We start from the raw sequence: 140,731 nt of genomic DNA, 5'->3' as shown, positions 1-140,731 counted from the left end.
ACCTCCTGTATTATACTCCAGAGCTGCACTCACTATTCTGCTGGTGCAGTCACTGTGTACCATTACATTACTGATCCTGAGTTACCTCCTGTATTATACTCCAGAGCTGCACTCACTATTCTGCTGGTGCAGTCACTGTGTACATACATTACTGATCCTGAGTTACCTCCTGTATTATACTCCAGAGCTGCACTCACTATTCTGCTTGTGCAGTCACTGTGTACATACATTACATTATTGATCCTGAGTTACATCCTGTATTATACTCCAGAGCTGCACTCACTATTCTGCTGGTGCAGTCACTGTGTACATACATTACATTACTGATCCTGAGTTACATCCTGTATTATACTCCAGAGCTGCACTCACTATTCTGCTGGGGCAGTCACTGTGTACATACATTACATTACTGATCCTGAGTTACATCCTGTATTATACTCCAGAGCTGCACTCACTATTCTGCTGGGGCAGTCACTGTGTACATACATTACATTACTGATCCTGAGTTACATCCTGTATTATACTCCAGAGCTGCACTCACTATTCTGCTGGTGCAGTCACTGTGTACATACATTACATTACTGATCCTGAGTTACATCCTGTATTATACTCCAGAGCTGCACTCACTATTCTGCTGGTGCAGTCACTGTGTACATACATTACATTACTGATCCTGAGTTACATCCTGTATTATACTCCAGAGCTGCACTCACTATTCTGCTGGTGCAGTCACTGTGTACATACATTACATTACTGATCCTGAGTTACATCCTGTATTATACTCCAGAGCTGCACTCACTATTCTGCTGGTGCAGTCACTGTGTACATACATTACATTACTGATCCTGAGTTACATCCTGTATTATACTCCAGAGCTGCACTCACTATTCTGCTGGTGCAGTCACTGTGTACATACATTACATTACTGATCCTGAGTTACATCCTGTATTATACTCCAGAGCTGCACTCACTATTCTGCTGGTGCAGTCACTGTGTACATACATTACATTACTGATCCTGAGTTACATCCTGTATTATACTCCAGAGCTGCACTCACTATTCTGCTGGTGCAGTCACTGTGTACATACATTACATTACTGATCCTGAGTTACATCCTGTATTATACTCCAGAGCTGCACTCACTATTCTGCTGGTGCAGTCACTGTGTACATACATTACATTACTGATCCTGAGTTACATCCTGTATTATACTCCAGAGCTGCACTCACTATTCTGCTGGTGCAGTCACTGTGTACATACATTACATTACTGATCCTGAGTTACATCCTGTATTATACTCCAGAGCTGCACTCACTATTCTGCTGGTGCAGTCACTGTGTACATACATTACATTACTGATCCTGAGTTACCTCCTGTATTATACTCCAGAGCTGCACTCACTATTCTGCTGGTGCAGTCACTGTGTACATACATTACATTACTGATCCTGAGTGACCTCCTGTATTATACTCCAGAGCTGCACTCACTATTCTGCTGGTGCAGTCACTGTGTACATACATTACATTACTGATCCTGAGTTACCTCCTGTATTATACTCCAGAGCTGCACTCACTATTCTGCTGGTGCAGTCACTGTGTACATACATTACATTACTGATCCTGAGTGACCTGCTGTATTATACTCCAGAGCTGCACTCACTATTCTGCTGGTGCAGTCACTGTGTACATACATTACTGATCCTGAGTTACATCCTGTATTATACTCCAGAGCTGCACTCACTATTCTGCTGGTGCAGTCACTGTGTACATACATTACATTACTGATCCTGAGTGACCTGCTGTATTATACCCCAGAGCTGCACTCACTATTCTGCTGGTGCAGTCACTGTGTACATACATTACATTACTGATCCTGAGTTACCTCCTGTATTATACTCCAGAGCTGCACTCACTATTCTGCTGGTGCAGTCACTGTGTACATACATTACATTACTGATCCTGAGTTACCTCCTGTATTATACTCCAGAGCTGCACTCACTATTCTGCTGGTGCAGTCACTGTGTACATACATTACATTACTGATCCTGAGTTACCTCCTGTATTATACTCCAGAGCTGCACTCACTATTCTGCTGGTGCAGTCACTGTGTACATACATTACATTACTGATCCTGAGTTACATCCTGTATTATACCCCAGAGCTGCACTCACTATTCTGCTGGTGCAGTCACTGTGTACATACATTACATTACTGATCCTGAGTTACCTCCTGTATTATACTCCAGAGCTGCACTCACTATTCTGCTGGTGCAGTCACTGTGTACATACATTACATTACTGATCCTGAGTTACCTCCTGTATTATACTCCAGAGCTGCACTCACTATTCTGCTGGTGCAGTCACTGTGTACATACATTACATTACTGATCCTGAGTTACCTCCTGTATTATACTCCAGAGCTGCACTCACTATTCTGCTGGTGCAGTCACTGTGTATATACATTACATTACTGATCCTGAGTTACATCCTGTATTATACTCCAGAGCTGCACTCACTATTCTGCTGGTGCAGTCACTGTGTACATACATTACATTACTGATCCTGAGTTACCTCCTGTATTATACTCCAGAGCTGCACTCACTATTCTGCTGGTGCAGTCGCTGTGTACATACATTACATTACTGATCCTGAGTTACCTCCTGTATTATACTCCAGAGCTGCACTCACTATTCTGCTGGTGCAGTCACTGTGTACATACATTACATTACTGATCCTGAGTTACCTCCTGTATTATACCCCAGAGCTGCACTCACTATTCTGCTGGTGCAGTCACTGTGTACATACATTACATTACTGATCCTGAGTTACATCCTGTATTATACTCCAGAGCTGCACTCACTATTCTGCTGGTGCAGTCGCTGTGTACATACATTACATTACTGATCCTGAGTTACCTCCTGTATTATACTCCAGAGCTGCACTCACTATTCTGCTGGTGCAGTCACTGTGTACATACATTACATTACTGATCCTGAGTTACATCCTGTATTATACTCCAGAGCTGCACTCACTATTCTGCTGGTGCAGTCACTGTGTACATACATTACATTACTGATCCTGAGTTACATCCTGTATTATACCCCAGAGCTGCACTCACTATTCTGCTGGTGCAGTCACTGTGTACATACATTACATTACTGATCCTGAGTTACCTCCTGTATTATACTCCAGAGCTGCACTCACTATTCTGCTGGTGCAGTCACTGTGTATATACATTACATTACTGATCCTGAGTTACATCCTGTATTATACTCCAGAGCTGCACTCACTATTCTGCTGGTGCAGTCACTGTGTACATACATTACATTACTGATCCTGAGTTACCTCCTGTATTATACTCCAGAGCTGCACTCACTATTCTGCTGGTGCAGTCGCTGTGTACATACATTACATTACTGATCCTGAGTTACCTCCTGTATTATACTCCAGAGCTGCACTCACTATTCTGCTGGTGCAGTCACTGTGTACATACATTACATTACTGATCCTGAGTTACATCCTGTATTATACTCCAGAGCTGCACTCACTATTCTGCTGGTGCAGTCACCGTGTACATACATTACATTACTGATCCTGAGTTACATCCTGTATTATACTCCAGAGCTGCACTCACTATTCTGCTGGTGCAGTCACTGTGTACATACATTACATTACTGATCCTGAGTTACATCCTGTATTATACTCCAGAGCTGCACTCACTATTCTGCTGGTGCAGTCACTGTGTACATACATTACATTACTGATCCTGAGTTACCTCCTGTATTATACTCCAGAGCTGCACTCACTATTCTGCTGGTGCAGTCACTGTGTACATACATTACATTACTGATCCTGAGTTACATCCTGTATTATACTCCAGAGCTGCACTCACTATTCTGCTTGTGCAGTCACTGTGTACATACATTACATTACTGATCCTGAGTTACATCCTGTATTATACTCCAGAGCTGCACTCACTATTCTGCTGGTGCAGTCACTGTGTATATACATTACATTACTGATCCTGAGTTACCTCCTGTATTATACTCCAGAGCTGCACTCACTATTCTGCTGGTGCAGTCACTATGTACATACATTACATTACTGATCCTGAGTTACATCCTGTATTATACCCCAGAGCTGCACTCACTATTCTGCTGGTGCAGTCACTGTGTGCATACATTACATTACTGATCCTGAGTTACATCCTGTATTATACTCCAGAGCTGCACTCACTATTCTGCTGGTGCAGTCACTGTGTACATACATTACATTACTGATCCTGAGTTACCTCCTGTATTATACTCCAGAGCTGCACTCACTATTCTGCTGGTGCAGTCACTGTGTACATACATTACATTACTGATCCTGAGTTACATCCTGTATTATACTCCAGAGCTGCACTCACTATTCTGCTGGTGCAGTCACTGTGTACATACATTACATTACTGATCCTGAGTTACATCCTGTATTATACTCCAGAGCTGCACTCACTATTCTGCTGGTGCAGTCACTGTGTACATACATTACATTACTGATCCTGAGTTACATCCTGTATTATACTCCAGAGCTGCACTCACTATTCTGCTGGTGCAGTCACTGTGTACATACATTACATTACTGATCCTGAGTTACCTCCTGTATTATACTCCAGAGCTGCACTCACTATTCTGCTGGTGCAGTCACTGTGTACATACATTACATTACTGATCCTGGGTTACATCCTGTATTATACCCCAGAGCTGCACTCACTATTCTGCTGGTGCTGTCACTGTGTACATACATTACATTACTGATCCTGAGTTACCTCCTGTATTATACTCCAGAGCTGCACTCACTATTCTGCTGGTGCAGTCACTGTGTACATACATTACATTACTGATCCTGAGTTACCTCCTGTATTATACTCCAGAGCTGCACTCACTATTCTGCTGGTGCAGTCACTGTGTACATACATTACATTACTGATCCTGAGTTACATCCTGTATTATACTCCAGAGCTGCACTCACTATTCTGCTGGTGCAGTCTCTGTGTACATACATTACATTACTGATCCTGAGTTACCTCCTGTATTATACTCCAGAGCTGCACTCACTATTCTGCTGGTGCAGTCACTGTGTACATACATTACATTACTGATCCTGAGTTACATCCTGTATTATACTCCAGAGCTGCACTCACTATTCTGCTGGTGCAGTCACTGTGTACATACATTACATTACTGATCCTGAGTTACCTCCTGTATTATACTCCAGAGCTGCACTCACTATTCTGCTGGTGCAGTCACTGTGTACATACATTACATTACTGATCCTGAGTTACATCCTGTATTATACTCCAGAGCTGCACTCACTATTCTGCTGGTGCAGTCACTGTGTACATACATTACATTACTGATCCTGAGTTACATCCTGTATTATACTCCAGAGCTGCACTCACTATTCTGCTGGTGCAGTCACTGTGTACATACATTACATTACTGATCCTGAGTTACCTCCTGTATTATACTCCAGAGCTGCACTCACTATTCTGCTGGTGCAGTCACTGTGTACATACATTACATTACTGATCCTGAGTTACCTCCTGTATTATACTCCAGAGCTGCACTCACTATTCTGCTGGTGCAGTCACTGTGTACATACATTACATTACTGATCCCGAGCTACATCCTGTATTATACCCCAGAGCTGCACTCACTATTCTGCTGGTGCAGTCACTGTGTACATACATTACATTACTGATCCTGAGTTACATCCTGTATTATACTCCAGAGCTGCACTCACTATTCTGCTGGTGCAGTCACTGTGTACATACATTACATTACTGATCCTGAGTTACATCCTGTATTATCCTCCAGAGCTGCACTCACTATTCTGCTGGTGCAGTCACTGTGTACATACATTACATTACTGATCCTGAGATACATCCTGTATTATACTCCAGAGCTGCACTCACTATTCTGCTGGTGCAGTCACTGTGTACATACATTACATTACTGATCCTGAGTTACATCCTGTATTATACTCCAGAGCTGCACTCACTATTCTGCTGGTGCAGTCACTGTGTACATACATTACATTACTGAACCTGAGTTACATCCTGTATTATACTCCAGAGCTGCACTCACTATTCTGCTGGTGCAGTCACTGTGTATATACATTACATTACTGATCCTGAGTTACCTCCTGTATTATACTCCAGAGCTGCACTCACTATTCTGCTGGTGCAGTCACTGTGTACATACATTACATTACTGATCCTGAGTTACCTCCTGTATTATACTCCAGAGCTGCACTCACTATTCTGCTGGTGCAGTCACTGTGTACATACATTACATTACTGATCCTGAGTTACCTCCTGTATTATACTCCAGAGCTGCACTCACTAATCTGCTGGTGCAGTCACTGTGTACATACATTACATTACTGATCCTGAGTTACCTCCTGCATTATACTCCAGAGCTGCACTCACTAATCTGCTGGTGCAGTCACTGTGTACATACATTAAATTACTGATCCTGAGTTACATCCTGTATTATGCTCCAGAGCTGCACTCACTATTCTGCTGGTGCAGTCACTGTGTACATACATTACATTACTGATCCTGAGTTACTTCCTGTATTATACTCCAGAGCTGCACTCACTATTCTGCTGGTGCAGTCACTGTGTACATTCATTACATTACTGATCCTGAGTTACCTCCTGTATTATACTCCAGAGCTGCACTCACTATTCTGCTGGTGCAGTCACTGTGTACATTCATTACATTACTGATCCTGAGTTACCTCCTGTATTATTCTCCAGAGCTGCACTCACTATTCTGCTGGTGCAGTCACTGTGTACATACATTACATTACTGATCCTGAGTTACCTCCTGTATTATACTCCTGAGCTGCACTCACTATTCTGCTGGTGCAGTCACTGTGTACATACATTACATTACTGATCCTGAGTTACATCCTGTATTATACTCCAGAGCTGCACTCACTATTCTGCTGGTGCAGTCACTGTGTACATACATTACATTACTGATCCTGAGTTACATCCTGTATTATACTCCAGAGCTGCACTCACTATTCTGCTGGTGCAGTCACTGTGTACATACATTACATTACTGATCCTTAGTTACATCCTGTATTATACTCCAGAGCTGCACTCACTATTCTGCTGGTGCAGTCACTGTGTACATACATTACATTACTGATCCTATTCTGATCCTGAGTTATATGCTCTTTTCTGGCATCTGTATGTGCAGAGCTCCTTTCTGACACCTGTATGTGCAGAGCTCCTTTCTGACACCTGTATGTGCAGAGCTCCTTTCTGGCACCTGTATGTACAGAGCTCCTTTCTGGCACCTGTATGTGCAGAGCTCCTTTCTGGCACCTGTATGTACAGAGCTCCTTTCTGGCACCTGTATGTACAGAGCTGCTTTCTGGCACCTGTATGTACAGAGCTCCTTTCTGGCACCTGTATGTACAGAGCTCCTTTCTGGCACCTATATGTACAGAGCTCCTTTCTGGCACCTATATGTACAGAGCTCCTTTCTGGCACCTATATGTACAGAGCTCCTTTCTGGCACCTATATGTACAGAGCTCCTTTCTGGCACCTATATGTACAGAGCTTCTTTCTGGCACCTATATGTACAGAGCTTCTTTCTGGCACCTATATGTACAGAGCTTCTTTCTGGCACCTATATGTACAGAGCTTCTTTCTGGCACCTATATGTACAGAGCTTTCTGGCTCCTATATGTATAGAGGTCCTTTCTGGCATCTGTATGTACAGAGCTCCTTTCTGGCACCTGTATGTAGAGAGCTCCTTTCTGCCACCTGTATGTACAGAGCTCCTTTCTGCCACCTGTATGTACAGAGCTCCTTTCTGCCACCTGTATGTACAGAGCTCCTTTCTGCCACCTGTATGTACAGAGCTCCTTTCTGCCACCTGTATATACAGAGCTCCTTTCTGGCACCTATATGTACAGAGCTCCTTTCTGGCACCTGTATGTGCAGAGCTCCTTTCTGGCACCTGTATGTGCAGAGCTCCTTTCTGGCACCTGTATGTGCAGAGCTCCTTTCTGGCACCTGTATGTGCAGAGCTCCTTTCTGGCACCTATATGTGCAGAGCTCCTTTCTGGCACCTATATGTGCAGAGCTCCTTTCTGGCACCTATATGTGCAGAGCTCCTTTCTGGCTTCTATATGTATAGAGGTCCTTTCTGGCACCTGTGTGTAGAGAGCTCCTTTCTGGTACCTGTGTGTAGAGAGCTCCTTTCTGGCACCTGTATGTACAGTGCTACTTTCTGGCACCTGTATGTGCAGAGCTCCTTTCTGCCACCTGTATGTACAGAGCTCCTTTCTGCCACCTGTATGTGCACAGCTCCTTTCTGGCACCTGTATGTGCAGAGCTCCTTTCTGGCACCTGTATGTGCAGAGCTCCTTTCTGGCACCTGTATGTGCAGAGCTCCTTTCTGGCACCTGTATGTGCAGAGCTCCTTTCTGGCACCTGTATGTGCAGAGCTCCTTTCTGGCACCTGTATGTGCAGAGCTCCTTTCTGCCACCTGTATGTACAGAGCTCCTTTCTGCCACCTGTATGTGCAGAGCTCCTTTCTGGCACCTGTATGTGTAGAGCTCCTTTCTGGCACCTGTATGTGCAGAGCTCCTTTCTGGCACCTGTATGTACAGAGCTCCTTTCTGCCACCTGTATGTGCAGAGCTCCTTTCTGGCACCTGTATGTGTAGAGCTCCTTTCTGGCACCTGTATGTGCAGAGCTCCTTTCTGGCACCTGTATGTACAGAGCTCCTTTCTGCCACCTGTATGTGCAGAGCTCCTTTCTGGCACCTGTATGTGTAGAGCTCCTTTCTGGCACCTGTATGTGCAGAGCTCCTTTCTGGCACCTGTATGTGCAGAGCTCCTTTCTGGCACCTGTATGTACAGCTCTTTCCAGTAAACCTTATATTTTTTCATTCATTTTTATGAATAGTTTTCATTATAGCTTATCCCTCTGTCTGTAGGTCCGATACTCTGCTCAGAGCCTCTTTGATTACTTACGGTCCATTCAGAGCGACGTTCAAGGCATGGACGACTTCTCCAAGACGCTGCTCCAAGTCTTCAGGGACAACCAGCGCAACGACCGGTACGGATAGATGATGTACAGATCCCAATATTGCTGAGTGGTCCGTAAAGAGAGGGGAAATAAAAAACGACTAAGTCTTAGCCTGCTCCATCAGTGTCGGTCAAAGTGCATCATCCTCGTATTGGAGATATGGAGTCTTCTGTAATGTTTATCTGCTGCAATGCAGTGGTTGCCCTCTAGGGGCACTCTTTTATTTTCCTTGAATAGTGAAGTGATTACAGGACTGTCTCTTTCTAGTACTCCCCTCTCTCCTTATACGCAGGGTGTCCATCCCTCTGCTGAAGATGGTGGATCAGATGTTGGCCAATGGCTGCTTCGAGCCCTTCACGCAGGAAGAAAAGTAAGAACTTGTATTACACCCGGCGCCAAGACTAAGGCTACGTGTCTCAGTCACGTGGTGCCTGTGCTGCCAGGATGTCTTCACCCCTTGCTAGCTATTACCCCGCGGGCAGGGTGCTCACCCCCTGTGGTTTTGTCCCCCGCAGTCACCCCTTCGCCTCCGAATTACTTGAACTTTGTAAAGAGGAGATTAAGAGGTCCAAGGACATCCAGAAGCTGAGGTCCAGCACCGCCGTGTAAGTCCCACACCTGCACAAACACCTGAATCGGGCTCGCTCCCCTCTCTGAGCTTCTATAGATCCGTACACCGCTCGCTCCCCTCTCTGAGCTTCTATAGATCCGTACACCGCTCGCTCCCCTCTCTGAGCTTCTATAGATCCGTACACCGCTCGCTCCCCTCTCTGAGCTTCTATAGATCCGTACACCGCTCGCTCCCCTCTCTGAGCTTCTATAGATCCGTACACCGCTCGCTCCCCTCTCTGATCTTCTATAGATCTGTACACCGCTCGCTCCCCTCTCTGATCTTCTATAGATCAGTACACCGCTCGCTCCCCTCTCTGATCTTCTATAGACCCGTACACCGCTCGCTCCCCTCTCTGAGCTTCTATAGATCCGTACACCGCTCGCTCCCCTCTCTGAGCTTCTATAGATCCGTACACCGCTCGCTCCCCTCTCTGAGCTTCTATAGATCCGTACACCGCTCGCTCCCCTCTCTGATCTTCTATAGACCCGTACACCGCTCGCTCCCCTCTCTGAGCTTCTATAGATCCGTACACCGCTCGCTCCCCTCTCTGATCTTCTATAGATCCGTACACCGCTCGCTCCCCTCTCTGAGCTTCTATAGATCCGTACACCGCTCGCTCCCCTCTCTGAGCTTCTATAGATCCGTACACCGCTCGCTCCCCTCTCTGAGCTTCTATAGATCCGTACACCGCTCGCTCCCCTCTCTGATCTTCTATAGATCCGTACACCGCTCGCTCCCCTCTCTGAGCTTCTATAGATCCGTACACCGCTCGCTCCCCTCTCTGATCTTCTATAGATCCGTACACCGCTCGCTCCCCTCTCTGATCTTCTATAGACCCGTACACCGCTCGCTCCCCTCTCTGAGCTTCTATAGATCCGTACACCGCTCGCTCCCCTCTCTGAGCTTCTATAGATCCGTACACCGCTCGCTCCCCTCTCTGATCTTCTATAGATCCATACACCTCTCGCTCCCCTCTCTGATCTTCTATAGATCCGTTCACCGCTCGCTCCCCTCTCTGAGCTTCTATAGATCCGTACACCGCTCGCTCCCCTCTCTGATCTTCTATAGATCCGTACACCGCTCGCTCACCTCTCTGAGCTTCTATAGATCCGTACACCGCTCGCTCCCCTCTCTGATCTTCTATAGATCCGTACACCGCTCGCTCCCCTCTCTGAGCTTCTATAGATCTGTACACCGCTCGCTCCCCTCTCTGATCTTCTATAGATCCGTACACCGCTCGCTCCCCTCTCTGATCTTCTATAGACCCGTACACCGCTCGCTCCCCTCTCTGAGCTTCTATAGATCTGTACACCGCTCGCTCCCCTCTCTGAGCTTCTATAGATCCGTACACCGCTCGCTCCCCTCTCTGATCTTCTATAGATCCGTACACCGCTCGCTCCCCTCTCTGATCTTCTATAGATCCGTTCACCGCTCGCTCCCCTCTCTGATCTTCTATAGATCAGTACACCGCTCGCTCCCCTCTCTGAGCTTCTATAGATCTGTACACCGCTCGCTCCCCTCTCTGAGCTTCTATAGATCTGTACACCGCTCGCTCCCCTCTCTGATCTTCTATAGATCCGTACACCGCTCGCTCCCCTCTCTGAGCTTCTATAGATCCGTACACCGCTCGCTCCCCTCTCTGAGCTTCTATAGATCCGTACACCGCTCGCTCCCCTCTCTGATCTTCTATAGATCCGTTCACCGCTCGCTCCCCTCTCTGATCTTCTATAGATCAGTACACCGCTCGCTCCCCTCTCTGATCTTCTATAGATCAGTACACCGCTCGCTCCCCTCTCTGATCTTCTATAGATCCGTACACCGCTCGCTCCCCTCTCTGATCTTCTATAGATCCGTACACCGCTCGCTCCCCTCTCTGAGCTTCTATAGATCCGTACACCGCTCGCTCCCCTCTCTGATCTTCTATAGATCCGTTCACCGCTCGCTCCCCTCTCTGATCTTCTATAGATCAGTACACCGCTCGCTCCCCTCTCTGAGCTTCTATAGATCTGTACACCGCTCGCTCCCCTCTCTGATCTTCTATAGATCCGTACACCGCTCGCTCCCCTCTCTGAGCTTCTATAGATCCGTACACCGCTCGCTCCCCTCTGAGCTTCTATAGATCCGTACACCGCTCGCTCCCCTCTCTGATCTTCTATAGATCCGTACACCGCTCGCTCCCCTCTCTGATCTTCTATAGATCCGTACACCGCTCGCTCCCCTCTCTGAGCTTCTATAGATCCGTACACCGCTCGCTCCCCTCTCTGCTCTTCTATAGATCCGTACACCGCTCGCTCCCCTCTCTGATCTTCTATAGATCCGTACACCGCTCGCTCCCCTCTCTGATCTTCTATAGATCCGTACACCGCTCGCTCCCCTCTCTGAGCTTCTATAGATCCGTACACCGCTCGCTCCCCTCTCTGAGCTTCTATAGATCCGTACACCGCTCGCTCCCCTCTCTGAGCTTCTATAGATCCGTACACCGCTCGCTCCCCTCTCTGAGCTTCTATAGATCTGTACACCGCTCGCTCCCCTCTCTGATCTTCTATAGATCCGTACACCGTTCGCTCCCCTCTCTGATCTTCTATAGATCAGTACACCGCTCGCTCCCCTCTCTGAGCTTCTATAGATCCGTACACCGCTCGCTCCCCTCTCTGATCTTCTATAGACCCGTACACCGCTCGCTCCCCTCTCTGAGCTTCTATAGATCCGTACACCGCTCGCTCCCCTCTCTGAGCTTCTATAGATCCGTACACCGCTCGCTCCCCTCTCTGAGCTTCTATAGATCCGTACACCGCTCGCTCCCCTCTCTGAGCTTCTATAGATCCGTACACCGCTCGCTCCCCTCTCTGAGCTTCTATAGATCCGTACACCGCTCGCTCCCCTCTCTGAGCTTCTATAGCACATCGGTACGAGGCGACATTTCCTTTAAATTCTTGGCAACAAACTTGAGTCCGCAGAGCTGCAGTGTAAAGCATGGGGTGAGACCTTATGATGCTACAGTAGGTGATCACCTAAGACTGGTATCGTCGAGCATTGAGAGATGTCCCCTGGCCGTAACATGGACTGCGATCCCAGCAGCCGCCATGTTACGTCCGACACGAATTCTTCTCATTCTTCCTTGTTTTCTGCAGATTCTGTGGTCTGATCCAATTCCCTGGAGAGATCCGGAGGAAGGTCTGGTTTCAGCTTCTCCTCTTGGTTTGTCACCCGTTCCCTGTGGTAAGTACCTTTTCGCCGTACAGATGCTGTGGAACTATAACACCCAGCATGGCCTGGCAGCCTGCATTACCTGTGCCTGACGTCAGGCTCCAGACAGCAGCGATACACTTCTATGCCCCTCATTCATCACCCAAAAAATAAAACTTTTAGAACACGAAGAAGAGAAAGCGACCAGGCATAACCCTGGAGCCGGCACCGCCACGACCAGGCATAACCCTGGAGCCGGCACCGCCACGACCAGGCATAACCCTGGAGCCGGCACCGCCACGACCAGGCATAACCCTGGAGCCGGCACCGCCACGACCAGGCATAACCCTGGAGCCGGCACCGCCACGACCAGGCATAACCCTGGAGCCGGCACCGCCACGACCAGGCATAACCCTGGAGCCGGCACCGCCACGACCAGGCATAACCCTGGAGCCGGCACCGCCACGACCAGGCATAACCCTGGAGCCGGCGCCGCCACGACCAGGCATAACCCTGGAGCCGGCGCCGCCACGACCAGGCATAACCCTGGAGCCGGCGCCGCCACGACCAGGCATAACCCTGGAGCCGGCGCCGCCACGACCAGGCATAACCCTGGAGCCGGCGCCGCCACGACCAGGCATAACCCTGGAGCCGGCACCGCCACGACCAGGCATAACCCTGGAGCCGGCACCGCCACGACCAGGCATAACCCTGGAGCCGGCACCGCCACGACCAGGCATAACCCTGGAGCCGGCACCGCCACGACCAGGCATAACCCTGGAGCCGGCACCGCCACGACCAGGCATAACCCTGGAGCCGGCACCGCCACGACCAGGCATAACCCTGGAGCCGGCACCGCCACGACCAGGCATAACCCTGGAGCCGGCACCGCCACGACCAGGCATAACCCCGGAGCCGACACCGCCGCTATTCAGTCCTTTGTGGACTCCGGATCTCGCGTATTGTTTACATCGTCTTTCCGACTGTTTCCCGGCAGGTGAGGAAATCCACGGCCAGCGAGGTGTACGAGATGCTGATCACGTACGATGATGTCGTGGATGCGGACGTCCTGGATGAAGTGATGACCGTGCTGAGCGACACCAGCTGGTGAGTACTGAGCGGCGGGACGTGACGTGAGCTCAGAGCATACCATAACAAACACTCCTCTCTCGTTCATGGACTGGATGGATGGAGTGTAAGGAGTTAAGACTGGTGGAGAGGTTATCTATACCCCCTCCCGACCTCCATTTCTCTTCCTCCACGCAGGGACGCCGACCTGACCCTCGTCCGTGAGCAACGCAACTCGCTGTGCGACCTGCTGAAGGTGCCGAAACCCACCCTGGTGTCCAAGGTGAGTGGAGACGTCACTCCAGAATCCTGCAGGGTCATCTCCATGTGTGTGAGGTGTCGTATGGCTGATGTGTACGGGAGAGCATGGGTTAATAATGCAAACGTCAAGTATATACACATTACCTTGCACGGTGCCTGCATACATATGAATTAATAATATATTTCCTGCAGGTCCCACAGTCATGAAACCGCAGAAGAAATCTCGATGGACGGAACGAGGTTTACAAAGACTGTCTGTAGGGACCAGAAGAGGAAGCAGTGCGCGCAGTCCTGGTGGTGGCCAGCGGGGGGCGCTGAATGCTAATCATGGCTGCTGTGTAATAAAATCATGTTCTTCTTAGTCTGTGGTGGATCACGTCTTCCTTTTTTGGCTCGTAGTAAATAAGCAATATCCTCTATCTATTTCCGTCAAGGACTGAGAGTCGTACACCCTACGTTTTGAAAATAAAATTAATCATCCTGTACAGGAAACTCCTCCGTAAAGTAGAATAAAAAAAAAAATCAAACCACGCTCAAAATATTGTATATAATGGTCAACAAAAACATCAGCGCAAAAAAACAAGAGCTCACACCGATCCGTCAACGGAAAAATACAAGAGTTTCGGGTCTGAGAAAGTGGTGACACGAACCAAATTATTATTGTTTTCACCACACTTGCAAATTGTTTCCTGTTTTTCCAGTACGTTGTATGGTAAAATAAATGGTGTCATTTAAAACTACAACTCGACCTGCAAAAGCATGAGCCCTCGTAACGGGGACACACAAATCAGGTGAGAAACGGGAAACGCCCTCTGAAAAGACCGAAGCCTTTACAATAAGAAAAAACACAGTCAGGGATCCAAGCCAACTCTAAGTACACGATACATTCAAAATAACAACCAGACCTTCAAAAAAATGAGCCCCCGTAATGGGGGCACACAAATATATATCAGGTGAGAAACGGGAAACGCCCTCTGAAAAGACCGAAGCCTTTACAATAAGAAAAAACACAGTCAGGGATCCAAGCCAACTCTAAGTACACGATACATTCAAAATAACAACCAGACCTTCAAAAAAATGAGCCCTCCTAACGGGGGGAGGGATGGGGGACACATAAATGCAGGGTATCAAGTGAGTGACTGAGAAATGAGAATGTCCTCCGAAGGGTTTGATACTTTTAACGAGAAAAAAGCAGTTCAGGAAGCAGTTATAAATGGGAGAGCTTATTTTATAGCAGGCATACAGGCAGTGTTTAATTGCTATTGCAGTACTTGTATACCGCTGCAGCACCATTAAAACAAAAGTCCTTGTCAGGGCTACATATTTTCCTTTCTCTAGTAAAACCGCTGTTACCTGCATTCGGTGAAGGGATAGCTGGTGGAGAAGGGATAGTTTTGGATTAGAGGCATATAGGCAGGGTTTATTGCCTTACAGGCTTTCAATAGGTATACTGCTGCTCAACCTAAAAACAAAGGTCCTTTTCAAGGCTACATATTTTCTTTTTTCCCTACTAATACCGGAAAGTTTGCAGGCATATACTGTATACCTAATTTTACGGGGAATTGGACGTGCTGCTGATGGTGCATGCAGAGACCGTGGGCCCAGACTTCTCAACCCCACCAGATGACAGTAGCGGAACATAAAGCCAATTTAAATGTTCCTTCTTTTTCTGGTGTATTCCCATGCACCCCTTCCCACCCAAAAAAAGGGTATACGGTTCATGGTTTCTTCTTTTACTTGTCCTCCTTCACCTTAAACAGGGTGATCAGGCAGCCCTCCAAATTTTTCGATGGTCATCACGTGGCCCTCGTTAATAATTTTTAGAGGGTAAACAGGCGACCCTCGCTCATAGTTTTTAGAGGGTCATCAGGTGGCCCTCACTCATAATTTTTAGACGGTAAACAGGCGACCCTCACTCATAATTTTTAGACGGTAAACAGGCGACCCTCGCTCATAATTTTTAGAGGGTCATGCGACCCTCGCTCTTAATTTTTCTAGGGTGTGTATGATGCCCTTCAAAATTTTTACAGGATGTGTACGAGTCCTATCGCTACAATTCTCTTACATATATATTATATCCCCAGGGTCCTCCGCATCCTGTGGTTCCTGGAAGCTGATGAAGGCGAACTGTGTGGCATCGCCTCCCCAGCCATTCTTTAGCTGGATGGTACAGATCCGCCCATACCGATGGCACAATTTCTCCAGCTTCTGTATATTGACCGGTAAATTACCCACATAAATGCGCCCATTCCTCAAGAGGTAACCTGCAGCCCAGTAGATGGCCCCTTGGCGGCCTGGTAAATGGTGTTCTGGGGGGACAATATCTGTGCTGACCAGGGTCATGGAAGACCCAGTGTTCTGAGGTCCCTGAGCCTGGATATCACTGACCTTGTCTGGATGAAGGTTAGCTAGTGTAGGGTGGTCAATCTGCCATATAGAGTGGACAGGGTATATCACATCATCCGCTGCTGCTGTATCCTGGGGGTAGTGTCCGTAAGACCCTGATGGCTCGTATTGACAGACGTTGACCAGATGGGCCTGCAGACGGGCTCCAGGCATGGGGCCCATGCCCTGTAGACAATCTTTGGCCATATGCCCAGGGTGCCTGCACCTGTAACAGCAGCGTATGTTGGGCAAATCACACGGGTCCTGTTTGTATACCTTTGTCTTGGTGGGGTTTCTGCTGGGTAGCGGGATAGTCCTGCTCGAATGACTGGTGGCCACTCGAATCCTTGATTGAGGGGTCTCCTGGGATTGGTGGGCATACCGAGTCTCCAGTGGGGTCGATTGGCTGACGAGTTTACAGCCAATTGGGCTGCTTGATCTGGGGTGTCGGCTACCCACTCTTGTATTTCTGGGACCATTTTCTCCATAAGTTGCTTGAGCACGATCACGTCCCGGAGGGCATTAGCGGAGTGGGCAGCTCGACCATCGAGCCAGCAGTTGCAGTGCTGTCGGAGTTGACTACCTAATTCTACATAGGAGGCCTCCTGGCGATACAAAGTCCGGATCTTGGTGCGATTTCTCTCGAGGGTGATGGTAAAAAGGACTAGCAGGGTGTCCTTAATAGTCCAGGCAGTCCTGAGGCCCAAGCGACTTACAGCATCCCATGCCTGGCCAGTCAAACTAGTCCACAGGTATTTGGCCCAATCTCGTCATCATGGTCTCAAAATGTTGCAGATGTTCATCAACTTCGGTGATGGACTCATTCAACCCTGGCACGTCTCTGTAGTGGAGATGATTTCCTTGGTGGTGGGCCATCATGGAGATAGGGTCTGGCGCTGCCGGTAGAGGTACTAGAACTCCCAAAACTGATTCCATAACACAAGCCCTCTCCTTGCTTGAGGCTCCGTGTCCCAATGTGATCAACAGTTTCTGGATTGGGGCTGCTTGCTATTTGATTCCAGACTACCACTGGATCCTTGATTTGGCAACAGTTTAATTCCTCTGGGTCAACCTCAGCGGAGTTTTCATTGTCCTCCACGATGTTCTGGGCATCCCAACGGACCAATTCCTGTATCAAATCCGACTAAGTGTTGGTTGCCCCTTATTAAGCGGACACAGCTCCTATAGTTGCTGTTTCTTGTGGCTGTATATCCCCTCTGGTCCTCCTCCCAAGTCCGAGCTGGTGGGGTTGGACATGGTGGCGTCTGGAACCTGCTGTGTATGCCACACCTATGGTTTGCCGGTTCTGTTTATATGCCTCCCTATTGTGGAGCCCTTGGACGGTGTCTACAAACACCAATCCCATGCAGCTCTGCCGGGTTGAGTAGTATCCCACAGCTGCCACCAAGTGTGGAGACAGGAGGGTCAGTGGGTGCTCTCGTCAGCTGGCCTGACTGTCTTTAGAAAGACCGGATGGACCAGGGCTTATCCCACTGAACGCTCATGCTCCTTTCGCATGGACAGAATACTACGCAGACAACACAGGATGAGGGTAACTCAATGGGGTGATACTTTATTGGATCAAGAACAGAAAATAACATATAGTACAGTTCCAGCAACTACATAAGATGGTGCAAATGACAGTCTCACCCTTCCGCTGGCTCGCTGGGAATTAGAACATCTGTGACTTCGGGGCTTCCAGGGACAACTACCCCAACCAGTAGCGCCCCACTCTTGGTGGGCACCCACAGACAGGAGGTAGCGGCAAGCCTAGGAAGCTCACAGGCTATTGTGGTATGTGGCCAGGTAAACTGACTCCCAAGCTGGGTTCTGCAAACATCTCCATGGGTCCAGTGATGGGCAGTGGATCAAATCTGCATTCCTCCAGTTAGAGCCATGGTTCTTTGGTTGCTGTCCAGTAGAGTCTGTGGAAACAGAGGCAGATCCCTCTTTTACAGTCCACAGCTCTTATTCAGGTCATTATCCACAGGTTTGGGAGAGGTGGGAGGTCATCCCTCATTGTTTGAATAACATGCATATTTTGTCTTTCAGTGTTTGCAGAACAAGCTGCTGCATGGACTGATACAATAGGTAGTCAGTAGGCATTAACCAAATTAACAAACATCAATTGTTCAATTCACCTGCGTCTCTGTCCCTCAAGAATAGCAGAACAATAAGCTGCAGGGGCAGATACAATAGGTAGTCAGCAGGCATTAACAAACATCAATTGTTCAATTCACCTGCGTCTCTGTCCCTCAAGAACAGCAGAACAATAAGCTGCAGGGGCAGATACAATAGGTAGTCAACAATCTCAATTCAAGATTCAACATTCAGGCTCATATGAACAATGGACAGAGATAGGTAAGTATGGTGAGAGGGTAAGGATATTTTGACCCTAATGAAGGCCTGTTAGTTTCCCTACCTTGCCGCGGAGGTTGGCACCCTAGGGGGAACGATGTGGCGCCCCCGCTCTCCCTTACTCACCCTGTTACATCCTGCAAGGGAATAGCACCACCATAAATGTCAAACAGCAAGCACACATATTCCCCATAGGGTGCCAACCTCCGCGACAAGGTAGGGAAACTGTCAGGCCTTCATTAGGGCCAAAATATCCCTACCCTCCTACCATACTTGCCTATCTCTGCGTATAAGCCACCGCTTTCTGAACGGTAAATAATTATCGTGTTTTGTATATAGTAGGAGGGTTTTCTTTTATGTATTTTTTGAAGTATTGGGACCGGATTAGTCATTGATTTTCTGTGTGCTTTTTCAAATAAACAATGGCATATGTCTCTTTTACCTACTGAAAAATACGTCTGGCATAATTAAGAATAAATGCTGTGTCGTCATAGTGGGACAATGTCTGTCCGCTATTTCATCCTTCTTCTCTGATAAGTTTTAGAAATCTAACATGGATAAAACAGAATTCATCATCTTTCCACCATCTCACACAACCCCCATCTGACCTATCCATCATAGTCAATGGCTGCCCACTCTCCCCAGTCCTGCAAGCTCGCTGCCTTGGAGTAACCCTGGACACTCCTCTTCTTCAAACCACATATCGAAGCCCTTTCAACTTCCTGCCGACCCCAACTCAAAAATATCTCCCCGATCCACACATTCCTCAACCACGAATCTGCAAAAACACTAGTGCACGCCCTCATCATCTCCCGCCTCGACTACTGCAACCTCCTGCTCTGTGGCCTCACAACACTCTCGCACCCCTCCAATCGATCCTAAACTCTGCTGCCAGACTAATCCACCTGACCCCCCGCTATTCCCCGGCCTCTCCCCTCTTGCAATCTCTTCACTGGCTCCCCATTACCCAGAGACTCTAGTTCAAAACCCTAAGCATGACATACAAAGCCATCCACAACCTGTCTCCTCCATACATCTGTGACCTAGTCTCCCCTTACATACCCGCATGCAACCTCCGATCCTCACAAGATCTCCTTCTCTACTCCCCTCTTATCTCCTCTTCCCACAATCGCATACAAGATTTCTCCCGTGCTTCCCCCCTACTCTGGAACTCTCTACCCAAACACATCAGACTCTCGCCTACCGTGGAAACCTTCAAAAGGAACCTAAAGACCCACCTCTTCCGACAAGCCAACAACTTGCAGTAACACTCGCTCCACCACACGACCAGCTCTACCTTCACCTACTGTATCCTCACCCATCCCTTGTAGATTGTGAGCCCTCGCGGGCTGGGTCCTCGCTCCACGACCAGCTCTACCTCCACCTACTGTATCCTCACCCATCCCTTGTAGACTGAGCCCTCGCGGGCAGGGTCCTCGCTCCACCATACCGCTGCACGACCAGCTCTACCCTCACCTACTGTATCCTCACCCATCCCTTGTAGACTGAGCCCTCGCGGGCAGGGTCCTCGCTCCACCATACCGCTGCACGACCAGCTCTACCCTCACCTACTGTATCCTCACCCATCCCTTGTAGACTGAGCCCTCGCGGGCAGGATCCTCGCTCCACCATACCACTGCACGATCAGCTCTACCCTCACCTACTGTATCCTCACCCATCCCTTGTAGACTGAGCCCTCGCGGGCAGGGTCCTCGCTCCACCATACCGCTGCACGACCAGCTCTACCCTCACCTACTGTATCCTCACCCATCCCTTGTAGACTGTGAGCCCTCGCGGGCAGGATCCTCGCTCCACCATACCGCTGCACGACCAGCTCTACCCTCACCTACCGTATCCTCACCCATCCCTTGTAGACTGTGAGCCCTCGCGGGCAGGGTCCTCTCTCCACCATACTGCTGCACGACCAGCTCTACCCTCACCTACTGTATCCTCACCCATCCCTTGTAGACTGTGAGCCCTCGTGGGCAGGATCCTCGCTCCACCATACCGCTGCACGACCAGCTCTACCCTCACCTACTGTATCCTCACCCATCCCTTGTAGATTGTGAGCCCTCGTGGGCAGGGTCCTCGCTCCTCCATACCACTGCACGACCAGCTCTACCCTCACCTACTGTATCCTCACCCATCCCTTGTAGACTGTGAGCCCTCGCGGGCAGGGTCCTCTCTCCTCCTGTACCAGTCAGAGACTTGTATTGTTCATGATTACTGTAATTGTTTTTGCTATGTATACCTCAAATGTAAAGCGCCATGGAATAAATGGCATAATAATAATACGCTGACAACATTGTTCCCAGAAGCAACGCGGGAGGCAGAGATGCATCCAGACATCTTCCCCATGCTGTTCCCATTCCATTTGAGCACTGTTTCCATCCACTTCAGCGATTTTCCTGGCTCCCCAGCCCTCCTGTTATGGTCTTCTGGAAAAATGCTCGAGTTTCCTATTGACTTCCATTATACTCGGTATTCGAGTCGAGCTGCTCAATTCGAGTACCGAGCACTCTATCATTTTAGTGCTTGATCATCACTAGTAATTGCTAACATTAGATGGATAATGGAAAAGGCCAAAGAACACAACAAGATCTATTTTTGGTTCATCAACTACAGAAAAGCCTTCGATCGTTGATCACCAGAAACTTTGGAATACCATGAAGGATATGGGTATGCTGAACCATCTGAGCCGCCTCATTAGGAACTCTTACATCAACCAAGAAGCAACAGTCCGAATGAGACATGGCATGGTTCAAAGTAGAGCAAGGCTGCGTCCGGTCACCATTTCTCTTTAAATTTATATGCAAAAGCTATTTTTTCAGGAAGGCTAGACTTGCCGAAAAAGAAGAAAGACTCAAGATTGTTGATGATTCGTCCAACAATACGACATTGATAGTAACAAGCGTAGCTGGAATGAAGGGGCTTATTACGGAGTGTAAAGATGGAAAGCTCGAGAATGGGACTCCAACTCAATACAAGGAAAATAAAGATATTGACTACTGCCACGTACGACTGGGACTTATTTGCCGACAAACTTTGAGTTGTAAAGGACTTCAACCAACTCGGATCAATGATCACTCAAGATGCAGCGACGACACCGGAAGTCAATAGGAGAATAGCTGCGGGCAAAATCAACAATGAAGTCATTGGACAAGGTCTTCAAATTGAGTAACATTTCACTGGTAACGAAGACACGACTCGTACATAGTCTGGTCCTTTCTGTAGTAATGAATGCAAAACCTGGACGATAAAGAAACAAGACAGAAGAAGAATCGATGACTTCAAAATGTGGTTCTGGAGAAAGGATGGTATCGATACCATCAATGGCAAAAAAGAATAAACAAATCAAACCAGACATGTCACTCGAAGCAAGGATCATCAAGCTACGACTTGCCTACTTGCTCTCTTCGTATGCTGTGTCCAATCACTGAAGAAGGACATCATGGTTGGAAGAATAGAAGGAACAAGGCGAAGAAGACTGACCGTCCGATGGCTTGATACAATCAAGATAACGGTGGAGAGGACCCAGGTGGATCTTGGCTTTCACAAGATCGATATTCCTACAGATCGTTCATCCATCAAGTCGCCATGGCTCGAGATCGAGAGCTATGTGCAGAAATCCCGGCACTTCCAGCCTCGGCTACTATGACTGAGGTTATTGATGGTCGTCTGAGGAAGGTTCTGAAGAACAAATCATCAAGATCTGCTGCTGGCAGCTCTTGTATAATCACCGACCAATGATGTCTCCATCGAGCACATCGGAGACAAGTCTAGAGAAGCTGCAGCAATGGTAGCACTTTACGCAGACTTCTCACCGGAGAAGGAGCTACATATAGCATGTGGTAACAAAGATGCCATAGCTAGGGACCACAATGTCCCTGCACCAAACTTTACAGCTGGTACCATGGAGTCAGGTGGGTAAAGTTCTAGCATTCGCCAAACACAGACTCCTACATCATATGTCAAATAGAGAAGCGTGATCCGACACTGCACAGAACAAATTTCCACCGTTCCAGAGTCCAGTGGTGGCTTTACACCACTTCATCCAACGCCTGGCATTCTGCTTGGTGATGTACGACTGCATGTAGCTTCTCGGCCCCAAAAAAAAAAAAAAAAAACCCATGCCACGAAGCAAAACGGACGATATGCATATATTTTGGTACACTGGGACTTCACAATAATTCTTATAAAAAAAAAAAAAATACAGCAGTTTATTGAATCTTTTCATAAAGTTGGAAAATACAGAATTCGTGAAGAAGTCATAGGAAAATAGTCCACTTCTCTGTGGTCAATTCATCTCTTGATAAGGTGCATCTTGGGCACCACAGAAATCTTGCTCCAGTCAGGGGGTCACGTGGCGAAAATTTGGATGAATTGGCCGGGCAGGCTTCGTCCGCCTCAGATTTTCATGCTTTTGCATAATTGGGTCTTTGAATATAGCTTAAAAAAAAAATTTGGAAACGGTTTCATTTTATAAGAGTAGAAAAAAAAAAAACTGTGCGAGTTCAAAGTGAACATTTCGACATTCAGAACATCATTATGACTTCTCCCCCATATGAGTTTTTTGATGGACAATAAGACTGGACCTCCAACTAAAAGATTTCTCACAGTCAGAGCATGAATACGGCTTCTCGCCTTTATGACATTTTTGATGTCTAACGAGATCTACTTTAACCCTATAACATTTCCCACATTCTAAACACGAATACGGCTTCTCCCCCGTGTGACAGCTCTGATGTACGTCGAAAGCAAATTTATGGCTAAAACATTTCCCACATTCCGAACATGAAAATGGTTTTTCCCCCGTGTGAATTCTCTCATGTGTCCTGAGAGTTGATTTCTGCTTGAAACATTTTCCGCATTCCAAACAGGAGTACGGCTTCTCCCCTGTGTGAGTTTTTTGATGCTTAACAAGATCTGATTTCCAATTAAAACATTTCCCGCATTCTGGGCATAAAAACGATTTCTCCTCTGTGTGGACGCTCTGATGTGTAACGAGATTGGATTTGTCGTTGAACGTTGAAGGTGGCTTTTGCCATGTATGAATTTGATGATGTCTAATAAGAATTGATTTCTGGTTAAAACATTTCCCACATTCTGAACATGTAAATGGCTTCTCTCCTGTGTGACTTCTCTGATGTATAGATAGCTTTGGCTTACACGTAAAGGATTTCCCACATTCTGAGCACGAATACGGCTTCTCCCCCGTGTGGATTCTTTGATGCTGAACAAGATTTGATTTCCGATTAAAACATTTCTCGCAATCTGAGCATGAATACGGCTTCTCCCCTGTGTGAGTCCTCTGATGTATAACAAGTTTCGATTTAAAATTAAAACATTTCCCACATTCTGAACATGAATACGGCTTCTCCCCTGTGTGGGTTTTCTCATGGATAACAAGTTTTGATTTGTAATTAAAACATTTCCCACATTCTGAACATGAATACGGCTTCTCCCCTGTGTGGGTTTTCTCATGGATAACAAGTTTTGAGTTGTAATTAAAACATTTCCCACATTCTGAACATGAATACGGCTTCTCCCCTGTGTGTATTTTCTCATGGATAACAAGTTTCGATTTAAAATTAAAACATTTCCCACATTCTGAACATGAATACGGCTTCTCCCCTGTGTGGGTTTTCTCATGGATAACAAGTTTTGATTTGTAATTAAAACATTTCCCACATTCTGAACATAAAAATGGGTTCTCCCCGGTGTTAGCTTTTTGTTCTTTAACACCTCTTCTGTGACTCTTCTGTGATGAATTAGAAGAGAAGACCAGTTGACCAGATCCTAGATCGTTCCCGCTACGGGGTGAGGGTTCTTCATATGTATCTGTTGTGATACCACAACCTTCCATTTTAAATTCTGAAGATATCAGATGTCTATCCGAGTTCCCAGTAAAGATATCTGCCAAAAATACAAAAGTTTTTTATTTTGTAATAATGTAACAGGAACTTTTTAACATTTCTACATAAAATAGCAAACGCAGATGCTAAAACAAATCTCTAATAGTAGAACTGAGACAATGCTGAAGTCTTTAACAGAAGAGAGGGGAGAACAATCGGATCAACTCCGGTCTACTTTGGTAGGACTGACGGGACGAGAGTCGCAGCAAGTTGTGCAAATTTATTCATGGGGATGTTCGAAAAGAAATATATTTACAATTCTAAATACGCTACCAATATAAAGCTCTACAGACGCTTCACTGATGACCGGTTCATTATTAGGAGTGGTGACCGAACGCCTGTGGAGAAAATCCCATCCAGCCGAAGATTTCATCTACACTGCTCAAAAAAATAAAGGGAACACTTAACAGAACAGAATATAACTCCAAGTAAATCAAACTTCTGTGAAATCAAACTGTCCACTTAGGAAGCAACACTGATTGACAATCAATTTCACATGCTGATGTGCAAATGGAATAGACGATAGATGGAAATTATTGGCAATTATCAAGACACCCTCAATAAAGGAGTGGTTCTGCAGGTGGGGACCACAGTCCACATCTCAGTACCAATGCTTTCTGGCTGATGTTTTGGTCACTTTTGAATGTTGGTTGTGCTTTCACACTAGTGGTAGCATGAGACGGACTCTACAACCCAAAGAAGTTGCTCAGGTAGTGCAGCTCATCCAGGATGGCACATCAATGCGAGCTGTGGCAAGAAGGTTTGCTGTGTCTGTCAGCGTAGTGTCCAGAGGCTGGAGGCGCTATCAGGAGACAGGCCAGTACACCAGGAGACGTGGAGGAGGCCGTACGAGGGCAACAACCCAGCAGCAGGATAGCTACCTCAGCCTTTGTGCAAGGAGGAACAGGAGGAGCACTGCCAGAGCCCTGCAAAATGACCTCCAGCAGGCCACAAATGTGCATGTGTCTGCACAAACGGTTAGAAACTGACTCCATGAGGGTGGTATGAGGGCCCGACGTCCACAGATGGGGGTTGTGCTCACAGCTCAACACCGTGCAGGACGCTTGGCATTTGCCACAGAACACCAGGATTGGCAAAGTGGCCACTGGCGCCCTGTGCTCTTCACAGATGAAAGCAGGTTCACACTGAGCACATGTGACAGACGTGACAGAGTCTGGAGACGCTGAGGAGAGCGATCTGCTGCCTGCAACATCCTTCAGCATGACCGGTTCGGCAGTGGGTCAGTAATGGTGTGGGGTGGCATTTCTATGGAGGGCCGCACAGCCCTCCATGTGCTCGCCAGAGGTAGCCTGACTGCCATTAGGTACCGAGATGAGATCCTCAGACCCCTTGTGAGACCATATGCTGGTGCGGTTGGCCCTGGGTTCCTCCTAATGCAGGACAATGCCAGACCTCATGTGGCTGGAGTGTGTCAGCAGTTCCTGCAAGATGAAGGCATTGAAGCTATGGACTGGCCGCCCGTTCCCCAGACCTGAATCCGATTGAGCACATCTGGGACATCATGTCTCGCTCCATTCACCGTCACGTTGCACCACAGACTGTCCAGGAGTTGGCGGATGCTTTAGTCCAGGTCTGGGAGGAGATCCCACAGGAGACCATCCGCAACCTCATCAGGAGCATGCCCAGGCGTTGTAGGGAGGTCATACAGGCACGTGGAGGCCACACACAATACTGAGCCTCATCAGGAGCATGCCCAGGTGTTGTAGGGAGCTCATACAGGTACGTGGAGGCCACACACAATACTCAGCCTCATCAGGAGCATGCCCAGGCGTTGTAGGGAGGTCATACAGACACGTGGAGGCCACACACAATACTCAGCCTCATCAGGAGCATGCCCAGGTGTTGTAGGGAGGTCATACAGGCACGTGGAGGCCACACACAATACTCAGCCTCATCAGGAGCATGCCCAGGCGTTGTAGGGGGGTCATACAGGCACGTTGAGGCCACACACAATACTCAGCCTCATCAGGAGCATGCCCAGGCGTTGTAGGGAGGTCATACAGGCACGTGGAGGCCACACACAATACTCAGCCTCATCAGGAGCATGCTCAGGCGTTGTAGGGAGGTCATACAGGCACGTGGAGGCCACACACAATACTCAGCCTCATCAGGAGCATGCCCAGGCGTTGTAGGGAGGTCATACAGGCACGTGGAGGCCACACGCAATACTCAGCCTCATCAGGAGCATGCCCAGGCGTTGTAGGGAGGTCATACAGGCACGTGGAGGCCACACGCAATACTGAGCCTCATCAGGAGCATGCCCAGGCGTTGTAGGGAGGTCATACAGGCACGTGGAGGCCACACACAATACTCAGCCTCATCAGGAGCATGCCCAGGCGTTGTAGGGAGGTCATACAGGCACGTGGAGGCCACACACAATACTCAGCCTCATCAGGAGCATGCCCAGGCGTTGTAGGGAGGTCATACAGGCATGTGGAGGCCACACACAATACTGAGCCTCATCAGGAGCATGCCCAGGCGTTGTAGGGAGGTCATACAGGCACGTGGAGGCCACACACAATACTCAGCCTCATCAGGAGCATGCCCAGGCGTTGTAGGGAGGTCATACAGGCACGTGGAGGCCACACACAATACTCAGCCTCATCAGGAGCATGCCCAGGCGTTGTAGGGAGGTCATACAGGCACGTGGAGGCCACACACAATACTCAGCCTCATCAGGAGCATCCCCAGGCGTTGTAGGGAGGTCATACAGGCACGTGAAGGCCACACACAATACTCAGCCTCATCAGGAGCATGCCCAGGCGTTGTAGGGAGGTCATACAGGCACGTGGAGGCCACACACAATACTCAGCCTCATCAGGAGCATGCCCAGGCGTTGTAGGGAGCTCATACAGGCACGTGGAGGCCACACACAATACTCAGCCTCATCAGGAGCATGCCCAGGCGTTGTAGGGAGGTCATACAGGCACGTGGAGGCCACACACAATACTCACCCTCATCAGGAGCATGCCCAGGCGTTGTAGGGAGGTCATACAGGCACGTGGAGGTCACACACAATACTCAGCCTCATCAGGAGCATGCCCAGGCGTTGTAGGGAGGTCCTACAGGCACGTGGAGGCCACACACAATACTCAGCCTCATCAGGAGCATGCCCAGGCGTTGTAGGGAGGTCATACAGGTACGTGGAGGCCACACACAATGCTCAGCCTCATCAGGAGCATGCCCAGGCGTTGTAGGGAGGTCATACAGGCACGTGGAGGCCACACACAATACTCACCCTCATCAGGAGCATGCCCAGGCGTTGTAGGGAGGTCATACAGGTACGTGGAGGCCACACACAATACTCAGCCTCATCAGGAGCATGCCCAGGCGTTGTAGGGAGGTCATACAGGTACGTGGAGGCCACACACAATGCTCAGCCTCATCAGGAGCATGCCCAGGCGTTGTAGGGAGGTCATACAGGCACGTGAAGGCCACACACAATACTCAGCCTCATCAGGAGCATGCCCAGGCGTTGTAGGGAGGTCATACAGGCACGTGGAGGCCACACACAATGCTCACCCTCATCAGGAGCATGCCCAGGCGTTGTAGGGAGATCATACAGGCACGTGGAGGCCACACACAATACTCAGCCTCATCAGGAGCATCCCCAGGCGTTGTAGGGAGGTCATACAGGCACGTGGAGGCCACACACAATACTCAGCCTCATCAGGAGCATGCCCAGGCGTTGTAGGGAGGTCATACAGGCACGTGGAGGCCACACACAATACTCAGCCTCATCAGGAGCATGCCCAGGCATTGTAGGGAGGTCATACAGGCACGTGGAGGCCACACACAATACTCAGCCTCATCAGGAGCATGCCCAGGCGTTGTAGGGAGGTCATACAGGCACGTGGAGGCCACACACAATACGCAGCCTCATCAGGAGCATGCCCAGGCGTTGTAGGGAGGTCATACAGGCACGTGGAGGCCACACACAATACTGAGCCTCATCAGGAGCATACCCAGGCATTGTAGGGAGGTCATACAGGCACGTGGAGGTCACACACAATACTCAGCCTCATCAGGAGCATGCCCAGGCGTTGTAGGGAGGTCATACAGGCACGTGGAGGCCACACACAATACTCAGCCTCATCAGGAGCATGCCCAGGCGTTGTAGGGAGGTCATACAGGCACGTGGAGGCCACACACAATACTCAGCCTCATCAGGAGCATGCCCAGGCGTTGTAGGGAGGTCATACAGGCATGTGGAGGCCACACACAATACTGAGCCTCATCAGGAGCATGCCCAGGCGTTGTAGGGAGGTCATACAGGCACGTGGAGGCCACACACAATACTCAGCCTCATCAGGAGCATGCCCAGGCGTTGTAGGGAGGTCATACAGGCACGTGGAGGCCACACACAATACTCAGCCTCATCAGGAGCATGCCCAGGCGTTGTAGGGAGGTCATACAGGCACGTGGAGGCCACACACAATACTCAGCCTCATCAGGAGCATCCCCAGGCGTTGTAGGGAGGTCATACAGGCACGTGAAGGCCACACACAATACTCAGCCTCATCAGGAGCATGCCCAGGCGTTGTAGGGAGGTCATACAGGCACGTGGAGGCCACACACAATACTCAGCCTCATCAGGAGCATGCCCAGGCGTTGTAGGGAGCTCATACAGGCACGTGGAGGCCACACACAATACTCAGCCTCATCAGGAGCATGCCCAGGCGTTGTAGGGAGGTCATACAGGCACGTGGAGGCCACACACAATACTCACCCTCATCAGGAGCATGCCCAGGCGTTGTAGGGAGGTCATACAGGCACGTGGAGGTCACACACAATACTCAGCCTCATCAGGAGCATGCCCAGGCGTTGTAGGGAGGTCCTACAGGCACGTGGAGGCCACACACAATACTCAGCCTCATCAGGAGCATGCCCAGGCGTTGTAGGGAGGTCATACAGGTACGTGGAGGCCACACACAATGCTCAGCCTCATCAGGAGCATGCCCAGGCGTTGTAGGGAGGTCATACAGGCACGTGGAGGCCACACACAATACTCACCCTCATCAGGAGCATGCCCAGGCGTTGTAGGGAGGTCATACAGGTACGTGGAGGCCACACACAATACTCAGCCTCATCAGGAGCATGCCCAGGCGTTGTAGGGAGGTCATACAGGTACGTGGAGGCCACACACAATGCTCAGCCTCATCAGGAGCATGCCCAGGCGTTGTAGGGAGGTCATACAGGCACGTGAAGGCCACACACAATACTCAGCCTCATCAGGAGCATGCCCAGGCGTTGTAGGGAGGTCATACAGGCACGTGGAGGCCACACACAATGCTCACCCTCATCAGGAGCATGCCCAGGCGTTGTAGGGAGATCATACAGGCACGTGGAGGCCACACACAATACTCAGCCTCATCAGGAGCATCCCCAGGCGTTGTAGGGAGGTCATACAGGCACGTGGAGGCCACACACAATACTCAGCCTCATCAGGAGCATGCCCAGGCGTTGTAGGGAGGTCATACAGGCACGTGGAGGCCACACACAATACTCAGCCTCATCAGGAGCATGCCCAGGCATTGTAGGGAGGTCATACAGGCACGTGGAGGCCACACACAATACTCAGCCTCATCAGGAGCATGCCCAGGCGTTGTAGGGAGGTCATACAGGCACGTGGAGGCCACACACAATACGCAGCCTCATCAGGAGCATGCCCAGGCGTTGTAGGGAGGTCATACAGGCACGTGGAGGCCACACACAATACTGAGCCTCATCAGGAGCATACCCAGGCATTGTAGGGAGGTCATACAGGCACGTGGAGGTCACACACAATACTCAGCCTCATCAGGAGCATGCCCAGGCATTGTAGGGAGGTCATACAGGTACGTGGAGGCCACACACAATACTGAGCCTCATCAGGAGCATGCCCAGGCATTGTAGGGAGGTCATACAGGTACGTGGAGGCCACACACAATACTCAGCCTCATCAGGAGCATGCCCAGGCGTTGTAGGGAGGTCATACAGGCATGTGGAGGTCACACACAATACTGAGCCTCATCAGGAGCATGCCCAGGCATTGTAGGGAGGTCATACAGGCACGTGGAGGCCACACACAATACTCAGCCTCATCAGGAGCATGCCCAGGCGTTGTAGGGAGGTCATACAGGCACGTGGAGGCCACACACAATACTCAGCCTCATCAGGAGCATGCCCAGGCATTGTAGGGAGGTCATACAGGTACGTGGAGGTCACACACAATACTCAGCCTCATCAGGAGCATGCCCAGGCGTTGTAGGGAGGTCATACAGGCACGTGGAGGTCACACACAATACTCAGCCTCATCAGGAGCATGCCCAGGCGTTGTAGGGAGGTCATACAGGCACGTGGAGGCCACACACAATACTCAGCCTCATCAGGAGCATGCCCAGGCGTTGTAGGGAGGTCATACAGGCACGTGGAGGCCACACACAATACTCAGCCTCATCAGGAGCATGCCCAGGCGTTGTAGGGAGGTCATACAGCCACGTGGAGGCCACACACAATACTCAGCCTCATCAGGAGCATGCCCAGGCATTGTAGGGAGGTCATACAGGCACGTGGAGGCCACACACAATACTCAGCCTCATCAGGAGCATGCCCAGGCATTGTAGGGAGGTCATACAGGCACGTGGAGGCCACACACAATACTCAGCCTCATCAGGAGCATGCCCAGGCGTTGTAGGGAGCTCATACAGGCACGTGGAGGCCACACACAATACTCAGCCTCATCAGGAGCATGCCCAGGCGTTGTAGGGAGGTCATACAGGCACGTGGAGGCCACACACAATACTCGGCCTCATCAGGAGCATGCCCAGGCGTTGTAGGGAGGTCATACAGGCACGTGGAGGCCACACACAATGCACAGCCTCATCAGGAGCATGTCCAGGCATTGTAGGGAGGTCATACAGGCACGTGGAGGCCACACACAATACTCAGCCTCATCAAGAGCATGCCCAGGCGTTGTAGGGAGCTCATACAGGCACGTGGAGGCCACACACAATACTCAGCCTCATCAGGAGCATGCCCAGGCGTTGTAGGGAGGTCATACAGGCACGTGGAGGCCACACACAATACTCACCCTCATCAGGAGCATGCCCAGGTGTTGTAGGGAGGTCATACAGGCACGTGGAGGCCACACACAATACTCACCCTCATCAGGAGCATGCCCAGGCGTTGTAGGGAGGTCATACAGGTACGTGGAGGCCACACACAATACTCAGCCTCATCAGGAGCATGCCCAGGCATTGTAGGGAGGTCATACAGGTACGTGGAGGCCACACACAATGCTCAGCCTCATCAGGAGCATGCCCAGGCGTTGTAGGGAGGTCATACAGGCACGTGGAGGCCACACACAATACTCACCCTCATCAGGAGCATGCCCAGGCGTTGTAGGGAGGTCATACAGGCACGTGGAGGCCACACACAATACTGAGCCTCATCAGGAGCATGCCCAGGCGTTGTAGAGAGGTCATACAGGCACGTGGAGGCCACACACAATGCTCACCCTCATCAGGAGCATGCCCAGGCGTTGTAGGGAGGTCATACAGGCACGTGGAGGCCACACACAATACTCAGCCTCATCAGGAGCATGCCCAGGCGTTGTAGGGAGGTCATACAGGCACGTGGAGGCCACACACAATACTGAGCCTCATCAGGAGCATGCCCAGGCGTTGTAGGGAGGTCATACAGGTACGTGGAGGCCACACACAATGCTCAGCCTCATCAGGAGCATGCCCAGGCGTTGTAGGGAGGTCATACAGGCACGTGGAGGCCACACACAATGCTCACCCTCATCAGGAGCATGCCCAGGCGTTGTAGGGAGATCATACAGGCACGTGGAGGCCTCACACAATACTCAGCCTTATCAGGAGCATGCCCAGGCATTGTAGGGAGGTCATACAGGCACGTGGAGGCCACACACAATACTCAGCCTCATCAGGAGCATGCCCAGGCGTTGTAGGGAGGTCATACAGGCACGTGGAGGCCACACACAATACTCAGCCTCATCAGGAGCATGCCCAGGCATTGTAGAGAGGTCATACAGACACATGGAGGCCACACACAATACTCAGCCTCATCAGGAGCATGCCCAGGCGTTGTAGGGAGGTCATACAGGCACGTGGAGGCCACACACAATTCTCGGCCTCATCAGGAGCATGCCCAGGCGTTGTAGGGAGGTCATACAGGCACGTGGAGGCCACACACAATGCACAGCCTCATCAGGAGCATGTCCAGGCATTGTAGGGAGGTCATACAGGCACGTGGAGGCCACACACAATACTCAGCCTCATCAAGAGCATGCCCAGGCGTTGTAGGGAGCTCATACAGGCACGTGGAGGCCACACACAATACTCAGCCTCATCAGGAGCATGCCCAGGCGTTGTAGGGAGGTCATACAGGCACGTGGAGGCCACACGCAATACTCAGCCTCATCAGGAGCATGCCCAGGCGTTGTAGGGAGGTCATACAGGCACGTGGAGGCCACACGCAATACTGAGCCTCATCAGGAGCATGCCCAGGCGTTGTAGGGAGGTCATACAGGCACGTGGAGGCCACACACAATACTCAGCCTCATCAGGAGCATGCCCAGGCGTTGTAGGGAGGTCATACAGGCATGTGGAGGCCACACACAATACTGAGCCTCATCAGGAGCATGCCCAGGCGTTGTAGGGAGGTCATACAGGCACGTGGAGGCCACACACAATACTCAGCCTCATCAGGAGCATGCCCAGGCGTTGTAGGGAGGTCATACAGGCACGTGGAGGCCACACACAATACTCAGCCTCATCAGGAGCATGCCCAGGCGTTGTAGGGAGGTCATACAGGCACGTGGAGGCCACACACAATACTCAGCCTCATCAGGAGCATCCCCAGGCGTTGTAGGGAGGTCATACAGGCACGTGAAGGCCACACACAATACTCAGCCTCATCAGGAGCATGCCCAGGCGTTGTAGGGAGGTCATACAGGCACGTGGAGGCCACACACAATACTCAGCCTCATCAGGAGCATGCCCAGGCGTTGTAGGGAGCTCATACAGGCACGTGGAGGCCACACACAATACTCAGCCTCATCAGGAGCATGCCCAGGCGTTGTAGGGAGGTCATACAGGCACGTGGAGGCCACACACAATACTCACCCTCATCAGGAGCATGCCCAGGCGTTGTAGGGAGGTCATACAGGCACGTGGAGGTCACACACAATACTCAGCCTCATCAGGAGCATGCCCAGGCGTTGTAGGGAGGTCCTACAGGCACGTGGAGGCCACACACAATACTCAGCCTCATCAGGAGCATGCCCAGGCGTTGTAGGGAGGTCATACAGGTACGTGGAGGCCACACACAATGCTCAGCCTCATCAGGAGCATGCCCAGGCGTTGTAGGGAGGTCATACAGGCACGTGGAGGCCACACACAATACTCACCCTCATCAGGAGCATGCCCAGGCGTTGTAGGGAGGTCATACAGGTACGTGGAGGCCACACACAATACTCAGCCTCATCAGGAGCATGCCCAGGCGTTGTAGGGAGGTCATACAGGTACGTGGAGGCCACACACAATGCTCAGCCTCATCAGGAGCATGCCCAGGCGTTGTAGGGAGGTCATACAGGCACGTGGAGGCCACACACAATACTCAGCCTCATCAGGAGCATGCCCAGGCGTTGTAGGGAGGTCATACAGGCACGTGAAGGCCACACACAATACTCAGCCTCATCAGGAGCATGCCCAGGCGTTGTAGGGAGGTCATACAGGCACGTGGAGGCCACACACAATGCTCACCCTCATCAGGAGCATGCCCAGGCGTTGTAGGGAGATCATACAGGCACGTGGAGGCCACACACAATACTCAGCCTCATCAGGAGCATCCCCAGGCGTTGTAGGGAGGTCATACAGGCACGTGGAGGCCACACACAATACTCAGCCTCATCAGGAGCATGCCCAGGCGTTGTAGGGAGGTCATACAGGCACGTGGAGGCCACACACAATACTCAGCCTCATCAGGAGCATGCCCAGGCATTGTAGGGAGGTCATACAGGCACGTGGAGGCCACACACAATACTCAGCCTCATCAGGAGCATGCCCAGGCGTTGTAGGGAGGTCATACAGGCACGTGGAGGCCACACACAATACGCAGCCTCATCAGGAGCATGCCCAGGCGTTGTAGGGAGGTCATACAGGCACGTGGAGGCCACACACAATACTGAGCCTCATCAGGAGCATACCCAGGCATTGTAGGGAGGTCATACAGGCACGTGGAGGTCACACACAATACTCAGCCTCATCAGGAGCATGCCCAGGCATTGTAGGGAGGTCATACAGGTACGTGGAGGCCACACACAATACTCAGCCTCATCAGGAGCATGCCCAGGCATTGTAGGGAGGTCATACAGGTACGTGGAGGCCACACACAATACTCAGCCTCATCAGGAGCATGCCCAGGCGTTGTAGGGAGGTCATACAGGCATGTGGAGGTCACACACAATACTGAGCCTCATCAGGAGCATGCCCAGGCATTGTAGGGAGGTCATACAGGCACGTGGAGGCCACACACAATACTCAGCCTCATCAGGAGCATGCCCAGGCGTTGTAGGGAGGTCATACAGGCACGTGGAGGCCACACACAATACTCAGCCTCATCAGGAGCATGCCCAGGCATTGTAGGGAGGTCATACAGGTACGTGGAGGTCACACACAATACTCAGCCTCATCAGGAGCATGCCCAGGCGTTGTAGGGAGGTCATACAGGCACGTGGAGGTCACACACAATACTCAGCCTCATCAGGAGCATGCCCAGGCGTTGTAGGGAGGTCATACAGGCACGTGGAGGCCACACACAATACTCAGCCTCATCAGGAGCATGCCCAGGCGTTGTAGGGAGGTCATACAGGCACGTGGAGGCCACACACAATACTCAGCCTCATCAGGAGCATGCCCAGGCGTTGTAGGGAGGTCATACAGCCACGTGGAGGCCACACACAATACTCAGCCTCATCAGGAGCATGCCCAGGCATTGTAGGGAGGTCATACAGGCACGTGGAGGCCACACACAATACTCAGCCTCATCAGGAGCATGCCCAGGCATTGTAGGGAGGTCATACAGGCACGTGGAGGCCACACACAATACTCAGCCTCATCAGGAGCATGCCCAGGCGTTGTAGGGAGCTCATACAGGCACGTGGAGGCCACACACAATACTCAGCCTCATCAGGAGCATGCCCAGGCGTTGTAGGGAGGTCATACAGGCACGTGGAGGCCACACACAATACTCGGCCTCATCAGGAGCATGCCCAGGCGTTGTAGGGAGGTCATACAGGCACGTGGAGGCCACACACAATGCACAGCCTCATCAGGAGCATGTCCAGGCATTGTAGGGAGGTCATACAGGCACGTGGAGGCCACACACAATACTCAGCCTCATCAAGAGCATGCCCAGGCGTTGTAGGGAGCTCATACAGGCACGTGGAGGCCACACACAATACTCAGCCTCATCAGGAGCATGCCCAGGCGTTGTAGGGAGGTCATACAGGCACGTGGAGGCCACACACAATACTCACCCTCATCAGGAGCATGCCCAGGCGTTGTAGGGAGGTCATACAGGCACGTGGAGGCCACACACAATACTCACCCTCATCAGGAGCATGCCCAGGCGTTGTAGGGAGGTCATACAGGTACGTGGAGGCCACACACAATACTCAGCCTCATCAGGAGCATGCCCAGGCATTGTAGGGAGGTCATACAGGTACGTGGAGGCCACACACAATGCTCAGCCTCATCAGGAGCATGCCCAGGCGTTGTAGGGAGGTCATACAGGCACGTGGAGGCCACACACAATACTCACCCTCATCAGGAGCATGCCCAGGCGTTGTAGGGAGGTCATACAGGCACGTGGAGGCCACACACAATACTGAGCCTCATCAGGAGCATGCCCAGGCGTTGTAGAGAGGTCATACAGGCACGTGGAGGCCACACACAATGCTCACCCTCATCAGGAGCATGCCCAGGCGTTGTAGGGAGGTCATACAGGCACGTGGAGGCCACACACAATACTCAGCCTCATCAGGAGCATGCCCAGGCGTTGTAGGGAGGTCATACAGGCACGTGGAGGCCACACACAATACTGAGCCTCATCAGGAGCATGCCCAGGCGTTGTAGGGAGGTCATACAGGTACGTGGAGGCCACACACAATGCTCAGCCTCATCAGGAGCATGCCCAGGCGTTGTAGGGAGGTCATACAGGCACGTGGAGGCCACACACAATGCTCACCCTCATCAGGAGCATGCCCAGGCGTTGTAGGGAGGTCATACAGGCACGTGGAGGCCTCACACAATACTCAGCCTTATCAGGAGCATGCCCAGGCATTGTAGGGAGGTCATACAGGCACGTGGAGGCCACACACAATACTCAGCCTCATCAGGAGCATGCCCAGGCGTTGTAGGGAGGTCATACAGGCACGTGGAGGCCTCACACAATACTCAGCCTTATCAGGAGCATGCCCAGGCATTGTAGGGAGGTCATACAGGCACGTGGAGGCCACACACAATGCTCACCCTCATCAGGAGCATGCCCAGGCGTTGTAGGGAGATCATACAGGCACGTGGAGGCCTCACACAATACTCAGCCTTATCAGGAGCATGCCCAGGCATTGTAGGGAGGTCATACAGGCACGTGGAGGCCACACACAATACTCAGCCTCATCAGGAGCATGCCCAGGCGTTGTAGGGAGGTCATACAGGCACGTGGAGGCCACACACAATACTCAGCCTCATCAGGAGCATGCCCAGGCGTTGTAGGGAGGTCATACAGGCACGTGGAGGCCACACACAATACTCAGCCATTGTGACTTGTTTAAGGACATTACATCACAGTTGGATCGGCCTGTAGGGTGTTTTTCCACTTTAATTTTGGGGGTGACTCCAGATCCAGGCCTCCATTGGTTAATAAATGTGATTTCCATTGATGATTTTTGTGTGATTTTGTTGTCAGCACATTCAACTTTCTACAGAACAAAGTATTCAATGAGAAGATTTCATTCATTCACATCTAGGAGGGGGGATTTCACTGTTCCCTTTATTTTTTTGAGCAGTGTATTATAAGTTTATGCTAAAAACATACAACTCTGCCCTTCACCTTTCCAAACAAACCTACTTCAAGACCCTTATCACTGCACTAGCCAACAATTCTTTGACACTTTTCATTTTGCAGGCCCCGACCACCGAACTCAGCACTGACGACCTGGCCAATTATTTCAAACAAAAAAATTGACCATATCCGACAGGAAATTTTCTCCCAATCCCCAAATATCCTGCAATCTCTTCCCTCCTGCACTGCATCTAGCTCACTTTCTCTCTTTCAACCATTCATAGAAAAGGATACCCGACACCTCGCATCTTCTCGCCCTACTACTTGCACCAGTGACCCTATTTCCTCATATCTCCTTCAGTCCCTTTACTGGCTGTCACCACTCACCTAACTAAAATATTTAGCCTCTTTCTCTCATATGGTAACTTTCACTCCTCCTTCAAACACGCTGGCATACACCCATTACTTAAAAAAAACATTCCTCGACCAGAACCTACTAACTAAAGACCGATCTCTAATCTTCCCTTTATCGCTATACTCCCGGAACATTTGGTTCACTTCCGTCTAAACTGCCTTCTCATAAATAATGCTCTTCTTCTCTTCTTGAACCTTTACAATCTGGTTTCCGCTCCTTACACTCCACTGAAACTGCCCTCACTAAAGTCTCTAATGATCTACTAACAGCTAAATCTAATGGTCACTACTCCCTGCTGATCTCCTGGATCTCTCTGCAGCATTCGACACTGTGGATCACCAGCTCCTCCTCACTATGCTCCGCACTATAGGCCTCAAGGACACTGGTCTCTATTGGTTCTCCTCCTATCTCTCTGACCGCTCCTTCTCTGTGTCATTCGCGGGCTCCTCCTCCTCTCTCCTTCCCCTTACTGTCGGGGTTCCTCAAGGATCAGTCCTAGGCCCCCTCCTCTACTCTCTATACACCGCCCCCCATTGGACAAACAATCAGTAGATTCGGTTTTCAGTACCATCTCTAGGCTGATGACACCACATTATACACATCATCTCTTGACAGTAATTGTCTGTCCGCTGTCTCTATCATGTCCTCCCTTTATCTAAAACTGAACTCCTTCTGTTTCCTCCCTCCACTAACCTACCTATGCCCGATATTGCCATCTCCGTGTGTGGCTCTACCATTACTCCCCAGCAACATGCCCGCTGTCTTGGGGTCATCCTTGATTTAGATCTTTCCTTCACTCCCCACATCCGATCACACTGACTCTGCAACAACTCTCACTGTTGCTCTTATTCATTCTCGCCTGGACTACTGTAACTCTCTAGTGATCGGTCTCCCTCGTATTAAACTTTCCCCTCTCCAATCCGTTCTAAATGTAGCAGCCAAGATCATATTCCTCTCCAGCTGCTACACCGAAGCCTCTACACTGCGCCAGTCATTGCACTGGTTGCCCATCCGCTGTAAGATCCTATATAAACTTATCACTCTCACCCACAAAGCTCTCCACAGTTCAGCACCACCCTATATCTCCTCCCTCATCTCAGTCTACCACCCTACCCGTGCCCTCTGTCCTGCTAATGACTTAAAACTAAAATCCTCAATAACCCGAAACTCCCACTCCCGTTTCCAAGACTTCTCTTGAGCTGCGCCAATTCTCTGGAATGCACTACCCAGGACAAATTGATTAATCCCCAATACCCACAATTTTAAGCGTGGCCTAAAAATTTATTTCCTTAGACTGACCTATCGCCTCACCTCACTTGTCTATTCCTGTTTTGCCCATAAAAATTTTTCTTAAATCATGACCTTTGTAGCATTTGTTCACACACCGTCCATGCACTTAATAGCCCTCTGTATCTGTCCTGTACACATACTGGCTACTGACCGGTTCATGAAGCCTTATGTGCATACCCTATTTAGTATATTATGGTTGGACCGTACGATATAGGCAGATTTTACCATTTACCTTTCATGTCTCCCCTATATCCTCAGACTGTAGCCCTGATGAATTTTCACTTACCACTTTCTAAAGCACATAACTTTCTTTCACACAATTTTTTTCGTTTTTCACTTTTCCGGTTCAATTTTTCCTGGTATTTACTATCTTCCTTTAGGTAATTTTTTTTTTACAATTCATTCTTTCACCACTCCACTCACCTTTTTCCCATAAAACTACACTTCTGCATTGATACTGCCATCCACAGAGCTCAAGCACCTGTCTCTCCCTCTACACTATAGGTTGGATACAATTCTTTACCACTTTTACTTATCCTTCACCTCTCCGCCCCCTTCCCCCTTTCCTCTTCACTTCTCCCCTTCCCCTCTCCACCTCCTTCCTCTTCACTTCTCTCCTTCCCCTTTCCTCTTCACTTCTCCCCTTCCCCTCCCCACCTCCTTCCTCTTCACTTCTCTCCTTCCCCTCTCAGCCCCCTTCCCCTTTCCTCTTCACTTCTCCCCTTACCCTCTCCGCCCCCTTCCCTCTTCACTTCTCCCCTTCCCACCTCCCCTTCCCCTCTCCACACCCTTTCCTCTTCACTTCTCCCCTTCCCCTCTCCACTTCTCCCCTGCCCCTCTCCACTTCCCCTTTCCACACCCTTTCCTCTTCACTTCTCCCCTTGTGCTTTCCTCGCCACTTCTCCCCTTCCCCTCTCCACTTCCCCTTTCCACACCCTTTCCTCTTCACTTCTCCCCTTCTGCTTTCCTCTCCACTTCTCCCCTTCCCCTCTCCACTTCCCCTTTCCACACCCTTTCCTCTTCACTTCTCCCCTTCTGCTTTCCTCTCCACTTCTCCCCTTCCCCTCTCCACTTCCCCTTTCCACACCCTTTCCTCTTCACTTCTCCCCTTCTGCTTTCCTCTCCACTTCTCCCCTTCCCCTCTCTACACCCTTTCCTCTTCACTTCTCCCCTTCTGCTTTCCTCTCCACTTCTCCCCTTCCCCTCTCCACTTCCCCTTTCCACACCCTTTCCTCTTCACTTCTCACCTTCTGCTTTCCACTCCACTTCTCCCCTTCCCCTCTCCACTTCCCATTTCCACACCCTTTCCTCTTCAGTTCTCCCCTTCCCCTCTCCACTTCTCCCCTTCCCCTCTCCACTTCTCCTCTTCCTCTTTACTTCTCCCCTTCCCCTCTCCACTTCTCCCCTTCCTCTTTCCTCTTCACTTCTCCCCTTCCCCTCCCCACCTCCTTCCTCTTCACTTCTCTCCTTCCCCTCTCAGCCCCCTTCCCCTTTCCTCTTCACTTCTCCCCTTACCCTCTCCGCCCCCTTCCCTCTTCACTTCTCCCCTTCCCACCTCCCCTTCCCCTCTCCACACCCTTTCCTCTTCACTTCTCCCCTTCCCCTCTCCACTTCCCCTTTCCACACCCTTTCCTCTTCACTTCTCCCCTTCTGCTTTCCTCGCCACTTCTCCCCTTCCCCTCTCCACTTCCCCTTTCCACACCCTTTCCTCTTCACTTCTCCCCTTCTGCTTTCCTCTCCACTTCTCCCCTTCCCCTCTCCACTTCCCCTTTCCACACCCTTTCCTCTTCACTTCTCCCCTTCTGCTTTCCTCTCCACTTCTCCCCTTCCCCTCTCCACTTCCCCTTTCCACACCCTTTCCTCTTCACTTCTCCCCTTCTGCTTTCCTCTCCACTTCTCCCCTTCCCCTCTCCACTTCCCCTTTCCACACCCTTTCCTCTTCACTTCTCCCCTTCTGCTTTCCTCTCCACTTCTCCCCTTCCCCTCTCCACTTCCCCTTTCCACACCCTTTCCTCTTCACTTCTCCCCTTCTGCTTTCCTCTCCACTTCTCCCCTTCCCCTCTCTACACCCTTTCCTCTTCACTTCTCCCCTTCTGCTTTCCTCTCCACTTCTCCCCTTCCCCTCTCCACTTCCCCTCTCCACTTCCCCTTTCCACACCCTTTCCTCTTCACTTCTCACCTTCTGCTTTCCACTCCACTTCTCCCCTTCCCCTCTCCACTTCCCATTTCCACACCCTTTCCTCTTCAGTTCTCCCCTTCCCCTCTCCACTTCTCCCCTTCCCCTCTCCACTTCTCCTCTTCCTCTTTACTTCTCCCCTTCCCCTCTCCACTTCTCCCCTTCCTCTTTCCTCTTCACTTCTCCCCTTCCCCTCTCCCCCTCTCCACTTCCTTTTTCCACACCCTTCCCTCTCCACTTCTCCCCTTTCCCTCTCCACTTCTCCCCTTTCCCTCTCCACTTCTCCCCTTCCGCTCCCCTTCCCTCTTCACTTCTCCACTTCCCCTCTCCACACCCTTTCCTCTTTCCTCTCCACTTCTCCCCTTCCCCTCTCCACTTACCCTTTTCACACCCTTTCCTCTTCACTTCTCCCCTTCTGCTTTCCTCTCCACTTCTCCCCTTCTGCTTTCCTCTCCACTTCCCCCCTTCCCCTCTCCACTTCCCCTTTCCACACCCTTTCCTCTTCACTTCTCCCCTTCTGCTTTCCACTCCACTTCTCCCCTTCCCCTCTCCACTTCCCCTTTCCACACCCTTTCCTCTTCACTTCTCCCCTTCCCCTCTCCACTTCTCCCCTTCCTCTTTACTTCTCCCCTTCCCCTCTCCACTTCCTTTTTCCACACCCTTCCCTCTCCACTTCTCCCCTTTCCCTCTCCACTTCTCCCCTTTCCCTCTCCACTTCTCCCCTTTCCCTCTCCTCTTCTCCCCTTCCGCTCCCCTTCCCTCTTCACTTCTCCACTTCCCCTCTCTGCCCCCTTCCACTTTCCTCTCCACTTCTCCCCTTACACTTCCCCTCTCCACTTCCCATTTCCACACCCTTTCCTCTTCAGTTCTCCCCTTCCCCTCTCCACTTCTCCCCTTCCCCTCTCCACTTCTCCTCTTCCTCTTTACTTCTCCCCTTCCCCTCTCCACTTCTCCCCTTCCTCTTTCCTCTTCACTTCTCCCCTTCCCCTCTCCACTTCCTTTTTCCACACCCTTCCCTCTCCACTTCTCCCCTTTCCCTCTCCACTTCTCCCCTTTCCCTCTCCACTTCTCCCCTTCCGCTCCCCTTCCCTCTTCACTTCTCCACTTCCCCTCTCCACACCCTTTCCTCTTTCCTCTCCACTTCTCCCCTTCCCCTCTCCACTTCCCCTTTCCACACCCTTTCCTCTTCACTTCTCCCCTTCTGCTTTCCTCTCCACTTCCCCCCTTCCCCTCTCCACTTCCCCTTTCCACACCCTTTCCTCTTCACTTCTCCCCTTCTGCTTTCCACTCCACTTCTCCCCTTCCCCTCTCCACTTCCCCTTTCCACACCCTTTCCTCTTCACTTCTCCCCTTCCCCTCTCCACTTCTCCCCTTCCTCTTTCCTCTTCACTTCTCCCCTTCCCCTCTCCACTTCCTTTTTCCACACCTTTCCCTCTCCACTTCTCCCCTTTCCCTCTCCACTTCTCCCCTTTCCCTCTCCACTTCTCCCCTTTCCCTCTCCTCTTCTCCCCTTCCGCTCCCCTTCCCTCTTCACTTCTCCATTTCCCCTCTCTGCCCCCTTCCACTTTCCTCTCCACTTCTCCCCTTACACTTCCCCTCTCCACTTCTCCCCTTACACTTCCCCTCTCCACACCCTTTCCTCTTTCCTCTTCACTTATCCCCTTCCCTTCCCCTTTCCCATCCCCTCTCTAATCTGGAATCAGGTTCTCTCACCATTCCAGATTCCATAGGAAAAAAAAAATGGTGCCAGATTCCTTTCAATGGTGTTTTTATTTTTATTGTAATACAAATTATGTTTTGATTTTTTTTTTGATTTTTTTTTTTAATCTCATAAAAAATTAACAGAAAAATTCTGCCAAAATTTCTTTCTTTTGTCACCGTTCAGGATAAATATTGAAACAGTTTTACAGTGCCGGTCATTATGAACATAATGGGATCAAATAAACTATGTTTTTGTTTTTTTCCTCTCCAAATGGAACCATTTTTTATTTGTAAGATTGGGAATTTGGGGATTTTTTTTTTCATGATGTTGACCTGTCACCGTTAAAGTGATTCTATTAAATTAGAATCTATCTGGGGGGTGATTGAGTATATAAAAGACACAGAGGCCTTTGATGGGACTCGGGTTGGCACAATAACCCATTGGGACCTTGCAATTGCGCTTCGGGAGGGCAACAGCTTATAAAACACAAACTACAATTATTACAACCAGCGAATCTGTGACTTCTCTGCATTTAGTGGTCACTACTCACCTGGGTGGTCATATGTAGGAATCTCCTCTTTACACCGCTCATCACCCCTCACATATGTCTCTGTAGTATTAATATGGGTCAGATCTTCACCCTGAAACAAATATTGTAAAAGTCACAGACAGATGGAGAAGTCCCATCTATGATCAGCTCTAATCCTGCCATCTCCACCGTTCTCATTACACAAGTATAAACCATATAATACTGGTGGATAAAACAAGACTGAACACAAGACCTTCACAGCCGTCTACACATCATAGGGGAGATCTCATGACACCTTCTCTCCATCTACCTGATGATCCTGAGGAACATTGGGGTCTTCTTGTTTACAGTCCTGTGGAAGAAGAGGACGGGGACATCTCTCTGGTGTTGTCTTCTTACTGGATAGATCTGGAGGAAACACATACAGGGACTGAATCCATTCTTTACATACAGATAATTATAGGCCGTGTGTATTTAGTCCTGTCTATTACCTGGAGATGTGAGGGGCTGGGGAACCTCCATCATGACGTCCTTGTACAGATCTTTGTGTCCTTCTAAATACTCCCACTCCTCCATGGAGAAATAGACGGCGACATCCTGACACCTTATAGGAACCTGACACATACAATGATACCGTCACCCCCCCGATCCCTTCATAGCGTTACTGTATAATGTCCCAGCATTCCCAGCAGTGTCACCTCTCCAGTCAGCAGCTCAATCATCTTGTAGGCGAGTTCTAGGATCTTCTGGTCATTGATGTCCTCATGTATCAGGGGGTGAGGTGGAGGTCCCGTGATTGGGCTCAGGGGTCTTCCCCATCCCTCAGACACAGGGTCCTGACAGCGCTCACTAGAGGTCTTCTTCACTACTGTGTAATCCTGGTTATGGAGAGACACATTAATAAATCTCCCTCCAGACATTTCCAGAGTCCTCACCTCTCCAGTTCTGTCCATCTGTTATTCCCATAGATAAGAATGATGTAATGTGACGTCATCAGAATCTCTCACCTCTCCAGTAAGACGGAAGAGGATCTCTAGGGTGAGGTGGAATATCCTCTCCACCATCTTGTCCCTGTCCATACCCATCCTTGGGTCAAGGTAAATTTTGTAGAAGATATTAAACTAAAAAGTTTCCATTTATCAGGAACCTGAATGGAAAGATGATAAATGACAAAATACTCGGTTAAAAAATGTTCGAAAATTCTGGAGTGATGATTCTAGTATAAAGCAATAATCTGAGGAAGCGCTTCATAAATCCAGACCAAGAAAGACGCTTGTTGTAAACTATGGTTTCACTTCCGGCCAAACGTCCCTCCGTTCTCAGAACACAGATTTTGTTACTGATCCTGGACGAGGCCAGAAGGTGAAACAACGGACTATTATCCCGAGCTTGACTCCATTTTGATCCATATATGCCATGAAGTAAGTTTTAACCCCTATGTGATGCTTTTTTTTATGGCGGCCATTAAAGGGGTATACTCAGGTTTGAAAGTTATCCCCTATCCATGGATAGAAGACTGAAAAAATGCATAAAAAACTACATGGATTTCTCAAGTTTATTATCAATTATTTTTTTATTGCCTGTTTTTCTATTTGGCGCCTTATTCTTCTAATTTTAGAAGCATTTGCCTATTTTTTTTCTTTATGTTCATCACCATGGGGATGAGGGTTTGGGGTTTGCAGATTTTTTTTTTGCGGATTCATCAATTACAACTGTTTAACAAATCGAGACATTTAGTGCAAATGTACTCCAGTCCCGCCTTGCTATCTCAGTCCCGCCTTACTAGCCCAGTCCTGCCTTATGTGATGACACAGCTTCTTATCTTAATTAGCCAGACGTCTAGATTTGTTAAGCCAAGAGAAATACACTATTGTGTTTGTGTTGACTTTAGAACTTGTGTGTTTCTTTGGTGGGTCAAAAAAGACAGACCAGTATTTGTATAATCCTGAACGTTGACTTCTTCTGGTCTGCGATCAATGATGTTTTGTTACTATGCTAATTGCATATTGTACTAAACCAGCTAGTTGTTGATTTACAAGAGAACCAGCTATGTAAATTGATTAAATGCTCAAACAATGAGACCTGATCCTTGCACCTTTCCCCCCAACCTGTGACTGATGACCTTAGCCACATATGTAAATATAAAATATGTAAATTCTGCTGCAAAGGGAATCAAAGATCAGAGCGACTTTTCAGGACAGTAGATGAATAGCATGGCTCCATCCAGAGAGACACAGATTTGGATTCTACATGATTCCAGCCTAAGGGTATACAGCCCTGACTGGAAGGATACAGATCTGCTCCATTGACCATCAGAGAACTCATGGACACATTTGGGGAAAACAGGTAGGGACAGTGAGGTCACCTGGCCCCATGGATATGTTGTTTGGGGTTGACAGGTGGCACCTTCTGGTCGCCTGGAACCCATGGAGATGTTTGGAGAAGCCAGATTGGGACCAGCTGGTCATCTGGCCCCATGGAAACTCTCGGAGAGGCCAGGGTGGGACCCTCAGGTCTCCTGGCCTTGTACCTCCATTGACTGTTAGCTTCCTAAGCTTGCCGATACCTCCTGTGAGGGCCTGCCAGAAGCTGGGGGGCCACTGGTTGAGGTAGTTGGCCCTGGAAGTCCCAAAGTCGCAGCAGCTCTATTTTCGGAAGGTCAGTGGAAGGGTGAGACTGTGTAATGTTTTACCATCTTGGGTACTTGCTGGGACTGTTCTATGTGTTTATTGTCCGTTTGGTGGTTCAATAAAGTATTGCCACGCTGTTTAACCCTCACCCTGAGTTGTCTGAGTAGTATTACGCCCACGGAAGACACCGGGTCTTTACACCTTGCTATCCCCCTCCAAAGTGATTTTGAAAGCTACTTTTTGATGTGAAAAATTAGTAAAAAAGCAAAAAAATAAAAAGCAGTTTTGATTTTGCGCAAAATACATTAACTGCCTGTGGCCATTTTGAACAATTTGGCACAAAAATGTCAACCAATACCACAAGACTATAAAAAAGAAAAGTGGCTTTAAAATAAAAAAAACAAAAAGAACAAAGGATAAAGAAATCTTACAGGTTCCCTTTAATTGAAGAGTAGTAGAAGGCAATTGTTCTGGAAGGAAAGGAGGAGCCCCACGTGTGGTAATACTTCAAGTAGTTTATATTAACGCGTTTCAGGTTTGTACCAAACCCTTTCTCAAAACTGAACTACAGATGAAGATCAATACAACAAGAGGGGGTTTATATACACAGAAGGGGCCTCACTATTCAAAGAAAGAGCGTGAATAAGATGCGGGTTGTAAAAAAGCTGGTAGTAACATAATGACAGGATAGACTAGAAAACACAAGATCGTTATCGGCGTGCTTAAGACATCACAGAAAACAAAATACTACAAAAATGATAAAAATAAAAAAAGAGATAAAATATATATAATAAATGCCGGATTCTTAAATGCTGCTGACGAAAAAGTATCAGAACTGCATGAGACCACACAGCTAATGGAAGGATTGGATTTAATGGTTGTGTCCTGACGGTGCGTGGCAATTGATCTCCCGGCCATGGGCTTCAGGAAAATGTCGGCGGTGCGAGGCAGAAGCTGAGTCCCCGCTGCACACACTGATCTCCCGGCCGTGGGCTTCAGGAAAATGTCGGAAGTGCGAGGCAGAAGCGGAGTCCCCGCTGCACACATTGATCTCCTGGCCGTGGGCTTCAGGAAAATGTCGGAAGTGCGAGGCAGAAGCGGAGTCCCCGCTGCACACATTGATCTCCTGGCCGTGGGCTTCAGGAAAATGTCGGAAGTGCGAGGCAGAAGCGGAGTCCTCGCTGCACACATTGATCTCCTGGCCGTGGGCTTCAGGAAAATGTCGGCGGTGCGAGGCAGAAGCTGAGTCCCCGCTGCACACATTGATCTCCCGGCCGTGGGCTTCAGGAAAATGTCGGCGGTGCGAGGCAGAAGCTGAGTCCCCGCTGCACACACTGATCTCCCGGCCGTGGGCTTCAGGAAAATGTCAGCGGTGCGAGGCAGAAGCTGAGTCCCCGCTGCACACATTGATCTCCTGGCCGTGGGCTTCAGGAAAATGTCGGAAGTGCGAGGCCGAAGCCGAGTCCCCGCTGCACACATTGATCTCCCGGCCGTGTGCTTCAGGAAAATGTCGACGGTGCGAGGCAGAAGCTGAGTCCCCGCTGCACACATTGATCTCCTGGCCGTGGGCTTCAGGAAAATGTCGGAAGTGCGAGGCAGAAGCTGAGTCCCCGCTGCACACATTGATCTCCCGGCGGTGGGCTCCAGGAAAATGTCGGCGGTGCGAGGCAGAAGCTGAGTCCCCCCTGCACACATTGATCTCCCGGCGGTGGGCTTCAGTTCAGGGAAATATGTTGGCAGTGCGAGGCAGAAGCTGAGTCCCCGCTGCACACATTGATCTCCCTGGTGTGGGGTCCAGGAAAATGTCGGCGGTGCGAGGCAGAAGCTGAGTCCTCGCTGCACACATTGATCTGCCGGCTGTGGGCTTCAGGAAAATGTTGGCAGTGCGAGGCAGAAGCTGAGACCCCACTGCACACATTGATCTCCTGGCGGTGGCCTTCAGGAAAGTGTCGAAGGCGGAGCATGCACAGATTAAGATCTCGGTTTGTCATTGAGCTGAGCTCTAAACCTGCGCATGCGCCGACACCATTTTCCTGAAGCACACCGCCGGGAGATCAAGGTGTGCAGCGGGGGCTCAGCTCCTGCCTCGCACCGCCAACATGTTCCGGAATCCCTCCACCGGAAGTTCAATGGCTCCAGCCTTGCATCGCCGGGACACTCCCGCTTCCCAGCTCAGGGCCCGCAGCAACACACCACCCCTGCTACCGCCGGCTTCCTTCGGCAGCGACCCTGCCTCCTGTGACCCTGCTCCACCGCCGCCCCTCCCCCTAAGCTACATTTGAAAAGGGGTATACGTAGCACAATTACAGTAATCATGAACAATACAAGTCAACGACTGGTATAGGAGGAGCGAGGACCCTACCTGCAAGGGCTCACAATCTACAAGGGATGGGTGAGGATACAGTAGGTGGGGGTAGAGCTGGTCGTGCAGCAGTATGGTGGGGCGGTGGTTAATGCAGGTTGTAGGCTTGTCGGGAGAGGTGGGTCTTCAGGTTCTTTTTGAAGGTTTCCACGGTCGGCGAGAGTCTGATGTGTTGGGGTAGAAAGTTCCAGAGTAGGGGGGAAGCGCGGGAGAAATCTTGTATGCGATTATGGGAAGATGAGATAAGAGGGGAGTAGAGAAGAAGATCTTGTGAGGATCGGAGGTTGCGTGCAGGTATGTACAGGGAGACTAGGTCACAGATATATGGAGGAGACAGGTTGTGGATGGCTTTGTATGCCAAGGTTAGGGTTTTGAACTGCAGTCTCTGGGTAATGGGGAACCAGAGACAGAGAGGAGAGGTGGACAGCTGGATTAGTCGGGCAGCAGAGGTTAGGATAGACTGGAGGGGTGCGAGAGTGTTAGAAGGCAGCTATATATAGCTATGTATATGGCGTTCACAGTAGGATCATGATGACAAACATGGGGGTCTTCTGCAGACCCCTGGCTTTCATTACAACCCATCAGCGCCCTGTGACAGGGGCACCGAGCGGAGCGTGGAAGGACACTCGTCCGTCAGTGAGTGTTAATGACGCTGTCAGACATTGAAAGCGGGATATAACAGGTTAACGGCTGCGGCCAGCTGGTTGTATATGGCGGGACGGCTCAGGGGTCCACACTCCTCACCAAGGAGAAATATTACCACTGCAGCCCCTGGTGCTGTCCGTACATACAGGTCAGCGGCTGGAGACCACCTCATGGTCAAACGTAATATACTCCAAAGACAGAAGAGACATTATATTCCTAAAGATAGAAAGATGTCATGGAGACGGCACATACCTCCACCTGCAGAGCCGCCACCACATATATGGCCGCTCTGTGCGCACAGGACCTGTGATGAGGTCACAGGAGGGGAGGAGTCAGGGGTCACATGATCAGGGGCCTCAGTGGATGCAGGACTCTGCTGTGCTGGTTGTCATGGTGCTGGATGAGCTGAAGTTTATGTGTGGGGTCAGGAGGGGTTTACAGTGTGGATGTAGCAGAGCCGCGTGTGTACGAGGTGTACGGAGCGGAGCCGTGTGTGTACGAGGTGTACGGAGCGGAGCCGCGTGTGTACGAGGTGTACGGAGCAGAGCCGCGTGTGTACGAGGTGTACGGAGCGGAGCCGCGTGTGTACGAGGTGTACGGAGCAGAGCCGCGTGTGTACGAGGTGTACGGAGCAGAGCCGCGCGTGTACGAGGCGTACGGAGCGGAGCCGCGTGTGTACGAGGTGTACGGAGCAGAGCCGCGTGTGTACGAGGTGTACGGAGCAGAGCCGTGTGTGTACGAGGTATACGGAGCGGAGCCGCGTGTGTACGAGGTGTACGGAGCAGAGCCGCGTGTGTACGAGGCGTACGGAGCGGAGCCGCGCGTGTACGAGGCGTACGGAGCGGAGCCGCGTGTGTACGAGGCGTACGGAGCAGAGCCGCGTGTGTACGAGGCGTACGGAGCAGAGCCGCGTGTGTACGAGGTGTACGGAGCGGAGCCGCGTGTGTACGAGGTGTACGGAGCAGAGCCGCGTGTGTACGAGGTGTACGGAGCAGAGCCGCGCGTGTACGAGGCGTACGGAGCGGAGCCGCGTGTGTACGAGGCGTACGGAGCAGAGCCGCGTGTGTACGAGGCGTACGGAGCAGAGCCGCGCGTGTACGAGGCGTACGGAGCGGAGCCGCGTGTGTACGAGGCGTACGGAGCAGAGCCGCGTGTGTACGAGGCGTACGGAGCAGAGCCGCGTGTGTACGAGGTGTACGGAGCAGAGCCGCGTGTGTACGAGGTGTACGGAGCAGAGCCGCGTGTGTACGAGGTGTACGGAGCGGAGCCGCGTGTGTACGAGGTGTACGGAGCAGAGCCGCGTGTGTACGAGGTGTACGGAGCAGAGCCGCGCGTGTACGAGGCGTACGGAGCGGAGCCGCGTGTGTACGAGGTGTACGGAGCAGAGCCGCGTGTGTACGAGGTGTACGGAGCAGAGCCGCGTGTGTACGAGGCGTACGGAGCGGAGCCGCGCATGTACGAGGCGTACGGAGCGGAGCCGCATGTGTACGAGGCCAAGGAGCGATGTGCATATTTTCTCATTGCTGTAAGCCAAACCAGGGAGCTGTGGCACAAAAGTAGCAAAATAGCAGACTGCAACTATATCATGTGTGGTCTGTAAATAAAGGTAAAATCTTAATAGAAAATTTGGTATCACTTTTGGGCTTCTGGGATCAACCAGCGATAAGTTATCCCAAAAAAAGATTTTTAATTCAAACATGAAGGGTGGAGCCCTAGCCCCTGTGATGTCGTCATAGGGGGGTGTGGGTAGGTCTCTCCCTTCAGCATAAAATAGTCTGCTGAGGTTGGAATAGTACCCATTGCCAGGGGGTTTAGATACTATAAGCAATGAGTCACGTTTAATAACGTTCAAATTAAATCGGGGATCCCCTCCTCCACCTATATTGAATCGTCTCAGTGATCTTATAGTAAGTCTCTTCTTTAATCCTTATTATTTTGTGTAACTGCTCATGTATTGTAATGTCTCCTTTGTAAAATCCTTGTATATATTTTTCCTAAACAATGCCTCCCTTTTGGATTAAATATAAAATTGAATAGTCCTGTTTCTTTTGTCCTGTAATCGTTCCCTCCCCCAAAGCCATACGCTACCACAACGCAGGCGTCCATCCAGGCCTGTATTATATTTCAAATCTGGACGGTAGTGGCAGAGAATATTAATAACTGAGCTATCGTAAAGCTGATAGTGGCCGTACGGAAGGCGTAAACATGTATTCCATGCGTTGGAATCCAGAGGTGTGACGCCATACGCTCACTGGTCGCTTGCTGATACCTAAGTAATGAGTAGTCTGGATCGTGTGCCCGCGATTCCGGACGAAATCCGTGACACAGTGACGGCACGGTCAGATATTGCGTGATCTCCCCGGTGTCGTCTCTGTGGAATACCTGACAAATTGGTAGCAAGCAGTGGGATATTACAGAACATGAGTGGCTGGACTGAGCAATCATTCCTGTCACTGAAAACTTGCACGGTTCTTGCGAGAATTCTGTGCAGAGTTTTAAGAAATCAGACTGAGTGTTTTAATATTTTTTATCTGGGACATTACTATACATGTAGCAGTTGCATCCCCTTCCCTTCTCTAGTAATTGGGCTATCGTGAAGCCTACAGTGATCGTACTTCGGGCGTAAACACGTATTCCATGCTTTGGAATCCAGAGGTGTGGCGCCATATGCTCACTGGTCGCTTGCCGATACCTAAGTAATGAGTAGTCTGGATCGTGTGCTCGTGATTCCGGATGAAATCCGTGACACAGTGACGGCATGGTGAGATATTGCGTGTCGTCTCTGTGGAATACCTGACAATGATTGAATACTTTTTCCCCTTCTTCCATGACAGCACCACCTGAGAGAGGGTATCCGCCCATCAAGAACAGGAAACCTACTGATATAAAAGGGAACTACCTCTCCTCCGCATCAGTTTGGTTTCCTGTCCTTGAAGGAAACCTTTGAAGAGCAGTGCTTCGTGGAACTTACCCAGGCTGGAGGGTGTCCATGGATGGAGGATGCCTTCTGGTCTGGTGATGTGTTGCTGGCCAGGAGGTCGGCGGTGCAGTGGCGTGCTGGCGAGGTTCTCTGTTAATGTCCCCAGCCGGGACTGCGCACCCGGGGTCTGCCTGCATGCCAGGCCAAGCGCACCAGGACATGACTCCGGGTCTGTGCAGGTAGGCTGGGCAGGAGACCTCTGGTGGAGTGAGCCGGGACCTGCATTCGGAGCTGCGCACACGCAGGCACGCTGGTGTTCATATCCAGCGCTCCCAATGATGAGGTGCGTAGGAAAGCAGGGCACGTGAGAGGAAATATCCAGCGCGCCTTGATGACGAAATGCGCCAGAGAATAAGCTGCGTTTTGGGTCTGCACGTTTGCAGAGCCAGCTGGGTCTCTCTGTGCAAAGAGCGTCCGAAGTATGTATAACCGGGATATCCGAGGGAGGGCCAGACTGGAGGTGGAGTGGCGTCCCTAAGGTATAAAATAGAGGGAAAATCACAGAGTGGCAGTGCCCGCACATCTTATTCACACCAATGGATCAGAAGCAGCAGTCACCTGAGCAGCAACCACAGCATCAGCGCCACCATCAGGGACGCAGCAGTGGCACTCGGACAAGTGGCAGCAAGACCAGCCAGATGAACACCACCTCCAGGAGAGAAAGATCATGTGAACTGATCCAGCCTCCATCTCTGGTACCCTAGACTGAACGGCAGAGTGGTGAGTAATCTTCGTGAAAGTTCACCATATTAAACAGGTCCCTTTCTCTGTGTATTTTTTTACTAGAGGAGGTCCATGAAATGTAGAGCCAAACAGAAAAACAAGGAATGTGACTGTGTGGGGATAGTCTACCCAGCACATATACCCAAAGACTCTGCCCGATACCATACCGGAAGAAAGCCCCAGCTTCGCCATGGATTTAAAGTCTATAATCAAAACTGAGGTTAGAGACATCTGATTCTGTGGAATCGTTCATATTAGACGACAGGGAGGAATCTAACTCCTCTTCTGCCTCCTCTTCGCCCTCCTCCTCATCTTCCTCAGAGAGTGATACGGTGGATGCTCATTGATAAGGAGTGGAGAAGACCTGAAAAGAAGGGGAGGAGGTACCCATTTGATGAAGAGAATACAGATAGGTGGGATAAAACCCCTAAAATTGATATGGCAGTGGCGAAATCGTCTAAAAGATCCACCCTGCCATTTGAGGATCTGGGTACTTTCAAAGATCCTCTGGACAAAAAAAGCTGAAACTTATCTAAAACAAACATGGGAGTCCTCAGCTGGAGCATTAAAACCAGCAGTCACAGTCACTTGCACAGCTAGGTCAATGATGATCTGGTTACAACAATTAGAGAATCAGATAAAGGATGACATTCCTAGGGAGAAGATCCTGGCCAATCTCCCACTGATGCAAGGAGCTGCTGCCTTCCTCGCGGATGCATCGGCGGATTCGGTGAGACTGGCAGCCAGGTCAGCGAATTTGTCCGATGCAGTCCGCAGAGCACTGTGGCTCAAAAGTTGGCCAGGAGATGTCCAGTCCAAAATCAAGTTGTGCTCAATCCAGTATGAAGGTGAATTTCTCTTCGGTCGAGCACCGGATGACATACTGAACAAGTCAACAGATAAAAAGAAAGGGTTTTCCTGTATATCTATGCTGTAGTACAAGAACTCCTTTCTTAAAATGAGATATAACAGGAACAAATTCTCCAGAGAACAGGGAAAATGGAAGGACAGGAAGCCAAAAAGTGGAGGCTTCATGTTCGGTGGTCCTTCCTCTGAGAATAGAAAAACCTTTAAGTGACCGGCCTCCCCAAGTATGAGGAAGACTGTCCCACTTCCTGCCCGGCTGGGAAAAAATTACATCCAGTGCCTGGATTTCGGGGATGATGAAATCAGGACTGTGACAATACAGCATATAATTTTAATAAGCCAATAAGCCATATGTTTAGATTTGTTAATCCAAGAGAAATACACTATTATCTTTGTGTTGACTTGTAAATGTATGTGTATTCATGTGGCTGGTCAAGAAGAACAGACCAGTATTTGTACAACCCTGATTGTTGTCTCCTCTTTGATTCTGAAACAATTATGTTGATTTAAAGAACCCCCTACTATACCAACTATGTAAATAGATAAGCTCAAAACAATGATCGCTGAGCCCTGTGAGTAATGCCCTCCCTAACCCCTTACCTGTGAATGTGCACTCGCAAGGACAACTGTAACTATTTTAAGGGGCATGTGCTTCTGTAGCAGTCAGACTTGAAACAGAGATTGAAAAGAGACTTTACAAGGAGAATCAAAGACTCTCTTCACACCATCAGCTTGGTAGGATGGCTTTACCCAAAGAGACACAGATTTGGATTCTACATGATTCTAGCCTAAGGGTATATAGCCCTGACTGGAAAGATACTGATCTTCTCCATTGACCATCATAGAGCCCATCGATACATTTGGGGACACCAGGTTGGGATGATGAAGTCACCTGACCCCATGGATATGTTGTTTGGAGTTGCCAGGTGGGGTGGGACCCTCTGGTCACCTGGAACCCATGGAGACATTCGGAGAAGCCAGATTGGGACGAGCCGCTCATCTGGCCCCATGGAAACTCTCGGAGAGGCCAGGGTGGGACCCTCAGGTCTTCTGGCCTTGTACCTCGATGGACTGCTAGCTTCCTAAGCTTGCCGCTACCTTTTCTCTGTGGAGGCTCACCAGAAGCGGGGGACCACTGGTTGAGGTAGTTGGCCCTGGAAGTCCCAAAGTCGCAGCTGTTCTATCCCAGGGGGGCCAGCGGAAGGGTGAGAATGTGTAATGTTGTACCATCTCGGGTAGTTGCTGGGACTGTTCTATCTGTTTATTGTCCGCTTTGTGGTTCAATAAAGTATTGCCACACAGTTTTACCCTCACGCTGTGTTGTCTGAGTAGTATTACGCCCATGGAAGACCCTGGGTCTTCACAAGGACTGAAAGTAGAGTTCATATCTGTCCCTCGGCAAACTTTCGGGATTTCATCTCCCAGGGGTCCCAGGGAACAAGCGGCCCTAGAAAAGGAAGTTTTTAAGCTTAGTATGACGGCCTTCTGGACATCTGTCAAGTCAGCAGTCTTCCCCATGATTGTGGATCCTACTGAAACAGACTAAGGGACCTTTTTAACTGCTTCGGAAGCCTTTGCAGATGTTTTTTGTTGATTATTCTAATTTACTGAGATAATGACTTTTGTGTTTTCATTTGCTGTAAACCATAATCATCAAGATTAACAGAAATAAACACTTGAAATAGATCACTCTGTGTGTAATGACTCTATATAATATATGAGTTTCACTTTTTGAGTTGAACAACTGAAATAACTTAACTTTTTGATGATATTCTAATTTAGTAAGAAGCACTTGTATATCAACAAGTGAGTCAGGCATTTTCAATACACAGCTTTGCCCTTCGGATCTTTACGAAGATCATCCTGGAAGTCATGGTGCACCTGCGGGAACGGGATACCCTGGTAGTCCCGTACTTGGACGATTTTCTAGAAGTAGGCAAGCCAGTAAACCTCTACAATCTCAAGATGACCGAGGTCAGAACCAGTCTGGCAGAACTTGGGTGGATACTGAATCTTGAGAAATCAAGACTGGAGCCGTAGAGGGTTCAGTCTTTCTTAGGGCTTACCTTGGACTCAGGGGAACAGACTTGTCTGCTGCTGGAAGAGAAAGAGGACAAGATCGTGACCTTGGTTTCAGCAGCAGTCACAAGGCCATCTATGGCCTAAGGAAGGCAATGTCTCTACTAGGGACAATGTCTTAATATATATTCTAGCAGTGCAGTGGGCTCAAATACACTCCCGACATTTGCAGCAGGATATCCTAGCAGCAGAAAAACGACTCAGGATATTTAGAGGGAAAGATAACGCTTTCCAAGTCAACTATCATTTTAGTTACATGGTGGTTGGATTTAGAGAACCTGTCTTAGGGAGGTTCCACCTGCAAGGGCATCATGTTCGCATCATGTCGGACAACTGCATGACAGTCGCCTATATCAACCATCAAGGAGGCTCGAGATCCCGTCCTCTGATGTTGGTGACGGAAGAAATCCTGCAATTTGCAGAGCAACACCAGTTAACAGTATCAGCGCTGCATATACGAGGAGAAGAAAACGAAAGGGCAGATTTCTTGAGTCGGAATACACTGAGACAGGGAGAATGAGAGCTAATTCTGGCGGTAATCCAACAGATGGTGAACCGCTGGAGTTGCCCAGAGATAGACCTGTTCGCAAGCAGTCAGAACAGAAAAACAAGAACTTTTGCTCTTTGAATCTAAAGGAAAAACCTTATTTAGAGGATGCACTGCAGATCCCCTGGAACTTCAACCTGGCCTACGCTTCCACCCGCTAATGTTGATTCCAGCAGTGTTGAGGAAGGTCCGAGAAGAGCGAGCAAGAGTTATTTTGATCACTCTGTTTTGGCCCCGGAGACAAATGGTTCACCTGGATAAGGATGATGTCCGGATCAGATCCATGGGTCCTTCTTGATGTTCCGGATCTCCTCAAGCAGGGTCCAATCTTCCATCCTCAGATGCCGGGCCTGCATTTGATGACTTGAAGTTTAAGAGGTCATTTCTGATCCAAGAATGATTTTCTCTGAACCTGGTCACTACTCTGCTTAAAACAGAAAGCCAATAACGGCTAAAATTTATGATAGGATGTGGGCAAAATTCTTGTCCAGTTCAAGCCAATGAGCGAAAGGTAGAATTTAATAAAGGCCAATCAAGAGTTTCTCCAGAGGGTGCAAGTGTCGGCTCTAGGAGCCCTGTATAATTACAACTTGGCGGCAGATAGGTGGGTCACTAGATTCATAGAAGCATGTGACAGATCCAGACCGATTACCACCCCGAGAATGCCTCCCTGGGATCTGAACCTGGTCTTGGAAGCCCTGACTAAGTCTCCCTTTAAGCCATTAGAAGAGCTGACAGTCAGGGCACTCACCTTGAAGACGGTAATACTGGTAGCTCTGACATCAGCCAGTAGAGTTAGCGACTTACAGGCACTATCAGTTAATCATCTGTTCACTGAAGATAGGGTTACATTAAGACCAGACCCGACCTATCTCCCGAAGGTCACCTCTAAATTCCATTGAACCCCGGAAATCATTCTCCTTTCGCTCTATAATAATCCTAAGAATTCAGAAGAGCAGAGACTCCACACACTAGACATTAGGCAGGTCTTGATAGAATATTTGGCTGTGACCAAGCAATGGAGGAAGAAAGAAGCCTTGTTTGTGTCCTTCCGGGGAGCTAAGAAGGGTCTCAAAGTAACAAAGGGCACTATAGCTAGATGGATCAAGGACGCCATTGGCTTAGCATATTCTTCCAGTAATGTGTCAGTTCCAGAGAACTTGAGGGCTCATTCCACCAGGGTCATGGCGATCTCCTGGGCTGAGAAGACGGAAGTGTCTATCGACAAGATATGTAAGGCAGCGACATGATCATCCACTTCCACCTTCTATAAGCATTACCGACTTGATCTATCTTCATCTGTTGATCTATCCTTTGGGAGAAAGGTGTTAGAAGCTGTGATCCATCCCTAAGGTGTCTGTTCTATATAAATCTCTCAGGTGGTGCTGTCATGGGAGAAGGGGAAAAATCTTACGTACTTACCGGTAACGGGATTTTACAGAACCCATGACAGCACCCTTATATTCCCTCCCTTTTTTATCACTAAATGGTGTGCACTATCTATGGCGGTATAGTTAGAAATATTTTATTGGTGGTAGTTGTATACTAACATACTGTCTGGAGGTCCTCTCATGCTCTGAAACCCAACTGATGCGGAGGAGAGTTTCCGCCCTTTTACATCAGTAGGTTTCCTGTCCTTGATGGGCGGATACCATCTCTCAGGTGGTGCTGCCATGGGCTCTGTAAAATCCCGTTACCGGTAAGTAACTAAGATTTTTCGCTGAATACTTGGAGTTTGATATCAAACGTACTAAATGAAGTTAGTGTATCAGCTCACCAGTCCTTGTATAAAGGTTTTTCCGCTATTTGTCAGGAGAATGCAACTGACGCGTTTCGAACACTGGGTTCTTAATAATTTTTTTCTATTGGAGTTTGATAAGTCAATCACTGGAGAATATTACGCATCTCTATTAACCAAAGTTTGGGCCAAAATTGTGCAAACATGACAAGGAAAATTTTCCGAAGGCGTCTTGTTTTTGCAGGATAATGCGCCTGACCACAAGTCTCGAACTGCCTTTCAAAAACTCCAATGAAAGTGTTGATCATCCACCATATTCTTCTGATTTGACCCCATCTGATTATTACATTTTAACCGAAACTCAAAAAATCTTTTGAAATGATGAAAATTTACAACATACGAGATGGTAACTGATGCAGAGGAGTCGTCTAAGTTCGGAAGTATTGTTACAGATCGTGGGGTCCCACATTTATAGCTTTCTTTTTAGGTAATATATCCATTAGAGGATCTTTTGTGACATTGCTTTAATTTATTTGGTGCCAAAATATATTTGTTGGGAGTTTTGAAGAAATGTAGTTGTAACTTTTTTTCAGAATATGACCTTTCATGAAGGATCTTGTAGGAAGGAGTATGTTGCATTTTTTTTCTAGAATTTTATAAATATGTTTATCTGATCTATTATATGTGGTGATGAGATTCAATTTCAATGGATTCATGTTTTTTTTGGTTTTATAATTTAAGAAAGTTTATTTAAAGCCAAAAAAATAGTTTCTTACCTTTATTTGTATGCGGTGTGGTAGATCGGCTCACTCAGCTATACATGGTGGTAGACACGGGAACACTGCCTCTTTAAGTTCTTTCCTGGTTTATTATACAGGCGGCATAAACCGGGGTGAAGTAAAACTAAACATGGCCCTTTGGGCAAAAACAGGAAAACAAACAAAACTCAGTGGTAATACCATGCACAGTCCTTGTGGTATCGGGGATCCACCCTCTCAGGGTTCAGTAAACACATTGTTCAGGTTTAGCTAAAACCAAACATCTCCTGTCTGAAGCTAGCCTCTCCAGATACTGAACACCACATGACTCAACAGGCTGGCTATTTATATCTCAGACCACAACTTGGGGTGGAGATATGGTGAACAGCCTCCCACCTGCTCTACAGCTGTTCACATAACACCTGGCAGATTTAAAATGGTTGATTAACCCTCTTGGCACATAACATGCTGGAGAAAACTTCCAGGTTTCACATCACTGAAGCCAACTGCCTCAGTGAAACATATCTCCCCTCCAGTACTCTGCCAGTGACTTTATCACATATCCCCCTGCCTGACCAAAGTCGGGGGTTTTGGCACCTTCATTCACTAAACAGGGAAGTCTGGAAGGGCATCTGCATTACCATGTAATTTCCCGAGCCTGTGCTCCACATGAAAACTAAAGTTCTGGAGGGCTAGAAACCTCTTAGTCACCTGGGCATTCTCCCCTGTTCGTTCCCTCATCCATCTCAGGGGTGCACGATCTGACATTAACCTGAACTTCTAGCCTAAAAGGTAATACCTCAGGGTGTCAACTGCCCATTTGACAGCCAAGCACTCTTTTTCTATGATGGCATAGCTTTTCTCACAGGCAGAGAGTTTTCTGCTTAGATACAGGATGGGATGTTCCTCCCCGTTTACTTATTGGGACAACACAGCTCCTAACCCAACCTCTGATGCATCCACCTGGACCACAAACTCCTTGCTGAAGTCAGGAGCAATCAAGACCGGCTGCTTACACATTGTGAGCTTCAATTCCTGGAACTCTCCCTAAGCTTTAGAAGACCATTTGGCCATCACCGTCTTCGTACCTTTCAGCAGGTCAGTCAGGGGTGCAGCCATCATGGCAAAATTGGGGATAAAACGCCAATAGTATCCCCCAATTCCCAGACACGCCCGATCCTGTTTCTTGGAGGCCGGATGTGGCCAATTTTGGATTGCTTCCACCTTATTCACTTGTGGCTTTATATTGCCTCTTCCGACATTGTAGCCCAAGTATTTCACCTCTTCTTTTCCCATGGTGCACTTCTTTGGGTTTATTGCAAACCCGGCCTTCCTCAGCACATCCAGTACTGCTGGGACCTTCTGCAGGTGACTTCCCCAATCCGGGCTGAAGATTACAATGTCGTCCAGGTAAACGGCGGTATACTTCTTGTGCGAGGCTAGGATCCGGTCCATGGCCCTCTGGAAGGTAGATGGGGCTCCCTGCACATCGAATGGCATCCTGGTGTACTGAAAGCACCCTTCAGGTGTAGAAAAGGCCATTTACGCCTTGGCCCTTGGAGACAGGAGAATTTGCCAGTACCCTTTTGTCAGGTCCAGGGTGGTGATATATCTGTCTGGCTCTAGCCTCTCAATAAGTTCATCGGCCCGGGGCATCGGATATGTGTCGAACTTGGACACCTCATTTAGCTTCCTGTAGTTGTTACAGAAATGCCACTCTCCGTCCGGCTTTGGCATAAGGACAATGGGGCTGGACCAGCCGCTCTTTAACTCCTTGACAATGCCAGGATCAACATTACCTCCTTGGAGATCACCTCGCTTTGGGAATCCGGTACGGCTTTTGGTTCACCCTCACATGTGGTTCTGTCAGATTTCATGGTCCACCACCTGCGCACAACCTGGCAACTCTGAAAACAGGTCCCAATTCCGCTGAAGCAGCCCTCGGCATTGTTGCTTCTGGGCCGGTGACAGTGTCTCTGCTACTGTAACATCCTTGGCCCTGGCTTCAGGATGGGCCCCCAGGCACGTAGTTTCCACCGGTTTCCTGTCCCACCATGGTTTGAGCAGGTTAATGTGGTACACCTGGACCGGCTTTCTTCTTCCTGGTTGGTGGACCTTGTGGTTGATGTCACTGAACTTTTTGACCACCTCGTATGGCCCCTGCTACTTGGCCAGGAATTTACTTTCCACCCTGGGGATTAACACCAACACACCTAAACTGTCTCAGTCTCGCAGACCAGTTCGGCATCTGGGCCACATGCTCGATGACGCTTTTTTGGGGTGTCACCTCGGATTCCCATGTCTCCTTTGCAATGTCGAGAAGTTCGCGAGGGTGCCGTCCATATAGCAGCTCCAAGGGGGAGAATCCCGCAGAGGCCTGGGGAACTTCCCTAACAGAGAATAGCAGGTAGGGGAGTAGGCAATCCCAGTGTCGGCCATCCTTTTCCACAACCTTCTTCAGCATGGATTTTAGGGTCTAACTGCTCCACGAGGCTGTCCATCTGCGGATGGTACACGGAGGTCCTGAGTTGTGTAATTTAGAGAGCCTTACACAACTCCCTCATCACTTTTGACATGAAAGGAGCTCCTTGTCAGGATCTCCTTTGGCAGGCCCGTCCGGGAGAAAATATGTACTAGCTCTCAGACTATAATTTTGGCAGAGGAGTTTCTCAATGGTACCGTGTTGCGTAGTCTATCACCACTAAAATGTACTGGTGCCCCCTGGCGGACTTAACCAGGGGCCTGACAAGGTCCATGGCAATCCGGTTGAACGGGACCTTTATAATGGGCAACAGCACTAGGGGACTACGAAAGTGAGTTACTGAAGCAGTTAGCTGACAGGTAGGGCAAGATCGACAGAAATTTACAATGTCTCGGTGACATCCAGGTCAGTAGAACCTCTGCAGGACCCGCTCTTGTGTTTTCTCTACTCCCAGATGCCACCCCAAGACATGAGCATGGGCCAAATCTAATACTCTATGCCAATAGGCACCCGGCACCAACAACTACTCTATCACTTCCACTCTGGGTTTAGTGACCCGATAAAGCAGCTCCTCATTTATTGTGAAATATGGGAACCTGGTGTCTGTCCCTGGCTCTTGAGCAACCCCATTTATTACAGATTCATTATCGAATGTGTAGCGCTGGCGTCCCTGCCCTCTGCTAGGCAGGGACGCTGCTCCCCTCACCGCTCCGCTGTCAGCGCGCGCTCCGTCCCGGCGTCCTCTCCCCGCTCTGCTGTCAGCGCGCGCTCCGTCCCGGCGTCCTCCTCCTGCTCTGCTGTCTGCGCGCGCTCCGTCCCGGCGTCCTCCTCCTGCTCTGCTCTCAGCGCGCGCTCCTTCCCGGCCCCTGTGCTTAGGGCGCGCGCGCGCGCGCTCCCCTCCTCTTAAAGGGGCCGCGCGCGCCGCCCTAAAGAGTCCCCGGCCAATGGCCGGAGGACTTCATCATATATAAGGCACCTCCTCCAAAATGGAGGTGCCCGAGCAATGTTGTTTGCACCTGTGTCTCACCTGTGCTTCAGCCCTCAGGTCCCGTTGCCAGTTACCTGCCAGTTTCCTGCCAGTTTCCTGCTAGTTACCTGCCAGTTACCTGCCTGATTCCTGCCTGAATACTTGTTACCTGTCTGCCAGTCTGAGGTCCGACGGTCTGCCTTACTACTCCTGTCAGTCTGTCTAAAGGACCAGCCTGCCCGCTCACCTGGGAGCGCATATCAGCTACCTGCCTGCTTGCCTGAGGTCCGACGGTCTGCCTTACTACTCCGGTCAGTCTGTCTATGGACCAGCTTGCCCGCTCACCTGGGAGCGCTTCTCCGTTATCTGCCTGCTTGCCAGCCCGGAGGCTCCGTTGTCACGTGCTGTGACCACCAGCTATCTCAGAGACTCTTGCCCGCTCACCTGGGAGCGCATCTCCGTTACCTGCCTGCTTGCCAGCCCGGAGGCTCCGTTGTCACGTGCTGTGACCACCAGCTATCTCAGAGACTCTTGCCCGCTCACCTGGGAGCGCATCTCCGTTACCTGCCTGCTTGCCAGCCCGGAGGTCCCGTTGTCACGTGCGGTGACCACCAGCTATTCCAGAGACTCTTGCCCGCTCACCTGGGAGCGCTTCTCCGTTACCTACCTGCCTGCCAGCCCGGAGGTTCCGCCGTCACGTGCCGTGACCACCTGCTATTCCAGAGACTCTCGCTTGCTCACCTGGGTGCACACATCTACCATCTGCCTGCTAGCCTACCCGGAGGCTCTGCCATCACAGGTCGTACCTACCCCTTACCCAGAGACTGCCCTGATCACTTGCCGTAACTCCCTGTCCGTTCACCCAGAGACTGCCACCCGCTCCCTTACAAGGGCCGCCCCCTTGTATAGTAGCTCAGAGGTTCCGCCTCCCGGACCCGTTACAGTTTGCTCGGGCCATGGAACCCGGTGGCACCCAAGCTCCCTCGCTCTCGGACCTCTGTCTTGAACTGTCCCGTCAGAGGTCCCAACAGGAGGCCATCCTGGGTCACCTGCGGAATGTTAATACTCGCCTGAACACTCTGTCTGATCCACCAACAACTACGGCCAGTACCATGGTATCCTTTTCCGGACCCCGGCTCTCTGCACCTCCTCGCTTCGGAGGCGACTCCGTCCTGGCTCGGGGCTTCATAAATCAGTGCACCCTGCATTTTGAACTATTGTCCCACCAGTTTAATTCCGACCGAGCCAAAATTGCATTCATCATGTCCCATCTCACCGGGGAGGCTCTGGCCTGGCTAAATCCTCTATGGGAGAGAGGAGACCCCCTGGTGTCCGACTTGCCTGCCTTTCTCACGGCTTTCCGGAAAGCCTTCGATGAACCCGGACGGAGGACCTCATCCGCATCATCTCTGCTACGCCTCCGTCAGGGAAGCCTCACCGTGGGTCAATATGCCATACGGTTCCGTACCCTTGCCTCGGAGCTGGCCTGGGATAACGAAGCTCTGGTATCCGTCTTCTGGGAGGGTCTGTCCGGCCGTATTAAAGATGAACTTGCTGGTCGGGACATTCCTACCACTCTCGATGACCTAATAACTCTTGCCACCCGGATTGACCTACGGTTCCAGGAACGTGCCAAAGAGGTCACCCGTGAAAAGGGGCTTCCACGTCTGGTTCCTACTTTTCTGAAACCCGTCACTCCTTCCGTTTCTCCCCTGGTACACTCTCCTGAGCCTATGCAGGTCGACCAGACCAAGATGGTCAAATCCCGTCAGGACTTTCGCCGTGCCGAGGGGAGCTGCTTCTACTGTGGCAGTAAGGAGCATCGGATCCGTGCCTGCCCGGAGAGGTCGGGAGAACGCCTGTGTCTAGGTTCGCTCAGAGGACTTGATCTAGACAAAAATAAATCCTCTCCATCCCTGCTGCTGTCTGTCTCAATCATCTGCGGGGAGAATCGTTATTCCGAACTAGCCCAACTTGACTCTGGAGCAGCCGGAAATCTTATTTCACTGTCCCTGGTGGAGAAATACCGCATCCCCACCAAACCTCTGGCTGTACCCTTGTCTGTTGTTGCCGTGGATGGGGGCCTCTTATCTCGCCCCATCCAATTCATCACCGAATCCATTACTCTGCAAGTGGGTATGCTGCATTCAGAGAGTATCTCCCTTCACGTTCTGCCTGGACTCTCTCACGCCCTCTTGCTAGGTCTGCCTTGGCTCCAGAGACATGCACCCGTGCTTGACTGGCAAACCGGAGAAGTCCTTCGCTGGGGACAAGACTGTCATAAAACCTGTCTGGTTCCCGTCCATTCCGTCCGTCCCTCTCCTATCCCAGCTAATCTACCTGGACTTCCGATTCCTTATGGGTCTTGTGCTGATGTCTTTGATATGGAGGAGGCAGAGACATTACCACCTCATAGACCATGTGACTGCCCCATCGATTCCGCCAGAGTAATGCAGGTGGCTCCCGTGAGTCTAAATTGTCTCCCTCCTGGTAAGACGTTCGTATCGGTACCTGATCGGGAGAGGATCCTACACTGGGGTCATTCGTCTAAACTAGCTGGCCACGCCGGTCAGAAAAAGACCCTCCAGCTTATTACCCGGCACTACTGGTGGCCTAACCTGCACAAGGATGTTATGGACTTTGTTTCTGCCTGTGTGTCCTGCGCCCGCAACAAGGTTCCGAGACATCTGTCGGCCGGCCGCCTTCTTCCTCTGCCAGCACCTGCTGCCCCCTGGCAGCATATAGCGATGGACTTCGTAACTGATCTGCCCGTCTCTGCCGGTTGTACGGTCATTTGGGTGGTCGCTGACCGCTTTTCCAAGATGGCTCACTTCATTCCCCTGCCAGGTCTTCCGTCTGCACCCGAGCTGGCTAGAGTCTTTATCCGCCACATCTTCCGTCTTCATGGCCTGCCCCGTCACATCGTGTCGGATCGAGGAGTACAGTTCACTTCTCGTTTCTGGAGAGCCACTTGTAAATTGCTAGACGTCACTCTGGACTTCTCCTCCGCTTACCACCCACAGTCTAATGGTCAAGTGGAGCGGATCAATCAGAACCTGACCAGTTACCTCCGGCACTTCGTTAATGCTCACCATTCTGACTGGGTGGATCTCCTGCCATGGGCCGAATTCTCGTACAACAATCACGAGAGCGAGTCTTCCTCCATATGGGAGAGTACCCGGTCCGCACTCCTTCTGTCATCCGAGCGTATGAAAAGGCACGCTGACAAAGGACGTCTGGATCCTCCTCAATTCCGTCCTGGGGATAAAGTCTGGCTCTCGTCCAAATATGTCCGGCTCAAGATCCCTTCCTATAAGTTGGGGCCTCGGTTCATCGGCCCACTGGAGGTTATCAGTCAGATCAACCCGGTGGCCTATAAATTGAAACTCCCGGCCAACTTACGGATCCCTAACTCCTTCCATGTATCTCTCCTCAAACCTGTGGTACTTAACTCTTTTTCTAAGTCTACAGGTACGCCTCTTGCTCCGGTTTCTGCTGAGGACGAGTTTGAGGTAGAGAACATTCTTGCCACCAAAAGGGTAAGAGGAAAGACCTTTTTCTTGGTAGATTGGAGGGGGTTTGGTCCTGAGGAGAGAACGTGGGAGCCCCGGGAGAATATCCATGCCCCTCTCATCCTAGCTAAATTTCTGTCTGGCCTAAAAAAGGGGGGGCCTAAAGGGGGGGGTACTGTAGCGCTGGCGTCCCTGCCCTCTGCTAGGCAGGGACGCTGCTCCCCTCACCGCTCCGCTGTCAGCGCGCGCTCCGTCCCGGCGTCCTCTCCCCGCTCTGCTGTCAGCGCGCGCTCCGTCCCGGCGTCCTCCTCCTGCTCTGCTGTCTGCGCGCGCTCCGTCCCGGCGTCCTCCTCCTGCTCTGCTCTCAGCGCGCGCTCCTTCCCGGCCCCTGTGCTTAGGGCGCGCGCGCGCGCGCTCCCCTCCTCTTAAAGGGGCCGCGCGCGCCGCCCTAAAGAGTCCCCGGCCAATGGCCGGAGGACTTCATCATATATAAGGCACCTCCTCCAAAATGGAGGTGCCCGAGCAATGTTGTTTGCACCTGTGTCTCACCTGTGCTTCAGCCCTCAGGTCCCGTTGCCAGTTACCTGCCAGTTTCCTGCCAGTTTCCTGCTAGTTACCTGCCAGTTACCTGCCTGATTCCTGCCTGAATACTTGTTACCTGTCTGCCAGTCTGAGGTCCGACGGTCTGCCTTACTACTCCTGTCAGTCTGTCTAAAGGACCAGCCTGCCCGCTCACCTGGGAGCGCATATCAGCTACCTGCCTGCTTGCCTGAGGTCCGACGGTCTGCCTTACTACTCCGGTCAGTCTGTCTATGGACCAGCTTGCCCGCTCACCTGGGAGCGCTTCTCCGTTATCTGCCTGCTTGCCAGCCCGGAGGCTCCGTTGTCACGTGCTGTGACCACCAGCTATCTCAGAGACTCTTGCCCGCTCACCTGGGAGCGCATCTCCGTTACCTGCCTGCTTGCCAGCCCGGAGGCTCCGTTGTCACGTGCTGTGACCACCAGCTATCTCAGAGACTCTTGCCCGCTCACCTGGGAGCGCATCTCCGTTACCTGCCTGCTTGCCAGCCCGGAGGCTCCGTTGTCACGTGCGGTGACCACCAGCTATTCCAGAGACTCTTGCCCGCTCACCTGGGAGCGCTTCTCCGTTACCTACCTGCCTGCCAGCCCGGAGGTTCCGCCGTCACGTGCCGTGACCACCTGCTATTCCAGAGACTCTCGCTTGCTCACCTGGGAGCACACATCTACCATCTGCCTGCTAGCCTACCCGGAGGCTCTGCCATCACAGGTCGTACCTACCCCTTACCCAGAGACTGCCCTGATCACTTGCCGTAACTCCCTGTCCGTTCACCCAGAGACTGCCACCCGCTCCCTTACAAGGGCCGCCCCCTTGTATAGTAGCTCAGAGGTTCCGCCTCCCGGACCCGTTACAGAATGCATTCTTCAAGGTAACATCCTGCATTTGAGCAGTACCAATATTTCCCCCAGAATCCCCCAATTCAGGAATCTCGGTCTACTGGGTCACCATCTCGTCCTAGTCACCAGCAAAGACACACAGGGTAAACTCATCCGCCTCTTACTGCGACGGGGATCCATCATGGTGTAACCAGCTCCTGTCTGAGTCACTTGGTACCCCCGCTTTCCGCATCATCGCCCGGGGTCATTTTTTGCATTGCTCGTCTTACCTCCTTCCGGACGCATGTGTCGTTACCTAGACTTGGGGGGGTGGCTGCCGGCCACACACAAACCGCCTTTGTGAGCAACTCAATCTGCTGCTGCTGTTGTCGGTACTGGTCTTGTTGCTGCTGCTGCAGGTGCTGATGCTGCTGTTGTTGGATCTGTTGCATCAGCAGCTTAATTGTCTCCTGATGTGCCAGCTGTTGCTGCTGTTGGGCCAGCTGTTGCTGCTGTTGTGCTTTCACAAGGTGCTTAATCAGGTCCTCCATGCTGCCTAACTTCACTTCCTGGCTCACTGCCGACTTCACCCAAGACATGCAGTTTATCCACTGCCGTAACGAGTGCTCCCTAGGGAAATTGCCCTCACTTCTAGCACCACCTGTGGTAGATGAGCTCACTCAGCTATACATGGAGGTAGACACGGGAACTCTGTCTCTTAAAGTTCTTGCCAGGTTTATTATACAGGTGGCATAAACCGTGGTGAAGTAAAAATAAATACAGCCCTTTGGACAAAAACAGGAAAACAAACAAAACTCAGTGGTAATACCACACACAGTCTTTGTGGTATCGGAGATTCACCCTTTCAGGGTTCAGCAAACACACTGTTCAGGTTTAGCTAAAACCAAACATCTCCTGTCTGGAGCTAGCCTCTCCAGATTATGAAAACCACATGACTCAACAGGGTGGCTATTTATATCTCAGACCTCACCTCGGGTGGAGATATGGTGAATAGCCTCGCACCTGCTCTACAGCTGTTGACATAAAACCTGACCCATTAAAAATGGCTGATTAACCCTCTCGGCACATAACAAGCCAACAGCCTAAGTGAAACATATCTCCTTTCCAGCACTCTGTCAGTGACTTTGTCACAGCGCATTATGACCAATAAAGGACCATCACAGTTTCAGTGATTCTTTTAGAGTACTAATAACTTTATCAACACCCCACAACCCACAAAAAAGCCACCATAAAGTTCCATTAACTAAAAAATAAAAATGTTATGGGTCTTTTAATGCAGCAAAAGAAATAAAAGTCATAAATACAGTAGGTTTATTGTACGAGTAGAAGACCAAAAATTACTTCGGTGTGAGCTCTTTGATGTTTATGAACTTGTTATCTATTGGCATTTCCCTTTTATGACATCTTTGATGTCTAACGAGATCTACTTTAGCCCTATAACATTTCCCACATTCCGGACATGAATACGGCTTCTCCCCGGTGTGGCTTCTCTGATGTATAACAAAAGCTGATTTATGGCTAAAACATTTGCCACATTCTAAACATGAAAAAGGCTTCTCTCCCGTGTGAATTCTCTCATGTATAGTAAGAGTTGATTTCTGCTTAAAACATTTTCCGCATTCTAAACATGAGTACGGCTTCTCCCCTGTGTGAATTTTTTGATGCTTAACCAGATTTGATCTCCAATTAAAACATTTTCCACATTCTGGGCATGAAAATGGCTTTTCATCTGTGTGATTTCTTTGATGTTTTATGACATCTACTTTAGTCCTATAACATTTCCCACATTCTGAACATGACAATGGCTTTTCCCCTGTGTGAGTTCTCTGGTGATTAACAAGATTAGATTTGTCGTTAAAACATTTTCCACACACTGGGCATAAAAATGGTTTCTCCCCTGTGTGAATTCTTTGATGTGTAACAAGATCTGATTTCCATTTAAAAAACGCCTCACATTCTGAGCATGAAAATGACGGTGGCTTTTTCCTTGTGTGAATTCGATGATGTCTAATAAGATCTGATTTCTGAACAAAACATTTCCCACATTCTGAACATGCAAATGGCTTATCTCCTGTGTGAATTCTCTGATGTATAGCAAGAGTTGGCTTCCATGTAAAGCATTTCCCACATTCTGAACATGAGTACGGCTTCTCCCCTGTGTGAATTCTTTGATGCTCAACAAGATTTGACTTTCGATTAAAACATTTCCCGCATTCTGAACATGAGTATGGCTTCTCCCCTGTGTGAGTTCTCTGATGTGTAACAAGATCGGAATTATGATTAAAATATTTCCCACATTCTGAGCATATAAATGTCTTCAACCTTGCGTGAGATCTTCGCTCTTTAACTCCCTTTCTGTTACTTTTCTTTTGCTTAACAGTCTGTGATGAATCTGAAGATAGATCTTTGTTGTGAAAGGGTGAGGGTATATCTGGAATAATGGCACGCTCTTCGTATGTATCTAGGCTGATACCACAACCTTCAGCTTTAAATTCTGAGGATATCGGAGATCTCTCTGAGTTCCTCGTAAAGACATCTGCCAAGAATACAACAGATTTACTTTGTGATAATATAACTGGGGAGCCTGTCACATTGTGCATGCAGTCCGGACTTTGGACAGAGGAAAAACTGAGCAGAACAATATTGGAAAAGATTTAGTATAACTTGAATTTTATTCTTTGAAATCCCTGGCGTTTGTATGCATCTTAGTTAAGTGGGCAGTTCTACTTGGTGATTGACAGCTATCTCTGCATGCACAATCATACAAGGAAAACTGTCAATCATTGAATAGGTGTATAGGTTGGTGTATAGGTATATGGTAGACACTAAGGCCTTTGTTTGGCCTCAGGTTTCCATAGCAAACCTTTGGCACCCTGCAATTGAGTAGTGGGTGGGTTGATGTGCTGACAGAAGGAGAGCTCTCCCTCTGTCAAATGCCTCTCTTTGACCGCCGGTTCTGTATATCGGGCTCCTAATTCTGATAAGTGGAAGCATTCTTTAGGAAACCATTTATATAGAGGTAACAAATAAAATTGACATCTTAAAAAATGTAGCTTAAAATTATTATAGTTAAGGAGTGAGAATAATCTGTGGCTTCTCAGCATTTAGTGGTCACTACTCACCTGGGTGGTCATATGTAGGAATCTCCTCTTTACACCGCTCATCACCCCTCACATATGTCTCTGTAGTATTAATATGGGTCAGATCTTCACCCTGAAACAAATATTGTAAAAGTCACAGACAGATGAGAAGTCCCATCTATGATCAGCTCTAATCCTGCCATCTCCACAGTTCTCATTACACAAGTATAAAACATATAATACTGGTGGATAAAACAAGACTGAGCACAAGACCTTCACAGCCGTCTACACATCATAGGGGAGATCTCATGACACCTTCTCTCCATCTACCTGATGATCCTGAGGAACATTGGGATCTTCTTGTTTACAGTCCTGTGGAAGAAGAGGACGGGGACATCTCTCTGGTGTTGTCCTCTTACTGGATAGATCTGGGGGAAACACATACAGGGACTGAATCCATTCTTTACATACAGATAATTATAGGCCGTGTGTATTTAGTCCTCTCTATTACCTGGTGATGTGAGGGGCTGGGGAACCTCCATCATGACGTCCTTGTACAGATCTTTGTGTCCTTCTAAATACTCCCACTCCTCCATGGAGAAATAGACGGCGACATCCTGACACCTTATAGGAACCTGACACATACAATGATACCATCATCCCCCCGATCCCTTCATAGCGTTACTGTATAATATCCCAGCATTCCCAGCAGTGTCACCTCTCCAGTCAGCAGCTCAATCATCTTGTAGGCGAGTTCTAGGATCTTCTGCTCATTCATGTCCTCATGTATCAGGGGGTGAGATGGAGGTCCCGTGATTGGGCTCAGGGGTCTTCCCCATCCCTCAGACACAGGGTCCTGACAGCGCTCACTAGAGGTCTTCTTCACTACTGTGTAATCCTGGTTATGGAGAGACACATTAATAAATCTCACTCCAGACATTTCCAGAGTCCTCACCTCTCCAGTTCTGTCCATCTGTTATTCCCATAGATAAGAATGATGTAATGTGACGTCATCAGAATCTCTCACCTCTCCAGTAAGCCGGAAGAGGATCTCTAGGGTGAGGTGTAATATCCTCTCCACCATCTTCTCCCTGTCCATATCCATTCTGCGGCCAAGGTCAATTTTGGAGAAGATATCAAGTAAAAAGTTTACAAACACACAAAATAGGCAAAAAAAAACAACCCACTAGTAGATCGGCAATGCTTGTATAATCTAGTAAAGCGCCTCATAGATCTATAGATTTGTGCCTTTGTTCTTTCAGTTGGGATCACAAAAGATTTAGATCATGAAAAAAATCATATAATGAATAATATGGGGAACTCGAGGAACAAGCATCAAAGGTCATTTTACAGTCAATAAAAATGGGATTGATCAATATATATAAATCTTACGACTTTACACGAACTCCTGAAAAGGTTTCATCTTTTTCGTTAATTTTTTGTAACCAAATTCTTCAAAATTGGCGCACCCAGTTCATGAATTTTGCGCAAAATAAAACAATGCTCTTTATTTTTGTCTTTAATCTTTAAAACAAAAAAGTTTCATATTCTGATAAAATGTGACAAAATTTGAACAAAAATGTCAGATGCACATAAAATCACTCCAAGGAGGAGGGGGTTGATTAGAATTTGCACACAAAAAAAAAATCGACTTTTTAAAAAGTCACAATTGATGAATCAGCTGAAAACCTAAACCCGACATTCCTGCGGTGTCAGCACTCGCTCTCCCGGGGCTCACGTGACACTATGTAAGGCAATCCCTGCAGCCAATCAGGACTGGATTCACTCTCCTCTCTGCGGCTGTTCTCTCACTTCCACTGGATGACAATTTTGTCTGTAGAGAGAGGAGAGTGAAGCCAGCGCTGATTGGCTGCAGGGATTGCGTGACATAACAATGTCACGTGAGCCCCAGGAGAGCCAGTGCTGACACTGCTGGAATGGCGACACCACTGTATTTGTGTTTTTTTTTTAATTTTACTGGGTGAAACATAGAGATTAAGAAAGAGTTGTCAGAGTAGTTCACAAACCCTTTAAAACAAGTGTCAGAACTGAAAAAAAATTGTTGAAAAACTGCATGGAATTCTCCGATTTTTCCACCTAAAGCGAAATAGAAAACTTCTGCCTGAACATACTTAAAGGACCCAGTCCAGACTTTTATGTCTAGTTTTTCACCTCTTTTTTTTCATTATTTTTTTATTCTTCTAATTTGCGCCTTTTTAGATGTATTTTTTATGTTTTCCTTTCTCTTCGGGGTCTCCAAACTTTCCAACTGATTCATTAATTGCCACTGTTAGTGCAATTTTACTACATTCCTCCCCCCTCCACCCCCTGCCTTCCTTTAGGTACATCTTAATTTTTTTTCTGCTAATTTTAGCGGAACATGCGACTTTTTGCTCTGAAAAAACAAGGTTCAAACCAATAAAAGACAAAAAAATAAAGAGCATTTGTAATTTTGAGCAAAATTTATGCACCGTTTTGAAGAATTTGGTGAAAATAATGTCAACGAGTACCACAAGAACTCGTTTATTCAAGTGAACGAGTCCGCGAAGAAAATGGGACTGTCCACGGACGGCATCTGGAATTGTCCTTACATTTTTGTGCAAATGTAATATATGTGAAAAACGCATGAAATAAAAAAAACATATTTTTTTTTGGACGTGCGTGTGTGAATAACGCCTAATACCGACAGACAGTAATGGGGAATCTCGAGCACATACCTCCACCTGCAGAGCCGCTCGCTGGATATATAGCTCGTTCTGTGCGCACAGGACCTGTGATGAGGTCACAGTCATGTGACCAGGGGAGGAGTATATATAACAATATGGAGCCTGTTATTCCAGCAGACCAGAAGTGACCGGCGTCCCGTCTAGTGGAGGGAAAGGACTTTTCTCGTTACTTCTCTACTTTATATAAATCTGTCGGGGGCAGAACTACAGTACATCTCCCATCAACACCCGGGAGTGAGACAAGCTAGAAAAGTGAGGGAAAAGAGAAAAACTGGACAGTTTTCAGTCCTGTCAGGAAGATTATGAGATAATCCACTATAGTCGTCTCTCTGAGTGACTTCCATATTAGCCGAGGTAGACTGAGAAATGGCGTCGTTCATATTATTTGAGGCCGACTAAAAGAGAGAATCCTTCATCGTATCTGAGGTACAAAGACAGCGTCCTCCATGACATCTGAGGTAAACTGAGGGAGAGAGAAAGAGAGCGCCATCTTATATCAAGAAGATTGAAAAATAGAGCTGAGGTAGACAGAGCTAAAACATCCTCGATTTCGAAGAAATAGAGCAGCCTTCATTTTGTTTGAGGATGACTTAGAGAGGGCATCCTCCATTCTTTCTAAAGACAACAGGATACTCCATTTTATCGGAGGTAGACACAGAATAAGCATCATCGATTTATCTGAGACAAATGAGAGCAGAAACAGCGCATCCTCCATTTTATCTGAAGAAAACCCGCAAATCCTCCATTTTATCTGAAGAAAACAGAGCATGCTCCATTTTATCTGAAGAAAACAGAGCATGCTCCATTTTATCTGAAGAAAACAGCGCATCCTCCATTTTATCTGAAGAAAACAGCGCATCCTCCATTTTATCTGAAGAAAACAGCGCATCATCCATTTTATCTGAAGAAAACAGCGCATCCTCCATTTAATCTGAAGAAAACAGAACATCCTCCATTTTATCTGAAGAAAACCACGAATCCTCCATTTTATCTGAAGAAAACTGCGCATCCTCCATTTTATCTGAAGAAAACCGCGAATCCTCCATTTTATCTGAAGAAAACAGAACATCCTCCATTTTATCTGAAGAAAACAGCGCATCCTCCATCTTATCTGAAGAAAACAGCGCATCCTCCATTTTATCTGAAGAAAACAGAGCATCCTCCATTTTATCTGAAGAAAACAGAGCATCCTCCATTTTATCTGAAGAAAACAGCGCATCCTCCATTTTATCTGAAGAAAACCGCAAATCCTCCATTTTATCTGAAGAAAACAGCGCATCCTCCATTTTATCTGAAGAAAACAGAACATCCTCCATTTTATCTGAAGAAAACAGCGCATCCTCCATTTTATCTGAAGAAAACAGCGCATCCTCCATTTTAACTGAAGAAAACAGCGCATCCTCCATTTTAACTGAAGAAAACCGCGCATCCTCCATTTTATCTGAAGAAAACCGCGCATCCTCCATTTTATCTGAAGAAAACAACGCATCCTCCATTTTATCTGAAGAAAACTGCGCATCCTCCATTTTATCTGAAGAAAACAGCGCATCCTCCATTTTATCTGAAGAAAACAGCGCATCCTCCATTTTATCTGAAGAAAACAGAGCATCCTCCATTTTATCTGAAGAAAACCGCGCATCCTCCATCTTATCTGAAGAAAACCGCAAATCCTCCATGTTATCTGAAGAAAACCGCAAATCCTCCATTTTATCTGAATAACACAGCACATCCTCCATCTTATCTGAAGAAATCAGAGGAGCCTCCATTTTATGTGAGGTAATCTGGCAGAAAATTCACCATTTTATCTGAGTAAGGCCAGATTCAGGCAAGCATATGAAATTTTGTCTGATTTTCATCGATATTCCATCTCTATGTCTGTTTTTAAATCCATAGCATATGTTTTTATACATCAGCTTTAATATAATGTACAAATGTAGAATTTAGTCTCATATGTAAACAATTACACCATACGTAAATAACCAGCTGCTTCACCGGTGCCGCCATGCTGTTCCAGTCACTGCACTGGTTGCCCATTCGCTACAGAATACAATACAAAGGTATCTCTATCATCCACAAAGCTCTTCACAGATCTGCACCATCCTATATCTCCTCCCTCATCTCTGTCTATCACCCTACCCATGCAGTGGTGTACCACCAATGGCAGCAGACCACACTGCCGCTATAGGGCTCGTGAGTCCAGGGGTCCCGTGCCAGTGCTGGCACCGGGCCCCACCAACTGGTATAGTACTTTCGGCTGTATCGGCAGCCTGGATGTCGATACATTTGGAAACAATGATGGGAGAGGGAGACATCAGCTGATGCTCACTCTCCCATCATTCCCCCTCTGTGTCTGATCTCTGTGACATCTCAGCGCATAGGACGCAATAACGTCACTACAGCACGCCCTCTGTGCTTAGCAGTGCTGAGAGTCAGAAGATGTGCTGCAGAGACAAGGGGAACGGGGAGAGGTGAGTATTTATTTATTTTTAATGTGGGGCCCATTATACTGTATGGAGGACTTCATGGGGCCCATTATATTGTATGGAAGACTATGTGGGCTCCATTATACTGTATGGATGACTATATGGGGCCCATAATACTGTATGGAGCACTATATGGGACACATAATAATGTATGGAGGACATCATCGGGCTATTATACTTTATGGAGGACTATATGGAGCCTATAATACTGTATTGAGGACTATATGGGGCCCATAATACTGTAAGGATTATAGGGGCCCATAATACTGTATGGAGCACTATATTAGGCCAATAATACTGTATGGAGGGCTATGTGGGGCCCATAATACTGCATGGAGGACTATGTCGGGTCCATAATACTGTATGGAGGACTACCTGGGGTCCATTATACTGCATGGAGGAATATGTGGAGCCATTATACTGTATGGAGGACTATGTGGGGTCCATTATACTGCATGGAGGAATATGTGGGGCACATTATACTGTATGAAGGGCTATGTAGGGGCCATTATACTATTTGGAGGGCTATGTGGGAGCCATTATAGTATTTGGAGGGCTATGTGGGAGCCATTATACTATTTGGAGGGCTATGTGGGGACCATTATACTATTTGGGGGGCTATGTGGGAGCCATTATACTGTATGCAGGACTATGTGGGGGCCATTATACTATTTGGAGGGCTATGTGGGAGCCATTATACAATTTGGAGGGCTATATGGGGACCATTGTACTATTTGGAGGGCTCTGTGGGGGCAATTATACTATTTGGAGGGGTATGAGGGGTCCATTATACTATTTGGAAGGCTATGTGGGAGCCATTATACTATTTGGAGGGCTATGTGGGGCCCATTACACTATTTGGAGGGCTATGTGGGGGCCATTATACTATTTGGAGTGCTTTGTGGGAGCCATTATACTATTTCGATGGCTATGTGGGGACCATTATACTATGTGGGGCCATTATACTATTTGGAGGGCTATGTGGGGACCATTATACTATGTGGGGGCCTGTATACTATTTGGAGGGCCATGTGCGGACCATTATACTATGTGGGGGCCATTATACTATTTGGAGGGCTATGTGGGGACCATTATACTATGTGGGGGCCATTATACTATTTGGAGGGCTATGTGGAGACCATTATACTATGTGGGGGCCATTATACTATTTGGAGGGCCATGTGGGGACCATTATACTATTTAGAAGGCTATGTGGGAGCCATTATACTATTTGGAGGGCTATGTGGGGCCCATTACACTATTTGGAGGGCTATGTGGGGGCCATTATACTATTTGGAGGGCTTTGTGGGAGCCATTATACTATTTCGCTGGCTATGTGGGGACCATTATACTATGTGGGGCCATTATACTATTTGGAGGGCTATGTGGGGGCCTTTATATTATTTGGAGGGCCATGTGGGGACCATTATACTATGTGGGGGCCATTATACTATTTGGAGGGCTATGTGGGGACCATTATACTATGTGGGGGCCATTATACTATTTGGAGGGCTATGTGGAGACCATTATACTATGTGGGGGCCATTATACTATTTGGAGGGCCATGTGGGGACCATTATACTATGTGGGAGCCATTTTACTATTTAGAGGGCCATGTGGGGACCATTATACTATGTGGGAGCCATTTTACTATTTAGAGGGCCATGTGGGGACCATTATACTATGTGGGAGCCATTATACTATTTAGAGGGCCATGTGGGGACCATTATACTATGTGGGGGCCATTATACTATTTGGAGGGCTATGTGGGGACCATTATACTATGTGGGGGCCATTATACTATTTCGAGAGCTATGTGGGAACCATTATACTATGTGGGGCCATTATACTATTTGGAGGGCTATGTGGGGACCATTATACTATGTGGGGGCCATTATACTATTTGGATGTCTATGTGGGGACCATTATACTATGTGGGGGCCATTATTCTATTTGGAGGGCTATGTGGAGACCATTATACTAAGTGCGGGCCATTATACTATTTGGAGGGCCATGTGGGGACCATTACCATTATACTATTTGGAGGGCTACGCATTGCCATTATACTATTTAGAGGGCCATGTGCGGACCATTACACTATGTGGGGGCCATTATACTATTTGGATGGCTATGTGGGTACCATTATACTATGTGGGGGCCATTATACTATTTGGAGGGCCATGTGGGGACCATTATACTATGTGGGGGCCATTATAACATTTGGAGGGCCATGTGGGAACCATTATACTATGTGGGGGCCATTATAACATTTGGAGGGCCATGTGGGGACCATTATACTATGTGGGGGCCATTATACTATTTGGAGGGCCATGTGGGGACCATTATACAATGTGGGGGCCATTATCCTTTTTGGAGGGCTATGTGGGGGCCATTATACTATTTCGAGAGCTATGTGGGAACCATTATACTATGTGGGGCCATTATACTATTTGGAGGGCTATGTGGGGACCATTATACTATGTGGGGGCCATTATACTATTTGGATGGCTATGTGGGTACCACTATACTATGTGGGGGCCATTATACTATTTGGAGGGCCATGTGGGGACCATTATACTATGTGGGGGCCATTATCCCTTTTGGAGGGCTATGTGGGGGCCATTATACTATATGGAGGGCTATGTGGAGACCATTATACTATGTGGGGCCATTATACTATTTGGAGGGCGATGTGGGGACCATTACCATTATACTATTTGGAGGGCTACGCATTGCCATTATACTATTTGGAGGGCTATGTTGGAGCCATTATACTATTTAGAGGGCCATGTGGGGATCATTATACTATGTGGGGGCCATTATACTATTTGGAGGGCTATGTGGGGACCATTATACTATGTGGTGGCCATTATACTATTTCGAGAGCTATGTGGGAACCATTATACTATGTGGGGGCCATTATACTATTTGGAGGGCTATGTGGGGACCATTATACTATGTGGGGGCCATTATACTATTTCGAGAGCTATGTGGGGATCATTATACTATGTGGGGGCCATTATACTATTTGGAGGGCTATGTGGGGACCATTAAACTATGTGGGGCCCATTATACTATTTGGATGGCTATGTGGGTACCATTATACTATGTGGGGGCCATTATACTATTTGGAGGGCTATGTTGGGACCATTATACTATGTGGGGGCCATTATAGCATTTGGAGGGCCATGTGGGGACCATTATACTATGTGGGGGCCATTATAACATTTGGAGGGCCATGTGGGGACCATTATACTATGTGGGGACATTATAACATTTGGAGGGCCATGTGGGGACCATTATACTATGTGGGGGCCATTATAACATTTGGAGGGCCATGTGGGGACCATTATACTATGTGGGGGCCATTATAACATTTGGAGGGTCATGTGGGGACCATTATACTATGTGGGGGCCATTATAACATTTGGAGGGCCATGTGGGGACCATTATACTATGTGGGGGCCATTATACTATTTGGAGGGCCATGTGGGGACCATTATACTATGTGGGGGCCATTATCCTTTTTGGAGGGCTATGTGGGGGCCATTATACTATTTCGAGAGCTATGTGGGAACCATTATACTATGTGGGGCCATTATACTATTTGGAGGGCTATGTGGGGACCATTATACTATGTGGGGGCCATTATACTATTTGGATGGCTATGTGGGTACCACTATACTATGTGGGGGCCATTATACTATTTGGAGGGCCATGTGGGGACCATTATACTATGTGGGGGCCATTATCCTTTTTGGAGGGCTATGTGGGGGCCATTATACTATATGGAGGGCTATGTGGGGACCATTATACTATGTGGGGCCATTATACTATTTTGAGGGCCATGTGGGGGCCATTATCATTATACCATTTTGAGGGCAACGCATTGCCATTATCCTATTTGGAGGGCTATGTGGGGGCCATTATACTATTTGGAGGGCCATGTGGGGATCATTATACTATGTGGGGGCCATTATCCTTTTTGGAGGGCCATGTGGGGACCATTATACTATGTGGGGGCCATTATCCTTTTTGGAGGGCTATGTGGGGGCCATTATACTATTTGGAGGGCTATGTGGGGGCCATTATACTATATGGAGGGCTATGTGGGGGCCATTATACTATTTGGAGGGCTATGTGGGGGCTATTATACTATTTGGAGGGCTATGTGGGGACCATTATACTATATGGAGGACTATAGATATTAAAGAGAAATGGAGTGATTATCCCCAAAAATCGAACAATAAACAAATTACATCTATTATAAAGATGTGTGGATAAAATATATACATTTTTATTACAAATATCAAACAGATAAATAGTACAAAACAATGAATGGAGCCATTTAATGCTAGTAAACAGAGGTGGGGCTGCTATCCCTGCGGTTCATGTGTGGCATGTAGAAACATCGTTCATACGACCACATTCACATTAGCGGACGGTACCAGCTATGTAGTATATTATGCCACATGCATCTGCAATTTGATATATTTGGGACTTACATTACGTGAACTCCGGGTCCATACAACAGAGCATGTTAGGGATATCAGGGCAGCACGGGATACTGAAGATATTGCAACTCTTAAGACTATCTCTAAAGACTTCAAACTGTGCCACAACTGCGACCCTGACAACTTTAACTCCGGTTTAAATGAGAAGCTTCGTTTCACCTTTTCGAAAGGCAGTTTCTTTATTTTCTCTGGATTTTAATTGTGTTTTTTATTTTTTTTCCTAATCTAGTAGTGGTTCACCGATTGATCCATGGCCAGGACACTGCCTTTTTTCCCCATCTTCCCGTTGGATTATCCATATTGCATGTTATACAGTTGGCCTGCTCATCCATCTGGGATTTAATGTGCGTTGTGAAGACCCGGGGTCTTCCGTGGGCATAATACCACTCAGACAACACAGGGTGAGGATAAAACAGTGTGGCAATACTTTATTGAACCACAAAGCGGACAATAAACACATAGAACAGTCCCAGAAAGTACCCAAGATGGTACAACATTAGACAGTGTCACCCATCCGCTGGCCCGCCTGGGATAGAACAGCTGCGACTTTGGGACTTCCAGGGCCAACTACCTCAATCAGTGGCCCCCACATAGAGAAGGTAGCGGCAAGCTTAGGAAGCCGACAGTCCATTGAGGTACAAGGCCAGGAGACCCGAGGGTCCCAGCCTGGCCTCTCCGAGAGTTTCCATGGGGCCAGATGACAGGCTGGTCCCAATCTGGCTTCTCCAAATGTTTGCATGGGTTCCAGGCGACCGCAGGGTCCCACCTGGCAACCACAAACAACATATCCATGGGCCAGGTGACTTCATCGTCCCAACCTGGTCTCCCCAAATGTATCCATGGGCTCTCTGATGGTCAGTGGAGCAGATCCGTATCTTATGTACAATCCAAATCTGTGTCTCTTTGGTAAAAGCCATGCTTCCAAGCTGATGGTCTGAGAGAGTCTGATCTTTAATTCTCCTTGTAAAGTCTGCATGCTACAGAGCCACATGTCCTTTTTAAGTACACATACACAGGTTAAGGTTTAGGGGTGATATTACTAGACAGGGCTCAGGTCTCATTGTTTGTGCATTTAATCAATTTACATACAGTAGTTTGTATTTATCCTGCTTTTTAAATCAATATCTAGCTGGCTTAGTACAATATGTCATTATCATATTAACAAACATCATTGTTTCCAAATGAAGAGAAGTCAACATTCTGTTTTATACAAATACTGGTCTGTCCTCCTTGACCCACCAAAGAATCAAACGTACATTTACAAGTCATCACAAAGATAATCGTGTTTTTCTCTTGGATTAACAAATCTAAACGTCTGGCTGATTAAGATTAGAAGCGGTACCGTCACATGCGTGCATATTTATAATCACTGTAACTAATGTTCACTTATGTACCTTGGAGAAGATTATGTACCTTGGAGAAGTCTTGGAGACGCACCTCAGTCTCCAAGACTTCTCTCGTGCTGCGCCAGTTCTCTGGAATGCACTACCCAAGACGATCCGACTGATGCCTAGCCCCCCTTTGAGCGTGCTTTAAAAACCCATCTCTTTAAACAAGCCCACCACCTCAACTACTCAGTAAACTAACTTTCCCCTGTTCCCTCCTTCTAAATATCATTCAGAATCTGTTCCCTACTCTTCATCTGTCTCCACACCATCCATGCACAAGATAACTGCACTCAATACTTGATTATTGCACTTAAACATCTGGGCTGATGACTGGATCATGCAGCCTTATATGAAAATCCCTACTTATTATAATTGCCTGAACTGAAATAACAACCACTTTTCACCTATTGTGTCCCCCCCATTTCCTTGTAGATTGTAAGCAGCGAGCAGCCGGACCCTCACTCCTAATGTAACTGTTTAAACTGTCTTACCTTGTATTGAATTTATTGTCTGTACATGTCCCCGCTTAATTGTAAAGTGCAGCGGAATATGTTGGCGCTATATAAATAAAAATTATTATTATTATGTACAGTTGTACAGTGCCTTGGGAAGGTATTCAACCCCCGCCCCCTTGGCATTTTTCTTGTTTTGCTGCCTCACAACCTGGATGTTCACTAGTTTTTTTGAGGGTTTGCATCAGTCCATGTAAAGGACATGCCGACAACATTTGTTTTTCTTTTTATTGTGAAGCAAACAACAAATAGGACAAAATAACTGAAAACGTCAGTGTGCATAACTATTCACCTTTCCTAAAGTCAGTACTTTGTAGAGCCTCCTTTTGCGGCAATTACAGCTGCAAGTCGCTTTGGATAAGTCTCTATGAGCTTTCCACATCTCGACACTGGAATTTTTGCCCATTCCTCAAGGCAAAACTGCTCCAGCTCCTTCAAGTTAGATGGTTTCCTCTGGTGAACAGCAATCTTCAAGTCTGACCACAGATTTTCCATTGGATTAAGGTCTGGATTGTGACTAGGCCACCCCAGAACATTTACACAAAATGCTTTGGGTCACTGTCTTGTTGGAAGGTGAACCTCCATCCCAGTCAGATCACTGGCAGACTGAAACAGGTTTTGCTTCAGAATATCCCTGTATTTCGCACCATCCATCTTCCCCTGGACTATTTTCCCTGTCCCTGCTGCCGAAAAACATCCACACCGCATGATGCTGCCACCACCGTGTTTCACTGTGGGGATGGTGTTCTTGGGGTGATGAGCAGTGTTGGTTTGACGCCAGACATAGCATTTACCTTGGTGGCCAAAAAGTTAAATTTTGGTCTCATCTGACCACAGCATCTTCCTCTATACATTTGGGGAGTCTCTCACAAGTCTTTTGGAAAACTCAAAACGAGCCTTACAATTTTTGTAAGTAAGTTTTTGTGTGCATGTCGGTGCTCCGGTTCACCCTCGTCTCTCAAGGCAGCCACACGGGGCATAGCGGGTCTTTGATGACACATTTCATTGACCCGCGTTGTCACTTGGATTGCCGGAAATGACATGACCACGGACGGAGCCCCACCCCCCATGCGCTCAGTTACTGTGGCTTGGATTCTTTACACCTGTTTGGGAAGCATATATAAGACCGACAATATTCCACACATGCCCACACGCAGCTCCCGAGGAAGCCTATGTGAAATGTGTGTCGGGGCTGCTGACGTGTACCAGGACACGTGACTTTATGGGTAAACCATGTACATATGGTTACTTTCCACCTAGTGGTTTGCATACCTGGACTCTTTTACCCCACTGAATACTGTGATAGGATTAAAATGTGGATTTTTGTTTTTTGACTTTAGTGCCATCTTGTGGCCATATTACAATACTACCTATCATTGTTTGGGAATTGTCCTGCAATTTTACTACCTACCATGGTTGGTGATGTACCTCGAGCTACCCTTATACTTTTTCTTGTGTCATCACCACAAACTTTCTGGTTTTTAATTATTGATTCAACTGCTTATATTGTCCATTCATTATTATATATTTTATATATTTTTTATCTGTTTGATATTTGTAATAAAATTGATATTTTTTACCCACATGTCTTTACAATGGATGTAATTCGTTTGTCCGATTTTTGGGGGTAATCACTCAATTTCTCTGTAGGATCTATCTATTTTGGGGTTCCCCATAATAATTGTGGGACTGTGGTCCCCTTACATGCTCATTGTTTTGGTATTATACAATTTCATATATGGAGGACTATGTGGAGCCCATTATACTGTTTACAGGACTATATGAGTGCTGTTATATTGTTTGCAGGTCTATGTGGGGGGCCATTATACTGTTTGCAGGTCTATGTAGGGGGGATTATACTCTTTGCAGGGGGGCCATTATACTGTATGCAAGCAATTATACAGTGTGAAGGTTTTTGGGGGTCCATCATACTGTGTAGAAGGCTGTGTAAAGGCCAGTATACTGTTTGGAGGGCTAGGTGGGGGCCATTGAACTATTTGGAGGGCTATTGGGAGCCATTATACAGTGTGGATGGTTGGGTTCGGGCCATCATACTGAGTGGAGGGGAGTGGGGGCCATTATACTGTATGGAGGGCTATGTGTCAGTCACAGTTGGGGCATCATATTGTGTTAGGGTCACCATTCTTTTTCGGGGAGGGTGGTACAGTAAGGTCATCATGCCGTGTGTGTGGAGGGTACTGTGGAAGAAGTCACTGTGGGTGTATCATACTGTGTTTCGGGGGGTCACTATTGTTGACATCATACTTTATGGGTGCAATGAAAGGGAGCAATCTAGGGGCTTCAATAGGACAATTACTTTGTAAAGACTGCATAGTTGTGAGATATGCTCTTCTGTGACCCCGCCAAATATTATCACACACTTTATCACTGTAGACCACAATGCTTTTCACTGGACAAGACTCTGAAAGTACCTAAAATCTCATAATCTTATTATTATTTAGCAGGCTTCGACTCGATCTTGAGCCATAACGACTTGATGGATCAATCTTCTGCAAGCCTAGATAGAGTCTTCTCCACCGTTATCTTGTTAATATGCCATCGGGTTGCTGGCCTTCCTCTTCACCTTCTTCCAACCATGATGTCCTTCTCCAGTGATCGCTCTCTTTGTATGATGTGTCCAAAGTAGGCAAGTCGTAGCTTGGTGATCCTTGCTTCGAGTGACATGTTTTGCTTGATTTGTTCCAAAATTGATTTGTTTGTCCTTCTTGCCATCCATGGTATCGATAACATCCTTCTCCAGCACCACATTTTGAAGGCATCGATTCTTCTTCTGTCTTGTTTCTTAATCGTCCAGGTTTCGCATCCATATGTTTCCACAGAAAAGACCAAACTACTGTATGAAAGAGCCGTGTCTTCCTCGATTTGAAGACCCTGTCCAGTGACTTCATTGTTGACTTGCCCATAGCTATTCTCCTATTGACTTCCGGTGTGGCCGTTACATCTTGAGTGATCATTCGAGTAGGTTGACGTCCTTCACAACTCCAGTTCGTCAATGTCTAATTCAAATGTGTCCCAGTCGTACCTGGCCGTAATCAATATCTTTTGAGTCCATCTTAATCTGCTAATTCTGAGTAAGTTGAGTCCTGTTCTCATAATAAATATGGTGTAAATCATGAACGACTGGTCATGAACTAGGCACAATTAATGAAATACTTTGACCATATATGTGGCTTCTATTTAAATAAAGTTTTAATGGAACATACCTTGTCGCTGGATTAATGTGATGTTCCTACGTCAAGCAAGACAGGTTTTTTTTTTGGGGGGGGGGGCAGGCGAGACACTGCTTCAGATTTCTGCCACATTTACGTTAAAAATGTACTTTTTTTTGCCACCCCCATCATTTTACTATAAGAAAAAGTATGGCTTAGAAGGAGGAGACGTGGGCGACAGGTTTACCTTCGTCTAGCAGGCTTCAGGTTCAAGACTGGCGTATGAGTTGCATTGAAATAGACCATGCCAATTGCCTCTTCAGAAAGGAAGAGAACTAGAACTCTAGCATCACCTACTGGAAACAGTGATCCTAAAAGCCAATATTGATTGTTTAACGATCCTTGGATAAAAGCCAAAACTGAATCTCAATTTGAAGACACAGTGTTTCGGGGTGTTGCCCATCATCAGTACAAAGTGTGAGATCTGATTTGGCTAGGTGAGAGGCTCTGGATTGGGGTAACGTTTCTCCTTGTGGAGAGTGACACGCCAGGCCTGGCATGTCAGAGTGAAGAGACTTATAGGCCATGCATACTGCTCTGGAAAACTCAATTGAAATAGACTGTAATAGTAGTGAGCTAAGTAAGCTGATCGCGGAGTCCTATTCATGGGATATCATACAATGTGCTTATCAATAATGTCCATGGCTGAGCAGTGCTGGGAATCATCCAATGCTACTTATCAATTGTGCTCAAAAGCACAACTGCATAGAGACCGCAGCATCTGCCATTGTTTCATAAGCTTGTAACGTACCCTTTGTACACGGTAGATGGTGACTGCCTTACACCAATGTTCTCAGGAATACTATAAGCCTTGCCAAAATATTTGTATCTGTTAATAAAATAATGTAATGTGATATGTTCTGAGACTGACATTGATCCTGTGAAAGGTGGGTTACATCTCCGTTATGAAACAGTCATGGCCAAAAGTTTGGAGACCGACACAAATTTTGGTTTACACAAACTTTGCAGCTTCCGATTTTATAGCGGCAATTTGCATTAGAAGGGTGTTTCCACGAACAAAGTATCAACGGATCTTGGAAGAATAAAAAGTTCCACAAGTTCCTGTGCCGAGATAATCTTATAAATGTGCCCCTGCTGTGTACTGTGTAATGGCTGTGTCTGATCACGTAGAGCTGCTCCAGTTCATGGTCGGCACATACCACAGCTCCTGGCCAGGGAGAAAAGCATATGTCAATTAAGAAACGTCTGTTTGCCTGCCTTCAGGTGCCTTGTGCGCCTCTTAAAGAATTACATGCGCTACCTTCATTAAGAATGTAGTGCAAACGCCCTTTCATTTATTTGCCAATTTTATAGTCAAATAGATTTGTACGTAATCTCACGGTAAAGCGACATTTTTGGAATGAAGATTTCATAACACGGAGAGGAGATTGACAAAAAGAAGAATAATGCCTTTATTGTCTTCATTTTAAAGAATAATTGGCCCTAACCGATTAACAATGAAATGTTGATGCGGAACATTTTCGGATATCCATGTCACATTTCTATCCGGTCCCGTCAAGGACTGATGCAGTGGACTGGTTCAAGAGTCACTACAATTAAGCTCCAGAGTTTCATTTTGGCATAGCTGTCCATTATGTTTGTTAATTTGATGGAGTGCTTTTGCGGCACTTTTTTAGGTGGATTTTGGGTGGAATCTGTCTAAAAAAAAGACGTTGTGGACACATAGCTTTCAGGTATGAGAACACAAAATCCTTTCTTTAGGTGGATTCCACCAGCCTGAAAAAGTGCCTCAAAACTGACGCCCAAAATGAGCATAACGATATTGTGTGCACATGTTGACTTTTGGTACTTCTTTTTCCGCTTCGGAAAACATCAAGTGGCTAAAAGAAGACCTGCGATGTTTATGTCGGTCTTGATGAATCCGGCTCGTGTGAAAACTGTTGCGCGTCTAGCCACAAATCTTACTCTTTCTAATGTAAAAAAGACACATGTCATCATGAATTAAATGAGCGGTGGCGTCACACCCCTGCTCAGCCCATTTCGGTGCAGCTGGGCAAAACTGGTGAGAAAATTACAAAAGTATCAAAAAATTTTGTGCAACTCCACATTGCGCAAAAATTTTTCAAAGAAATTTACACCAGAATTCTAGTTTAACTGCTCTGATGAATCGGAGCCATGGTGTTTCCTTGGGCATTTTGACATGAAGAAAAAGACAACTTTTCAAATAAAAACTGCTTGGGGAAATGCTCCACCTTTGGGAACTTTTTGAAGTTTTTCTTTTTCTGAATACATCAGTAACTATCATTATAATAATGTTGGAATCTGAGAGTCCTCAGTGGTTGATACCTTTTAATGGCTAACTGAAAAGATGGTAAACATAGCAAGCTTTCGAGACCACTCAGGTCTCTTCTTCAGGCTAATAATAGATTATTAGCCTGAAGAAGAGACCCGAGTTGTCTCGAAAGCTTGCTATGTTTACCATCTTTTCAGTTAGCCATTAAAAGGTATCAACCACTGAGGACTCTCAGATTCCAACATTGTTCTATCTACTGGCTAACACGGTATAAATATTCTTTACCTTATCATTATAATATAATTTTTCCCCACACATGCTGTCCTTGTTCTATAATTTACATGTCCAGTATTCATCCATTAGAAATGGATCCAGTGAACTAAAAAAACTAGATCAATTTCAAACTAATGAAAAAATTTATATACTATAAAACTAATAAATCATTGCAGTCAAAGAGAATGTAACAAATGGATTCAGCAGCATTCAGTTTTTTTTCCACCGGACAAAAATCTTAGGCAGACACACCTCAGTATCAGTAAAACAGAATAAAAAATTGAGTTATACTTTCTCCATTATGGAACCAATAAAAACTGTTCCAGCCCCCCTTAAAAAAAGCACCATAATATAATTATGGCTGAACCCTTATGTGAGGTTTTTGATGGTCAGTAAGACACGATCGTAAAAAAATTTTTGCTTTCTGATCATGAAAATGGCTTCTCCCCTGTGTGACTTCTTTGATGTTTAACAAGATTTATTTTAGCCCTATAACATTTCCCACATTCTGAACACGAATACGGCTTCTCCCCAGTGTGGCTTCTCTGATGCGTAACCAAAGATGATCTACGGCTAAAACATTTCCCACATTCTGAACATGAAAATGGTTTTTCCCCCGTGTGAATTCTCTGATGTATAACAAGAGCTGATCTCCACCTAAAACATTGTCCGCAATCTAAACATGAATGTGGCTTTTCCACCGTGTGATTTTTTTGATGCCTAACAAGGTCTGATCTTGAATTAAAACATTTCCCACACTTTGAACATGAATTTGGCTTCTCCTCTGGGTGTATGCTCTGATGTGTAAATAGATCACAAGAAAATGCAGATGGCTTAATCTTGGTGTGAATTTGAAGATGTCTAATAAGCTTTGCTTTCCGGATAAAACATTTCCCACATTCTGAACATGAATACGGCTTCTCCCCTGTGTGACTTCTTTGATGTCGAACAAGATTTATTCTAGTGCTATAACATTTCCCACATTCTGAACATGAATACGGCTTCTCCCCAGTGTGGCTTCTCTGATGTATAACAGAAGCTGGTTTATTACTAAAACATTTCCCACATTCTAAACATGAAAATGGTTTTTCCCCCGTATGAATTCTCTGATGTACAGTAAGAGTTGATTTCTGTTTAAAACATTTCCCACATTCTGTACATGAATATGGCTTCTCCCCTGTGTGAATTCTCTGATGCATAAGAAAATCTGATTTATAATTAAAACATTTCCCACATTCTGAACATGAAAATCGCTTCACCCGTGTGCGACCTCTTCTCTCTTTAACACCCTTTCTGTGACTTTTACTTTGCTTAACAGTCGGTAATGAAGAAGATAGGACCTGTTGACCAGACAATAGATTTTTGCTGTCGAGGATTGAGGGTATATCTTGGATAATGGTATGCTCTTCATGTGTATCTGGTGTGATACCATGATCTCCTGCTTTATGTTCTGAAGATATAAGATGTCTCTTTGAGTTCCTACTGAAGACATCTACCAAAAGTAGAACAGAGTTAGTTTGTAATAACGTAACCGTAATTTTTTATTGTTAAAGGGGTTGTCACCTTTCAGAAAAGCCTGATCGTTGGGTGCAGTTTGTGCATTTTACTCACGATCCCAGCAAAGTGTTCTTTAAGCACCATCTCTAATACCAAGGGTGATTATTTTCTTCCGATCGCGGGGTCTGATATTGGCCGCAGCGTTGACGCCAAGTTGACAATCTCGTTGGCTCTGCTCGTGTTGACGGCATGCCCTGCTCAGCACTTCTGTTCTCACTGATTGGCTGCAGCACTGATGACGTGACGTTAGTATTATAGCTAATATCAGACTCTTGGACCATTGACAAAAACTCACCGGTGAACAAGGGGACGGTTATTATTTATTTTTTTATAACAAACTGCATCTGTGGTCTGGGATTTTCGAAAAGGGAACAATCCTTTTAAGGTTTATATTATGTTTTATAACATTTCAACAAAGATAATCTCCATACAGAAGTAGAGTAAGAACTGGTGTATAGCTTGGATACCTGTTAATACCTACAGGAGCTAAACTCTCAGGATATATAATCCATACGGCATTCCAAGATTCCTTAAAACATAACTTTTAATAATTATATAATTAAGAGTTACCCAAGCCAGAAAAGACCATGACAACAAAATTGACCCAAAAATAAGGCCTACATCAATATATTGGTAAATGATAAGCCTATGTGTGGGTATAGAACACATCAATTACAAGCTGTACGGATGTCACGTTCCATGGGGTTCCTCTGGTAGCAAAAATAATGATCCTGTCGTGCCGCATCCGAACAAGAACTGCACCCAAGTAGAGCTCTAATGATGTTTACCCCAGAAAAAAATCCCTCCCGACGCGTAGTTATAAGAGGAGCACCGTGGGGGTATTACTTCTAGAATGGGGCCAAATACTTCCCAACTTTCAAAGAAGAGAAAGAGGGAAAGATTATGAGACAAAATTTTTGGGCACGCCTTTAAGCACACCCTCTTACCATTTCATTCTACCTTCCACACAAAGAAAATGATGGACAAAACCTTAAAAACTGCTAAACCTATTTGTTGTCCTTTTCCTTTGTAGGAACAGAACTATGGAAAACAGACTGGGGACGGATTCACCACTAGAAGCCCAGGAGCGGAGCCCAACTGTCACCACTGACGATAATGAGTTCTGTCAACTTTCTGTCAAGATTCCCATCATATTTCTCCTCAGAGTTCCTCGCTGTCCTCAGGCCGTCTCCTCAGAGTTCCTCGCTGTCCTCAGGCCGTCTCCTCAGAGTTCCTCGCTGTCCTCAGGCCGTCTCCTCAGAGTTCCTCGCTGTCCTCAGGCCGTCTCCTCAGAGTTCCTCGCTGTCCTCAGGCCGTCTCCTCAGAGTTCCTCGCTGTCCTCAGGCCGTCTCCTCAGAGTTCCTCGCTGTCCTCAGGATGTCTCCTCAGAGTTCCTCGCTGTCCTCAGGCCAAGGAACATTGTAAATATGAACGTCACAATATACCCAGGACCAAGGTCATAGAGGAGCATCTTAAAAGGGCTTCCTTCTTTCAATCTTCTGTACAATCTCCTGTTCCTGAGTTACAAATAATATAATCAGCATTACCTTCCCCCCGATCCAGCGCTGGCTCTCTACTGCTGCTCCGGTCTTATTTACAGGCTGATCCAGTGAAATCACGTCTGTAGCGTCTGTGACCGCTGCAGCCGATCACTGATCTCTATGTCTTGTGCTGACTAAATCGGCCTCAGCGCTGAGCTCAGGGAACTCATGTGCTCAGATGTGACGTCACCAGGGCGGCATTTATAACAAGGCACATCAGGGCACAAATTATATAAAAATTTGAATTACCCCATTTTTCACCTGTTAAAAATAATAAACTGTAAAAAAAAAAAAAGTATATAATTGGTCTCGTCACATCCATATAAGACCAATATGTAAAAATATAAAATTAACCAATTGCTGAATTCATTCTTTACATACAGATAATTATAGGCTGTGTGTATTTAGTCCTGTCTATTACCTGGAGATGTGAGGGGCTGGGGAACCTCCATCGTGACGTCCTTGTACAGATCTTTGTGTTCTTCTAAATACTCCCACTCCTCCATGGAGAAATAGACGGCGACATCCCGACACCTTATAGGAACCTGACACATACAATGATACCGTCATCCCCCGATCCCTCCATAGCGTTACTGTATAATGTCCCAGCAGTGTCACCTCTCCAGTCAGCAGCTCAATCATCTTGTAGGTGAGTTCTAGGATCTTCTGGTCATTGATGTCCTCATGTATCAGGGGAAGGGGTGGACACCCCGTGATTTGGCTCAGGGGTCTTCCCCATCCCTCAGACACAGGGTCCTGACAGCGCCCACTAGAGGTCTTCTTCACTACTGTGTAATCCTGGTTATGGAGAGACACATTAATAAATCTCACTCCAGACATTTCCAGAGTCCTCACCTCTCCAGTTCTGTCCATCTGTTATTCCCATAGATAAGAATGATGTAATGTGACGTCATCAGAATCTCTCACCTCTCCAGTAAGCCGGAAGAGGATCTCCAGGGTGAGGTGTAATATCCTCTCCGCCATCTTGTCTCTGTCCATATCCATCCTTGAAGCATCAATGTAAATTTTGGAGAAGATATCAACTAAAAAAGTTAGCATTTATCAGAAACCTGATTGATAAATTCATACAAAATAGGCAAAAAAAAAAAACCATTATTGGAACGGTGATGCTTATAAAATCTGGTGAAGTGACCCATAAATGAAGATCTCAGACACAAAGTGCCTTTGTCTTATCGGTTGGGTCACAAAAGATTTAGATCATGGAGATAATGAATATGTGGAAATCAATGTCCTCCTGTGATTTGTACCATGCAGTGAACAGAACAAAGGATGAACTCCGAAGAATAAGGACCGAAAAGACGTCTCTGAGGACTCGATGAGGTCCGATCACTCGCGGTGTGACCTTACAAGGACATATTATATTATTTGGGGATATTGACATTTCTGGGAAACTAGTTGACCAGCTCGTTTACTGAAGTGAAAGGGTCCGTGAAGGTGATGGACTGTGTCCGACATCTGTGTGTGGTCTATTATATACGGATCAATTGTAATTTTTGTGTAAAAGTAATGTATGTGAAAAAAGGGTTAAAAAAATATTTTTTTTGGAGACATGCACGTGTGAATGAAGCCTAATCCTGACAGACAGTAATGGGGAATCTCCACGTACCTCCACCTGCAGAGCCGCTACCACATCATACATCCTGTATAAGGGGCATAATGGGGGCATTACACTGTGTGGGGGCATCATACATACTACATAAGGGGCATAATGGGGGCATTACACTGTGGGGGCATCATACATCCTGCATAAGGGGCATAATGGGGGCATTACACTGTGTGGGGGCATCATACATCCTGCATAAGGGGCATAATGGGGGCATTACACTGTGTGGGGGCATCATACATCCTGCATAAGGGGCATAATGGGGGCATTACACTGTGTGGGGGCATCATACATCCTGCATAAGGGGCATAATGGGGGCATTACACTGTGTGGGAGCATCATACATCCTGCATAAGGGGCATAATGGGGGCATTACACTGTGTGGGGGCATCATACATCCTGCATAAGGGGCATAATGGGGGCATCATACATCCTGCATAAGGGGCATAATGGGGACATTACACTGTGTGGGGGCATCATACATCCTGCATAAGGGGCATAATGGGGGCATCATACATCCTGCATAAGGGGCATAATGGGGGCATTACACTGTGTGGGGGCATCATACATACTGCATAAGGGGCATAATGGGGGCATTACACTGTGGGGGGCATCATACATACTGCATAAGGGGCATAATGGGGGCATCATACATACTGTATAAGGGGCATAATGGGGGCATTACACTGTGTGGTGGCATCATACATCCTGCATAAGGGGCATAATGGGGGCATTACACTGTGTGGGGGAATCATACATCCTGCATAAGGGGCATAATGGCGGCATTACACTGTGTGGTGGGCATCATACATACTGCATAAGGGGCATAATGGGGGCATTACACTGTGTGGGGGCATCATACATACTGCATAAGGGGGGCATCATACATACTGTATAAGGGGCATAATGGGGGCATTACACTGTGTGGGGGCATCATACATCCTGCATAAGGGGCATAATGGGGGCATTACACTGTGGGGGGCATCATACATCCTGCAAAAGGGGCATAATGGGGGCATTACACTGTGTGGGGGCATCATACATCCTGCATAAGGGGCATAATGGGGGCATTACACTGTGTGGGGGCATCATACATCCTGCATAAGGGGCATAATGGGGGCATTACACGGTGTGGGGGCATCATACATCCTGCATAAGGGGCATAATGGGGGCATTACACTGTGTGGGGCATCATACATACTGTATAAGGGGCATAATGGGGGCATTACACTGTGTGGGGGCATCATACATCCTGCATAAGGGGCATAATGGGGGCATTACACTGTGGGGGGCATCATACATCCTGCAAAAGGGGCATAATGGGGGCATTACACTGTGTGGGGGCATCATACATACTGCATAAGGGGCATAATGGGGGCATTACACTGTGTGGGGGGCATCATACATCCTGCATAAGGGGCATAATGGGGGCATTACACTGTGGGGGCACCATACATACTGTATAAGGGGCATAATGGGGGCATTACACTGTGTGGGGGCATCATACATCCTGCATAAGGGGCATAATGGGGGCATTACACTGTGTGGGGGCATCATACATCCAGTATAAGGGGCATAATGGGGGCATTACACTGTGTGGGGGCATCATACACACTGGATAGGGGGCATAATGGGGGCATTACACTGTGTGGGGGCATCATACATACTGTATAAGGGGCATAATGGGGGCATTACACTGTGTGGGGCATCATACATACTGCATAAGGGGCATAATGAGGGCATTACACTGTGTGGGGGCATCATACATCCAGCATAAGGGGCATAATGGGGGCATGACACTGTGTGGGGACATCATACATCCTGCATAAGGGGCATTACACTGTGTGGGGGCATCATACATCCTGCATAAGGGGCATAATGGGGACATTACACTGTGTGGGGGCATCATACATACTGCATAAGGGGCATAATGGGGGCATTACAGTGTGTGGGGGCATCATACATCCTGCATAAGGGGCATAATGGGGGCATTACACTGTGTGGGGGCATCATACATCCTGTATAAGGGGCATAATGGGGGCATTACACTGTGTGGGGGCATCATACATCCCGCATAAGGGGCATAATGGGGACATTACACTGTGTGGGGGCATCATACATCCTGCATAAGGGGCATAATGGGGACATTACACTGTGTGGGGGCATCATACATACTGCATAAGGGGCATAATGGGGGCATTACACTGTGGGGGGCATCATACATACTGCATAAGGGGCATAATGGGGGCATCATACATACTGTATAAGGGGCATAATGGGGGCATTACACTGTGTGGCGGCATCATACATCCTGCATAAGGGGCATAATGGGGGCATTACACTGTGTGGGGGAATCATACATCCTGCATAAGGGGCATAATGGGGGCATTACACTGTGTGGGGGCATCATACATACTGCATAAGGGGCATAATGGGGGCATTACACTGTGGGGGGCATCATACATACTGTATAAGGGGCATAATGGGGGCATTACACTGTGTGGGGGCATCATACATCCTGCATAAGGGGCATAATGGGGGCATTACACTGTGGGGGGCATCATACATCCTGCAAAAGGGGCATAATGGGGGCATTACACTGTGTGGGGGCATCATACATCCTGCATAAGGGGCATAATGGGGGCATTACACTGTGTGGGGGCATCATACATCCTGCATAAGGGGCATAATGGGGGCATCAAACATCCTGCATAAGGGGCATAATGGGGGCATTACACTGTGTGGGGGCATCATACATACTGCATAAGGGGCATAATGGGGGCATTACACTGTGTGGGGGCATCATACATCCTGCATAAGGGGCATAATGGGGGCATCATACATCCTGCAAAAGGGGTATAATGGGGGCATTACACTGTGTGGGGGCATCATACATCCTGCATAAGGGGCATAATGGGGGCATTACACTGTGTGGGGGCATCATACATCCTGCATAAGGGGCATAATGGGGGCATTACACTGTGGGGGGCATCATACATCCTGCAAAAGGGGCATAATGGGGGCATTACACTGTGTGGGGGCATCATACATCCTGCATAAGGGGCATAATGGGGGCATTACACTGTGTGGGGGCATCATACATCCTGCAAAAGGGGCATAATGGGGGCATTACACTGTGTGGGGGCATCATACATCCTGCATAAGGGGCATAATGGAGGCATTACACTGTGGGGGGCATCATACATCCTGCAAAAGGGGCATAATGGGGGCATTACACTGTGTGGGGGCATCATACATCCTGCATAAGGGGCATAATGGGGGCATTACACTGTGTGGGGGCATCATACATCCTGCATAAGGGGCATAATGGGGGCATCAAACATCCTGCATAAGGGGCATAATGGGGGCATTACACTGTGGGGGCATCATACATACTGCATAAGGGGCATAATGGGGGCATTACACTGTGTGGGGGCATCATACATCCTGCATAAGGGGCATAATGGGGGCATCATACATCCTGCAAAAGGGGCATAATGGGGGCATTACACTGTGTGGGGGCATCATACATCCTGCATAAGGGGCATAATGGGGGCATTACACTGTGTGGGGGCATCATACATACTGCATAAGGGGCATAATGGGGGCATTACACTGTGTGGGGGGCATCATACATCCTGCATAAGGGGCATAATGGGGGCATTACACTGTGTGGGGGCATCATACATCCTGCATAAGGGGCATAATGGGGGCATTACACTGTGTGGGGCATCATACATCCTGCATAAGGGGCATAATGGGGGCATTACACTGTGGGGCATCATACATCCTGCATAAGGGGCATAATGGGGGCATTACACTGTGGGGCCAGTAAAGGGGTCCTGTACTATGAGAACAATACGTTTCCTGCCTTCCTGTCTCCATAGTTGGGTCGTATGTATCTATTACAGGAAACAGAACAAAAACCTTATGATTCTTATAAAGGGGCAACACAAGACCCCAAAAGAGTCTCCATGCTGAAGGGGTTAATGCCCCCTGCGCCCAGTAATGGAGACTCCACATACCTCCACCTGCAGAGCCGCCACCACATATATGGCTGCTCTGTGCGCACAGGAGCTGTGATGAGGTCACAGGAGGGGAGGAGTCAGGCGTCACATGATCAGGGGCCTCAGTGGATGCAGGACTCTGCTGTGCTGGTTGTCATGGTGCTGGATGAGCTGAAGTTTATGTGTGGGGTCAGGAGGGGAGGAGTCAGGGGAGGAGTCAGGGGAGGAGTATATATAACAACCAGATGAGTCCTCAGTCCTGTCACAAACATTTAGTGGAGGGAAAGGACTTGTGTTACTTCTCTAAACCTGCAGTGAACAGAACTACATCTCCCATCATCCCCCGGGAGGTAGAAAAGTGAGGGAAAAGAGAAAAGCTGAATAGATGTCAGTCCTGTCAGGAAGATTATGAGATAATCCACTATAGTCGTCTCTCTGAGTGACCTCCATATTAGCCGAGGTAGACAGAGAAAGAGCGTCGTTCATATTATTTGAGGCCGACTAAAAAAGCGAATCCTTCATCGTATCTGAGGTGGAAAGACAGCGTCCTCCATGACATCTGAGGTAAACCGAGGGAGAGAGAAAGAGAGCGCCATCTTATATCAAGAAGAGTGAAAACTAGAGAACCTCATCTGAGGTAGACAGAGCTAAAGCGAATTATTTAAGGCAGATAGAGAAAGAAAGCATCCTCCATTTTATCTTAAGAAAACAGAGCATCTTCCATTTTATCTGAAGAAAACAAGGCATCCTCCATTTTATCTGAAGAAAACAGCGCATCTTCCATTTTATCTGAAGAAAACAAGGCATCCTCCATTTTATCTGAAGAAAACAGCGCATCCTCCATTTTATCTGAAGAAAACAGCACATCCTCCATTTTATCTGAAGAAAACAGCGCATCCTCCATTTTATCTGAAGAAAACAGCGCATCCTCCATTTTATCTGAAGAAAACAGCGCATCCTCCATTTTATCTGAAGAAAACAGGGCATCCTCCATTTTATCTGAAGAAAACAGGGCATCCTCCATTTTATCTGAAGAAAACAGCTCATCCTCCATTTTATCTGAAGAAAACAGCTCATCCTCCATTTTATCTGAAGAAAACAGCTCATCCTCCATTTTATCTGAAGAAAACAGAGCATGCTCCAATTTATCTGAAGAAAACAGCGCATCCTCCATTTTATCTGAAGAAAACAGAACATCCTCCATTTTATCTGAAGAAAACAGCTCATCCTCCATTTTATCTGAAGAAAACAGCGCATCCTCCATTTTATCTGAAGAAAACAGCTCATCCTCCATTTTATCTGAAGAAAACAGCTCATCCTCCATTTTATCTGAAGAAAACAGCTCATCCTCCATTTTATCTGAAGAAAACAGCGCATCCTCCATTTTATCTGAAGAAAACAGAGCATCCTCCATTTTATCTGAAGAAAACAGAACATCCACCATTTTATCTGAAGAAAACAGCGCATCCTCCATTTTATCTGAAGAAAACAGAACATCCTCCATTTTATCTGAAGAAAACCACGCATCCTCCATTTTATCTGAAGAAAACCACGCATCCTCCATTTTATCTGAAGAAAACAGCTCATCCTCCATTTTATCTGAAGAAAACAGCGCCTCCTCCATTTTATCTGAAGAAAACAGCTCATCCTCCATTTTATCTGAAGAAAACAGCTCATCCTCCATTTTATCTGAAGAAAACAGAGCATGCTCCAATTTATCTGAAGAAAACAGCGCATCCTCCATTTTATCTGAAGAAAACAGAACATCCTCCATTTTATCTGAAGAAAACAGCTCATCCTCCATTTTATCTGAAGAAAACAGCGCATCCTCCATTTTATCTGAAGAAAACAGAGCATCCTCCATTTTATCTAAAGAAAACAGAGCATCCTCCATTTTATCTGAAGAAAACAGAACATCCACCATTTTATCTGAAGAAAACAGCGCATCCTCCATTTTATCTGAAGAAAACAGCGCATCCTCCATTTTATCTGAAGAAAACAGAGCATCCTCCATTTTATCTGAAGAAAACCACGCATCCTCCATTTTATCTGAAGAAAACAGCGCATCCTCCATTTTATCTGAAGAAAACAGCGCATCCTCCATTTTATCTGAAGAAAACAGCGCATCCTCCAATTTATCTGAAGAAAACAGAGCCTCCTCCATTTTATCTGAAGAAAACAGCTCATCCTCCATTTTATCTGAAGAAAACAGCTCATCCTCCATTTTATCTGAAGAAAACAGAGCATCCTCCATTTTATCTGAAGAAAACAGCTCATCCTCCATTTTATCTGAAGAAAACAGAACATCCTCCATTTTATCTGAAGAAAACAGCTCATCCTCCATTTTATCTGAAGAAAACAGCGCATCCTCCATTTTATCTGAAGAAAACAGCTCATCCTCCATTTTATCTGAAGAAAACAGCTCATCCTCCATTTTATCTGAAGAAAACAGCACATCCTCCATTTTATCTGAAGAAAACAGAGCATCCTCCATTTTATCTGAAGAAAACAGAGCATCCTCCATTTTATCTGAAGAAAACAGAACATCCACCATTTTATCTGAAGAAAACCACGCATCCTCCATTTTATCTGAAGAAAACAGCTCATCCTCCATTTTATCTGAAGAAAACAGCGCCTCCTCCATTTTATCTGAAGAAAACAGCTCATCCTCCATTTTATCTGAAGAAAACAGCTCATCCTCCATTTTATCTGAAGAAAACAGAGCATGCTCCAATTTATCTGAAGAAAACAGCGCATCCTCCATTTTATCTGAAGAAAACAGAACATCCTCCATTTTATCTGAAGAAAACAGCTCATCCTCCATTTTATCTGAAGAAAACAGAACATCCACCATTTTATCTGAAGAAAACAGAGCATCCTCCATTTTATCTAAAGAAAACAGAGCATCCTCCATTTTATCTGAAGAAAACAGAACATCCACCATTTTATCTGAAGAAAACCGCGCATCCTCCATTTTATCTGAAGAAAACAGCGCATCCTCCATTTTATCTGAAGAAAACCGCGCATCCTCCATTTTATCTGAAGAAAACAGAACATCCACCATTTTATCTGAAGAAAACAGCGCATCCTCCATTTTATCTGAAGAAAACAGCGCATCCTCCATTTTATCTGAAGAAAACAGAACATCCTCCATTTTATCTGAAGAAAACCGCGCATCCTCCATTTTATCTGAAGAAAACAGAGCATCCTCCATTTTATCTGAAGAAAACAGCACATCCTCCATTTTATCTGAAGAAAACAGCGCATCCTCCAATTTATCTGAAGAAAACAGAGCCTCCTCCATTTTATCTGAAGAAAACAGCTCATCCTCCATTTTATCTGAAGAAAACAGAGCATGCTCCATCTTATCTGAAGAAAACAGAACATCCTCTATTTTATCTGAAGAAACCAGCGCATCCACCATTTTATCTGAAGAAAACAGCGCATCCACCATTTTATCTGAAGAAAACAGCGCATCCTCTATTTTATCTGAAGAAAACAGAACATCCTCCATTTTATCTGAAGAAAACCACGCATCCTCCATTTTATCTGAAGAAAACAGCGCATCCTCCATTTTATCTGAAGCAAACAGCGCATCCTCCATTTTATCTGAAGGAAACAGCGCATCCTCCATTTTATCTGAAGAAAACAAGGCATCCTCCATTTTATCTGAAGAAAACAGCGCATCCTCCATTTTATCTGAAGAAAACAGAGCCTCCTCCATTTTATCTGAAGAAAACAGAGCCTCCTCCATTTTATCTGAAGAAAACAGAGCATCCTCCATTTTATCTGAAGAAAACAGAGCATCCTCCATCTTATCTGAAGAAAACAGAGCATCCTCCATTTTATCTGAAGAAAACAGAACATCCACCATTTTATCTGAAGAAAACAGCGCATCCTCCATTTTATCTGAAGAAAACAGAACATCCTCCATTTTATCTGAAGAAAACCGCGCATCCTCCATTTTATCTGAAGAAAACAGCGCATCCTCCATTTTATCTGAAGAAAACAGCGCATCCTCCATTTTATCTGAAGAAAACAGAGCATCCTCCATTTTATCTGAAGAATACAGCGCATCCTCCTTTTTATCTGAAGGAAACAGCGCATCCTCCATTTTATCTGAAGGAAACAGCGCATCCTCCATTTTATCTGAAGAAAACAGCATCCTCCATCTTATCTGAAGAAAACAGCGCATCCTCCATCTTATCTGAAGAAAACAGAGCATCCTCCATCTTATCTAAAGAAAACAGAGCATCCTCCATTTTATCTGAAGAAAACAGAACATCCACCATTTTATCTGAAGAAAACAGCGCATCCTCCATTTTATCTGAAGAAAACAGAACATCCTCCATTTTATCTGAAGAAAACCGCGCATCCTCCATTTTATCTGAAGAAAACAGAACATCCTCCATCTTATCTAAAGAAAACCACGCATCCTCCATTTTATCTGAAAAAAACAGAACATCCTCCATCTTATCTAAAGAAAACCACGCATCCTCCATTTTATCTGAAGAAAACAGCGCATCCTCCATTTTATCTGAAGCAAACAGCGCATCCTCCATTTTATCTGAAGGAAACAGCGCATCCTCCATTTTATCTGAAGAAAACAAGGCATCCTCCATTTTATCTGAAGAAAACAGAACATCCTCCATTTTATCTGAAGAAAACCGCGCATCCTCCATTTTATCTGAAGAAAACAGAACATCCTCCATCTTATCTAAAGAAAACCACGCATCCTCCATTTTATCTGAAGAAAACAGAACATCCTCCATTTTATCTGAAGAAAACGACGCATCCTCCATTTTATCTGAAGAAAACAGCGCATCCTCCATTTTATCTGAAGCAAACAGCGCATCCTCCATTTTATCTGAAGGAAACAGCGCATCCTCCATTTTATCTGAAGAAAACAAGGCATCCTCCATTTTATCTGAAGAAAACAGCGCATCCTCCATTTTATCTGAAGAAAACAGAGCCTCCTCCATTTTATCTGAAGAAAACAGAGCCTCCTCCATTTTATCTGAAGAAAACAGAGCATCCTCCATTTTATCTGAAGAAAACAGAGCATCCTCCATCTTATCTGAAGAAAACAGAGCATCCTCCATTTTATCTGAAGAAAACAGAACATCCACCATTTTATCTGAAGAAAACAGCGCATCCTCCATTTTATCTGAAGAAAACAGAACATCCTCCATTTTATCTGAAGAAAACCGCGCATCCTCCATTTTATCTGAAGAAAACAGCGCATCCTCCATTTTATCTGAAGAAAACAGCGCATCCTCCATTTTATCTGAAGAAAACAGAGCATCCTCCATTTTATCTGAAGAAAACCGCGCATCCTCCATTTTATCTGAAGAATACAGCGCATCCTCCTTTTTATCTGAAGGAAACAGCGCATCCTCCATTTTATCTGAAGGAAACAGCGCATCCTCCATTTTATCTGAAGAAAACAGCATCCTCCATCTTATCTGAAGAAAACAGCGCATCCTCCATCTTATCTGAAGAAAACAGAGCATCCTCCATCTTATCTAAAGAAAACAGAGCATCCTCCATTTTATCTGAAGAAAACAGAACATCCACCATTTTATCTGAAGAAAACAGCGCATCCTCCATTTTATCTGAAGAAAACAGCGCATCCTCCATTTTATCTGAAGAAAACAGAACATCCTCCATTTTATCTGAAGAAAACCGCGCATCCTCCATTTTATCTGAAGAAAACAGAACATCCTCCATTTTATCTGAAGAAAACCACGCATCCTCCATCTTATCTGAAGAAAACCACGCATCCTCCATTTTATCTGAAGAAAACAGAACATCCTCCATTTTATCTGAAGAAAACCGCGCATCCTCCATCTTATCTGAAGAAAACAGAGCATCCTCCATCTTATCTAAAGAAAACAGAGCATCCTCCATTTTATCTGAAGAAAACAGAACATCCACCATTTTATCTGAAGAAAACAGCGCATCCTCCATTTTATCTGAAGAAAACAGCGCATCCTCCATTTTATCTGAAGAAAACAGAACATCCTCCATTTTATCTGAAGAAAACCACGCATCCTCCATCTTATCTGAAGAAAACCACGCATCCTCCATTTTATCTGAAGAAAACAGAACATCCTCCATCTTATCTGAAGAAAACAGCGCATCCTCCATCTTATCTGAAGAAAACAGAGCATCCTCCATCTTATCTAAAGAAAACAGAGCATCCTCCATTTTATCTGAAGAAAACAGAACATCCACCATTTTATCTGAAGAAAACAGCGCATCCTCCATTTTATCTGAAGAAAACAGCGCATCCTCCATTTTATCTGAAGAAAACAGAACATCCTCCATTTTATCTGAAGAAAACCGCGCATCCTCCATTTTATCTGAAGAAAACAGAACATCCTCCATTTTATCTGAAGAAAACCACGCATCCTCCATCTTATCTGAAGAAAACCACGCATCCTCCATTTTATCTGAAGAAAACAGAGCATCCTCCATTTTATCTGAAGAAAACAGAGCATCCTCCATCTTATCTGAAGAAAACAGAGCATCCTCCATTTTATCTGAAGAAAACAGAACATCCACCATTTTATCTGAAGAAAACAGCGCATCCTCCATTTTATCTGAAGAAAACAGAACATCCTCCATTTTATCTGAAGAAAACCGCGCATCCTCCATTTTATCTGAAGAAAACAGCGCATCCTCCATTTTATCTGAAGAAAACAGCGCATCCTCCATTTTATCTGAAGAAAACAGAGCATCCTCCATTTTATCTGAAGAATACAGCGCATCCTCCTTTTTATCTGAAGGAAACAGCGCATCCTCCATTTTATCTGAAGGAAACAGCGCATCCTCCATTTTATCTGAAGAAAACAGCATCCTCCATCTTATCTGAAGAAAACAGCGCATCCTCCATCTTATCTGAAGAAAACAGAGCATCCTCCATCTTATCTAAAGAAAACAGAGCATCCTCCATTTTATCTGAAGAAAACAGAACATCCACCATTTTATCTGAAGAAAACAGCGCATCCTCCATTTTATCTGAAGAAAACAGAACATCCTCCATTTTATCTGAAGAAAACCGCGCATCCTCCATTTTATCTGAAGAAAACAGAACATCCTCCATCTTATCTAAAGAAAACCACGCATCCTCCATTTTATCTGAAAAAAACAGAACATCCTCCATCTTATCTAAAGAAAACCACGCATCCTCCATTTTATCTGAAGAAAACAGCGCATCCTCCATTTTATCTGAAGCAAACAGCGCATCCTCCATTTTATCTGAAGGAAACAGCGCATCCTCCATTTTATCTGAAGAAAACAAGGCATCCTCCATTTTATCTGAAGAAAACAGAACATCCTCCATTTTATCTGAAGAAAACCGCGCATCCTCCATTTTATCTGAAGAAAACAGAACATCCTCCATCTTATCTAAAGAAAACCACGCATCCTCCATTTTATCTGAAGAAAACAGAACATCCTCCATTTTATCTGAAGAAAACGACGCATCCTCCATTTTATCTGAAGAAAACAGCGCATCCTCCATTTTATCTGAAGCAAACAGCGCATCCTCCATTTTATCTGAAGGAAACAGCGCATCCTCCATTTTATCTGAAGAAAACAAGGCATCCTCCATTTTATCTGAAGAAAACAGCGCATCCTCCATTTTATCTGAAGAAAACAGAGCCTCCTCCATTTTATCTGAAGAAAACAGAGCCTCCTCCATTTTATCTGAAGAAAACAGAGCATCCTCCATTTTATCTGAAGAAAACAGAGCATCCTCCATCTTATCTGAAGAAAACAGAGCATCCTCCATTTTATCTGAAGAAAACAGAACATCCACCATTTTATCTGAAGAAAACAGCGCATCCTCCATTTTATCTGAAGAAAACAGAACATCCTCCATTTTATCTGAAGAAAACCGCGCATCCTCCATTTTATCTGAAGAAAACAGCGCATCCTCCATTTTATCTGAAGAAAACAGCGCATCCTCCATTTTATCTGAAGAAAACAGAGCATCCTCCATTTTATCTGAAGAAAACCGCGCATCCTCCATTTTATCTGAAGAATACAGCGCATCCTCCTTTTTATCTGAAGGAAACAGCGCATCCTCCATTTTATCTGAAGGAAACAGCGCATCCTCCATTTTATCTGAAGAAAACAGCATCCTCCATCTTATCTGAAGAAAACAGCGCATCCTCCATCTTATCTGAAGAAAACAGAGCATCCTCCATCTTATCTAAAGAAAACAGAGCATCCTCCATTTTATCTGAAGAAAACAGAACATCCACCATTTTATCTGAAGAAAACAGCGCATCCTCCATTTTATCTGAAGAAAACAGCGCATCCTCCATTTTATCTGAAGAAAACAGAACATCCTCCATTTTATCTGAAGAAAACCGCGCATCCTCCATTTTATCTGAAGAAAACAGAACATCCTCCATTTTATCTGAAGAAAACCACGCATCCTCCATCTTATCTGAAGAAAACCACGCATCCTCCATTTTATCTGAAAAAAACAGAACATCTTCCATTTTATCTGAAGAAGACAGAGCATCCTCTATCTTATCTAAGGCTATGTGCCCACGATGCAGAAATGCTGCATATTTTTTACGCTTCTCCCTGGCAGGAAAAACGCATGCGGATATTACATGCATTTTTCCCACCAGGTAGAAGCGTTTGTCAAGCGTTCTTCACTTGCATTTCCGCATGCGGGTTGACAAGCGATTTTAGCATCACTTGGAAAAGTGCTTGACAAATTGGTCACACTATATAAATCCATGCAACCGGCATGGTTTTATATAGTGTGACCAAGTAATAGTTAAAAAAATGAATAAGAATGGTAAAAAATAAAGATTATACTTACCTTCCGATGGCCCGCGGTCTCCTTCTCCGCTCCGTCGGGTCTCCCTGTGTGTCTTGCGGTGGTGTGAAGGACCTGCGATGACGTCAGTGAGTCATGTGGCAGGTCACGCAACCGCACAGCGTACTGCGCAGTCGTGTCTGCTGAACTGTGATGCAGCAAACACATTTAAAGGTGCAGTGCTGACCCGGGCCGATGAAACAACAGGTGGCCTAGAGGCCCTGTACAGCTGCTTGGGTGGTGACCTGGTGGGAATTTGCCTCTCTGCCCCCAGGGCCCAGCCCGATCCTGTGCACTCTACTGCTGTTTTGTCTGTATACTCACTTAAGTGAATTACTCTTACCCATCCCTGGCCAGGAGTTGTTTTATGTGCTGACCACGAACTGGAGCAGCTCTGCATAGTTGGACACAGCCATTACACAGTACATAGCAAGGACACATTTATAAGATTATCGCAGCACAGGAACATTTTTTTAACACATCCAATTGTAGAATTTATTATTATTATTTCAAGATTTATTAATTAAAATGTACTTTGTTCGTGGGACAAGTCATTTAACTCTGGATTGATATGAAGAGTGATAAGATGAATTGCAGAAAAAGTTCCAAACTCCTTCCTTGTCATAAAAATGAATTCATAAAATAAAACCCATTTTCACTAAATTTCAGCCTTGCCACAAAATGACCTACTTACATCATGCCATTGACTCAGGATAAATCAGTTGATATCACTCTGTCAAGCTGATTGATTTAGAAGAGCATGCTGGTTGCTTTGAAAGGGTGCTGGTGCTTTTAATCGTTGTATTTTTCTGTTAACCATGGATACATCCAAGGAAACGTGCAGTCATCATTACTTTGCAAAAGGGCTTTACAGGCAAGGACATTGCTCCCTGTAAGATTACCCCCATATCAACCACTGATCAGCTGATCAAGAACTTCAAAGAGAAATAATCAATTGCTGTGAAGAAGGCTTCAAAACATCCAAAATAGTCCAGTAAGTGCCAGGACCGTCTCTTAAAGAGTACTCAGCTACGGGATTGATTCAACACCAGTGCAGAGCTTGCTTAGGAATGGTAGCAGGCAGGCATCTGCGCATAGAGTGAGGTGAAGGCTTTTGGAGACTTTGGTGTCAAGAAAGGAGGCAAATAAGACACTTCTCTCCAAGAAAAAAAATCAAGGACAGACTGACATACTAGAGGAAGTGCAAGGATTGGACTGCAGAGGACTGAAGTAAAGTTGTTTTCTTTGATGTGGCTCCTTCAGATTGTTTGCGACTTCTGCAAAAATAATTTTCCAGACAAGAAAAGGTGAGAGAAACCATGAGTTGTGTTCCACGCCAACAGTAAAGCATCCTGCGACCATTCATGTGTAGTTTTGATTTTCATCCAAGGGAGTGGGCTCACTCACGAGAACACTGCCATGAATAAAAAATTGTACATAAACAGCCTCCAAGAGCAACTTCTGCCAAAGGTCCAGGAGCAATTTAGTGATGAACAATCCTTTTTCCAGTATGATGGAGAAGTGGCTTGGTAAACAAAACATTGACATTTTGGGTCCATGGCCAGGAAACTCCCCATATTTCAATCCCATTGAGAACCTGAGGTCGATCCTCAAAAAGCCGGTGCACAAACAAAAATACAGAAATTGTCGTAAACTCCAAAAACGGATTAGGTAAGAATGGGTGGTCATCAGTCAAGGTTTTTGGCCTAAAAGCTGATATCCAGCATCTCAGGGTAAATTGCAAAAGTCTTGACAAAAAAGGGTCAACACAGTAAACATTGAATAAACTTGATGCCTTTGTCTATAGAAGTTGCTCTTCTTTCTGCTGTAGCGCTCAACGTCTCAGTCCTCATCACTATAGGCCAGGATTTCCTCCTGCGTCGAGGCCTCAAAAGTCACTTTGCGTCCTAAGGTCACGGCGCACATCTAGACATTTGTGGCCTTACAACACGCTGTGACCATTGAGGCCTGAACACATCAAGAAGTCCTGGCCTATACTCAAGATGACCGAGATGTGGTAAGCGATGGCGGAAAGAAGAGAACCAGACAGAAAGCAGCGGGGTAGACGAAGAAGCATTATTATTTTTTTACCAATACTCACCTCATTTCTCTGGCCGCCTTACTGCGCTCTGTCCGGGACTTTTCTTTCATCTGTTGTGCGTTGCATCCATGTCCTCTTCACTATAGGCCAGGACTTCCAGTCGCGTTCAGGCCTCAGAGGTTACTCAAAGGCTGGAGATGCGTCACGTAACAATGGATGGAAGAGGATCTGAGAGGTGAGTGATTATGTGAACCTTAATTTTTCTTCTTTTTAATAGCTTGTAAGTTGGATGTTCCCAAGTTGGGGAATGACTATGCCATAGAAAAAATGGATGAAAAGATCTAAAAATATTGAAGTAGCAAATTTTGCGAAAATTTGTGTAAGTCTCAAAACTCTTGACCACGACTGGACATTCTGAGAATACTAGGAAAGTTGGCTTGCACTTCAATGATAATAAGTACAAAAAGTGCTGCAAATGCTAAGAAAACTGCCATGGATCAAACAGTGTGAACGCACCTTTATTCTAATCCTCCACCTATCATTATAAGATGACTTTACAGCAATGGTAACCGGAGATTACTGTGCTGCACTTCTCAGACCCCTTATCTCTCTCTGATCGCTGCCTGAAGAAAACAATATTTTGTATCTAAATATGAAATAAAAAAAAAGCTTAATAAAAATTTCCTATAACATATAACCCTTTAAGGAAAAAGAATAAGAAGTAAGGAAGACAGAGAGGAAGGAGGACAGATGATTTTATCAAATGTCTCAGAAGCGGGGCATGTCCAAAAGCTGTGAGAGCTGGACGTGTTTGAAGGAGCTCTGTGACCATCAATATCAGTCGTCTCAATCCGGCTGGGTTGAGACCCCATCTACCGATCTGGGCACCTTCCCTGACCCCACTGCACCAAGAGCACCCATTTGTTCTCACCCCGACGTCTCTGCTCCTTCCCTACAAGTCGAGGCCTACTTGGGCCCTGAAGCCACCACAGACTTTCTTGCCGGCCTCTGCTCACTTCTGGTCAAGCAACAGTTACTTTGCTCCATCTGTGGTGTGGAACCGATCAGCGACGAGGAGTCCCGGGAGTAGGAGATACCCTGATATCCCAAGCGAGGAATTCTCGCGCCTCTTTATGTGAAGGCTGAGTGGTCTCCGGCCCTGACGTGTGGCCGAGGCCCCCGCATCTCGCAACGAGCGCATGCTGCCTGTTGTCGGGAGTCTCCCCCTTCTCTGCACTACTGATGGAGAGCTCTTAGCCTGAAGCTCCCCTGTTCTGATCCTCCCAGGGCACCCGGAGAGCCCTGCTTAGGGCTGAAATTCCCCTGTTTCCATCAGCTGCCATACTGCCGGACATCTCTGATAGGGTGACAGTCGGGAACGCCGCCATTCATTTGGGAGCCCTCCTCAGGCTTGGAGGCATAACCCAGTCACGGCCATCCCCTTACAAGCTGGACTTAACCTACAGTTCTAGAACAGACCTGGGACCTTTCATACTTTCTAAGGGTTAACTAATTAACGCTAGCATTGCCTTTACAACACACCACTGACATCTCGTGGCTGTCCTGTCTAATTACACCTTCAAATACAATTGTCCTAAGCTGCAAGATCTGTGATGCTGCCTCCTAGTGGCGTCCCCTGAACTACACTGTTAACTCTTAACTGTCAGAATAAATTAACCATAACCACCTCTACCTTGAAAATAAGCTGGACTGGATACAGGGCATAACCGCTATGGAGTGACAACACACTACTGGTGCTCAATGGGTCCAGACACCTGACATGGACTTTCTCATCTAACAATACCCTCGGGGATGCCCAGAGAACTCTGAGATTATGGTTTAATACCCTCGTCATCAATTTATTATCCTGAAGACTTGCAGAATAACATTATTGGACGGTTCTTCAAATGTGCCACCCGGGAAGCGGCTAGTTCCTCTTTGGCCAAATGGTACTGATGCCTAACCCGCCAGCTCACTCGCGAGGAGTTGCCAAATTACCCAAAAACACCCCTCACAAGACAGCAAGTGACACTTTTGTAGGAGGCACCTCTTCTACCTTATCCTTGGATGCCTCTTCCCGCGCAGTTGACATGGGGGGCTTTGACACATTGCAGTCCTCACAGACAAGAATGCAGCGCCCCGTGACCTCTCACAGAGAAACGACATTCTCTCCGATGCACTCAGATCTTCAGAGATCTAACACAAGCCCTACCAACAAAGCAGGACATTGACTCCTTAGTCTAGAGAAATTGAAGCCTCACACCAACCGGCTATTGATTCAATACGGGAGAATATTAACCTTTTATCCTCCAGGACAACAGAATAGAGCTAGGGATTTGTCGGACCGAATCTAAACCCTGGAGGGTAAACATGAGACCCTCAACTCTCAAGTACAAAACCTAACCGTGCTCCTCAACGTTCAAGAAGTTAGGGGGCGAAAATACAACACTCGCATAAAAGGGTTACATAAAAGGCCAGGAAGATCTCAGACTATAGATTACTCCCCTATTTAACAAGGTTACACAGAGACTCTAGTCGCTTCCTATGTTATCGACAGAATGGGGCCTCTTGACCGTAACAAACCAAGAAATGCTTTGTGCAGACTCCCCTACTACACTGATAAGGAAGATACCCTGTGCTTGGGCCATTAACTCTATTTTCATGGATGATGCTGTGATCAACCTCTTCTCTGACGTCTCCAGTCTTACTCTATACATGAGGCATCTACTGCAACCACTACTGGCAAAGATCCACAATACTGGCACTTCCGACAGATGAGGACACCCCTTTCGTCTCAATGTGCAAAGTATTGTGGTCAATTCGGGCGCCGGACACTGAATTAAGCACCTGGGACAGATTACTTAAAAGAAACGAACCTCTTTATTTAGACATTCTTATGCCCACAACGCGTTTCTGCAGCGGTCTGCTGCCTTCATCAGGTGGAATTAACCCCTTTCATCTCGTCATGGGTGTTGTGGGAGTAGACTTTGTGGGTTGTCCTGTGGTGACTTTTGAGATTATAGAGCGCACAATGCATGGCCATGGCATTTAAGGTAATATACTACATTTATAGGGGATCCTATTAGCAGGTAACCAATAGATGCTGGGTTGTTTATACTTGTATGCATGGTCAAGTCATATTGACATCAGTCTGACTTTTATTGTGGATTTGGTATCAGGGTTTAGGCGTATGTGGCTAAATCATTATTGTACTAATATTATTATAGCGCCATTTATTCCATGGCGCTTTGCATGTGAAACAAGGGGTATACATACATGAACAATTACAATGATCTTTAACAAAACGTGACGGCGACTGGTACAGGAGGAGCGAGGACCCTGCCCGCGAGGGCTCACAATCTACAGGGGATGGGTGAGGATACAGTAGATGAGGGTAGAGCTGGTCGTGCAGCGGTATGGTGGAGCTCTGGTTACTGCAGGTTGTAGGCTTGTTGGAAGAGGTGGGTCTTCAGGTTCCTTTTGAAGGTTTCCAGAGTCTGACGTGTTGGAGTAGAGAGTTCCAGAGTAGGGGGATGCACGGGAGAAATCTTTTATGTGATTGTGGGAAGAGGAGAAAAGAGGGGAGTAGAGAAGGAGATCTTGTGAGGATCGGAGGTTGCGTGCAGGTAGGTACCGGGAGACTGGGTCAGAGATATATGGAGGAGACAGGTTGCGAATGGCTTTATATGCCAGGGTTAGGATTTTGAACTGGAGTCTCTGGGCAATGGGGAGCCAGTGAAGGGATTGACAGAGAGGAGAGGCCGGGGAATAGCGGGGGGACAGGTGGATTAGTCGGGCAGCAGGATAGATTGGAGGGTTGCGAGAGTGTTGGAGGGGAGGCCACAGAGCAGGAGGTTGCAGTAGTCGAGGCGGGAGATGATGAGGGCGTGCACTAGTGTTTTTGCAGATTCGTGGTTGAAGAATGCACGGATGCGGGAGATGTTTTTGAGTTGGAGTCTGCAGGAAGTGGAAAGAGCTAGGATATGTGGTGTGAAGGAGAGGTCGGAGTCCAGGGTTACCCCAAGGCAGCGAGCTTGTGGGACTGGGGAGAGTGAACAGCCATGGACGTTGATAGATAGGTCAGTTGGGGGGGGTGAATGAGATGGTGGAAATATAGGTATCATCTATTACTATTATATTTGTGTACTAAGAGATATTGGCATCTATTTATATTCCATACAATTTATATTATTGTACCTGCACTTTTCGGTTTATTAACCCTATGCATGTTATTTATTGCTATATGTATATCTAGGGCTGGGTGCAATATATGGTCGCCTACGTGAGCATTCCCACTATGCACTTTATCAGAAGCGCACTTTGTCTGCTATAATAGGTTTTATGATGATTTTATCTTGTCGCTTATGTTGTTTATTCAATAAAATCTAGAAATCTCTGTTCTTCCATGATAACCTTTCCCATATTCCCTGCTGATTGAACCCCCAGACCCACCTATTACCAGATTTCAAACTCAATGTGAAGACGATTTGGGCCTCTCCCTATCGATGAAGCAGTGGAGGCGTAGTTTCACCTTAACGCATAAATCTGCTCTAGTTTTCATGAGGCCGGTTACAAATTGCTCTCACGGTGGTATAGAAGGGTCCCAATTGGACTACACTTCATCTTTCTGGAGCCAAGTCCTATGTGCTGGAGATGTGGGGAGGAGGAGGGTGACCACATTTTCTGGTCTTGGAGGCTTTTCTCTCCTTTTTGGGAAAAATTACAGAAAGTGATACGGAAAATCAAAGATCTGATTACAGACCTGGCTCTCATCCTTCTCCATCACTGAGACATCCCAATGAAAACCTACAAACATTCGATATTGAGACACTTAATCGCGACTGCAAGAGCGTACATCCATCTACTGTGGAAAAAAAGATACCGCTCCGACAATCCTCTGGTTTACGAAGATGACCGAGGTGTTAATGGAGGAGCTCACTTCAAAGATTAATAACTTTTATGATCGTTTCTACCAAACCTGGTATTATTGGATGGAATTTAGATCTTTGGCTGATTATTTGGCCCTTTTGGGGGAAATCTCAATCTGCATTTTTGCAGATTGAGACAAACGCTGAATAAGGTGCCTTTTCCTCCAGCGGCGCCTTCAATTTTTTAGTTCTAAATAGATTTGTATGTAACCTCATTGTGAAACGACATTTTGAAACTGAAGGTTTCACAACACGGAGAGGAGACTTGACAAAAGTAGAATAATGTCTTTACTGCCTTCATTTTAAAGAATAAAGTGGCATTCACAGCCCTTGCCGATTAATAATGAAATGTCGAGGACTAGTGCAGTTGAATGGTTTTCCTGCACGGTGTTGGGCTGTGAGCACGACCCCCATCTGTGGACGTCAGGCCCTCATACCACCCTCATGGAGTCGGTTTGTAACCGTTTGTGCAGACACATGCACATTTGTGGCCTGCTGGAGGTCATTTTGCAGGGCTCTGGCAGTGCTCCTCCTGTTCCTCCTTGCACAAAGGTGGAGGTAACGGTCCTGCTGCTGGGTTGTCGCCCTCCTACGGCCCCCTCCACGTCTCCTGGTGTACTGGCCTGTCTCCTGGTAGCGCCTCTGGACACTACGCTGACAGACACAGCAAACCTTCTTGCCACAGCTCGCATTGATGTGCCCTCCTGGATGAGCTGCACTACCTGAGCAACTTCTGTGGGTTGTAGAGTCCGTCTCATGCTACCACGAGTGTGAAAGCACAACCAACATTCAAAAGTGACCAAAACATCAGCCAGAAAGCATTGGTACTGAGATGTGGTCTGTGGTCCCCACCTGCAGAACCACTCCTTTATTGAGTGTGCTGATAATTGCCAATAATTGACATCTATTGTCTATTCCATTTGCACAACAGCATGTGAAATTGATTGTCAATCAGTGTTGCTTCCTAAGTGGACAGTTTGATTTCACAGAAGTTTGATTTACTTGGAGTTATATTCTGTTGTTTAAGTGTTCCCTTTATTTTTTTGAGCAGTGTGCTTAGCATTCAATCGATAACTTGGTCAACCATAACATTCATAGTATTGCCCGCATAGCAATAAACTTGGATTTTCCGTAGTCCCTGGTGACATCTAGACCAGTGGCTATACACCATGACCACAGCAAAGCCCTCAATAACCTGTGACCTCAGGTTTTTGGTGATATTCGACATGTACACGTCTCTTACAATGCAATGTCTCACAGTAAATATAATCACCAAAAGGCAGGTTCTCGGTGATATACACAATACATATGCTTATGTGCAATAAAATAAATCCCTGTGCGTATTCTCACCAATATCGGCACAGAAACGAACAGCAGAGGAATTATAAAGATGGAACAGTCTCATCCATCGTCCTGGAGGTGGTGCACATTAGTACACTTGCTACATCTACTATTACGACGACATAATCGTGGATGTTCACCCGTGTATAGACCACCAACTCCCGACGCGTTTCGTGGTAAACACTCATCAGGGGAGCGAAGGGGTAAGTATGGAATGCTGCGAGCTGGGTGGCTACCAGGGTTTCGTTTGACAATAATGTCCATTATGTTCATTGGATGGGGTGGAAAATAAATGGAATCTACCTAAAATACCTTATACACAGTCTTTCTCAGGTGGATTCCACCAGGAACCAGCCTTAAAAAGCGCCTTAAAAGTACCGCAGAAAATGAGCATAGTGCACAGCAATGTAGAAATGATATTGCTGTGCTATGTTGAGTTGTTTTACTTCTTGTGAGCGCTTCAGAGTTCGGAAACCATGGAGCTGTTAAAAGAAGAAGCACGTTCATTCCTTGGGCAGCTTCTGCCACCATGAATTTCCATCAATTCAAAAATAAAAAGTGTTTTGATTCTTTCAATGCAGCGAAAGGTCTGGTTTTATTGTACGTAAGTAGATAAACATATCTGTGTGCGCTCTTTAAAGCTTATAAAGTTGTTACGCATGAGGGAAACATTACCAAAATCTAGAATATAATTGTGGCTAAGCCATTATGTGAGTTTTTTGACGATCAGTAAGGCTTGATCTCTTATTAAAACATTTCCCACATTCTGAACATGAATACGGCTTCTCCCCAGTGTGGCTTCTCTGATCCATAACTAAAGCTGATTTATGGCTAAATCATTTGCTACATTCTAAACACGAAAGTTGTTTTTCTCCTATGTGAATTCTCTGATGCATAACAAGAGTTGATTTCCCCTTAAAACATTTCCCACGTTCTGAACATTAATTCTCTGATGCATAACAAGAGTTGATTTCCCCTTAAAACATTTCCCACATTCTGAACATGAATATGGCTTTTCCTCTGCGTGAATCCTCTGATGTGTAAAAAGATCTGATTTCCATTTAAATAATGCCCTACTTTCTGAACATGAAAATTAAGTTGGCTTATTCTTGGTGTGAATTTGATGATGTCTAATAAGATCTGATTTCTGGGTAAAACATTTCCCACATTCTGAGCATGAATATGGCTTCTCCCCGGTGTGGCTTTTCTGATGCGTAACCAAAGATGATTTACAGGTAAAACATTTCCCACATTCTGAACATGTATACGGCTTCTCCCCTGTGTGGCCTCTCTGATGTATAACAAAAGTTGATTTATGGCTAAAACATTTCCCACATTCTGAACATGAAAATGGTTTCTCCCCCGTGTGAATTCTCTGATGTATATAAAGAGTTCCTTTCTGGATAAAACATTTTCCGCAATCTAAACATGAATATGGCTTCTCCCCTGTGTGAGTTCTCTGATGTATAACAAGATCTGATTTCCAATGAAAACATTTCCTACATTCAGAACATGCATATGGCTTTTTCCCTGTGTGAATTCTCTGATGTGAAACAAAAGTAGATTTATCTTGAAAACATTTCCCACACACTGGGCATAAAAATGGTTTATCCCTTGTGTGAATTCTCTGGTGTGTAAAAAGATCTGATTTGCATTTAAATAGTGCCTCACATTCTGAGCATGAAAATGTGGATGGCTGTTTCTGAGTGTGAGTTTGATAATGTGTAATAAGATTTGATTTCTGTTTAAAACATTTCCCACATTCTGAACATGAATATGGCTTCTCCCCTGTGTTAATTTTTTGATGCTCATCAATATCTGACTTCTGATTAAGACATTTCACACGTTCAGAGCGTGAAAATGAAGATAGCTTTTTTTTCGTATGAATTTGATGATGTCTCATAAGATCTGATTTCTGGATAAAACATTTCCCACATTCTGAACATGAATACGGCTTCTCCCCAGTGTGGCTTCTCTGATGTATAACAAAAGCTGATTTATGGCTAAAAAATTTGCCACAATCTAAACATGAAAATGGTTTTTCCCCCGTGTGAATTCTCTGATGTATAGTAAGAGTTCCTTTCTGCTTAAAACATTTTCCACAATCTAAACATGAGTATGGCTTCTCTCCTGTGTGAACATGTTGATGCTTAACAAGATCAGCTCTCCTATGAAAACATTTCCTACATTCTGAACATTCATATGACTTTTTCCTTGTGTGAATTCTCTGATGTGAAACAAAAGTAGATTTGACGTGAAAACATTTGCCACACACTGGGCATAAAAATGATTTATCCCCTATGTGAATTTTATGATGTGTAAAAAGATTTGACTTCTGATTAAAACATTTCCCACATTCTGAACATGAAAATTGCTTCACCCCAGTGCGACCTCTTCTCTCTTTAACGCCCTTTCTTTGACTTTTACTTTGCTTATCATCCCGTAATGAATCAGAAGATAGGACCTGTTGATCAGATGATGGATCTTTGCTGTCGAGGGTTGAGGGTATATCTGAGATAATGGCATTGTCTTCATATGTATCTGATGTGATACGACAATCTCCTGCTTTAAGTTCTGAAGAGATCAGACGTCTCTCCGAGTTCCTAGTGAAGACATCTACCAAAAATAAAACAGACTTATTTTGTAATAATGTGCACTCTCTGCTCCGGTACAGAACCCTGCCTGATCGATTTTATCTTCTGACACCTAAAACACTAAAGCTGGCTGTGTGGTTTTACATCTGCCGCTGGTTACAGCACAGCTCAACTCAACTGTAATCCTCCACAATGGCAGTGTAGAGCTGCCTGCTGATGACAGATCAATTTGTGAAACTAAAAATGAAGCTTTACAGAAGATAATCCTTTGCTATATGCATCAACAGAGCAGTATCTGAAGTCCCTAGGCAGCAGGCAAAAAAAAAACACAGCTCAATTAATCTCAGCTTATCTCTAGAGCCCCATTCTGCAGTAGATCTTTTCTTTTAGCCCCCTGTACACAGAGCCACCTCTCGCAGTATGTATCTTTATTGTCCCCTGTATACAGCCCACTCCTGAAGTATATCTTTCTTCTTAGCCCCCCTAAGTATAGCCTCATTCTGCAGTAGATCTCTCATCTTAACTCTCAAAGTCCCCTCCTGCATTATAATCTTAGCTCTCTTCCCTTTATACAGAGCCCCCTCCTGCAGCATAGCTATCCTCTCAGCACCTCTATATACAGCCCCATCCTGCAGTATATCGTTCGCTTAGTTACCAGCACATTGTTGTTTCCTGGTATGAAGTAAGCTTTTTCATGATATCATCCTTCACAATACAAGCTCTGTGCTATACATGTCCCGAAACAAAGCAGTAAGCCAGCTAAGTGAAACTTCATGGTGATTGTGGGAATAAACCGTTAAATATATGTTATAATACAGAATTTATTTATTCAATTAGATGCAAAAGTGGATACAAAAATGGCGTGGTCACTTATACTTTTCCCTACACACTACATTATACAGAGTTAGGAGTTGAGCTCCAAGGGGAGAATATATTATATATATTATAATCTATAATTTGATATGTTATATCCTGGATACATCAGCTTTATAAAAACATGTTTTAATTTCAACTAAAGAATCCAGTTAGGCCTGCAGAAATTCTTGGACGACTGATAGGACTGCAGCAGTAGAGGAATTGAGGGGTCGGGAGCCAGTCGGGAGTAGAAGGAAGAAGGCTGAGCCATTTGCAGTAGCTGCTGGGACAGGTGAGAGAATCGATTGTTTTTTTCAAAATAGTTGTAAGAGGAGCACCGTGGGGGTATTACTTCTAGAATGGGGCCAAATACTTCCCGACTTTCAAAGAAGAGAAAGTGGGACAAATTATGAGGCTAAATTTCCGACCACGCTGTTGACCACACCCGCTTACCATTTCATTCTACCTTGCCCACATAAGGAAAATGTTAGAAAATAATGGACAACCCCTTTAAGGCCATGTTCACACTACTGCTAAACCCTCTTGTTACCCTGTTCTTTTATAGGAGCAAAGCAATGCAAAACAGACTGGGGACGGATTCATCACTAGATGCACAGGAGCGAAGCCCGACTCTCCCCACTGACTATAATGAGCTCAGTCAAATTTCTGTCAAGATTCCCATCATATATCACACCTAAGTTGTCCTTGTTCTTACGAGTCCACACTAAGGCCGTGTCCTCAGTGTTCCTCTCCTCTTCCTATTGTGACTTTCTCCTCTCTGTGAAGAGACCAAGGTCATAGAGGAGCATATTAAAAGGGGTTTCTTCTTTCAATCCAGCTCTCCAATCCAGCCGGGCCAGTGGGGTTTCCTCCAGGTATCACCAGGATGATTACCTGGCTGGCAAGGGTCAGAACATTGCCAGTTGTAGCTAAGCTCTGTGGTGTGTTTGTTCTGTGTTCTCATTTTCTGATCTTTGTTGCTAGACCTTGGATTTGCCTTTTGGCTACTTGTTTGTATTATCCCTTTTGCCTTTGACGTACTCTGACCTTAGTTTCCTGACCCTGGACTTTGCCTCTGACTATCTTCTTGTCTTATCCCTGTGTCTTTGACCTCTGACTCCTTGACTTCCCCGCCTCACGGCTTGTCCGAGAAGTGACTCGGCGTCACAGACGCAGAATAAAAAATGTAACTCTAAATAATTTCAGCTGGTGACTGAGAAGAATCTGTGACTTCTCTGCATTTAGTGGTTACTACTCACCTGGGTGGTCATATGTAGGAATCTCCTCTTTACACCGCTCATCACCCCTCACATATGTCTCTGCAGTATTAATATGGGTCAGATCTTCACCCTGAAACAAATATTGTAAAAGTCACAGACAGATGGAGAAGTCCCATCTATGATCAGCTCTAATCCTGCCATCTCCACCGTCCTCATTACACAAGTATAAAACATATAATACTGGTGGATAAAACAAGACTGAGCACAAGACCCTCACAGCCGTCTACACATCATAGGGGAGATCTCATGACACCTTCTCTCCATCTGCCTGATGATCCTGAGGAACATTGGGGTCTTCTTGTTTACAGTCCTGTGGAAGAAGAGGACGGGGACATTTCTCTGGTGTTGTCCTCTTACTGGATAGATCTGGAGGAAACACATACAGGGACTGAATCCATTCTTTACATACAGATAATTATAGGCCGTGTGTATTTAGTCCTGTCTATTACCTGGTGATGTGAGGGGCTGTGGAACCTCCATCATGACGTCCTTGTACAGATCTTCGTGTCCTTCTAAATACTCCCACTCCTCCATGGAGAAATAGACAGCGACATCCTGACACCTTATAGGAACCTGACACATACAATGATACCGTCATCCTCCCGATCCCTTCATAGCGTTACTGTATAATGTCCCAGCATTCCCAGCAGTGTCACCTCTCCAGTCAGCAGCTCAATCATCTTGTAGGTGAGTTCTAGGATCTTCTGGTCATTGATGTCCTCATGTATCAGGGGGTGAGGTGGAGGACCCGTGATTGGGCTCAGGGGTCTTTCCCATCCCTCAGACACAGGGTCTTGACAGCGCCCACTAGAGGTCTTCTTCACTACTGTGTAATCCTGGTTATGGAGAGACACATTAATAAATCTCCCTCCAGACATTTCCAGAGTCCTCACCTCTCCAGTTCTGTCCATCTGTTATTCCCATAGATAATAATGATGTAATGAGACGTCATCAGAATCTCTCACCTCTCCAGTAAGCCGGAAGAGGATCTCTAAGGTGAGGTGGAATATCCTCTCCGCCATCTTGTCTCGCTCCCTATCCATCAAGGAAAATTCTCTTCTATAGAAGATCTTCACTGAGAGGATCCGATATTGTAGAGACCTGAATGAGAAGAAGATGAGAAGATGTAACGTCATCAATAATTCTATGTAATAATACAATTACTGATTCTGGTATAAAGCAGTAATCTGTGGATCTGATCCTGGATGATGTCGGAAGAAGAAGAAGTGGACACAGACATATTAAAAGTAAAAGGCAGATAGTTCCTAACTGCCTGCTTGCCCTGCCTCAATGTCTGCCTGGAACAGAGTGGTCACGGACTGCTCCTGCCGGTGACTCTGCGGCTCCTGATGAGTTTGTGGCGCCCAGCTGCGCTTGGTACCACAGATCCTAGAGGGGTGCATTACCGGATTTCTCCACAAGAGGCCCCCACAGCATACACACACCTCCACCTTCCACCTCAGACCACCAGAGGGAGCCCAATAGGGATATAAATAGGGAAGGTGGAGCTAGGCAGCTCAGTGATTCACCAGTTCCTGCTCAGACACAGAAGGAGTCAGTGCAGTCGAGCCAGAGCCTAGCAGTTCCTGCAGAAAGAGTTCAGTATAGTCTGTAGAGTGAGTCCAGACTAGAACTCACAGAGCTCAGGATAGAGAGCTAGGAGTGTGCCGACACTCTGAGAGCGGCGAAGAAGAGCAGCGTCCCGGCTGCAGTGTGTGTAGCCTAGTGAGGACCCGAGTGGGGCCGAAGGCGAGTGGAAAGTGAGTAACATAGGGGGCAGAGGAGCTTAACCAGCTCACCCCGAGGCATATACCGGACACCGGGTCCGAGTCTACGTGGATCTTCATGACCAGTAGAAAACAACTGGAACCCCTGGTGAACTACATGTCCCAGGATCACCAAAAGCTGATACGTACCAGGGTCAGGAATCACGGAGACCCCAAAGAATAGGGAGAGTGATCTCCAACAGAAGGCCCTATCACCAAGTTAGCAGGTGCTGAACAGAAACCAAGTTAGGCCTAGCTCCAGGCAGGTCAGAAACTTACTACAGAAAGGCAAGAGACAGGAGGCCGTACACCCGCTCACTGGGGAGAATCCGGACGTGCACCCCCTCACCCTACAGTGCTCCGGGACGTGCCTGAATTTCCATCAGTAAAAGGTACTGAAGTGACTTTCGTGTGTGCTCCTATTCTTGCTCTGACCCGGCTGGGTCCCCCCCCTCCTACGCTGCCCTGAGGCCCTGCTCCACCTGTGGGGAGCGATACCATCTAAGCTGCCACAACACCGTCACAAACATTTACAAACCTATTATCCCAATATACATTCCCCTCTTTTCAGTTGTCCGCCCTGGGCCACGGACCGGGCCAGCCACCGTGAAAATCCCCCAAGCATCTGAGGGCCCGGCTGCTGAGTACCCCACGGCCCCGGGGGCGCGACAAGTCACGTAGACGGAGCAGCAGCTTCTCTTTGGCTCTGCTTTCTTGTTGGGACGTGACTGACGACATCACACTGATTGTCAGCTGCCTCCCTGCTGCCTCCCTGCGAGCAGCCAGCTGTCAATCAGAGCGATGATTTATTTCACCATGCAAGAAAAGCAGACACAAAATAGACGCACGAGTGTGAATAACGGCTAATCCTGATAAAGAGTAATGGAGACTCCACATACCTCCACCTGCAGAGCCGTCACCACATATATGGCTGCTCTGTGCGCACAGGACCTGTGATGAGGTCACAGGAGGGGAGGAGTCAGGGGTCACATGATCAGGGGCCTCAGTGGATGCAGGACTCTGCTGTGCTGGTTGTCATGGTGCTGGATGAGCTGAAGTTTATGTGTGGGGTCAGGAGGGGTTTACAGTGTGGATGTAGCAGAGCCGCGTGTGTACAAGGTGTACGGAGCAGAGCCGCGTGTGTACGAGGTGTATGGAGCGGAGCCGCGTGTGTACGAGGTGTACGGAGCAGAGCCGCGTGTGTATAAGGTGTATGGAGCGGAGCCGTGTGTGTACGAGGTGTACGGGGAGGAGCCGCGTGTGTACGAGGTGTACGGAGCGGAGCCGTGTGTGTACGAGGTGTACGGAGCAGAGCCGCGTGTGTACAAGGTGTACGGAGCGGAGCCGTGTGTGTACGAGGTGTACGGAGCGGAGCCGTGTGTGTACGAGGTGTACGGGGAGGAGCCGCGTGTGTACGAGGTGTACGGAGCGGAGCCGCGCGTGTACGAGGTGTACGGAGCGGAGCCGCGTGTGTACGAGGTGTACGGGGAGGAGGCGCGTGTGTACGAGGTGTACGGAGCGGAGCTGTGTGTGTACGAGGGGTACGGAGCGGAGCCGCGTGTGTACGAGGTGTACGGAGCGGAGCCGTGTGTGTACGAGGTGTATGGAGCAGAGCCGTGTGTGTACGAGGTGTATGGAGCAGAGCCGTGTGTGTACGAGGTGTATGGAGCAGAGCCGTGTGTGTACGAGGTGTATGGAGCAGAGCCGCGTGTGTACGAGGTGTATGGAGCAGAGCCGCGTGTGTACGAGGTGTACGGAGCGGAGCCGAGTGTGTACGAGGTGTACGGAGCGGAGCCGAGTGTGTACGAGGTGTACGGGGAGGAGGCGCGTGTGTACGAGGTGTACGGAGCGGAGCCGCGTGTGTATTTTCTATGTCATTTGAGTAATATTATGCCCATGGGGAAGGAGTGTGGGAGTTCAGTGTGACGAGCCCTGGTCCATATGGTCTTTCTAAAGACAGCCGGGCCAGTGGACGAGAGCACCGTCTGGCCCTCGTGTCTCCACCTGCTGGTGGTGAATGACAAGTCTCATATTTCGCAAAAATTGTGTGATTTTTCAAACTCTTTTAATCATGAACAAATGAATGAATAAAGCCGGTGGTATCTCACTCTAGGCCATGCTTTTCCCACCAAGGCTTTGCCTATGTGTTTGACACGGCACAGAAAGTGTCTAAATCTCATAATAAATATTGTGCATGGAAGACTGGGCATTGTGACAGTCACTGGCAGAGTGCTGGAGGGGAGATATGTTTCACTGAGGCTATTGGCTTCAGTGATGTGAAATGTGGAAGTCTTCTGCATGGTATGTGCAGAGAGTGTTAATCAGGGCATGTTTTGCTTGTGAACGGGCGGGAGGCCATTCACCATATCTCCACCCCAGGGTGTGGTCTGGGCTATTATATAGCCAGCCTTTTGCCTCAGGTGTTGTTCAGTGTATGGAGAAGCTAGCTCCTGAGAGAGAGGAGCTTGTGTTTTGTGCTAACCTCGACTGTTGTTAACCCTGAGTGGCCGAACCCCGGCCGATATAAGGACTGTGCTGTATTTTTTTATTTTGCTTTGCCGCTATGCCAATTGGGCTGTGTTTACTTTATGAACTCTAGGTTGGTTTATGACATTTTTAGTAAACCAATCCAAACCTTAAAGAGACAGTGTTCCATGTCTACCTCCGTGTACAGCCGAGCAAACCGGCCTAAAACAACATGAATAATGCATAACTGATGAAACACGTTGACCACGAGTGGTTTTTGTATGAAGAATTGAAAATCAAGTTACTGTAATAACTTTTACCTTATTTCAACAAGTATTTAGCTCAAGGCTGGTGTATGAGTTCCATAGAGCATGTGGTAAGACGACTCACTTGGCTGCTTTCCGAAGTAGACTCAGAAACCAAGTTTTCTCTGCAGGCTTTATTATGTGGCATAAAGCTTTGCAGGTCCAGCAAAAACAAACTCTGCCTTACTGGCAAAACAACAAAAGAAAAGATAAACGATAGCATAGTCCATGGGATTGTATCACAGCCTTCAGCTCCTTCCTGAGCTATGGCCTCCCATTCTGGAGACCTTGCCTCTCCAAACACAACAACAGAAAAAAAATAGTGACTGAGCATTTAAGCTTGCTCAGCCACACCCTGAGGGGAGGTAGGGTGAATGACTTCCCACCGTCTTTGCCATTCACATAAAATCACACCCTTTAGGGAATTAACCCCCAACATATAACATGCTGGAGTAAAGTTTGTAGGTTTCAGTTCACACAGGCTAGCAGCCGGAGTGACACATACCTCCCCTCGCATATAACACCAGTGAGTCTGTCACATATTCCCCCCTTCAGCCCAAAGCTGGGGGTTTGGGCACCTTCAGACACCAGGCAGGGGATTTTAGAGAGGGCATCAGCGTTCCCGTGTAACTTCCCAGGCCAATGCTCCACCTGAAAATTAAAGTCCTGGAGACCTAAGAAACATCTAGTTACCCTGGCATTTTTACCTCTCTTTTCTCTCAACCATCTCAAAGAGGCATGGTCTGATACCAGTTTAAATTTCCGGCCTAGTAGTTAGTATCTCAGTGTATCTACGGTGTATCTCTTTCTACTATTGAGTAGTTTTTCTCGCAGGACGAGAGTTTCCATCTCGGATAGAGGATGGGATGTTCTTCTCCATTTATCTCCTGAGAGAGTACGTCTCCTAGGCCAACATCTGAAACATCCGTCTGGACCACGAATTCTTTCTTAAAGTCAGGTGTGACCAGAACCGGCTACTTACATAGTGCTAACTTCAACTGTTGAAACGCCGTCTCTATTTCCTCTGTCCACTTCACAATGGTTGATTTGGTACCTTTTAGGAGATCCATACGTGATGCGGCCATCATGGCAAAATTTGGGATAAACCGCCAGTAATATCCCACCATTACCAGGAACTCTCTCATTTGCTTCTTGGAGTGGTTGCAGCCAGGTCTGGATTGCCTCCACTTTATTGACTCGTGGCTTTATTTCGCCTCTCCCGACGACATAGCCCCAGTACTTGTCCTCCTCCTTTCCAACTGCACATTTTTTTCGAGATTTATAGTAAATTCCACCTTCTTCAGAGCATCCAGATCGGCCTGTAGTTTAGGTAGATGGCTAGCCCAGTCTGGGCTAAAGACTACAATGTCGTCAAGGTAGCCTGTGGCATACTTCTTATGTGGGACTAGGATCCGATCCATAGCCATCTGGAAGGTGGCTGGGGCCACCTGTAGTCCAAACGACATCCAAGTGTATTGAAAGCATCCATCAGGTGTCGAGAAAGCCATCTTCTCCTTGGCTGTCTGGGATATGGGGATCTGCCAATAACCCTTCGTCAGGTCGAGGGTGGTAATATACCTCACTGTTCCCAGCCTCTCGATGAGCTCCTCAACGCGGGTCATCGGGTATGCATCGCACTTGGACACCTCATTCAGCCGGCGGTAGTCGTTACAAAACCTTTACTCGCCGTTGGGTTTTGGCATGAGGACGATGGGGCTCGACCATCCACTCTTTGATTCCTCTATCACATGGAGGTCTAACATCCTCTTCACCTCGGCTGAGATCACCTCCCGGCGTGCTTCAGGAATCCTGTACGGCTTCAGGTTCACCCTTACATGCGGCTCTGTTAGCACGTCATGTTCTACAACCTGAGTATGCCCCGGCAACTCTGAGAACAGGTCCCCATACTGCTGAAGCTGTTGCCGACACTGTTGCTTCTGGGCTGGCTAAAAGGATCTCCGGTATCATGACACCTTCCACCTGGCTTTCGGGGGTGGCTCCCAGGGAAGGAGTTCCCACGGGTTCCCGATCTCCCCACGGCTTGAGCAGGTTTACACGGTTCACCTGGTGCAGCTTTCTTTGGCCAAGCTGGTAGACTCCGTAGTTCACTTCACCGAGTTTCTCCACCACCTCATACGGGCCTTGCCACTTGGCCAGGAACTTACTTTCAACGGTGGGAATGAGAAACAGAACGCGATCCCCAAGCGTAACGGACTCAGTCTTGCCGACTGGTTATACACCCTCGCCTGGGCTTCCTGCGCCTGGAGGAGATGTTCCTTCACAATGGGCATCACCTTCACCATTCTCTCCTGTAACTGGGCGACATATTCGATGATACTCTGGTGGGGCGTGACTTCGGCCTCCCAGGTTTCCTTGGCGATGTCTAGGAGACCTCTTGGATCCCGTCCATACAGGAGCTCAAATGGAGAGAAGCCAGTGGAGGCTCGAGGAACTACTCTGACGGAGAAAAGTACACTGCTCAAAAAAAATAAAGGGAACACTCAAATAACACATCCTAGATCTGAATGAATGAAATATTCTCATTGAATACTTTGTTCTGTACAAAGTTGAATGCGCTGACAACAAAATCACACAAAAAATCATCAATGGAAATCAAATTTATTAACCACTGGAGGCCTGGATTTGGAGTCACCCCCAAAATTAAAGTGGAAAAACACACTACAGGCTGATCCAACTTTGATGTAATGTCCTTAAAACAAGTCAAAATGAGGCTCAATATTGTGTGTGGCCTCCACGTGCCTGTATGACCTCCCTACAACGCCTGGGCATGCTCCTGATGAGGCTGAGTATTGTGTGTGGCCTCCACGTGCCTGTATGACCTCCCTACAATGCCTGGGCATGCTCCTGATGAGGCTGAGTATTGTGTGTGGCCTCCACGTGCCTGTATGACCTCCCTACAAGGCCTGGGCATGCTCCTGATGAGGCTCAGTATTGTGTGTGGCCACCACGTGCCTGTATGACCTCCCTACAATGCCTGGGCATGCTCCTGATGAGGTTGCGGATGGTCTCCTGTGGGATCTCCTCCCAGACCTGGACTAAAGCATCCGCCAACTCCTGGACAGTCTGTGGCGCAACATGACGTTGGTGGATGGAGTGAGACATGATGTCCTAGATGTGCTCAATCGGATTCAGGTCTGGGGAACGGGCTGGTCAGTCCATAGCTTCAATGCCTTCATCTTGCAGGAGCTGCGGACACACTCCAGCCACATGAGGTCTGTCATTGTCCTGCATTAGGAGGAACCCAGGGCTAACCGCACCAGCATATGGTCTCACAAGGGTTCTGAGGATCTCATCTCGGTACCTAATGGCAGTCAGGCTACCTCTGGCGAGCACATGGAGGGCTGTGCGGCCCTCCAAAGAAATGCCACCCCACACCATTACTGACCCACTGCCAATCCGGTCATGCTGATGGATGTTGCAGGCAGCAGATTTCTCTCCACGGCGTCTCCAGACTCTGTCACATCTGTCACATGTGCTCAGTGTGAATCTGCTTTCATCTGTGAAGAGCACGGGGCGCCAGTGGCGACTTTGCCAATCCCGGTGTTCTGTGGCAAATGCCAAGCATCCTGCAGGGTGTTGGGCTGTGAGCACAACCCCCATCTGTGGACGTCAGGCCCCAATTGTGGCCTGCTGGAGGTCATTTTACAGGGCTCTGGCAGTGCTCATCCTGTTCCTCCTTGCACAAAGGCAGAGGTAGCGGTCCTGCTGCTGGGTTGTTGCCCTCCTACGGCCCCCTCCACGTCTCCTAGTGTACTGGCCTGTCTCCTGGTAGCGCCTCCAGCCTCTGGACACCATGCTGACAGACACAGCAAACCTTCTTGCCACAGCTCGCATTGATGTGCCCTCCTGGATGAGCTGCACTACCTGAGCAACTTCTGTGGGTTGTAGAGTCCGTCTCATGCTACCACGAGTGTGAAAGCACAACCAACATTCAAAAGTGACCAAAACATCAGCCAGAAAGGATTGGTACTGAGATGTGGTCTGTTGTCCCCACCTGCAGAATCACTCCTTTATTGAGGGTGTCTTGATAATTGCCAATAATTTAATCTATTGTCTATTCCATTTGCACAACAGCATGTGAAATTGATTGTCAATCAGTGTTGCTTCCTAAGTGGACAGTTTGATTTCACAGAAGTTTGATTTACTTGGAGTTATATTCTGTTGTTTAAGTGTTCCCTTTATTTTTTTGAGCAGTGTAGAAATGGGAGCAGGTAGTCCCAGTCTCGCCCATCCCTTTTAACCACCTTCCTGAGCATCGCCTTTAAGGTTGTGTTGAAGTGTTCCACTAGGCCGTTCGTCTGCAGATGGTAAACTGAGGTCCGAATCTGGGCAATCTAAAGGACTCTGCATAGCTCCTTCATCACCTTGCTCACGGAGGGGATTCCTTGGTCTGTCAAAATCTCTTTTGGCAGACCTGTCTGAACAAAAATATGGACCAGCTCTCAGGCAATACTTTTACTGGATGAGTTCCTTAGGGGTACCGGGTCGCATAGTCCATGAACACCAGGATGTATAGGTGGCCCCGGGCCTATTTAACTAAGGGACCCACAAGGTCCATAGCAATCTTCTCAAAGGGAACCTCTATCACAGGTAGTGGAACTAAGGGACTACTGAAGTGGGAGGTGGCTCATGGTTATCTGGCAGGTGGGGCAGAACCTACAATAGTTTAATATTTCCCGGTAACATCCTGGCCAATAGAATCTCCTCATTATTCTCTACTGGGTTTTTTCAACCCCTAGGTGTCCCCCCAGAATATGTGAGTGGGCCATGTCTAATACCCTTCCGATGGTATGGCCCTGGAACTAACAGCTGTTCCACTACTTCGTCACCTTTTAGTTTGGTCACCCGGTATAATAGCTCCCCCTGAACTGGAAAGTGTGGTCACCTGGTGTCTGCCTCCGCCTCTTGAGCAACATCATTACAAACAGTAACATCCCACGCCCCTTTCAAGGCCAAGTCCCGAACTTGAGCTGACCCAAAGTTCTCTCCGGGCACCTCTAATTCAGGGAGATCGGCCACATTGGTTACAGTCTCGTCCAAGTCACCGATAAGGACACACAGTGGGAACTCATCCACTTCCAATGTCGACCAGGGTATTTCTTTAGGGTCCTGGCTTTTGTCCACATGACTCAACCTGGATCCCTTCTCCCACAAGTCCCAGAACAAGAGAAAATCGCACCCCAATATGACGGGATGTATCAGGTCCTTGACCACCCCGACCTAGTCGGATTGGGCGCCACTGTTTGCTTCGACTGTCACTCTGGCCACCAGGTAGTTCTTGGCGTCCCCATGTATGCAGCGGATGCCCACAGATTTGGTAGGGATCAGCTGGAGGGAAGGGTAGCACTGATTAAGGTTACCAGACTCCCGGAGTCCAACAACCCTAGAACCATCACTCCATGGTACTCCAACGGATACAACACTCGCCTGCGGCCCCTTGCCAGGTTGACAGTCCACACTGCAGGCTGGGTAAGCATAATATGAACATCGTCTGACTAGGCTGCAGTCCATTGGTTCAGCAGACATATGACACTGGGCGGCTGTGTGTCCCGGAATTGTGACACTGCCAACAGACCACATCCTTAACAACAGTCCTTGCAGCAAATTCAGTGGAAGTGGGACGCCCCCCAGTTGTGTCTCTGACTCCCTTCAATGGTGAACCCGCTCCCTTTTGGGCACTCTAATACGAGGAGGTGGCTGTCTGGTTTCCCTAGGGATTTTTCGACCACTTGGTACCTCTCTACCAGACCCACGAGGTCGTCTTAGTTCCGAGGGTCGCCCTGGGCAACCCAGGTCTGCACTGGCCTGGATAGGCAATGGATGAACCTGTCCATCACCACACACTCAACCATCTGAGCGAGAGAGGAAGACTCTAGCTGCAGCCACTTCTGGACTAGATGTAGCAAGTCAAACATCTGTGAGCGTGGGGGTTTGTCGACAGCATACACACAGTGGTGGACCCTTCGCGCTCTGACAAACATAGCACTCCTGAGCATGCCAATATCTCGTTTTTAAATTTGGCGTATTCCTTTGCGTCTTGTAAAGTCAGGTCGTAATAGGCCTTCTATGGCTCCCCAGTCAAATATAGCACCAGAACCTCGCGGCAATCTCTCCCATTCCGCCACCCTGTCAAAAACGGTCAGGAACGCCTCAACATCATCCCCCGGGGTCATCTGCTGTAACGCTCTCCTTACAGTCATCCTGATGTGTGAGTCATCACCTGAACTTGTCAGAGTCGTCGCCCTGCCACAGACCGCCTCTGCAAGTAATTCAATCTGCTGTTGCTGTTGACGATGCTACTCCTGTTGCTGCTGTTTCTGGAGCCAGATGTATTGCATCAACAGCTTGGTGATCTCTTGTTGCACCATTTGTTGCTGCTGCAATAATTGCTGGTGTTGTGCTTGCTGGCTTTGCACCAGGTGTTTAATTAGATCCTCCATGATGCCGGACAATCTTGCCCGCATTCTCCACAAACTGTGGTAAGACGACTCACTTGGCTGCTTTCGGTAGTAGACTCAGGAACCGGGTTTTTCTCTGCAGGCTTTATTATGTGGCATAAAGCTCTGCAGCTCCAGCAAAAACAAACACGGCCTTACTGTCAAAACGCCAAAACAAAAGATAAACAATAGCTCAGTCCATAGGATTGTGGGGTTCGCCCACACTGGTTGTATCACAGCCTTCAGCTCCTTCCTCAGCTATGGCCTCCCAGTCTGGAGACCATGCCTCTCCAACATAACAGAAAAAAAATAGTGACTGAGCATTTAAGCTTACTCAGCCACACCCTGAGGGGAGGTAGGGTGAATGACTTCCCACCCTCTTTGCCATTCACATAAAACCACACCCTTTAGGGAATTAACTCCCAACATGTAACATGTTGGAGGAACGTTTGTAGGTTTCAGTTCACACAGGCTAGCAGCCGGAGTGACACATACCTCCCCTCGCATATAACACCAGTGACTGGAGTAAGTTTGAATCTTCCAAAATTTAATTCCTCTAAATTTACTCACTTCAGGTGGAAAATTTGATTTGCACTGAATAAATTTGATGAAAATTTAATCCACCAGCAAAGGGTTAAAGAAAAACTTTTAAGCCTCGTTCCAATATTTGTTAATTGTTTTTTTTGCTGATCGTGTGTGCAAAAAAAATGACAGCGACAGGTCAGTTTTTGATCCAAGTCTGAGAGCAATATTACTCACACAAGTCTACTGGTCTGCCATCCATGTGCTCTGTTTTTAACATTACAGTGAAGGAAATAATTATTTGACCCCTTGCTGTTTTTGTAAGTTTGCCCACTGACAAAGACATGAACAGTCTATAATTTTAAGGGTAGATTAATTTTAACATTGATAGATAGAATATCCCCCCCAAAAAATCAAGAAAATCACATTGTATAAATTAGATAATTTTTTTGCATTTTGCAGTGAGAAATAAGTATTTGATCCCCTACAAACCATTATGAGTTCTGGCTCCTACAGACCAGTTAGACGCTCCTAATTAACTCGTTACCTGCATTATAGACAGCTGTCTTACATAGTCACCTGTATAAAAGACTCCTGTCCACAGACTCAATTAATCAGTCAGACTCTCACCTCTACAACATGGGCAAGACCAAAGAGCTTTCTAAAGGATGTCAGGGACAAGATCATAGACCTGCACAAAGCTGGAATGGGCTACAAAACCATAAGTAAGACGCTGGGTGAGAAGGAGACAACTGTTGGAGCAATAGTAAGAAAATGGAAGAAATACAAAATGACTGTCAATCGACATCGATATGGGGCACCATGTAAAATCTCACCTCGTGGGGTATCCTTGATCATGAGGAAGGTGAGAGATCAGCCTAAAACTACACGGACAGAACTTGTTAATGATCTAAAGGCAACTGGGACCACAGTCACCAAGAAAACCATTGGTAAACATTATGCCTTAAAGGATTAAAATCTTGCAGTGCCCGCAAGGTCCCCCTGCTCAAGAAAGCACATGTGCAGGCCCGTCTGAAGTTTGCCATTGAACACCAGGATGATTCTGTGAGTTATTGGGAGAAGGTGCTGTGGTCAGATGAGACAAAATTTTAGCTCTTTGGCATTAACTCAACTCGCCGTGTTTGGAGGAAGAGAAATGTTGCCTATGACCCAAAGAACACCATCCCCACTGTCAAGCATGGAGGTGGAAACTTTTTTTTTTTTTGGGGGTGTTTCTCTGTAAAGGGCACAGGACTACTTCACCACATCAATAGGAGAATGGATGGAGCCATGTACCGTAAAATCCTGAGTGACAACCTCCCTTCCCTCCGCCAGGACATTAAAAATGGGTCGAGGCTCGGTCTTCCAGCAAGACAATGACCCAAAACATACAGCCAAGGCAAGAAAGGAGTGGCTCAAAAAGAAGCACATTAAGGTCATGGAGTGACCTAGCCAGTCTCCAGACTTTAATCCCATAGAAAACTTATGGAGGGAGTTGAAGCTCCGAGTTGCCAAGCGACAGCCTCAAAATCTTAATGATTTAGAGATGATCTGCAAAGAGGAGTGGACCAAAACTCCTCCTGACATGTGCGCAAACCTCATCATCAACTGCAAACAATGTCTGACTGCTGTGCTTGTCAACAAGGGCTTTGCCACCAAGTATTAAGTGTTGTTTGCCAGAGGAATTAAATACTTATTTCTCACTGCAAAATGCACATAAATTGATCTAATTTATACAATGTGATTTTCTTGATTTTTTGGGGGGATATTCTATCTCTCAATGTTAAAATTAACCTACCCTTAAAATTATAGACTGTTCATGTCTTTGTCAGTGGGCAAACTTACAAAAAACAGCAAGGGATCAAATAATTATTTCCTTCACTGTATATTTGAGAGGAGAAGCTTTGCAATTTAGTTATTTTCTCATTCAAGAAAATCAGTGATGAAAAACCGATGGTAAAAATTGACTCCTTAACCAAATTCACAGCAGAAACTCTGCAACTTTAAAGAGTTTCTGCACTTAAAAACTCAGCAAAAAAAAACCCCACACCTTTATACGCAGCCTTCCCCATACTTGTCTCACTACCATAGGTCATGTCAATCGGATCTTCTATCTTTCATTTGGGTCTCTTCTGATTGGGCCGTATCTCAGGAGCCTTAAGCTATTGTTCTATCAGCCACTAGTCCCATTGTGTGGATGGAAAAAGTAGACCCAGCAGAGCCGTCACCACAGGAAGTCGTCTCAGATGCAGACCCAGGCGATGGGTTCGGTCTGAGAAAAAATACCTCCACTACTACACAGTTAGTTTTGGGGGGAGAGGGAGAACACTTCTGCCCACCCAGGGGGCTGATCCCAGGGAGGCAGGACAATAAGCCACATGTTTAGTCGTGAGTTGGTGTAATGATGTGGAAGGGATAGGATCGAGGCCCGAGGTCTTGGAGCCCAGGGATGGATGGCCTATGGAGTGTTGGAGATCAGTTACCGACTGGGCTGGATAAACGTGCTACAGTTGTGGGATCTGTTGTTTGGATTTAAACTTTCTTAAAGAACTGTTGCAACTGGATACCTGTTCTTCCATCATTTTATAGGTCGTCTGGAGGACTGTGGAATGTGAATACAGACTATACTGGCTGGAGATACGAAATCTGTGGGCCAACCAAAAGTTGGAAGACAGTGAGTATCACATGGTACAAAGGCAATGGAACTACCGTCCCGGGGAGGGGATCTTGTGGACTGAGACAACTGTATTTTGGACATTTATCTGGAGTTGTTGTAAAACTTTGATGTAAGGAATAAAATATTGTTGCATCGTTAACCTGCCTAGGTGAATATTTACATCCCACAACCTCATATCTTCACAACATCACTTCAGGCACATGGCATGTTAATATTGTGAGCCACACTGCATACAGTCACGTGTGGTGTAGCATACGTCATTGACATGCTTCTCTCCCAAAGTGTGGGCATGGGGCCTAGGGAACGGGAATAGCTAGAGACCCAGAAGGAAGATGAAAACCCTATAAAGGAATATATGTGCAAAGACCTGAGAAAGGTGAGATTTTGTTTTTATCTCCTTCCTTACCTTGAATTGATTTACTCATCTCTAGACTGTAGATCAGTAGCTAAGAGAACTTTATTCTCCTAGACTTTCCTAGACTCGTGTCAGACTCCTAAAATACCCAGTGGCCAGCAAGGATAGTTGAAAGCAGCTGTGACGATACAGCTTATAATCTTACTCAGCCAGACGGTTACATTTGTTAAGCCAAAAGAAATACACTATTGTGTTTGTGTAGACTTTAGAACTTGCTGTGTGTTTCTTTGGGTCAAGGACAGACCAGTATTTGTATAATCCTGAATGTTGTCTTCTATTGGTTTGTGAACAATGATGTTTGTTACTATGCTAATTGCATATTATACTAAAGCCAGCAGAATGTTGATTTTAAGAGCCCCCTGCTATACCAACCATGTAAATTGATTAGCTCAAACAATGAGACTTGAGTGAGCCCTGCACCTTTACCTCTGACCTGTGACTGATTACCTTAGCCACATATTTAAATATAAAAAGGGGTTTTCTATCCTTGTGAAAAAAGATTTGAAACAGAGAATCAGAGGGAAACTAATCAGACCATCAGTTTGGAAGCATGGCTTTAACCAAAGAGACATAGATTTGGATTCTACATGATTTCAGCCTAAGGGTATATGGCCCTGCCTGGAAAGATACGGATATACTCCATTGACCATCAAAGAGCCCATGGATACATTTGGGGAGACCAGTTTGGGACTATGAAGTCACCTGGCCCCATTGAAATGTTGTATGGGTTTGCCAATGGGACCCTCCGGTCGCCTGGAACCCATGGAGACATTCGAAGAAGCGAGAATGGGACCAGCTGGTCATCCGGCCCCATGTAAACTCTCAGATAGGCCAGGGTGGAACCCTTGGGTCTCCTGGCCTTGTACCTTGATGAACTGTCAGCTTCCTAAGCTTGCCGCTACCTTCTCTCTGTGGTGGCCCCTCCAAAAGCGGGGGGGCCACTGGTTGAGGTAGTTGGCCCTGGAAGTCCCAAAATCACACCTGTTCCATTCCCAGGTGGGCCAGCAGAAGGGTGAGACTGTGTAATTTTGTACCATCTTGGCTATTTGCTTGGACTGTTCTATGTGTTTATTGTCCGTTTTGTGATTCAATAAAGTATTGCCACGCTGTTTTACCCTCACCCCCTGTTGTCTGAGTAGTATTACGCCCACGGAAGACCCCGGGTCTTCACACAAGGCTTCACTCTTTCTCCACTGTTTCGTCACAGCCAAGTACCCCATCAGAACCTGTTTAACACCTAGGGTGTGAAGCCTCTGCTCCTCTGCATTTTTAGGATTGCTAGAAAAGGGGGGAGAGCAATTTCTTGGCTTTCATGAAATTTGGTGAATTTTGTGTTGTCTGAGTAGTATTATGCCCAAGGAAGACCCCGGGTCTTCACATTTTATCATAAAACACAATAGTGTATTTCTTTTGGACTAACAAATCTTATCGTCTGGCTGATTAAGATTATAAGCTGTATCGTCACAGATGCCTTACAGCAATGTTGTCAGCAGTATATGCCTTGGCAAACTGTTTTCATCTGGTAATACACATCCTAAGACAACGTTTAACTATAGAATCCCGGTGTGTTTTCTTCCCCCACCAAAAACGTCAGCTAGGCTTTATTGGTTCTCCCAAAATGACCTCTAATCTGCGCTTTGTTTACAAGACTACATTTTGCCAATAAACCTAATTCGCAATGAAGGTTGAATAATTTTGACCACAACTGTTCTGTCTCGCGTCACTTCTTTTAACCACTTCAGGGTTCGGAAATCTTGAATAAAAGATGTAACATGTTTATTCATCAGCTGTTTGCAAGATGCCCACTTTATATACTTGAAAGTACAGATCACAGATGCCAGTGGCTGAGCCACTGCAAAAAAATCTATGGCAAAGCTGCTTCAAGAAAAAGACAGCCAGATTTTTCTTGAAATGACTTGGACGGCATCTTAAAGACACCATGTGCACATAGCCAAACAAGCATCACAATTGAAATTTTAACCATACCGGCTGTCTTAGTTCTAGAGCAGACAACGGTTTTGTCCAGCTAAAAAAAAATTATTACAGCTGAATCAGTTTATCGGGAAAACAGAATAAAAACTGATCAAAAAGTTATACTTTTCCTAAAATGCAACCAATAAAAACTATTCATACGAAAGCCACCATACATTTCAATCGATCGAAACATAAAAATGTTGTGGGTCTTTAAATGTAGCAGAAGAAACAAAGTGATTTCATTGTCCAAGAGTATAAAAACAAAACATACTTTCCTGTGTGAGCTCTTTGATGTTCATGAAGTTATATGTGGGTAAAACATTTCTAAACATCCCGAATATAATCATAACATAGCACCTATGCGAGTTTTTTTGATGGTCAATAAGATCTGATCTCCTATTTTTCTGACATTCTGTGCATGAAAATGACTTCATCCCTGTGTGACTTCTTTGATGTCTGACGAGATCTATTTTAGCCCTATAACATTTCCCACATTCTGAACATGAATACGGCTTCTCCCCGGTGTGGCTTCTCTGATGTATAACCAAGGCTGATTTATGGCTAAAACATTTCCCACATTCTGAACATGAAAATGGTTTTCCCCCCATGTGAATTCTCTGATGTATAGTAAGAGTTGATTTCTGTTTAAAACATTTTCCGCAATCTAAACAGGAGTATGGCTTCTCCCCTGTGTGACTTCTTTGATGTCTGACAAGATCTATTTTAGCCCTATAAGATTTTCCACATTCTGAGCATAAATACGGCTTCTCCCCTGTATGGCTTCTCTGATGTATAACAAAAGTGGATTTATGGCTAAAACATTTCCCACATTCTGAACATGAAAATGGTTTTTCCCCCGTGTGAATTCTCTGATGTATAGTAAGAGTTGATTTCTGTTTAAAACATTTTCCGCAATCTAAACATGAATGCAGCTTCTCTACTGTGTGATTTTTTTTGATGATTAACAAGATATAATCTTGAATTAAAACATTTCCCACATTCTGAACATGAATATGGCTTCTCCCCTGTGTGAGTTTTTACATGCTCAACAAGATTTGATCTCCGATAAAACATTTCTCACAATCTGGGCATGAAAATGGATTTTCCCTTGTGTGGCTTCTTTGATGTCTAACGAGATCTACTTTACCCCTGTAACATTTCCCACATTCTGAACATCAATATGTCTTCTCCCGTGTGTGAGTTTTCACATGCTCAACAAGATTTGATCTCCGATAAAAACATTTCCCACATTCTGAGCATGAAAAAGGCTTCTCCCCTGTGTGGGTTCTCTGGTGTCTATCAAGATCCGCTTTCCGAATAAAACATTTCCCACATTCTGAACATGAAAAAGGCTTCTCCCCTGTGTGGGTTTTCTGGTGGTTATCAAGATGCTCTTTCCGAATAAAACATTTCCTACATTCTGAACATGAAAAAGGCTTCTCCCCTGTGTGGGTTTTCTGGTGGTTATCAAGATGCTCTTTCCGAATAAAACATTTCCCACATTCTGAACATGAAAAAGGCTTCATCCCTGTGTGGGTTCTCTGGTGGATATCAAGATGCGCTTTCCAATTAAAACATTTCCCACATTCTGAACATGAAAAAGACTTCTCCCCTGTGTGGGTTTTCCGGTGGCTATCAAGATACTCTTTCCGAATAAAACATTTCCCACATTCTGAACATGAAAAAGGCTTCTCCCCGGTGTGGGTTTTCTGATGTTTGATAAGATTTGATTTGTCTGTAAAACATTTCCCACATTCTGAACATGAAAAAGGCTTCTCCCCTGTGTGGGTTTTCTGGTGGTTCTGAAGATGCGCTTTCCGAATAAAACATTTCCCACATTCTGAACATGAATATGGCTTCTCCCCTGTGTGAATTCTCTGATGCATAACAAGATCTGATTTATAATTAAAATGTTTACAACATTCTGAACATGAAAATGGCTTCACCTCTGAGTGAAGCTCCTTAACTCCCTTTCTGTGACTTTTACTTTGCTCAGCATTCTGTAACGAATCAGAAGATAGGACCACTTGATCATAAAATAGATCTTCACATGTATCTGGTGTGATACCATGATCATCTGCTTTCAAATCTGAGGATATCATATGTCTCTCTGAGTTCCCGGTAAAGACGTCTGCCAAGAATAAAACAAATATATTTGTAATAATGTAACTGTATCTTTATATTGTTAATGTTATATTTATTAGGATTTCTATATGAAATAGCAAAATTCAGTCATTAACCAACTAAAAGTGTGATGTCAAAATAGATCTCAATCTATCGATAGAGCAAGATACTGATATTAGGGCACTACACAGTTTTTCAGCAGTTTTCTGATTTTAGTGTTGATCCGTAAATGCACTTCATCACAGAGCAGGGCAGCGCGGTGGAGCAGGGCAGCGCGGTGGGGCAGGGCATCGCGAAGGGGCAGGGCAGCACAGTGGAGCAGAGCAGCGCAGTGGGGCAGGGCAGCGCGGTAGAGCAGGGCAGCGCAGTGGGGCAGGGCAGCGCGATGGGGCGGGGCAGGGCAGCGCGATGGGGCAGGGCAGCGCGGTGGGGCAGGGCAGCGCGGTGGGGCAGGGCAGCGCGGTGGGGCAGGGCAGCGTGGTGGAACAGGGCAGCGCGGTGGAGCAGGGCAGCGCGGTGGGGCAGGGCAGCGCGGTGGAGCAGAATTGGGAATTTGAGGATTTTCCTTGCATTGTTTAGCACTTTTTTTTTTAGACTTTATTTTCAGAATAATATAATTGACAGTTTAGATAATACAATGCGGAACCAGAAAAGTTCACAAAGATTCTTTGTTATAAAAAATGTATTGGCAGAATAAAGGGGCATTCATTTTATATAATTCATCAATTAAGTTTACAAAACTCATTCCAGATATTTTCGACCTGCAGCACTTGCCACAAGAACAGTATCCATGTCGGCCTTATATAAAGTCATCTAAGTTGCAGAATTCTTTAATAAACAATTAATATACAGATAACAAATCCGGTCAGGACACAGATTATTACATGATTTTATTTCACCTGTGACTTCTCTGCATTTAGTGGTCTCTACTCACCTGGGTGGTCATATGTAGGAATCTCCTCCTTACACCGCTCATCACCCCTCACATATGTCTCTGTAGTATTAATATGGGTCAGATCTTCACCCTGAAACAAATATTGTAAAAGTCACAGACAGATGGAGAAGTCCCATCTATGGTCAGCTTCTAACACCTTTCTCCCAAAGGATAGATCATCAGAGGAAGACAAATCAAGTCGGTAATACTTATAGAAGATGGAAGAAGAGGACCGTGTAACCGTCTTACATATCCTTTCGATAGACACTTCCTCCTCTGCCCAGGAGGTCGCAACGACCCTGGTAGAATAAGCTTTCAAGTTATCTGAAACTGGGACATTACTAGAGAAGTAGGTCAGCCTAATGGCCTCCCTGATCTATCTACCTAGGGTACCCCTTGTTACTTTGAGGCCTTTCCTAACTCCCTGGAAGGAAACAAACAAGGTGTGACGACACAGCTTCTAATCTTAATCAGCCAGACTTCTAGATTTGTTAAGCCATGAGAAATACCCTATCGTGTTTGCGTTGACTTGTGAATGTAAGTGTATTTCTGTGGCTGGTCAAGAAGAGCAGAACAGTGGAGGGCGTGGCCTACTACTACCACTGATGAGTATGACAAAATTGCGGTGGCACGTACATTATACAAGGCAAGAAAAATTGATAGCCCAAAAATGGATAAAAGATCAGGAGCCTATGATATCAAAATATATTGATAAATTTGACTGGAAAAAGGTAAATACCTAAAAAGAGATGCTATCTCTAAATTTGACAAGATATGGGGTCTATGGATTGATGGCTCTGGTTTGACATCTAGAGAACTGAGGAGATTTCGCCTTGGCTCGCTTTGAGTTACGCTTATATGATCGCTCAAATCAAACTTCTCTGAAAATTAAAAAGCATGTTATTATTGCTTCCACAAGTTATGTTTGGTTGGATTGACTATCGTTATTATGTTCAAATATTCGTCCACCAAGTTATGCTGGTTTTGCAGAGCCAAGATGTATAAATAACTCATATTTAATGTTTCTGAATGTTAAAGGGGTGGAGAACTGTGCTTCTCCAATGTTTTTCTTGTTGAGTTTTTTTAAATTTTTTCCTTTTGAAAATCTTTATAAAAAAATCAATAAAAAACATTTGATTAAAAAAAAAAAAAAGAAAAGAAAGGACAGACCAGTATTTGTATAACCCTGATTGTTGTCTTCTCTTGGATCTGAAACAATGAGGTTTGTTCCTATCCTAATTGCATATTAAACTAAAGCCAGCTAGATGTTGATTTAAAGAGCCCCCCCCTGCTATGACGGCTGTGTGGGTTGATTGAACGCTCAAACAATGAGAACTGAGCCCTGTGGAATAATACCCTCCCTAACCCTTGCCCTGTGGATGTATACTTGGAAGAACAAATGGGAACTATTTAAAGAAACATATGCCTCTGTAGCAGGCACAATTGAAACAGAGAATTGAAAAAGAGACTTTACAAGGAGAATCAAAGATCAGACTCTCTTCAAACCATCAGCTTGGTAGCATGGCTTAATAGAAGGAGAGACACAGATTTGGATTCTACATGATTCCAGCCTAAGGGTATATGACCCTGACTGGAAAGATACGGATGTGCTCCATTGACCATCAGAGAGCCTATGGATACATTTGGGGAGACCAGGTGAGGACGATGAAGTCATCTGACCCCATGGATATGTTTTTAGGGGTTGCCAGGTGGGACCCTCCGGTCGCCTGGAACCCATGGAGACATTCGGAAAAGCCAGATTGGGACTAGCCGGTCATCTGGCCCCATGGAAACTCTCGGAGAGGCCAGGTTGGGACCCTCGGGTCTCCTGGCCTTGTACCTCGATGGACTGTCTGCTTCCTAAGTTTGCTGCTACCTCCTCTCTATGGGGGTCCGCCAAAAGCAGGGGGCCACTGGTAGAGAAAGCTGGCCCTGAAAGTCCCAAAGTCGCAGCTGTTCTATCCCAGGCGGGCCAGCAGAAGATTGAGACTGTGTAATGTTGTACCATCTTGGGTATTAGCTGGGACTGTTTATGTGTTTATTGTCCGTTTAGTGGTTCAATAAAGTATTGCCACTCTGCTTTACCCTCACCCCCTGTTGTCTGAGTAGTATTACGCCCACGGAAGACCCCGGGTCTTCACACAAGGCTTCACTCTTTCTCCACTGTTTCGTCACAGCCAAGTACCCTATCAGAACCTGTTTAACATCTAGGGGGTGAAGCC

General features: G+C 46.9%; 5 protein-coding genes and 2 pseudogenes across 5 annotated transcripts; 1 reads left to right on the top strand and 6 right to left on the bottom strand.

Moving 5' to 3' along the window:
- Positions 1 to 9,011: 9,011 nt before the first annotated feature.
- Positions 9,012 to 14,588, top strand: LOC141197739 (tubulin-specific chaperone D-like). The gene is made up of 7 exons (XM_073662824.1): positions 9,012 to 9,129; positions 9,392 to 9,469; positions 9,615 to 9,704; positions 12,844 to 12,931; positions 13,896 to 14,005; positions 14,165 to 14,249; positions 14,420 to 14,588. Exons 1-7 carry the CDS (start codon positions 9,071 to 9,073, stop codon positions 14,432 to 14,434), a joined length of 525 nt encoding a protein of 174 aa, XP_073518925.1. The 5' UTR covers positions 9,012 to 9,070; the 3' UTR covers positions 14,435 to 14,588.
- A 4,478-nt stretch (positions 14,589 to 19,066) lies between these two features.
- Positions 19,067 to 71,506, bottom strand: LOC141197774 (uncharacterized; annotated as a pseudogene).
- LOC141197687 (oocyte zinc finger protein XlCOF29-like) lies at positions 44,564 to 50,045 on the bottom strand. Its single transcript, XM_073662776.1, has 3 exons — positions 49,979 to 50,045; positions 44,788 to 45,236; positions 44,564 to 44,704 (listed from the first exon to the last, which is right to left on the bottom strand). Exons 2-3 carry the CDS (start codon positions 45,040 to 45,042, stop codon positions 44,564 to 44,566), a joined length of 396 nt encoding a protein of 131 aa, XP_073518877.1. The 5' UTR covers positions 45,043 to 45,236; positions 49,979 to 50,045.
- Positions 71,507 to 71,548: 42 nt separating the features above from the next.
- LOC141197726 (oocyte zinc finger protein XlCOF29-like) lies at positions 71,549 to 73,745 on the bottom strand. The gene is made up of 3 exons (XM_073662809.1): positions 73,593 to 73,745; positions 71,903 to 71,981; positions 71,549 to 71,773 (listed from the first exon to the last, which is right to left on the bottom strand). The coding sequence occupies exons 2-3, from the start codon at positions 71,978 to 71,980 to the stop codon at positions 71,549 to 71,551; spliced, it is 303 nt and encodes a 100-aa protein (XP_073518910.1). The 5' UTR covers position 71,981; positions 73,593 to 73,745.
- Positions 73,746 to 88,190: 14,445 nt separating this feature from the next.
- On the bottom strand, positions 88,191 to 97,085 carry LOC141197767 (uncharacterized). The gene is made up of 5 exons (XM_073662857.1): positions 97,003 to 97,085; positions 92,281 to 92,396; positions 91,972 to 92,151; positions 91,775 to 91,898; positions 88,191 to 89,747 (listed from the first exon to the last, which is right to left on the bottom strand). The coding sequence occupies exons 2-5, from the start codon at positions 92,356 to 92,358 to the stop codon at positions 88,684 to 88,686; spliced, it is 1,446 nt and encodes a 481-aa protein (XP_073518958.1). The 5' UTR covers positions 92,359 to 92,396; positions 97,003 to 97,085; the 3' UTR covers positions 88,191 to 88,683.
- Positions 97,086 to 114,734: 17,649 nt separating this feature from the next.
- Positions 114,735 to 124,490, bottom strand: LOC141197725 (uncharacterized). Its single transcript, XM_073662808.1, has 6 exons — positions 124,388 to 124,490; positions 123,491 to 123,591; positions 119,525 to 119,704; positions 119,318 to 119,441; positions 118,848 to 118,961; positions 114,735 to 116,755 (listed from the first exon to the last, which is right to left on the bottom strand). Exons 1-6 carry the CDS (start codon positions 124,488 to 124,490, stop codon positions 115,233 to 115,235), a joined length of 2,145 nt encoding a protein of 714 aa, XP_073518909.1. The 3' UTR covers positions 114,735 to 115,232.
- Positions 124,491 to 135,287: 10,797 nt separating this feature from the next.
- Positions 135,288 to 140,731, bottom strand: part of LOC141197724 (uncharacterized) — an 11,691-nt pseudogene continuing 6,247 nt past the window's right edge.

This window comes from Phyllobates terribilis, unplaced genomic scaffold (genome assembly GCF_046119375.1).
Source record: "Phyllobates terribilis strain yellow unplaced genomic scaffold, ASM4611937v1 Scaffold_86__1_contigs__length_6382490, whole genome shotgun sequence".
Taxonomy (NCBI): domain Eukaryota; kingdom Metazoa; phylum Chordata; class Amphibia; order Anura; family Dendrobatidae; genus Phyllobates; species Phyllobates terribilis.
Note: the sequence above shows the minus strand (reverse complement) of the source record. Positions and strands in the feature narration are given on the sequence as shown.

Bases quoted from the DNA above. Each gene is read 5' to 3' on its own strand.
- LOC141197767 (XM_073662857.1), bottom strand. From the start codon at position 92,358: ATGGATATGGACAGAGACAAGATGGCGGAGAGGATATTACACCTCACC. The intron at 92,152-92,280 runs GTGAGAGATTCT...CTCCATAACCAG, and splicing joins TCTTCCGGCTTACTGGAGAG to GATTACACAGTAGTGAAGAA. The intron at 89,748-91,774 runs GTAATAGACAGG...TACTTTTGGTAG, and splicing joins CCAGCCCCTCACATCTCCAG to ATGTCTTCAGTAGGAACTCA.
- LOC141197687 (XM_073662776.1), bottom strand. From the start codon at position 45,042: ATGGACAGAACTGGAGAGGTGAGGACTCTGGAAATGTCTGGAGGGAGA. The intron at 44,705-44,787 runs GTGACACTGCTG...TGTATGTGTCAG, and splicing joins TTGAGCTGCTGACTGGAGAG to GTTCCTATAAGGTGTCAGGA.
- LOC141197725 (XM_073662808.1), bottom strand. From the start codon at position 124,490: ATGGCCGCATCACGTATGGATCTCCTAAAAGGTACCAAATCAACCATT. The intron at 123,592-124,387 runs GTAAGTAGCCGG...TTGTTTTGCCAG, and splicing joins ACAGTTGAAGTTAGCACTAT to TAAGGCAGAGTTTGTTTTTG. The intron at 118,962-119,317 runs GTAATAGACAGG...CCATCTGTCTGT, and splicing joins ACAGCCCCTCACATCACCAG to GACTTTTACAATATTTGTTT.
- LOC141197726 (XM_073662809.1), bottom strand. From the start codon at position 71,980: ATGGATATGGACAGGGAGAAGATGGTGGAGAGGATATTACACCTCACC. The intron at 71,774-71,902 runs GTGAGAGATTCT...CTCCATAACCAG, and splicing joins TCTTCCGGCTTACTGGAGAG to GATTACACAGTAGTGAAGAA.
- LOC141197739 (XM_073662824.1), top strand. From the start codon at position 9,071: ATGGACGACTTCTCCAAGACGCTGCTCCAAGTCTTCAGGGACAACCAG. The intron at 12,932-13,895 runs GTAAGTACCTTT...GTTTCCCGGCAG, and splicing joins TTTGTCACCCGTTCCCTGTG to GTGAGGAAATCCACGGCCAG. The intron at 14,006-14,164 runs GTGAGTACTGAG...TCCTCCACGCAG, and splicing joins GTGCTGAGCGACACCAGCTG to GGACGCCGACCTGACCCTCG.